This window comes from Oryctolagus cuniculus, chromosome 14, assembly GCF_051225735.1.
Source record: "Oryctolagus cuniculus isolate XC-2025 breed Fujian yellow rabbit chromosome 14, ASM5122573v1, whole genome shotgun sequence".
Taxonomy (NCBI): Eukaryota; Metazoa; Chordata; class Mammalia; order Lagomorpha; family Leporidae; genus Oryctolagus; species Oryctolagus cuniculus.
The window spans coordinates 26004702-26148880 of NC_142880.1; the positions used below are offsets into that span (position 1 = coordinate 26004702).

General features: G+C 38.8%; 1 protein-coding gene and 1 long non-coding RNA gene across 7 annotated transcripts; one reads left to right on the forward strand and one right to left on the reverse strand.

Moving 5' to 3' along the window:
• Positions 1–10726: 10726 nt before the first annotated feature.
• NUDT12 (nudix hydrolase 12) lies at positions 10727–27863 on the reverse strand. 6 transcript variants are annotated; one of them, XM_051853593.3, is made up of 8 exons: positions 27685–27779; positions 26699–26798; positions 25772–25984; positions 24314–24903; positions 19909–20076; positions 17596–17709; positions 13859–14058; positions 10727–13297 (listed from the first exon to the last, which is right to left on the reverse strand). In XM_051853593.3, exons 3-8 carry the CDS (start codon positions 25975–25977, stop codon positions 13187–13189), a joined length of 1389 nt encoding a protein of 462 aa, XP_051709553.1. In that variant the 5' UTR covers positions 25978–25984; positions 26699–26798; positions 27685–27779; the 3' UTR covers positions 10727–13186. The 6 variants fall into 6 exon arrangements, with proteins under 6 accessions (XP_051709553.1, XP_008260212.1, XP_089169216.1 ...); XM_008261990.5 differs by having other exon boundaries at positions 26576–26798; XM_089313090.1 differs by having other exon boundaries at positions 27751–27773.
• Positions 27864–27880: 17 nt separating this feature from the next.
• On the forward strand, positions 27881–115202 carry LOC127492771 (uncharacterized). Its single transcript, XR_011381950.2, has 3 exons — positions 27881–27995; positions 112221–112283; positions 115040–115202. It is a non-coding gene; the product is annotated as an uncharacterized LOC127492771 (long non-coding RNA).
• The last annotated feature ends 28977 nt before the right edge of the window (positions 115203–144179 follow it).

The following is a 144179-nucleotide window of genomic DNA, read 5'->3' on the forward strand; positions in this document are numbered from 1 at the left end:
AAAAATCTGAACATGAATACAGGTTTTTTTTTTTTAAATATGCTAGCTGGGAAAAATGATAAAATACAAAAAAAAAAAAATAGAAGACAGCTTCTGAGAACGTGGAACACCATTAAACAAGCAAATATTCAAATTGTGGGGATTCCTGATGGTGAAAAGAGGAGCAGAAACTTAGAGGAATACATTTTTTTTAAAGATTTATTTAGTTATTTGAAAGCCAGAGTTACACAGAGAGATGAGAGGCAGAGAGAGAGAGAGAGAGAGAGGTCTTTCATCTGATGGTTCACTCTCCAATTGGCTGCAACGGGTTGAGCTGCACCCATCTGAAGCCAGGATCCAGGAGCTTCTTCCAGGTCTCCCACACAGGTGCAGGGGCACAAGGACTTGAACCATATTCTACTGCTTTGCCAGGCCACAGCAGAGAGCTGGATTGGAAGTGGAGCAGCTGGGTCTCACACTGGCACCCATATTGGATGCCAGTGCTTCAGGCCAGGGCATTAACCCACTGTGCCACAGTGCCGGCCCCTACAGGAATATATTCTATGACATAAAAGCTGAATGCTTTCCTAATTTGGGGAAAGACATAGACATCTAAGTGCAGGAGGCCCATAGAACTTCAAATAGAAATGACCAGATGATTCTCACCACCACACTTTATAGTCAAACTCTCAAAAGTACAGCTCAAAGAGAGATTTCTAAAATTTGCAAGAGAAAAGCATCAGGTCACTTTTTAGGGAAATTCTCCAAGATTAACAACAGACTTTTCAGCTGAAAACTTGTAGGCTAGCAGGTAATGGAATGATATACTCCAAATTCTAAAAGAAAATAAGTGCAAACCAAGAATACTTTACCCAGGGAAGTCATCTTTCATAAATGAGGAGAAATGACTTTCCAAGATAGGCAAAAGCTGAGGGAATTACAGATGTTTAAGGAAAGCTTACATGTAGAAGTATAAGAAAGATGACAACCAAAGTCAGAGCTGTGGTGTAGTGGGTAAAGCTGCTGCTTGTAGTGCTGGCATCCCATATGGATGCTGGTTCAAGTCCCAGCTGCTCCACTCCAAATCAGCTTTCTGCTATGGCCTAGGAAAGCAGTGGAAGATGGTTCAAGTCCTTGGGCCTCTACACTCAAGTGGGAGACCTGGAAAAATCTCCTGGCTCCTGGCTTCAGATCAGCCCAGCTCCAGCTGTTGTGGCCATCTGGGGAGTGAACCAGTGGATGGAAGACCTTTCTCTCTGCCACTGTCCCTGCTTCTCTATAACTCTGCCTTTCAAATAAATAAATAAATCTTTAAAAAAATAGAGAAAGATAACAACCATAAAAATTCATGTCTCGTACTCTGTAAATTTGTTTATTTTTCCTTCTGTCTTTTCTTTTTTCTCTTCTCTCTTTTTATTTCTTTGTCCCTCCCTTCCTGAAAATATGTGGAAGTATAAAACCCACTGGAAACAGAACAACAGTATTTTCAAAGTAAACAGGTTAAGATAAGTAATCTTGAATGTAAATAGACTAAATCCCTCAGTTAAATGATACATACTGGATGAGTGCATAAAAAAAAATCCCTTGACCGGCATGGTGGCACAGTGGGTGAAGCCACCACATGAGATGCCAGCATCCCATATAGATACCAGTTCAAGTTCCAGCTGCTCCACTTCCAATCCAGCTCCCTGCTAATGTGCCTGAGAAAGCAGCAGCAGATGGCCCAAGTGCTTGGGCCTTTCCCACCTACTTGGGAGACCAGCAAGAAGCTCCTGGTTCCTGGCTTTGGATCCACCCAGCTCTGGCCATTTTGCCCATTTTGTAATGATCAAGGTTTCAATTCAAGAAGAAGATTTAATAAATATAAATGCACTTAGTTTTAAGGCATTAATATTTATTTATTTATTTAGCAAATAATCATGACTTGTTTATCGTGGCTGTGGGTAGGAAAGCAACCAGTCTTTACAATTTTTAATTAATTAATGGAGAGGCAGAGATTTCAAGATAAACAGGAGAGCCACGGTGGCTCACTCTCCAAACACTCACAACAGTCCCCAGTCAGGGCATTTATATTTATAAAACAAACATTATTAGACCTGAATGAGGACATAAGTTCTAATATGATAGTATCTGTCCACTTTCATCAACGAATGGATCATTCAGACAAAAAAAATCAACAAGGAAGCACTGTAAACTACAGTATTGACCAAAGAAGTATAAGAGACATCTACAGAACATTCAATCCATCAGCCACAGAGTAAACATTCTTTCCATCAATGCATGGATGCATGGAACACTCTCTAGGATAGACTATATATTGGACCACAAAAAAAGTCTCAATAAATATTAAAAAACAAAATAATTTTTTTTCTGACAGTTGAATAAATCTCGAAGTCGGCCGGCGCCGCGGCTCACTAGGCTAATCCTCCACCTTGCGGCGCCGGCACACCGGGTTCTAGTCCCGGTCGGGGTGCCGGATTCTGTCCCGGTTGCCCCTCTTCCAGGCCAGCTCTCTGCTGTGGCCAGGGAGTGCAGTGGAGGATGGCCCAAGTGCTTGGGCCCTGCACCTCATGGGAGACCAGGATAAGTATCTGGCTCCTGCCTTCGAATCAGTGCGGTGTGCCAGCCATTGGAGGGCGAACCAACAGCAAAGGAAGACCTTTCTCTCTGCCTCTCTCTCTCACTGTCCACTCTGCCTGTCAAAAAACAAACAAACAAAACAAAACAAAAAAACCTCGAAGTCAACAATTAAGAAGTTCTAGAAATTACACAAACACATGGAGACAGAACATGTTCCTGAATGAACAATGTGTCCCTGAAGAAATCAAAAGGGACGGGGCCGGTGCTGCTGCACAGCAGGTTAACGCCCTAGCCTGAAGCACCGGTATCCATATGGGTGCTGGTTCTAGTCCCGGCTGCTCCTCTTCCAATCCAGCTCTCTGCTGTGGCCTGGGAAAGCAGTAGAAGATGGCTCAAGTCTTTGGACCCCTGTACCCACGTGGGAGACCAGGAAGAGGCACCTGGCTCCTGGCTTCGGATTGGCACAGCTCTAGCCATTGCAGCCAATGGGGAGTGAACCATCGGATGGAAGACCTCTCTCTTTCTGCCTCTCCTCTCTCTATGTAACTCTGACTTTCAAATAAATAAATAAATCTTTTTAAAAAAAAAGAAAAAAGAAAAAAAGAGAAACCCACCGTGGCATAGTGGGTTGATCCTCTGCCTGCGGCTCTGGTATCCCATGTGGTTGCTGGTTCAGTCCCGGCTGTTCCTCTTCCAATCCAGCTCTCTGCTATGGCCTGGCAAAGCAGTAGAGGATGACCCAAGTGCTTGGGCCCCTGCACCCATGTGGGAGACCTGGAAGAAGTTCCTGGATTCTGGCTTTGGATAGGCATGGCTCCAGCTGTTGTGGCCAGCTGGGGAGTGAATCAATGCAGGGAAGACCTTTCTCTCTGTCTCTCCCTCTCACTGTCTGTAACTCTACCTCTCAAATAAATAAATAAATAATCTTTTTTAAAAATGGGGGATATTAACAGATTCCTTGAAAGTAATTAAAATGGAAACAGAACATACCAAAACTTATGAAAACCACCAAAAGCAATACTAGGAGGAACGTTTATCGAGAAGTGCCTATATAAAAAAAATTAGAGAGCTATCAAATAAACAGCCAAACAATGTATCTTGATGGCCTAGACAAATATGCAAACCAAACACAAAGTTAGCAAAAGGAAAGAAATAAAATTAGAGCAGAAATAAATCAAATGCAAGCAAAGAAATACAAAAGTGAAATGAAGTGATGGTTTTTGAAAAGATAAAACAAAATCTTTGACAAATCTTAAGCTAGATTTAAAAAATAAAATGAGAGGCCTGCGCCGCAGCTCAATAGGCTAATCCTCTGCCTGCGGCGCCAGCACCCCGGGTTCTAGTCGCGGTTAGGGTGCCAGATTCTGTCCTGGTTGCTCCTCTTCCCGTCCAGCTCCCTGCTGTGACCCAGGAGTGCAGTGGAGGATGGCCCAAGTGCTTGGGCCCTGCACCCACATGGGAGACCAGGAGAGGCACCTGGCTCCTGGCTTCGGATCAGCATGGTGTGCCAGCCACAGTGGCCATTGGGGAGTGAACCAACGGAAAAAAGGAAGACCTTTCTCTCTGTCTCTCTCTCTCTCACTGTTCACTCTGCCTGTCAAAAATAAATAAATAAATAAAATGAGAAGAAACAAGATATATTAGGAAACTGATAATATAGAAACACAGAGCAGTATCATGAAAAGTCTTATACCAACAAATTGAGAAATCTAGAAGAACAAAGTTGAACTATGAAGACACAGAAAAACCTGAAGAGATCAATAATGAGTAATTAGATTGAATCAGCAATCAAAAATCTCCCAATAAAGTCAAAGATCATTTGGCTTCATTGCTAAAGTTTAATAAACTTTTAAGGAAGAACTAACACCAATTCTTCTCAAGTTATTTCAAAAAACTGAAAGAGTGGGAACACTTCTAAACTCATCTATGTGGATCCATAATGTTGATTTCCAAAATCAGACAGGGATAGACAAAAAAACAAAACAAAACAAAAAACTATAGAATAATATCCCAAAAGAACAGATTCAAAAACTCTAACAAGCTACTTGTAAATAGAATCCAACAAGACATGAAAAAGATTACTGACTGTGATCAAATGAAATTTTCAGAGTAGGCAGGAATAGTTCAACATATGGAAATCAATAAATCTAAAATATGACACCAACAAGACAAAGGATAAAAATCACACAATCTTCCTGATGGATGCAGAAAAAAAAAGTCCAATAAAATTGAAATCTCTTCATGATAAAAACCTTAAGAGCTTTTGTGATAAGGTCTGTTACATCTGATAGAAGCATAGCCTCTCCTGCACATTTTTGGTTTCCATTTGCGTTGACTATCTTTTTCCATCTTTTTACTTTCAGACAGTGTGTGTCATTACCAAGGAAGTGATGTATAAAAGAAACAGACTTTTCACATAATAAAGGCTATGTATGACAACCAACAGTAAATCAGATGAGGAAAAGCTAAAAGCTGAAAACATTACCCATAAGGTCTAGAACCAAACAAGGATGTCCCTTCTCACCACTCTTACACAAACAGTTCTGCGAGTTTTAGCCAGGGCCATTTAGGCATGAGAAAGAAAGCAAATGCACACAAAGGGGGAAGTCAAATGATCCCAGTTTTCAGATCACATGATTCTACATACAGAGAAACCTACAGACTCCATGAAGACACTAAGAGAACTGCTAAGTGAATGTTGTAATGTTGTAGGATACAAATCAACACATGAATATCAGAAGCATTTTCAGACATCAATCATGAACTTGCTGAGAAAGAAATTTTAAGAGCAACCCCATTCACAATGGCAAATATGCACACAAATAAATAAATTATAAAACCTTGAAATAAATTTAACCAAGGACGTGGTCACTGATGAAAGAAATTAAAGAAGACATGCAAAAAATGGAAGTAACTTCCCTGTTCATGAATAGGAAGAATTAATATAAATGTCCCTACTACCCAAAGTGATTTAGATTCAATGCAACCTCCTTCAGAATACTGATGACATTCTTCACAGAGCTAGAAAAACTAATTCTATAATTCATCTGGAAGCACAAAATAGCGAAAGTATCTTGATTGAAAAGAAAAAAGCCAGAGGTATCACAACACCCAGATTTAAAGCCATATTACAGAGTTATTGCAACCAAAACAGCATGGGACTGGCATAAAGCAGACACACAGATCAATTTAACAGAATAAAGATCCCAGAAATTAATCCACACATCTACAGCCAACTGATTTTTGACAGAGCTTCCAAAAATTCATACTAAAGAAAGGATAATCTCTTCAATAAATGGTGCATGGAAAACTAGATACCTATCTATATTTAGAAGACTGATCTCTACCTGTAACTTTATACAAAAATTAAATCAAAAACCTAAATGTAAGACCTGAAACTATGAAATTTCTAGAAGAAAATATAGAGGAAACACTTCAAGACAGAGGCATAGGCAGTGGTTTTTTGGATAAAACCCCAGAAGCACAGGCAACAAAAAGCATATATAGATAAATGAGATTAAATAAAGCTTATAAGAAGTTTCTGCACAACAAAAGAAGCAATCAACAGAGTGAGCAGGCGATTGACTTAATGGGAAAAAATATTTGCAAACTATGCACCTAAGAAAGGATTAAAATTCAGAATACACAAGGAACTAAAAAACACTCAGCAGCAGAAATGCAAACAATCCGGTTAAGAAACAGACAAAAGATCTGAATAGACATTTGTCTAAGGAAGAAATACAAATAACATGTAAAATGTTTACATATTTTACATACATGACAAAATGTTACATATTTTACATACTGAAAAATAACATGAGAAAATGCTCAATACCACTAGCCTTCAGGTAAATTAAAACCACAATCAGATATCATTTTACTCCAGTTAGAATGGCTATTATCAAGAAGAAAAAAAAAATGCTTGTTAGGATGTAGAGAAAAGGGAATTTTTTTTTTTCAGATCTTCCATCTGCTGGTACACTCCCCAAATGGCTACAATAGCAGGAGGTGGGCCGATCGGAAGCTGGAGCCAGGAACTTCTTCTGGGGTCCCCAACATGGGTGGCAGGAACTCAAGCACTTGAGCCATCTTCCACTGCCTTCCCAGGCACATTAGCAGGGAGCTGGTAACCAGGACTCAAACAAGAGCCCATATAGGATGCCAGTGCCATAAGCTGTGGCTTCACCTACTATGCCACATCATTGGTCCTGAAAAGGGAACTCTTAAACACTGTTGGTGAGAATGCAAATTAATACAGCCATTACAAAGTACAGGATGGAGCTTTCTCAAACAACTAAAAATACATCTACCATATGATCCAGCTATCTCATTTCTGGATATAAATCCAAAGGAACTAGAATCAGTATATGAAAGAGATATGCACACTTTCATGTTCATTGCAGCACTACTCAGTAGTAGCCAAAAATCTGGAATCAACCTAGATTTCCATCAATGGATGAATGCATGAAGAAAATGTGGTATATATACACAGTATGCTATTATTCATCCAGAAAAAAAGAAGGGAACTCTGACATTTGCAGCAAAAAAAAAAAAAAAAAAAAAAAAAAAAAAAAAAAAAAAAAAAGATGGAATTTTGAGATCAAGTAAAATAAACCAGACACAGAAAAGACATACATTCTCTCTCATATGTAGAAGTTTAACAATACATAGTTAACTGAGCTTAGAACAGTGTTACTAGAGGCTGGGCAGGGTTGGGGGAAGAAAGAGTTGGGGTTGGCAATAAGGAAGGTTGGATAAGGAGTATCAAAACACAGGAAGATAGAAGTAAAAAATTCTAATGTTCCATAGCACAGTGGGGTGATGATAGTTCACAAAGACCCAGAATAGAAACTCCAGAAATAAGCAAAAGACAAGGAAACAGAAAGGCTAGTTTCCAGTTTGGTTGGTTTACTCTGGGCACATGGGCTCAAATATTATACTATACCCCATAAAAGTGTACAAGTATTACATGATAATCACACTTTAGAAATAAAATAATTGAAGAAACCAAAACTAGAAAAGGAAAAAAGAAACAGACAAAAATAACTCACAACATCCAGAAATCTAAACTTGAAGTAAACAAGGAGAATGTACACACTATTTTCATTGCTTATAACAAAACAAAGTGATTTATGTGGTAGGTTTAACTACCATGATACACTGAAAAGTGTTTATTACATGAAGTTGTATCAAGAGGCTTGCAACTGAAAAAAAGGATTGTTATAACAAGCCTAGCAATTTATACACAACACAAGGGGTCTTCAGAAAGTTTCAAAATACTTACCACAGACAAAATCTATGCCTGGGTTTAAAATGCTTCTATATCAAAATAAAATTCTTTTTTAAAATTTTTGTTTATTTTCATTTTATTTGAAAGGGAGAGAGACAGAGACAGAGAGGATGAATCTTCCATCTGCTGGTTTACTCCCCAAATATCCACAACAAGCGTCAAGCCAGGCCAAACCCAGGAACCAGGAACTCCCTCTGGGTCTGTCATATAGGTGGCAGGACCCCAGTACTTTAGCCATATTCCATTGCCTTCCCCAGGTGTGTGTCAGCAGGAAGCTGTATCAGAAGTGGGGCTGGGACTGGAACTAGGCACTCAGATGTGAGATGTAGGTGTAACAAGCAGCAATCTCAATTGTTGCATCAAAAAACTGCCCCTAAACATAAAAGACCTTTTAATTCTATTTTCCCACAAAGTTCTGGAAGTATCCTTATAATTAAGGATAATTCTTGGTCATAATCTTTAGATACCTCTCTAGGTATGAAGATGTTGAGGTCCATCACATTAATGCGTATTTTCTTCTGTCATCCAAGTACACAAGGGTCCTACTGGCTTTCCAACTACCGAAGTGCTCACTAGGATGCAAAGGGCATGATGGACAGGTCCCTGGGGTTTGGATTTGCACGCATCACTGGGACATCTTTTTTTTTTTTTTCCCCAAGTCTGAATGAGTATTCAAATTTGTTCTACAAACACAAGTAAAACCTGCAAAAAAAAAAAAAAAACAAAAAAACAAAAAAACAAAAAAAAAATTGAAAAGGTAAAAAAACAGATGAATGGCATTTTAAATCATTTTTACTCCCACTGATAGTTTACTTCAACCCACTACCTCTGAGAGGGGCAATAACTATTTATAAGGTTTCAGAACTGCTCCAATAGACTTGTTTCAAGCCATAGAAATACGGGCAGGATAAAAACCAAACAAAAACAAACTTCAGACCAGATCACTTGTTCATTTACTCTGTTCTTAAATAGGAAAGAGAACTGTTTTCAACTTCTACTTCTTGGTGGAACGTCCTCATTACTAAAAATGAAAGCATATCACAAGTTTAGTGGGTATAAATGTTCTTAATCCATCATGGACAAGGCAAGGAGTTGGTCTGGCATAGTTCCCAGGAGCCCAGGAATGGCCAGCCAGGACAATTTTTCATTCATGTTGCAATTTGTCTTAGACATCCAGTTAGAAGAAATTTCTATTTAGCAGAGTTTTTTTTTTAACTCAAAATCTGTTTTAACATTCCACAGTGGCCCCCACTACTCTGCAGGGCACTATTAGAATGGGAGTTGAGAGAAGTCCAAATATTCATGGTTTGGTGGTGCTTTGTCTGCTTAAGGATGAGAGAACTGTAGTATTCTGCAAAAAATAAAGGGAAGTTGAAAGTGCTACTTTCACCAAGGATACAAATCTGTGTGAATCTCTCTCAGAACAGAATGGGGAATTAGCCTGTTAGCCCAATTCACATGCCCAAGTGCTCTAGCTGAAATGTATTCTTTCACGAACAAAAGAATTCAGGCTATTGATTTCTCATTTCTACCATACCATCTTTACTACTTGAGTGACATTTCTTTTGATCATTTCTACTTTCGGTCAATAAGCTGAATTATCTGAAAATCTGTCCTAAGTGAGAACAAACCGCACTGCCCATTTCAGAAGCTGTTTTGAATTCTACCCTGAGTGTCCTGGACAAGGTGTAGTGTAAGCAATTCTCCTCCACTTAGCCACCAATGATCCCTTTTTTAAAAACTGCATTATACTACTTTTTAAAAACTGAAACACAGTACTTGCACATTTTTTGGGGTACAGTGTGGTAATCCAACCCATGTGTGCCACATGAACTCATGAACTGATTCCATTTCCTTAAACAGTTATCCTTTCTTTGTGTTGGTTCTTTATATAATATATAATAAATTGTTGCAATGATATGCATCTTACTATGCTGTAGGAGCTATTCAGTTCTCCTACCTACCTGTATTTTGGTACCCATTATTTGACTTCCTTCTATCCCCTTTTCCCTGTCCCTTCCTAGCGTCTGGTGTCCATTATTTTACTGAGACTTGGCCACATTACTACCCCTGCTTCCTCAAAATACACCTACCTCTAGTTTTCTTTGTCCTGTATGGAAACATGTGTTTTCCTACTACAGGAAACTCCTCTCTTTAAGCTCAGCAAATACATAAAATCTACTCAGCACCCCATTACCATGCACATGCACATTCTCCATTCAGAACCTAGGAACTAATTCTCAGTGCACCGTGGAAATTCTATTTTAAATAATTAATAGATATGTTTTGCGAATACTTGCACCTGACATTTTGCTGTGTATGCATGAGCACTACAGTTCCAGGAGCAGCTGTCAATCTATAGTTATTTGCTGTGAAACTCAATCCAGTTTATTTGGCTTTTCATAAAACTTACGCTTTCTCGTTCTACCTCACAGTCCCATTCTCTGTTGCTCCATTCCTTCTGTCTTCACTCAGATCTCTAACTTGAAAGACTCACTAATTTTTCACTAAATAAAATATGTGGGTCTCTAATTCTTCATGAACAGTAACAAGTAAAAATTTCTAGAAAAGCAACTACTGGCAATATTATAAGAGTACACATTATACTATAAAAATATAAGAATATACATTATACTAGATATATAACTAAATCTGAAACTAAAAAATTATTGACTATATATCATATATGTAAGTATGTGTGCATGCATTTGACTGCAAACTAAAAAATTCTTTAAAGTCTTCCAATTAAGTAAACTTTATAAAGGTCTCATTTTTTACATGATTAGTTCTAAATAGGGGATAATGATTGGAACCTTGTCTCATGTATTTGTCAAAGGAAACATAAAAACATTAAAAAATTAAAAAATACACATCACACAAAATCAATAAATGTTTTAATGCATTGTTACATTCATTTCCATTACAATACATTCATGGTACTTACATCTCTCTACCAATTTTGAATTGGCTATTCTTCCTATTTACATGTAGTTATTCACCTCGCAGAGGTTAGAAATTTAAGAATAATTATTAAAACAATAATATACTTACATATTGATTTTCCCTGAGTATGGGATTAAACATCCAAAACTGAATTCATAACTATATTTGTTGATATGTTATACTTTCCTATCCTAACATTATGGAAATCTAGAATTTTATAATGTAATCTTAGAACCTGCAAGTATCAAAAGTACATTTGGAATAGAGCTGAACTTCAAATCATAGTTCGTAATAATCAAGGTATATAATTTTCCATACACTTCTTTCTATAATTTGAATTCGATTTCCTGCCTAAATGTCCTGTGTCTTAATTTTTTTAAATTCCTGATATCAATAATCCTTAATTACTAATAAAGCCATTTTCATTAGTAAAATAAAAATTTTAGTTCTTTAAGTTAAACAAATTTTAAATATAGTATATTAATTAACAATATTTGATAAGTTAAATTTATTCTTGTCATCCCTTTATTTTTTTCAAAATATATTTTTAGTAATAGCTTTTATTTCTTAACACAGGGAGAATCCTGCCCTAGGTTATACAATACAGATTGTTGTGTTTAATTAGTTGTAACTTTCACTAATTAATTAAATTCATCTTTCTGGATTCCCTTTTCCTATCTATAAAATAAGGACAGGAAATTACATATATTATTTTAAAGGTCTCTCAAGTCACAACACATAACAGTAAAGTGCCAATTCATATAAATTTGTACATTTATAAGCTACCTTTTAAAACAATTTCAAAATAGCCTTATAAAATATTTCTGTTCTGCAAAATTGTGAACTACCATCAGATACTTTCTTTAGAATCTTCCTGACTCAATTCTAAAATATATTTTATTTTATTTATTTATTTTTTTTTACAGGCAGAGTTAGACAGTGAGAGAGACAGAGAGAAAGGTCTTCCTTCCGTTGGTTCACCCCCCAAATGGCCACTGTGGCCGGCGTGCTGCGCCGATCCGAAGCCAGAAGCCAGGCACTTCCTCCTGGTCTCCCATGCGGGTGCAGGGCCCAAGCACTTGGGCCATCCTCCACTGCCTTCCCGGGCCACAGTAGAGAGCTAGACTGGAAGAGGAGCAACCGGGACAGAATCCGGTGCCCCAACTGGGACTAGAACCCGGGGTGCCAGCACTGCAGGCGGAGGATTAGCCTAGTGAGCTGCGGCGCCAGCCCTAAAATATATTTTATTAAGCCTTGTTAGAATGTGTTGAAATAATACCAGACTGATACATTGTATTATTCATATTGTTGGTAAAGAGGATATAATTTTTTGCTAACACAGATACAGCTGTCATTACAAAATGGACACAATGGTCAGCTCTCACTCAAGCTCTCCTTCCATGAGGGCATGATAGCGAGTACTAGTAGCATTCATTGCTTTTTTTTTTTTTTTTTACATTCATTGTTAAAACAGAAAAACACTGATTATATTAAACTAGTGGCCATACTTTTTTTTTTTTAAAGACTTATTTATTTGAAAGGCAGAGTTACAGACAGAGAGAGAGACAGAGAGATCTTCCATCTGCTGGCTCACTCCCCAAATGGCTGCAATGGCCAAAGCTGGGCCATGCCCAAGCCAGAAGCCAGGAGCTTCATCTGGGTCTCCTATGTGGAAGCAGTGAACCATTTACTTGGGCCATCTTCCACTGCTTTCCCATGCACATTAGCAGGGAGCTGTGGGAAGTGGAGCAGCCAGGACCATAACTGGACCCCATATGGGATGTTGGTGCTGCAAGTGGTGGCTTGACCTGTTATGCCATAGCCCCTGCCCCAAGGGCACACATTAATAATACCGTTGGTAGAACAAAGGAATCCAGGAGGAAAGAATTAGAGGGACTGCAATGGGAAAATAAGCAAAAATCAGACATTAAAAACTTAAGGGAATTGCATGGTAATGAAAAGACTAGAAATGAATACAAGTTCAAAATTCATTAATCTTATTTTGTCTTGTTTCTCTAATGAAGAACTTCAATGATCAGTCTAATTCTTGTAAGAGGAACTGGAATTGAGATTGATTCATATTTCTAGAATGTTATTTCTTTACTACATGGTATCTCTTATTAGGAATATATGAGATGAAATTGTGAAGTACAATCAAAAAAAAAGTTCAGAGAAGGCTAACCCAGACTTAAAAGAACCTGACCATGAATAAAAAGGAAAAAATGATAAAATTATGAATTCTGTCATTAGGTTGGAAAGTACACTTTAAAAATGTTTGGAAAAACCCCGCATGATCTTTTTTGTTACAACACTTTGAAGAGCATTATTTCTAATTTCATTTGATGAATGTGAGGTTTTAAGTACCAGCTAACACTCAAAACATGGTTTTCTGGTTTACAGATTGGGGTTCATTCCAATCCAGTGCTTGATTAACTGATGTGCAATAGCTCGGCTTGGCGGCACAAAGAATGCCTGCTGCTTCCCTTTGGTCAGAACATCCACAACCTAAAATACACCATAATAAAAGGCATTAGGATTTCAATTTAGTACAATATTTTTAATTATTTCACTGAGTTAGTGCTTCAATTTTTACAATGTCCCGGAAAGGCATATTCACTTATGAAAATGAGGTCATGTAAAAGTAAAATATATGCTTTATACTTAACTTCAAAGTGAAGTCCACTTTTAGGACAGGCTTCCTTTTAAAAAATTCTGAAACAATAACTTAATTTCTGCCTTTTGGGGCTGAGCATAAGATTAAGTTCTTATTTCTGAAGTACTATTTATGCATTTTAAGTGTACTGAAAGGTGTTATCATTGATTTGAAGGAATGGCCTCTGCAATTTGAAATGCATTATTGCTGGATGAATTTCACAGAATGAGTTAATATAGGACACACTACTGAATACATACTCTTCCTATATGGAATTACCAATTATATTGTAATTCCTGCATAATGAGAGGGCTGCAGCCATTCACTCAACTTGCTGAAAATCCTTGCTGCATGCAGAAACCAATACAGTCAGGGAACAATCAATAGTAGAAGGAAATTAAATTGAACTTTACCTGTTCTCTAGTGAACCAGCGGGCATCCTCTATTTCATTCTTGTCAACTTTAATTTCTGTAGACACTGCTACAGCTAAGCAACCAATCATTAAGGAGGAGGGCATTGGCCATGGCTGACAAGAGACATACTGAACATGGCCAACTTTGACTCCACTTTCTTCTTCCACCTCTCTCCGAACGGCATCTTCTATTGTCTCCCCTAATCAAATGGGGCAAAAGAACAAGTGGTTGATGAACACGCCCTGGGCATTTTGTGCTCCGAATGGTTCAAACATTTGGAAATCAGTTTGGACAGAAACCCAATTCAAAGTATCAGGAAGCAGAAATCTAAAGACTAGACTAGAATGGAGGAAAATATACATTTTTTCAGTACATGACCATATCCAGAGTATCAAAATGCCAACAAGAAATGTTTCATTTCATAAAGGTTCAAATTTGTCAGTTATATTTAAAATAATAATTATAAGACCTACTAATAGGGCCAGCGCCGCGGCTCAATAGGCTAATCCTCGGCCTGTCGTGCCGGCACACCGGATTCTAGTCCCGGTAGGGGCACTGGATTCTGTCCCGGTTGCCCCTCTTCCAGGCAGCTCTCTGCTGTGGCCAGGGAGTGCAGTGGAGGATGGCCCAAGTGCTTGGGCCCTGCACCCCATGGGAGACCAGGATAAGCACCTGGCTCCTGCCTTCGGATCAGCATGGTGCGCCGGCTGCAGCGCATCATTGGAGGGTGAACCAACGGCAAAAGGAAGACCTTTCTCTCTGTCTCTCTCACTATCCACTCTGCCTGTCAAAAAAAAAAAAAAAAAAAAAAAAAAAAAAAAAAAAAAAAACCACCAATATCCAACTTTTGCTATTGTCTAAATGCTATGCAAACACTTTGTATATTTCTTATTTATATATCACTGAATAGTTATAAATTATCAGAACATGATTTTTACAAATAGTTAGCTTTTTCCCCATTACAATATGGAAACTCTTTTTTATTATGCTGTCAAGTAACTATTGTACCTAACTCTTTTCAGGTCTTTAAAAGTTTAAAAGCCACAAAACATGAAACAATACTTTTTCTTCCAAAGCAACTCTTTTCCTCTAGAGGACAATCTTCTCAGCAATGATAAAGTGATATAATCAAATAACCCCCCACTTTTTTTTTTTTTGACAGATATGACAGATAGAGTTAGACAGTGAGAGAGAGAGAGAGAGAGAGAGAGAGAGAAAGATCTTCCTTCAGTTGGTTCAGCCCCCAAATGGCTGCTATAGCCGGAACTATGCCAATCCGAAGCCAGGAGACAGGTGCTTCCTCCTGGTCTCCCATGCAGGTGCAGGGGTCCAAGCACTTGGGGCATCCTCCACTGCCTTCCCGGGCCACAGCAGAAAGCTGGACTGGAAGAGGAGCAACTGGGAATAGAACCCGGCACCCATATGGGATGCTGGTGCCACAGGTGGAGGATTAACAAAGTGAGCCACGGCACTGGCCCCCACAATATTCTTTTAATGACATGTTTTGATACATTATACATTGCAAAAAGTTAAATCAGGCTAGGCAAAAATCTATCCCTTTAAACACCTACAAATGTTCCTTCTATTTCTGCTTGATGGAGTTGAAATCAAAATAGAGGTAATAATTTTAAGTAAAACATATATCCAAGTTTAGAAATACTCTGCTTAATACAGCAAAGTATTAAAAACAAAATTTTCCATTTCCAATTGACTGATAAATTTTCTACACAGAGATTACCAACTTGTATTCATTACAAGAAAATAGATGTGTACATCAAAAAGCTAATGGAAAATCGAACTAAAAAAATTATTTGGTGCAAAAGTTTTTGAAATACATGCATTTTTTTCATAATATGCACTTTCCATGAACCTTTATTTTTCATTTTATTTGAAAGGCAGAGACAGAAAGGGAGAGACAGAGACAGAGACAGAGAGGGAGAAACACAAAGAAAGATCTTCCATCTGCTGGTTCACTCTACAAACGACTACAACATCTAGGGCTATGCCAGGCCAAAGCTCACAGCCCAGAACTCCATCAGGGTCTCCCCTGTGGGCAGCAGGGACTCAAGTTCTTTGTTCATGAACTTTCTGAAGACCCCCTGTATAGACAAGTCACACAGTAGGATATTTGCAAGATCACAATTAACACAAGATTATATATAGCACATAATATATATTTAAAAACTCCTGAAATCAATAAGAAAAAAGGACAAACAAAACAAAAATAATATTAATACTAAGAATCATATAAATATTAAAGAATGTAAACACCTAAAATTCAGAGGAAAGGCAAACTGGGTGCCTAATAAATATTTCTAAAAGATGTTCCATCAGGAGGGAAAGGGAAATAAAAACCACAATGAAATACTAATTCATAGTCTTCAGAATGCTGAGTTACAAAGTCTGAAAAACATTTCAGCTGCTGCTGGTGGCAGTGTGAGCTGGCAGAGACGCTTCAGAGAGCAACCTGGCAACAGCCAGGAAAGGTAAAGGTGCTCACAGCACACGCTCAAGCAAATCCACTCAGTGTATGTATCCTAGAGAGCTCGGCACATGTGCACAAGTAGAATAGTCACTGCAATGCTGCTGGTAATAGTAAAAAGCCTTGAAGTAAACTAAATGACCATCAGCAGAACGTGAGCCTTGGTTACTTAGTCCCTGTACCTCAGTTCTCCCATCAGTGACATCTCTGTAGTAGTATCTGCTTCATAAAGCTGTATGAGGATCTGATTTAAAACACCTAAAGCTTCTAGACAGGATTAATACTAGAAGGTGAGATTAAACATTTATTAATTAGATAGATTCATTCATGTATTCCACAATTATTTATTGAACTCCTACTACCTGAGGGGCATATACTCTGAACTGTTGAGATACAACGATGAATAAAGCAACGTCCCTCCTCTCATGGGACTCACTTCTCTACTAAGAGAAGATAATGAAGATATTGATAAACACATACATACATTCCATGTAAGGTGATAATGAGTGCTATAGCACAAAGTCAGGCAAGGTGAAAGGGGTTGTGAAAATAGAGTACAAAGAGTTAACTGACATATTTGGGGCAATCAGATCAGGCCTCCCTGCAAAGGCGACAGTCCGGTCCAGTACAGAAGGCAGTGAGTTACACACTACCTAGATACCGTGGCCAAGAGAGATACATAAAACTGCAAATACTGAATGCTTAATAAAACAAAAAAATGACTTCAGCAGTAAAAATATGAAAATCACATTATGTTTAAGTTAAATCATTAAAGTTATATCATGTTCAAAATATCTTAATGCAATATTATTTTTTAAATTTTTATTTATTTATTTAATTTATATGAGAAACAGAGATAGAGAACCACCACCCACTGGCTCACTTCCCCAGTGCCTCCAACGGCTGGGGCCGGGCCAGGCTGTAGTTGGAAACTACAGTAGTTGGAAACTCAATTGAGGTCTCCCATGTGGTAGCAGAGACCTAACACTTGAGCCATCACCTGTTGCGTCCCAGGGTGTCCACACCAGGAAGCCAGAACAAGGATCTGAGCAAGGACTTGAACCTGGGCGCTGTGATATGGGATGTGGATATCATAACCAGCATCTGAACTGCTAGGAGAGACTCCTGCCCCCAACCCAGTTTTATTACATGATAATTTATCTGAGATTATTTCTCAAATACAACCTAACATTTTTATTTGGAACATTTAAGTTAAATGAATATTATTATAAAAATTATGAGGAAAAGACTTACCAGGTTCAATAAATCCAGCAAGGCAAGTAAACATGCCTGGGGGAAATCTTTTCTGCCTACCTAAAAGGCATTTGGTCCCATCTGGATGAATAACTTGCATGATTACTACTGGATCTGTGGATGAAAAAATACACTGATTTAGGAGTGACAGGAAAAAATAACTCAGACTCATCGCACAAAGGCACTGTCTGGTAGGAGAACATAAAGCTATAGCTCCTGCAGGAATGAGACTCGTGTCTGGTTATATTCCGCCCTGATAGAGTTGCTGACATTGTATCTCAGGGAAATTGCATGGAATGCTGTGAGCAAGCTAATGGGATGACCACTGTTGCCCTCCTTTCCTCAATTTTGTCTTAAAATTAAAAAAAAAATTATTCATGTTCTCATCCACTGGTTCACTTCCCAAACGTCTATCAGAGTTGGAGGCCAATCCAGGAACTCAATCCAGCTCTCCCATGTGGGTGGCAGGAACTTAATTACTTGAGTCAGCATCAGTGCCTCCAAGGGTCTGCATAAGCAGGAAGATGGAATTGGGAGTCAGAGGTGGGAACTGAACCAGGCACTCTGATATGTGATGCAGGTATCCTAACAAGTGGCTTAACTGCTAGGCTACACACCTGCTCCTTTTGCTCAGTGTTTTGTAGTTTTCAAAAACTTATGTACATCTATTGGAAAGGCAGAGACACACACACTCACATAGGGAGAGGAGGGGAGGGGAGAGGAGAGGTGGGTAGAAGAGAGAAGAGAGAGAGATTAAGAAAGAAAGAGAGCTATCTGCAATTCACTGATTCACACCCCAAAAGCTGGTAACAGCCAGGGCTGGGCCAGACAGAAGCAGGAGCATAGAACTTCACCTGAGTCTTCAACACGGGTGGCAGGGAAGAAAGCAACTGAGCCATCATCTGCTGCTTCCCAGGCTGCATTAGCAGGAATGCTGAGATGTGGGACTTCCCAGAATGCATAAGCAAGAATGCTCAGTAGGAAGTAGAGGTGCCAGGACCCAAGCTGGCATTCAGATATGGGATGCATGTATCCCAAGTGGCTGCTTAACCTGATGTGCCACAATGCCCACATTTCCTTCAAGTTTAATGGCAACATTTATTCCATACTTATGGTATGTAAGTATATTATTTTAAACACTTATATTTACTCGAGAGGGAGAGAGAGAGAGACAAAGACAGAGAGACACACACAGAGAGAATGAGCATGTGTATGTTTGCTCCCACCCTCTGGTTTACTTCCCAAATGCGTGAGAATGCTGGGCTACAGCCAGGAGCCTGGAACACATTCCAAATTTCCAACATGAGTAGCAGGAACCCAATCACTTGAGCCACTGCTGCTTCCTCTCGTAGTCTACGTTGGGAGGAAGCTGGAATTCGGAGTTGGAGCCAGGAATCTAACTCAGGTACTCTGATGTGGGACATGGATCTTAGCCATTGGGTTAAATGTTCACTTCCTTTTATTTTTTAATGAGAGAAAAGTTTAAATAGGTAATACATGGACAGTGGAAAACTGAAATTTTACTTCAGTAAATACAATGATTTTTCCTATACTTTCCATCCCAAGCCTTAAAATATTTTCAAAAAAGTTAGTGTGACTCTATGATTAAGTTTTTCTTTTTTATTTTAATTTTTAACTAGTTTTTAACAGATTCAACGTGATTTGTAGTTACAATTCAAAGAACATAATGTTATTCCCTTCCTCCCTAGAAAAACATAAAACTGTAATAACAGTTTATGTCTCTAGAAGTGACTAATCCAGAGAATTCCCTGCCCTAGATCACATTAATAATGGATGTAAATATAAAGGTCTTGGAGCAACAAAACCAGAAGTAACTAGGCAACCCACTCCACTGCTCCGAGACCTCCTCAGTGTTGCTAAGTCCACTTATCCTTCATTCACAGTTTTCACAGGCTGGCTTACTGGACTTCCAACTCGACAGCATACTCAAAGCAGCAATTAGGAGATGGTGAAGGGTCCAGGAAGCCTGAAGCTAGCTCCTGGCAGTCCTGCTTTGCTGATACTCAAAAAGGCACTAGATTGTTGGGGCTTTTTTACTTCTCCACTAAGGGGAGCCAGATTTGAGGGCTTTTGAAATCATGTATCTCAAGATATCGAATTCATATTCAGTAATCCAAAGTCAGTCAATGGTTAATTATATAGAATCCATTTTTAGTTAAAAATCATGAAAGTTGGCTGGCTTTTAATAAAGAGGCAATTTCGTTAGCATCTCACAAACTTGTCTTTCCAGAATGTCTGATTCACCATCAGACATTCCAGGTGGCTAACAGTTCATGAAAAGAAAAGGCTTACCAACTCTTGGATAAGACGTATTATGAACACCACGGAGACTAGGGCAGCCTTCTTTTAAGCATACTCTTTTGTAGCCACCTTCTTCAATTTTAGTTGCACTTCCACAGGTTGGGCAGAACTTGTATCGACTGTGCCAGGCAAGGACAGATCTTGCTTGAGCTACGACCCCTTTAAAAGAAGCATGACAAATTTTAATTCTGTGCCACATAAAAAATGTACAGGTAGCATGCTCTCAAAATACAATATAGATACCCACTGTTTTCTGAATAGCTGTTATCAAGGGTTTTGATTTATATTTTTATGACTTTAAAAATTTTTTTTTAAGATTTGTTTTATTTATCTGAAAGACAGAGTTACAGAGAGAGGGAGAGATCTTCCATCTGCTGGTTCAATCCCTAAATGGCTGCGACGGTTGAAGTGGAGCTGATCTGAAGTCAGGAGTTTCTTCCAGGTCTCCCACATTGGTGTAGGGGCCCAAGGACTTTGGCCCTCTTTTGCTGCTTTCCCAGGTGCATTACCAGGGAGCTGGATAGGAAGCTGAGCAGCCAGGACTTGAACTGGCGCCCATATGGGATGCCAGCACTGCAGGCCAGGGCTTTAACCTGTTGTGCCACAGCGTAAACCCCCATTATTTTTCTTTAAAGACATTTAATTTTTCAGATGACAAATGAAAATCAGATCTAATTTGAATGTTAAAAATATAACTGTTATACAAGATATATATACTAAAATCCTTCTCTCACATATCTGATCAAGATTTTAAAATTTTGAGTATAGGGGAATACTTAAAAATGTTTCTGGAAAGATAACATGAAAAGATAATCTTATTTTGGTTTAGAAAATTAAAATCTATGTATAGTTTTTCCATAATATGCATTTCTGTAAGGTTTTGAAAACCCTTCTATATATGTGGCTCTCAATTTTTTTGCACCAAAATAAACTTTTCTTTCCATCTTTCCATGAACACTCTTGAAGTACCCTTGTACATGATTCTAGTGTACAGTGATTTTATAAATAGTAATTTTAATAAAAATACATCACAAAAGCAGTTCCCAGCTCACACCTGGATGCTAAACTAAATGTTAATGGGAAATTGTAGGAACTTTCCTCCACTCTTCTTGTGGTTTGACAAGCCACTGCTAGTTCCTGCCACTGTGGAACATACCCTGTTTTCAACTGGATATATATGGTATAAAACACCCTTAAAACATTCAAAGTTAAGTATGTTAATGAAAAAAAAATGCTTAATAGAATAAATCTTGGAAGATATAATTCTGCCTACAGCATTTATTCTAGTACTTAAAAAAATTATTATGTCCTGACTAGAAATCTTACAATTGACAACATTAGACTAGAAAATGCTGTATTTCAAATGCTTGGCGAATTTGCTCTAATATATGTTATTTGGTCTATGAACTTCTGAAATAAAATAATAATAACTATATTTAAACTGGGAAAATGAATAAATAAAAACAATAATAATACTGAGATTCATTGAACCATATGTAACATTAAATATCTTGTCTTCTGCATTACTTTTTTTTTGACAGGCAGAGTTAGACAATGAGAGAGAGACAGAGAGAAAGGTCTTCCTTCTGTTGGTTCATCCCCCAAATGGCTGCTACGGCCGGCACTGCACCGATCCGAAGCCAGGAGCCAGGTGTTTCCTCCTGGTCTCCCATTTCTGCATTACCTTGTAATACGTGATTTACACTAGGGTACACGTATAATCCAGGATCGCCACAATAAGAAAAGCTGTCATTCACTGAGTAATAAGTAAGTATACTTTATAAGTACTAAGTGACAAGTACCATGCAAAGAACTGTATTTAATATTTAGAGCAACCTATGAGGAAGGTAGATACTATTATTACCCTTATTCTCTGGAAGAGGAAACAGAAGTTAAAGGAAAACAGAGAAGTTAAGTAACTATGTAAGGTTACAGAGCAACCAAGTTAAAGGTCTCGGTTTCCTTACAAGAGGAAAAAAAAAATAAGAACCTAGCTCATTTATAGGATCATTTTGATCTTAAAATCTTACATATACCACCAAAGGAAAAAATGTTTGGCACTTTCTCCACAGATGTGGGGAATAAAACACCCCAGTAGACTCTGGGGAGGTGGTGCTAAGCAATCTCTGGAAGGGCCTAACATGTCATCTAAAGGAAGGTAGAATTCACAAGTGACCCTCTTCTTGATCTCCTACTGAGCCTTCATACCATAATGTGACTTTGTTCCTTCCACTCCACTGACATTCCTCTTGTCAAATTCACCAACAGCTTCATATTACCAGAATCAAAGATCCTAAAACAATGTCGATCTGTGTTCACCTTACTCAAGTTCTCAACAGCACCTGACCTCTCCCTCATTGAAACACTGTTCTCTGTTCCCTCTATCTTATGGGCACACTGTCTGCATTTCCTTTGACAGCTCATTTTCTTGCATCTGACCTTGAAATTTCAAAGTCTGATTCTGAGGCTCTTATATTCCATTTAATAAATAATCTCAGTGGTTTTTTTTTTCCTGTAAAGGTTTATGTGAAAAGCAGAGTTACAGAGAGGAACAGAGACAGACTCATCTTTCATTTGCTGGTTCTCTCCCCAAAGGGCTGCAATGGCCAGGACTGAATCAGGATGAAGCTAGGAGTCAAGAGCTTCTTCCTGGTCTCTCACGTGGGTGGCAGGTTGCCATGCACTTGGGCCATCTTGCTGCTTTCCCAGGAGAATTAGTAGGGAGCTGGACTAGAAGTGGAGCACCCAGGACATGAACTGGCGCACATGTGGGATGCTGGCATTTTAGGCCACAGCTCAGCAACCCACTACACCACAATGCCAGTGCATTTATTGGTATTTAAATACTACTTTTGTATTCATGGCTGCTATATAACTTTAATTGACTTCTCCTGAGTTCCAGCTTTTAATATTCTCCTCCAAAACTTAACATACCCAGAGGTAGGAACTGGGGCAGAATGGGTTAAGATGCTGCTTGGAATGACCACATCCCATTTGAGTGCTAGTTTGAATTCCGGTTGCTTTGCTTCCCACCTAGTTTCCTTCTAATACATCCTGGGAGATAGCAGATGATGGCTCTAGTGCTTGGGCCACTGCTACCTGTGTGGGAGACCCCGATGGAGCTCCTGGATTCTGGCTTTGCGCTGGCTGAACTCTCACTGTTGTGGGCATGGGAAGTCAATCAGTGGATGGAAGATCATCTGTCTCTATCACTGTACCTTTCAAGTAAACAAAAATAAATATATATTTTATAGTGTGCCAGAGTAAACTTTTTTATCCCAAAGATTTATTTAATTGAAAGGCAGAGTTACAGAGAAAAACAGAGATATCTTCCATCTGCTGGTTTACTCCCTAATGGCTACAGTGGCTGGGCCTGGGCCAGGCCAAAGCCAGGAGCCTGGAACTCCATCCGGGTGTCCCATATGGGTGGCAGAGGTTCAAGTAAATGGGCCATCTTTTGCAGTCGGGACACATGATGGCAATGCCTTAACCCACACTGGCCCTCCCTCTAATGTTAACTCTTGATTTTATACTCCAAGTCTGTCCTGCCTTCCTTGTTCTACCTTATCACTGCAAATGATCAAGAAATAGTGTCACTATCACTAAATTACTAACGTCTCACGCCTAGCAGTCAATCTTGATCTCTTCCTTCACTATTTTATATCGCATAACCAATCTAAGAGCAAGTATTACTCATTTTATCTCTGAAGTATCTCCTGAAAGTACCTGCCTTTTTCCTATCGCCACTATTAGCATCTTAATTCATGCCTTAGTCCAGGTTTCCATCATCGCTCAGTCACTACAGACCAAGCCCTATCACTTCTACCTCCAGAGTAACTCAACGTTCCATTTCTCTCCATCTCTACTGCTACCATTCAAAGCCACTGCTATCTCTAATCTGGGTTACTGGAATACTGAATCCCCTTTAAGTAAGACTCTTGACTTTCACACTTGATTACTTACCTACCTGTAATTCATGTTCTAGAAAGCAGCAAAAGTAAAGTGTTTCCAAACACAGTTTATGTCACAATATTTAAATGGTGTTTAGAATAAACTCTAATTTTTAACTATGCATAAAATGTTCCAAAAATAAAAATAAGACAAAACAAGTCAAGGTCTTTTCTTCTGGGTTTAGTGTATGGCAGTATATAGGATCACACAAAACTGCATGTATTTGGATTCATACTGATGGAACAAATCTCAGATGACTAAAACAGCTCTACCTGACAAGAACAGCCCTAGGGGGAGACCTTTAGGAAGTTCCTAACTGAAGACACTCAAATTTCACTGCTTATTGGAAAATGTGTGCCTTCTGGAAACTACAGACATACACAGCTACAACTCAGCTCTGAAAACCAATTATCACCACCAGAAGTAAACCATGTCCGATTCTTACCAGCTTCTTTTTCTTTCAATTGCAGAAGAGCTGGCATTGGAGGGTGAAGAAAATAACAATTTTCATGTCTTTGTTTAAATTCTTCAGCAGCAGTAGGATCTATACCTAGAGCAAACCAGGCAACTAATCCATCTTCCTCCTCTCTTGGGACTTCCTCAGCATAATTAAGTAACTGTTTTTTCATCTCAAGTTCTACTCCAAGGAAAATCAAGGTGATCTTCTCAGGTTGAGCCAAATACTCCTTTATATCTGCATAGCTCAGCTGACAAAGCCTGACTTCTGGCTGTTCAGAACTTTCTTTATTGCCACCTAGAGTAACCAAGGGATTTAAATCTGAAAAAAGGATATAAACTGTGGCTGGATGGCTTTCTTTAGCTAGTAGCCAGTCAGAATTATTTCTTTTTTCACTTTTCCGGTCCAGTAGTGTCCTGCTAAAATAATTTTCACATTCTTCCACTTCATTGGTTAGGAACCAAGGCTTCTTCCCACCTTTAGCGATAGCCAGTAAGTTAGCTATATGCTTATAACCCCAGAACACAGCAATATCCAGTGCAGTCTGCCTCGATTTATTGACAACTGATCTGTCACACCTACAGATGGAAGGGAAAATTTTGGAGGAAAAACAAAGTAGAAAGTAAATATTTTCTCCTATATTTACTTCAATAAAATATTCCCAGAAAAACGTTATCATTTAATGATTACTTCGACTTTTTCAATTTTGGTTGGCTCATAGTTTACTACTGTAAGGTTAGAAGAACTACTTTATTATGATTATAAATGATGAAAGGTAAAGACAGTGCATTTTAAAAATTTTGGATGATTACTTAGAAAATAAAAACCAGTGTTTTTTTCCCCAAGATTTATTTATTTGAAAGGAAGAGTTACAGAGAGAGAGGGAAGGAAAAATCTTCCATCAGCTGGCTTACTCCCCAGATTGCTGCTATGGCTGGGGCTGGGCTAGGCTAAAGGCAGGAGTGAGAAGCCCATGCATACAGGGGCCCAAGCACTAGGGCCATCCTCACTGCTTTCCTCAGGCCATCAGCAGGGAGCTGGATCAGAGGCAGAACAGCCAGGACTTGAACCAGTGCCCCTAGGGGATGCTGGTGTCACAGGCAGTGGCTCTACTCACTATGCCGCAACACTGGCCCCAAAGCAGATTTTATGTGGCATAATATACCAAAATTCCAGCAGTCCTTGTAGTCATAGTGGGACTTACATTTTAGATTTGAGAGAAAAAGATTAAACCATTTATCAATTTCCCCTGCTAGTAAGTGTGAAGGGTTAATTTCTGAATTTAAGAAGTTAAAAAGTTTTTAGTATGTTTTAAACAACAAATTTGTCAGTGAGTTATTACAAGCCCAATGACATAAATATAGCTACAAGAAAATTTTAAAGGAAATATGCAACAGAGAAATTAAACTACAGGCCTTCTCCGGTGGTAGAGCCCAAAATGTTTACCCTTTCTCAAGCAGAAATTGGACAACATCTGGGTGCCCATTCCTTGCAGCATACATTAAAGCAGTCCAACCATTTTCAGATGTTTCATTGAGAAGAGACGGCGAATGACTGAGTATTCCTGTTAACTTGGCTATATCTCCTTCCGCAGCTGAACAGTGAAACTGGGCAATCATTTCTTTCTTTGGGGTTCCTTTGACAAAAGACATTTCTTCCCTATAAAAAGAAACACAAGAAAAGTAAATTTCACTAGCAATTGCTTTTTCTATCAATGTATGAACATTATCTGAATGTTGATGTGGTTACAACAGCAGTAATAGTTTACAAAACACTATATATTTAAAGAATTAGCAGTCAATTGTCATCACAGCATACATGGATAACAACAAAGCTGTTATCAGGTAAGAATTATAAATATTATCCAGTTTATATACTCACAGATACTCATGAAGATAAATAAAGTAATGCATAAAGGGCTTTGGTAATAAATTTATATACACAACGTAAAAAAGGCTTTGGCAATGCAGATGTCGGGGGCCCTATCTTGGGAGGCAGAGCTAAGTAGCATATTAAAAGAGAAGTGAGTACTGGAGGTAAACCAGGAGGGACTTTATTATGCAGGGGGGAAAGGGGTTAAAGCAGATGGGAGTAAAGGCTGAGTTTCAGCAGATCAACAAGCAGTGTTCTCTGATTCTGTGGTACCAAGTAGAGCTCACCGAATTTCCCTGCCCTCAGGGAAATTTTGAATGGACAGTTAATTACTCAAATGCTTTCAAAGTTTCACATGGACACAATTGATTGCTTTACCTTGAACAGTTAATTCTGCAGTCCATCTGGGATTAATTTTTTGCTCACGGTATGAGGTAGAGGTCAAGATTTTTCTTATCCTAATGAGTAATCCATATGACTCAGCACTATTCTTAAAATTACCTTTGTCCCACTGTATTGCGTATTACTCTTGTCACAAATCAGATGACCATAGATCTTTGTATCTATTATTGCACACAGCTCTTTTGCTCACTTTGTTGCCCTTGAATCAGAAAGTTTTTAAATCATTAACTTGGTGCAGTTTGTAACTCTAATGTCTCAGTGAAAATAAAAGGAAATAACTGCAACAAAACTCTTAATAAATGCTGCCAAATAACAGAACGCATACGGTTGGGCACAAATTGAACATTTTTTTCATTTTTTTTTTTTTGGTGAAAATGTTTCAACTGTCTATTAATCTCCCCAAATAGCTCTACATCAGAAAACAAGTACCATTCCACAGCACACAGGCTGAGAACCGGCTCCTCTCGGATTCCCTCTTTCACTGCTCACTGCAGGAGACAAGGATTTCAAGGCAGACAGAGCTGGGCCCTAGCTTTTCAAGAAGTGCACGAACTATTCGGCGGCGTCATTTAAAAGCAGTTTAGGTTTAGCGGGACTTATATTTTAGCGAAACCAACAGCCACTTTTGCTGAGGTGGAACACGGCGCCCAAGGTTTGCCCAGGATTACATGGCTCCAGTGGGACAACATTCTGAGGCCACTGACGTCGCTGACCATAACTTGTCGAATTCCGCTCCCTGGGGAAGCATACGGGCCGTTTAACTATTTAAGCACCACCCCTGCACGGTCGGATGCCTGGGGTTATTTTCTAGCCACTACGGTGAGATTCCTTCTTTCAAGGCGAAATCACATCCAAGGTGGCGCTTCCCCATCTCAAAGCCTGGGCCGGAAACTCCACCAGCCGCAGCAGGACTCCTGCGCCCCCGCCCTGCGCTGGGAGACCCAGCGGCCCGGGCCCCGCGCGCTCTCCGCGCCTGCGCCCGCCGGCTCGGGCCGGGCAGCGCGGCGACGAAAGAGCCGGGAGAACTGGTCAGCGCCCTACACAGGGGACACGGGGTCGCCTAACAAGCCGCTGCTGCTACTAACCCAAAAGTCACCACAGTAGAAGCGGAAACCGGCATACGTCCGAAAGCCCGGGAAAACCCGACTCACTTTTCCTGGAGCCGGATGCAGCCTTCCCAACTTCCGGTGGCGGTCCAGTGTACTCGCACGGCCTTCTGGGAGATGTAGTTTCGAGGTCACTGACTAGACTTGACAGGACGAGGGGCGTGACTTGGGGCGAGCGGGGAGACGGTGGGGGCGTTCGGGCTCCGCCTTGTGGATTAGGTGAAGGCCTGGTTGTCCTTCCTCAGCGAACCCGAGCCGTGGGACTTGGTGCGGGAGATGGGAAACTATAGGTTTGTGGAAACCATTTTAATTTTCCGGTTTGGCACCCAGCATCCCAACCTCTCAGCCCGTATTGTCCTACGCAATTGTATAGTTGGCATTCTCTGGTGTTAAGCAATCCTAGAATATTGGCTGGACTAAGTCTAAACAGGTTGTTGACCTCTGTAAGGATTCATTCACCTCATGCGAACAATAGTACGTCGTATTGATGCCTACTCCAACCATAGTCCTTTAAAAAGTGTGTGTCAAGCGCCCGTAACACCTGCTGGGGTTGTGAGGTTTCAGTAGGGTAACACTAGCAGGCCTCTCCGGGCAGTGCCAAGTGGTGAGCTGGTAACCCACATAGAATTTATTGTGGTTGCTATTATTTATTGGTCATTTTGTTTTCTGTGCTTGCATACTCCAAACCTCCCAGAAGTTTTATGAGGGAGTCCAAGATTACAAAAGTGTTTGTTAGGAGGGTGAGGGTCGTCCAGCTCCCTAGCCAGAGACTTTTCCTTCACTAACCTGCCTCTTGGGCAACAGCTACAGAAGGCTAAGATGAGCCTTGCTTCCTGGCTGCATTTTATCTGTTGGAAGCTCTGCCTTCTCATAAGGAAATGGTATGTTCCTCTTGACATCGTACTCTCAGACGGCTGCTTTCCCCAGCTTTCTTCGTGCTTCTTTCTGTGAGTAGCTTTTTCAGTCCTTAATGATACGATGATTAGACAGGTACCATATTTGGTAAGGTTTAGTTATCCAATTGGAATAGCCAATATTTGTATTCAAGCAGATGGTACTTGAAGTAGAAAGACTAGTTATAACAAAACCTCATGTACTAATGACCCAGTTTTAAATAATTATTAATGCAGTCATGCACCCTTAAGCATATGAAATACATTCTTTGAAATACAGTTAGGTAATTTCATTGCTATGTGGCCACCATGAAGTGTGCTTACACAAACCTAGATGACATAGCATGCTACACACTTGGACCATATGGTATATGTTGTCATATATGTAGGTTGTCCATTGTTGACTGAAATGTTGTATTGTGGGGTCACGTGACCATGTGTAGGTCTCCTTCCATCCCTTAGAATTCTTTCGAAGTAAATTCTTGATACTATATTATTCCATTGAAAAATATTTAAGAATAAACCTTTTAGAATTATGAATATACATGTGAAATTTAGAGGTCTTAGAAAAACATAGCTACAGATATATTAGTAACATTATAATCATTAGTAGTAGTAAAATTAATTAAGAATTAATAATCCTGCAATTATATCTTAAGAAAAGGTATTCGGTTTCAATTTTACTCAGCCTGATAAATTTTATTTTATATACTTTTCAGCTGATTTTCTCAGATCAAGATCTGAACAAGGTCTTCACGTTACATTTGATATTTTCTGAATCTATATATTCCTCTCTCTTATTCTCTTATTTTCTGGCAATTTATTTGTTAAAGAATAATGCTTTATCTGTTCTGTAGAATTTCTTACATTCTGAATATTACAGGTTATATTCCTGTGGTGTACATTTCCCCTGTATTTCTTATAAAGCAAATTAAATTTACAGGATTATTTAGATCAAAATTTGATTTTTTTTTACAAAAAATCTTCATAGGTGATATAATTTACTTTCCACTGCATTACATTAATTGGTGTATACTCTATTTCTCATGTTATAATTGATCATTGGGTTCAAAGCTTGTCAATATGATAAAAGTTATAATAAATATCAGAAATTTGTCCATCAGCTTTTCAGTTAATAGTTTTATCAGCATTGACAATTATATTCTAAACTTGTCAAATGTTTGTCTTCTAATTTGATCATTCACTTTACATTTGCAAACTAAAAACTCTCATAATAAATAATTTTTTCTCATTAAATTTCTGTACAGTTTATAAGGAAAGGTAAGATTAATGTGTAATTCTTTCCTTTATATCCTGGTTTTCAGAATAGTTACTTCCCTAATGTCTTCCAGGTTTGTGAGTGTATTTCTGACCTCATGAAGGGTAGCTTTACCCACTATGCCACAATGCTTTATTTATCCAGTGGAAACCCCTTTCGATGGGCTCCTGAGTTCTTTGCCCAGAAATGTAATGTTCCATAACTGACCTCATTTTTGGTATGATAAAGTATTTTAGATTCATCTTGTAGATACGCAGTTCCAGAGCTGGAGTCAACCACTTCTCTAATGTGCCTTGGTTCCTTTTTGTGAGAGACGGTATTTAGATACCGCAGTCTTTGTCCTCATTTTTTGCTCACTGATAATGGATTACTGAATGCCTCTCTGTCTGTAACCCTCTCCTAGGAAAACTGAACAGATTCAGATCCTTTCTGGTAGGAATTTACATTCCAATGACACAGATGGTGCCAACAAAGTGATTGTTATTGTTACGGCTTGGATAAGATTTGAATGTGTTCTCCAAAGGCTCCTAAGTTAGAGGCATGGTCCCCTGTGTGGTGGTGTTGAAGTGGCTGAACTTTAGAAGGTGTCGCCTAGTGCAAGGTGATTAGGTCATGGGGGCCTTGCCCTTGGAAGGGATTAATGCTGGTCTCTTAGAGTCAGTTCTTGTGAGAAGTGGGTGTTATAAAATAAAGCCAGCCCATGTGCTTGGCCCCTTCTGCACGTGATCTATCCCCTTTCCTTCTCAGCCTTGGTGTTCTGACACAGCCAGGAGGATGCTGGTGCCATGCTCTGTTGAGTCTCCACAGTTGTAAGCTAAATGCACTTTTCTTTATAAAGTATTTAGCTTTAGTTGTTTTTTATACCAACAGAAAATGAACTAATACAGAGAGAGCAATGGAATAAAATACTGTTTTTATTTTATTACTTTCCCATCAAGAAATTGAAAGGCTCTTCAGTGCTTATGAGACAAAAATTGAAATTCATTAGCTTTAATAGGGATCCATATTTTCAACCATATTTGTTTTCAAGAATTTACCATAAAAATAATCTTTCTGATATAGCCAAACTGGCCCATACATTGATCTGAGGTAACTCTTAGAATTTCCTACCTCGCTGCTTATGCTTGTGCCACTTTGCCTAACTTAAATTCTTTCCCTACCCCAATTCTACCCACTTTTCAAAACCCAGATCAAATACCTACTCCATTGGATCTTCTAGATCATTTCTGTGCATGGGATTATCAGGTTCCCACAAGTTTTTCTTACTGTTTCTGTGCTTGCTAGCTCTTCTTCCAGCACTTGTCTTTCCTTGCTGGAGGAATTTTTCTTATCACCAGAGTAGCACACTCTGCCCTTCTGCTCAGCAGATCAGCAAAGCTAGATAATACTGCGTGGGAACAGCCCTCCGCTGGTGTCGCAGAAGACATGCCTCGGTTTATAAATACCTTGGCCTTTCTCACCCTTGCACTCAGACACATACATATACTATAGGACTTCCAGAGTTCCCCAGTGGGATTAGTTTTTTTTTTGTTTTTTTTTTTTTTTTTTTTTTTTTTTTGCAGTGGATGTTGCTTTAGTAACCATTTCTTTAATGGGCAACTTTCCTTTCCTATTTCCCTGCCATTCTTTTCCTTCCTCACTACCCTACTACTGTTTCTTAGATCTCCAATTACATATGAATCCTTATCCCAGGATCTGCTTCTGGGAAAACCTAAATGAAGACAAGGATAATTTTCCTCCTTTCAATTCACAAGCTACATTATGTAGTAGTGAGCCTCCTCTGTATAGCTTGGAAGAATCATTAACTATCATTAAATAAATAAATTCCTAATATCAGTCATCCTGAAACACGTTATGTTCTGTTGTCTTTTTGTGAGCAGTGTTATTGCGAATCAATGCATGAAATTTGGATTGCTTACCCTTGAGATGAACCATTTGGGAGTATAAATTTTAAACCACTGGTTATTTTCTCTGCTCATATTATTTTCTCTGCTCATAGCAGCATTTTATCAAACAGCTTGTTCCTCATTGTTGCTGGCCCTCGAAGACCACTGGACTTCATGTTGTATTTTAGTTTTAGCTGCTCTGAAAAGTTACTAACTACCCTTTTTGGGTACCCTGCAAATTAATGTTGTGTATATTACATAGACTATTTCTTAAGACAAAAGTATTCAAGCTATGTCTTGCAACTTTTGTGGAAATAGAACACTTCAAAAGTGTGTGCAAATGTGGAATTAAAAGATAAATTAAAAAAAATTAAAGATTTTATTTATTTATTTGAGAGGTAGAATTACAGACAGTGAGAGGGAGAGACAGAGAGAAAGGTCTTCCATCTGCTGGTTCACTCCCCAAATGGCTGCAGTGGCTGGAGCTGAACCCATCTGAAGCCAGGAGCCAGGAGCTTCTTCCAGGTCTCCCACACAGGTTCAGGGGTCCAAGCACTTGGGCCAGTTTCCATTGCTTTCCCAGGCCATAGCAGAGAGCTGGATCAGAAGCGGAGCAGCCAGGACTAGAACCAACGCTCATACAGAATGCTGGTGTTGCAGGCGGAGGATTAACCTACTGTGAGAGGATTAACCTACTGTGCCACAGCGCTGGCCCTGGTGCCAAAATTTTTAAGTGCATACACATTTTTTCATAATATGCATTTTCCACAAAATTTTTTGAAGGAGAAGTTCCAACATATGTCTAGTCATTTTTCTCTCAATCAGATAGAAATTTTATTTTATGGGAAATACAGGACTCAAAGTTTCCGTGTTTTTTTTATTTGGTAAGTAACCTCATATAGCTGCTATCTGGAATATGCATTGTTTTTGCCACACGTTGCATTAAATTATTTTCCTAAAATTTGATGTATTTTATTTTAATGGGTTATAATATCTTTACATCCTGAAAGACTGACTTTTGAAATCATTTCTATAGTGATAGTGCTTTTTGCTTGCATATAAAGTGCCTAAGAAAAGTTGGTGGATGATAACATATGCTGTGCTTTAACTCTATACAGTTTAAAGGTGAATTCAATAAAAGTGAGACTATCTTAAATTCTACATAAAGTCCTTGGTATATCAGATAGTTTCACTAGAGGAGTTTCTAATTTATAGACATTCTGTCACATTCTGCATTCTTGAATACACCAAGTTTGCTTTGGATTTAAGACCTTTCACCTAGCTCTTCCCTCCATTTGAAATACTTGTTCCCTGAATTTTCCCATTACAGGCTTTTTCAAGCCCTTAATATGTCTGCTCCAATGACCCCTCTTTAGGGGGTTCCCTGATCACTCAGTTTGCAGTAGCTCTCTTACTGATTTTGTTGTTGTTGTTATTTCTGGCATTCTTATTTTTTGTTTCTGATGCTTATTGTAGTTTCTTGTTAGACTACAAACTACCACACAGGAAGGTCCTCATTTACCTCATTTACTGCTGTTTCTGCAGGACCTGGCATGGAAGAAACATGTAATGGATTTTTATTGATGTTGAACAAATGATTGATTTCATATTCAGTTAAATAGATTTTTGATGTTGAACTTCTCAAATAACGTACTGCGGTTATGTTTACTTGCATCTTTATGGAATTTAAGCAATAAAATAATACTCAGTTGCTCCCCTCAATGAGATCTATGTCTAATGAAGCAAACAAGGTGCAGTTACATGCACTGTGACAGAGTGAAGACCAAGAGCAGAGCACATGGTGGACATCCAATATAGACTTCAGGGCTGGATCAGACAAGGGACAGGGGAGACTTGGAGTGCCTGTTTTATTCTTCACTCCCTCCTGATCTTCTGGAAAGAGGAAATAGTCCAGGCTCCTTGCAGCTAGGCACGGCGTTATGACTATTTCTTGCCAATGCACTGTGGCAGAAGTGGTAGTCTTCTGGGCCAAAGTAGTTAAGAGAGTACGATCAACTTCCAGATCTTTATTACTCTGCTAGGGCAATCTGGAAGCACCTGTTAAAATGACAAAGTCACAGGGAGACAGAACTGTCACTCATCCTTGGGAGAGAGCTGCCATGGAGAGCCCCCAGGTCTGCAACAGACTTTGTATGAGTGAGAAATAAACCTTTGTGGTGTAAGCCATCGAGATTTCAGGGTTATGTTGCTGCCTCACCATGAGATAGTCTATTTTGAATCATACTGAAAAGAGTGAGGAGATGACCTCTGAACTGAATTTTGAAGAGTTGAGACCAACAACAGGACAAAATCTGTCTGTCAGAGCTACTCTTCCTATTTCTCCTTGCTAAGGTAGTACCTGGTCCCTTAAAAGAGTAGGCACAAGCATAGATCTAAAAGCAGGTTAAGATTCCAGATGCCAAGGAGGTAGTAGAGACTACTCAGTGTCAAACATGTCAGAGAAACACACCATAAAATCCTGATGTTCAAGGGCCCTGGTAGGCCAAGTGCTGACAGCGCTCTGTCAGCAGTCCCCGAGTTGTCTGATTTAAGGCCTGTTGTGCTCACTCTGCTTTTGCAAATAGATTTCCCCTTACTGAAAATGACAGCATGTAATAGCAGTTGGCAGAGATGACCAAACTAAAACACTTTACCCTTTGCGATATGTACATTCAGAAATGCCTTTAATCTTTAAATGCCCTCATTTATGCTTTTTTATGGGTACCAAGCCACTTTTGTTGAGTTTAATGTAATTCCGTCTGTCTTACGATTTTCAAAGACAATTGTCAGAGTTTTTCACTCTTGGACGTATATGGAAATGACTGTATTTTTCCACACAAACATCAATTTAGTTTATGCATTTTATAAAGATTTCCCAAACAGCATTTTATTCTTATTTACGAATCATCTCTCCCATTTTGCTGTATGAGTTGTGTTTTATGAGGCAACAACCTTGATACCAGGAGGAATCTGTGTGATCAGAGGCAGAATTAACATTGCTTCAAAGAGCAGCATTCTGTCTGTGTACTCAAGTTAATTGATGCAGTAATTTAATCACCGAGTCGCTGTTCACATTTCGTGTTTAAGTCACTTAAACTTGATTTTTTTTCTTCTTTAGAATGTCTAGGTTGATGAGCATTTAAATGGATTTCTAGCATTTAAAAATGTCCTCAAAACTGATTGCAGCATGACATCCATCAGACTCTGTATTCAGTTTTAGTTTAGTTATTTTGAAGCTTTCAGATGAAAAAAAAATCTAAATTTAATATTCTGCAACAGGTTTTTCCATCACCATGTCAAAGCCCAGAGGAGCGCAATATATTTTTTGAGGTTTAGTCTTCTATTTTTTTCCTTAGGATATTTTTGACCCCAGATACTTTTTCCTTTGAATTTGACGGAGCTGTGATCATGGCTGTGACCTCTAGCCTTGAAAGAAGACGAGTTATGCCTCTCAGGAGCGATGCCTCAGGCACTTTGCAAGTTGGCTGGCAGGGATTATTTCCCAGGCTGTGAAGCGATGACCTTCTATGGAGAGTGAATGTCTGCAGTGCACGTAAATTCCTTCAGCCATGATTGAGAGCCCTGGGTTTGTTACCTGCTCTATGAATCAGAGTCCATTCTTTCTTCACGGAGAATGGGTCATTTAGTGCTATATTTAAGGCCTCATGTTATGTGCTCACGTGTGGGTTAATTTACTGTTGGAGGAGAATATATTCTACTTTTTAGCCGATACAGGGTTAGTTCAGAAATAAACCTGGAAAATTGGAATAAAAAACTGGGACGACTTGACTGTATGATTAGAGGGCACCTTACCTATTATTTCTAAACGAAGTGCTTGACAGTGCTTTCGTAGCTGTCCTCAACTTGCCTGATTTCTAGTATCCCACAGAGGATTTCTGTGCCTCTTGAGCTATCACAATCATATAATGCTGATTGCTACATAGTTTCTGAATATATTAAAAAGTGCAATGAAATTTAGGATGATTAATAAATACTCTTTGAATTTGTGGGATGGCATTTTGTTTTTATTCTCTGAACAGAACTGTCAATCTGAATTCAGTAAATTTCCAGTTTTGAAAAATAGTAGGACTCTTCTATTTCTTGTTTTAAAGGAATGCAGTCATTTCAAAAAGCTCTTACACATTTTTTAAGATAAAAACCTGATTTTCAACATTATGTAAATTTTAACATTGAAGTTTGAAATGCTTTATATATTTTAAGGTCTTGTGAAAAATCCTTGAAAATCCACTTATTGCCATTATACTGCTTAGCCTTTTCCAGTATAAATTTAAGTGACAGAATTATGGGAAAGTTAGAGTAATTTAAGCAAGGGACTATGTCACAGAAGGCCACGTGAGGCCAGGATAAGGAGCTGTTACCCATTACAAAATGCCACTAGGGATATCTCATACAATATTCCATTTTTTTGTCCTGTTAAAACATTCTCAGCTATGGGTGAAAACACTTCCAATTTAATTGCACAGAGCTTTTTTGGCAACAGGACCATCAAAGTGACACCTCTTATGTAGGACTAGGCACTTTGATCCAAAATAAATTTGAGCACTGATTCATTTGTTCAAAATGGATAAGGAGTTTTTAAAATGTTACTAGTGAATACTACATGAAGGTACAACTTAATTAAATTCTGTTATCAAATCTTATCCTTTTCCAGAGTTTAAGTTGAAGGAAGGTCAGTTTTTCAAAATGTACCTAATTTTAGTTAGATTTTATTAAATCTAGCTGTTGAAACTCCAGTAGACAGAGTATCATTTTCTTAAGTTACATCTCACTATACTCTTGCTTGATTTCTGATTTTCTTAGCAAAGGGGTTCTGTAATATATTTAGTTACAAATTTATTTAAAAGACTCTGCCTTTAGAATCTGGTAAAATAGAAATAACATTCCCATCCCCAGTTGGTAACATGGGATCAGTGAAGACATTAGCTAGTAGCCTTCCTCTCATCTTTGACTCTCTTTCCTTCTTTCTCTCTCTCTCATCTTCTGTGATCAAGATTTTTATTTCACACCCGAGAAAAAAACTACAGTGTTGTAACTAGAGAGTGATCACATTTCTTTTTAAAAATTGGCCCTCGTCATGAAATATGAAATATAATTCTTGAGTTTTAATGATCCCAAATAGGAAAATAAAATAGTACATGATAAGTTGATTTGTAAGTCTGCATTTGGGAGGATATATAAATTATCTTTGTAGAATTGTGTAGGACCGAAATGTGATGAATGACTGAAGTCCACCTGATTTATAGTTCTTTCTTATAAGCAGCCACTGCCTCCTCCTCAGCATTTCCACTGTGTCACCATCATCATTCAGGGTCGTCCCAGCAGGGTGAGTACAGTGGCGTCATAACTGCTTTGCTTGCCGTAGGTCTCATCTTTTAATTCAACTCCCAGAACACTGCCAGATCTGTTAAAATCTGATTGTCCTTCATTTGTTTAAGATCCTTTGGTACTGTAAGTTGACATTAGTATAATATGGAATACGAGGTCCTTCCATTTTCTTCAATTGCAAAAACATTCATGAAAATTTTGAGGAAATATACTCAATATGTTTGTTTATTTATTGATAAATTATGCGGAAGGGAGGGAGGAAGAAGTTAACAAGTGTGTTGAAGATAAGACAGACATTCACTGGTAGTTTTAATCCACTCTGCTGTGGGTACCTGATGGTCAAAAATAAATATTCAAGGAATGTAATTTTGTATTATTTTTAGGTGAGAAATTCTTGTTTATTATGTATTAGTATCAAATGTATATATTCTATTTTTTCCCCTACAGGTTTCAAGTACCAAACCAGTGATTTTTCCTATTGAAAAATCTCATTTTTTTCTTTTTAGAAAATATTTTTTTCTGTTTTATGTAATACTGTAGAACTAGCACAAGTACATAAAATATTGAAGTGCTTAAAGTTTCCTTTGAAATGAGTATGAAGATAGAGCGAATCAGAGGAAGCAGGTTATGGATAAGGATAATGTATTTTGATGATATTCAAATTCATTCAGCAAAGACCAAATAAGTCAGAGCAGATTTGCTGGTTCATCAGTTGTGCTGCTTCTGCATTCTTATTAGTAAACTGTAACACATTTTACAAAGACTCAATCTTTTCCCACAGGGCACAGCTCTAGGTTAAGCCTAAAAAGCAACTTTCATTATAGATCGCTCATTGCAAGTGGAGTGAAGTAATTACAGTATTTCTCTGAAGAGGTATATTGGCCAAACACTCCACTTTGGAATATTGCATTATACTGGATTAGTTATTTAATACTTGGCCTATTATTGAAACTTGGAAATGTATATAGGTTCCATTGGGCTTATTGATATTGTTAGAAAAGGGACAGATATAATCTGGGAAAAATATGATCCTTACCAAGCCTCTTATTTTATAATACCAAAGAAACGTGTTTTGAGAATTTGTGGAAATTGATATCTATTTGAATCATGACTCATAATACTCATTATCTGTGATTTACTGATAAAACTAGTGCTCATTCTATCTATAACTTGTTTTTGAGCAAATTTAGATGTATACAAATATTAGGGGCTCTTATTTTATCTGAATTTTCTCATATAACAAATTGGAACAAAATGCGTAAGATTTATTTTTTTAATGGACCAATCATAAAATCATGGCTCATTTTAGGCAAATTAGTTCTGAGGAGTCAGATAGTCTCCTTGAAAACGGCTGACTCTTTTCTCCTGAAAGTAATGGAATTTTGTCACCTTTCTCTGATATTGGGGTTAGGATTTTTTTTTTTTTTTAGTTTTTTAAATTTGAAAGCTCCAAAGCTATGCCACATTTAACTTATTTAAATTAAACTGACTCTTGTGATTCTTTCCTGAAGGTTTCAAACATGATTCATATTTGGAAAAGCATTTTTTTGCCAGCTAATGAATGATTTCTCCAATAATAAATTAAAATTTTTCTATTTAAATGGCATATCTTTATTATAAATCTAATAGCTTGCAAGAAATTGTTAGTGACGTTCAAATCTTGACCTAAGATTTGTTCTTTCAGTGTTTGCACAGACTTATATACTTACATAAGTCATGTTGTGGGACTCCTTTTATGCTGCCAAATTTACATGTTCATTCTTAAACAAGATATAATAGAAATAAACTATATATGTATACCTTTCAGGTACATTTTTGTTGGTTACTGTGCTGTATCAAATGTCTGTTCTAGATACTATAGCTGTTGTTTATAATGTTACAGTTATTATGCATTTACTTGGTCTGGATTTTAGCTTTTCCAACTGCAGGTTTCTATTACCAAAGACAAAATCTGTCTCAGAGATTAAAATTTCTCAACCCCATTAGTGAAGTAAAAATGAACTCTTCAAAATTGGAATAACAGTGAAAGAAGTAAATTGTAGCAATGGAAGTATCAGATTCAGATGAACATTTATATTAGTTGATGCATTCACATGATTTTGACCAGTATGAAGCTTCAGTATTCAAATGAATAGGATTGTTTAAAGGATATACTTGCTATGTACTAATGAAATAATAGTTTCATTTTGGCACAATTGCATGTCATTTTTCTTCCTCCAATTCCTTTTCCTTCAGCCAGATAGGTATGATACTATTCGGTTGAAGTAGATTCAATACTACCTGACTAGCTTCAAAACCTGACTCTGCTACTTCTGAGTTGTAACTTTGGGCCAGTTACATAATCTGTGCCTCAACTTTCTTATCTGAGTAGTGGACTAAGTGCATTCTCCTAGACTCGCTATAAGGGTTAGATGAGTGAATATATGCAAATAGCTTAGAATAATATTGGCATACGTAATTTAGGCAACATTGAGGGTATTTCAAGACATTAAAGTGGTGTTGTACTTGAAGTGGAGGGTATTTATCCAGTGACCACTTAATGTGTGAAAGTAAATTGCATGAGTAGATTCATTCCTTAGTACAGCATTTTGTGGTTATAGTGATGGGGTTAGTGTAGCAGTAGAACTAATCTTCAAATGACTTCATTCTTCAACAGTTTAAATTCCATATATATATGTAACTAGAGAGTGATTATATATATAAACAATATTATAATAATATAAACAATGTTATTATATTTAATAATATAAACAATGCTGCTGCTTCTTTTGTCACCATTTGGCCCACCTTTAAGTTGAGTTATAGCAATACCCATAGCATTGAATGTGCCCTTCAGGATGGGTTTGGACCTAGGGTTGATAGACTTGTATGTCATTGTAATACTTTTAAGAGGTTATCACACACATTTTGTTATTTGGGTCCTACTTCATGCAGTAAGCATAAATTATCATACTCGTTTTTCTGATGAAGACTCAGTGGCTTAGAGAGTTAAAATGCTTCAACCTGAGGTCACTCAGCTAGTCATCCGGCAGAATGTATGGCATTGGCTTCTTTTTTTATTTTATACTTATTCAGTAAATATTTCTAGTTATCAAACTCTCTACTAAATATGACTTTGAATTAAGAAAAAGGTACTCAAACAAAAGTAGAATTAATATCTGGGTTGTAGAAGAGTGTATGGCCACTGGTGTTATAAGATGACAAAGTAGGACATGTTGTTAACAATTGCTTTTGGTTTGTTCTGTTTGGAAAACTCAGAATCCTTGGTATCAAGTTGCTTTCATAATATGCAAGGAGAATATAAAATCTCTCAAGAAATTTTTCCCAATTAATTTATTGTTTTGAAAATTCTTGTAATTTTTTAGTAAAGTACAAATGCTAAAATTTATAACCTTTGAAATATAATTTAAGAAGAAATATGTCTTTTTGCTAAATGTGTTGGTGGTTTTTAGTGACATGGAAGAAGTAGTAAATCTATCCTTTGGTAATTATTGTGTGTAAAGATCCTCAAAATCATTAACAGCATGATAGCAGAAAACTAAAAGGGTTTATTTAAAATATAAGCTTATTAGCAATAAGTAAATGAACTTTATAATGAAATATTTACTTTCTCATCTACTGGTATTTGAATAATGAGAATCTATTTGAGACATGCACCAGTCAGTTTTTGTCAGATTATCAACCCCTAAATTTCAGTGGCAACAACATAGTTCTGTTTCTTGCTCCTGTTCCCTTGCTATTTTGGGTTGACTTGTAACACTTCCTCATGTTATTGTAACACAGCCTCGTGTTGTTCATATTTGTGTAGTCAAAGAGAAAAGAAAGTCATGGCAGAACTGCAAGACAGTGTGAAAGGTCCTGCTGGACATATGGCACAAATCTCTTGAACTTTCTTTAGATTATCCTAAGCAAGTCACATGGCCACGCCTGTGATACTAGGGCTGGGAATTGTATTTCATTCATTGGGAGGGTCATTAGATAGGGATTTTTTTTTTTTTTTGACAGGTAAAGTTATAGACAGTGAGAGAGATGGAGAGAAAGGTCTTCTTGCCGTTGGTTCACCCCCTAAATGGCCACCACGGCTGGCGCTGCGCCGATCAGAAGCCAGGAGCCGGGTACTTCCTCCTGGTCTCCAATGGGGGTGCAGGGCCCAAGCACTTGGGCCATCCTCCACTGCACTCCCAGGCCACAGCAGAGAGCTGGACTGGAAGAGGAGCAACCGGGACTAGAACCCGGGCCCATATGGATGTCAGCACCACAGGCGGAGGATTAGCCAAGTGAGCTGTGGCGCTGGCCCCTAGATAGGGAATTTACATGGAAGAAAAGTGAATGTTTTGACCTTATAATATAATCCACTGTAGGCAGCATTGTGATTCTTAGGTATGGGCTGTGCTTAAGATAATTATTGCTGTTTTCAGTGGAGCATATTTATCTCTAAAATTTTATCACATGGGCAAAAATTGACATTTTTCCTTTTTTGTTTTTTTAATTGGCTGGGGTTCTGATTTTGTTGTGGTTGTTATAAAAAATTCCCTCCATTTTGTGTCAATGAGTTACTGTTAGTCAAGGTTTTTGGCTTCAAGAGATAGAATCTCAAAGTAAGTAATGTTACTATACTGGGAGCGGGGGATTCTGTAGGTTGGGGGAAGGTCGTGGAACCCTGAGCAAAGACCCTCTGTGTTCTTGTGGGAGTAGGATTTGCTGTCAGGCTTTCTCCCTCTCTTTCTGTGTCTCCTCTTCTCTACACATGTGTTTCCTTCTCTTCTCTTTACGAGCATTTCTGCCTGCCTTTCCTTGTGTTTGCTGCTTAGTGGTAGCTCTGTAGCTCCTGCATTTACCTGAGCCCCAGCAGCAAACACCAGAGACCGAACCATTGTTTCTGAATCCCAATTCTGCGTTTTCAGAAGAGAGACACAGAGCCGGTAGGCTGTGACCCAGCTGGGGTCGTGGAATTTAAATGTGTATGGTTGGGGGAGGTGGGAGGAGACACTCACAGGAAGAGCACAGGACAGTGGATCTCAGAGTTGCCTATTATGCGAAGGTTAGGTTCCTGATTAAAAATAAAGAGCTTGAAAATGAATTTGATTTTGAATAATAACATTTGCTCGAATATATTTTTAAAGAAAGACTCAGTGATGTTTTTCACCGTTTGATAGACAGGGAAATTGAAGCACAGTGATAAAGCTTTAAAGGCAACTAACAGGTCAGTTTTGAAGCTGTTAAATTGTAAAGGAAAAACGTATTGGGGAAACTCTGTTCTTTCACACACTTTGTTCCTGCCTTCCCCCAGAGGCGGTGTTAGGTCAGAACTCCAACTACACAACAAGCTGTCTCCCATAAGACCCAAATTTGCTGTAAATCATGGTTCTCTGCAGGGGACTGGGAAAATCCTCAATATTCCTTAAAACAAAATGTTTCAATTGTTCCCAGACTTCGAAATAAATTTGAACATTAAATTTGTCTAATATAACTTCTATGTTCTCCTAAATGCTGTGTCATGTGGCCATGCTGGCAAAGGAGATTAAAAATTACCAGTGCATTTTTATATCCTTTCCTCCAACCTTTTATTTAGAAGTGGGTAAACCTAAAGAAGGTAGAAAAATTAGAGCGATGATTTTCCATGTATCCTTCAACTGGATTCAACAGTGTTCGCCACATTTGCTTCTATCTCCCTGCATGTAAGCACATTACACACAGTTTACTCAACTAAAAGGAAATCACTTAATTCCTCCTGGGAGAACTTTCTTGCTTTCTTTCCATCTCTCTCTTTTCTTTTGTGTTGCATCACCATTGTTTTTTGTCAGGTAGAACATGGTCTTGCGAAGAATATACCTCGATCAAATAGAAATAACCAAAAAATCAGAGGCCTTTTCAGTAATTTGTCATGCTTCTGTTTCAAGCTAAGAGCTTCTTCCAGTGTGGTATAACTTGACTCGTATGGAAGCAAACTGTGTCAGTGGCTTGTATGCAGATTGTTTTAAAAATATGTCAGTGCTTGTTTCGTGAACTAATTTGCCCATAATATTCCATTAAATTTTTTTTACATATTTATGGCTACAGTGGGTCATTTTAATACATGAATACAATGTGTATTGATTTCATTTATTTTCTATTTCTGCGTGCAGGAAATTGATTTAGAGTCAACAGCAGGTGGCAGTGCTAGCAAAGGTTGTGCTTCTGATACTTAGGTACCTTGGAAAGCTTCCTGAGTAATGTAATTAGTGGAGTCTTTAAATAAAGACCTACATTGACTTCCAATTTATTTTATTTCAAATAACTATTTTAGAAATCATTTTGAAAGTTATACATGTATTTTAAATACTCGTTTTGAGATTTAATTTTGTTTTTAATTGTGAGATCAAATAACTGAGAAAAGCTAGTTTGTTTTTTGTTTCCTGTTTGTTCTGTAACATATATATATATATACACACACACACACATACACAATTAGATAGTTTGAATGCTGTTAAAATTTGTAGAAAACATGTCACAGCATCATTTATTTCTACTGATGCAAAGGTAGTTATTTTGAGATTTTGTACTAAACTTCAAGAAATCTTTTATAAAGCACAGCTACTCTGAACAGGTCAACGAATTTTAGAAGTTTGAATAGCTTGTGACATTTATGGAAGTAATTTAAAAATTCCTCTTATTATAATTTGTTTCAAAGACCGTAATTTTGTTACAACTCTCTTCTTTATGTTAAAGAAAAGAAACCTGGACAAGAAAGGGACTTTTGGTTTTCATTGAGGTATTCTATGCGATTTTTCACAATTTCTGTGTCATTTTACTAGAAAGAATGAGCACCTTCAAGGGTGACATGTCAAAAGCTGTTTCGTGTGTTTTGGATTTTCATCGCTCAGTACATTTGTATAACTTGTACTTGGATGATTTGGACAGTCATGTGTTTGTATGTCCCTGTAACATCTAGATAGCAGCAAATGAATTGATTTCTATTATTAATATAATTATTTAACTTTTTAAGAACTCAGAACAATTTAAATTCGAATAGAAATGAGAGGTCATGGAGTTTAATGGGATCATTGCTCTGATGAAGAGACCGAGGCCCAGGAGAGATTTCACAGAAGGGGAGACTTAATGTACAGAAAACTTCATCTATTCTCAGGCTAGCTCACGAGGGACTCATTTGTGAATTATTATTTTATTTATTACCCTCTCAGGACTTCTGCATGTATTAGGGCTTGTATTTTATTAAGAAGAAAATGATGGACAAATATTCTCTCTTCTCTAAGAGGCATGCATTTCCGCTATTTCTCTAATTAACTGATTGACCTCATGCCCCCATTTGCTGGATGCTATTAAAATTTGGCAAGTCTTTCTGAATCTCAGTTTCAGTGGTTTTTGAGAAATGCTCTATGTGGTGTTAGTGCTTATTATACCTACATTATAGAATGATAAGTGGAAAAAAAGGCAAAGTATTTAAGTTGTATTCAAATCCTCAGATTTTAGTAGGACAAAAGGGCCCCAAGGAATAATCACAAATTACCCTAAAAGCAGCTTTTTCCATGAAAAAAAAAGACCAAACCAAACCTTAATTTTTTTCTTCAAGCATTACATTAGAGCCAAGAAAGTGTGTGGAAACATTCTATCCATTGTATATGGGGTAAATAATTTTGAAATAGAAATACAAAGCTTGTTCTCAAGAAGATACTGATGATTTATTAAAGTTATTAGATATTGCAAGCATAATTTTTAGAATACTTCTGAAATTAGTTATTAAATTTTAAATCATTACTTCATTAAAACCTATTGTTTATATACAATATTTTTTATTAAGGTTGGGCAAATCACTGTTTCTTGAAAATTCCCAGTTCAAGTGTGTAACCAAGTAAAAGTGCCTTAGAAATAGAACTTTATCAAGTTTAGCCTGTGGTAATCTATGTGTAAAATTATAACACAACTCATTCTGAATCAATATGATGAATTGATCTGTAAATGTTTCAGGCAGGACTGCTTTCTTTGGATTTTGTCTACTGGATGTGCACTTCAGTTAAAGCATCTTTTTTCTTTTTTGCATAATTAAGTCTATGTTCTTGGCCTTTCACTGAGTTAAACTTGGGTTTAAAAGGCAGAAATGTGTATTAAGGCAAATTATGCACATCCATTATTCTTAGACTTATAAATATTGAAGTATTTTCTCCTTTTTGGTGAGAAATAGAGGAGAAAATAAAACTGAATGCCCTGAACTTTAATGTCTCTTTCTAAGAATACTTTAAACTATGTTTTTTTTTGTTTTGTTTTAGATTCTAGAAAAAAGTAAGCTTGCCACCCTCAAATGCCTAAGATGTCTAAATAAACAATAACACTCTATCTTTTTATTGTTCTGTTTATGTTTAAATCATGGTATATGAGAAAGAGTAAAAAAAACAAGATAGTACTTTGAATATTTAGAATTATGAAAATGTTTTGAATATATAAATATGAGGAGCTATAGTGACAAATCAGTTCAACTAACACACATGTAATAGTGTATTATATGCTAGGTACTGAGCTGGTCGCTTTAGAAGTGTCTTTCAGTTTCAGAACAATACTTCAGGATGTTTTATTCTTAATCTAGAAAGAAGAGAACAGGAGGATTAAGTTATTGAATCTAGGATTAAAAACACAGGTCTCCATAATGATATTTTGGGCTCCAAGGCCAACGTATTGTTTTGCTACTTATGAATTGTCGGGTGCTGGGGATGTAACATGAAGCAACTCAGTTCCTGTCTTCAAGAATTTAATGGAGTAGTGTTGGTCTATTGATACAGATAGCCATGCAAACAGTTGACATTACTATGTGATAATTCCATATACATATATGCATATATATATATATAAACGTATATATACATACACACACTATGATAAGTAAAGGGATTATTTCGGATAAGAAGAGCTAAATAAGTAATCACTGAAGTGTGAAAAGGTACAACACTATATAAATAAAAAAAGTAGTGTTGTATGGCTGATGTTGAAGGGCCTAGAGTTTTATTTCAAGTAGCTTATGACTTCTAGGTTACTCAACTTTCAAATAGCTGTTAGGATTGATTTCAGAAATAGTTGCTTGTGGATTTAATTGTGTTATATCTTTGAATATGTATTTAAATGATTTGAAACTCCACATTATTGAAAACAAGCAATTCTATAGGTTTTATTTCATCAAGTATTTGTACATTAAACCTTTGCAGGATAGAATGCATTTTAACAGGAGTGATTTGCAATGCCCATAAAGAAAGCATATTCAGTGTTTTATTTTTTAAGATTTTATTTATTTATTTATTTATTTGAAAGGCAGAGTTTCAGAAGCAAAGAGAGAGAGAGAGAGAGAGAGAGAAAAAGGTCTTTCTTCTGCAGAATGGTTGCAACGGCTGGAGCTGGGCCGATCTGAAGTCAGGAGACTGGAGCTTCTTCCAGGTTTCCCATGTGGGCACAGGGTCCCAAGGACTTGGGCCATCTTCTACTGCTTTCACAGGCCAAAACAGAGAGCTAGATCAGAAGTGGAGCAGGAGCAGCCAGGACTCAAACTGGCATCCAGATGGGATGCTGGCATTGCAGGCGGTGGCTTCATCTGCTGTGCCACAGCACCAGCCCCATATTCAGTATTTTAATAACATGCACATACTGGCACAATAGACTTCAGTGATCAATATTGGGAAAGAATGCATACAAGATACTGGTAATGTTCATGTCACCATTTCATATCAGATCTTTTAGTGTTTATGAACTACAAACAGGATTTTTAAAGATTTATTTATTTGAAATGCAGAGTGACAGAGAGAGAGAGAGAGAGAGACTGACTGACATCCATTGGTTCACTTCCCAACTTCCAGCAAAAGCCAGGATAAAGCAGGCCAAAGCTAGGAGCTAGGAACTCCTTCTGAGTCTTCCATATGAAAGGTGAGGACATTAGTTCTAGCAGTGCCATTGACTGCCTCTCAGGCATATTAGCAGGAAAGTGGATTGGAAGCTCAGGGTAGCCAGGACTACAACGAGTCATGGGTTGTACCTACAGTGCCCATCCCGAACAAGGGATTTTAGACAATATACATGGTTACATTGTAAGACAGATAACTTTAAGGATTTTAGATTTTTTGAAGGCATGATTGTGGTTAAAAGATATTTTTGGAGCTGACGACAACCTTAATCTTCTTAAATATATATTTGTTTTCATCACATCTGACACTGATGGATTTCACATTGTTAACCCTGTGGATGGATATCTTGCAGGAACTGGTAATCTTTGTAAGTTCTCTATTATCTACTGTTAGAGTTAATTACATTTTGATGTGAGCTAGAATTTTGTTTCTAAGCTTCATTTGTAATGTGACAGTTGATAAAAAATTTAAATACTTGGTACATCAACCTCTATAATACCTTTTTCAGCTTAATGATACTTTGTTTTCTTTCTTCAGCTGTTATTCAGGTATATGGGATTTCTTGAACTTTCGGGTAGTGTTCTTTTGTCCCCTTAATGATTATTGTATTTGGAAACTGAACTTACTGATTTACAGATACGTATAGGTGTCAAGTACTTCGCTAAAAAAATGCTGATGTGATGTAAGGTAGGAATTTAAAAAAGGACTCAAGTTCCATTTCTGTTCAAGTTTAAAATACCTTACCATGTGTAATGTCACCCTAGAAAGAACAAATTGAGCCGAAATGCAACAGTCCTCCTCATAAACACTTTCCACAGTAGATTCTCTGACATCTGTACAGTGTCATCAGTTGTTTCTCTTCACCACCAAGCAGGTGTCTTTATCACTGTGAGGAGCATAATCTCAACTGAAGCTTGCATTAACACTTGACACATCTTTCCTGTTTTCTCAACATGAAACTTAACAGAAAGATGGAGATTTTGCATCAGGAAAGGAATAAGCATTTTTATCATCGGTGTCAAATAAAACAAAATAGAATGGTAACATTGACCATCACATTTACATTTAACTGCTTTAGTCCTGAGATATTTAAAAAATGTAATGGTTAAAGCAGTTTAATGTTTCTGAGATTATATGAGTTAATTGAGCTACACCGTGTATGTGTGTGTGTGTGTGTGTGTGTGTGCTTGTATGTGCATGCATATGTGTGTTTAATCTTGTATATCTAATTTCTTAAGGAAGAAGAGCCTCATTTCTGCTGTTTTTAAAAAAGATATTCTACTAGGTTAGAACTCCTATCTAAGCTTTGTATAAATAGGCTCACATAGATTCTAAATTGAATTCATCATGTCAGCATCAGGAAATAAGAACTGTGATACCTAGTGATAGCCACACTATGGACTTGTTTTGTGCCTAGCAGGCAGAATCTTAAATTCTTATTACCTTGTTAATATGTCAGACATAATTGGAAAGTATGGAGTGTTTCCTAATTATTTGCCTTGTAACTTCAACTCTATGTACTTCTGTTTTCTCAACAGTGTGAGGAGGTGTGAGCTTCAATTAATATTTGGGATTATGAAATCACAGATTTAAAGGTGTAAAGTGTGTAAATGTCATTATTATAATGAAAAATTCAAATTTACTAGATGAAACCTTTGAGTAGCCTTGAATAAATTGCTTGCAAGAAAGCAAATCTTACAATGACCATTAGAGGGTGCAAAGACATTGCAGAAATAAAGAAATGGTTCCTAGAATGAGAAATAACAGCAAGACGTATATATCTTTGTAACCATCAGATGCTTAACATTTCAGAAAACATTCAAAGCTTTCAGAGCATTTTGTTGAACATGAAATGAGTGTATGCTCATCTGAGTATAGTGCTATGTTTCTTACTTGATTTCTCCTAATGTGTAAATTGTCACTATGTTGGTTTTTGATAAATGTAAAAAAAAAATCAAATCAGTAAAACAGTGTTAAAGGGAGGGGGTGCCATTACAGTTGCTGCTACAGAAACAAAGGAATCTATGATTTTAAATCATAGATTTTTTAAAAAAAATTTGTATTTTGTTTCTTTGGTAGTAAGAATAGAGGAAATTGAGAACTGTTATCTCCTCCTAGTTATGGGTTTGGAGAAATAAAACCAAGTGTTGAACATTAATGCTATATGAAAGAACTTCTTTAGACATAGTCTCTTTGGTGATTTTATGTTAGTTTTTTAAAATAAAATGAACTTTTGAAGTGAAATCTCACAGGAGATGTTAATGGAAATGTTTTGTTGTTGTTGTTTCAGGTTGTCATCTACTAAGAGATACTGATGCCCCCAAAACTCACAGCTTTCTCCCTTTTTAATTATTAGGATCTTAGATCCACAGGAGGCCCCTGAAAATCAACATTCCCCTTCCTTTGTGATGATGACCATCCTCCTTGAGAGCTGAATTCAGGGCAGATCTGGTACCTCCTTTTTCACTTTAGTGTAAAAAAAATGTGCTCCTCTTGGAAGGAAGCAGGTCATGGCTCAATATCTCTGTCTATAACTGCAAATTTTTATTACAAGAAATTGTTACAAAGAATTCTTAGGGGTGATAAATAGACCATCAGCCCGTGTAGGAAAATCATAAATCTTCAGTGAGGTCTGGGGCTAATCCAGCTCGTATTCCAGCCTTGTAGTTTCTAGTTGAGATGGGAAGAGTAGGCCAGCTTAGAGAAAAAGATTAATGGCCCTGGTCAGCTCTTAAAATTATTTTGACAGTGATTGGGGAGGTCTACTAAAATTCATACCCATCTCCAGGATTTAAAAAAATAGATAATGGACACCTTAGCTGTGTAAGTTAGTGGGATTCTATTTTGAAATAAAGAAAATAAAATAGTTGGATCCCTGCCACCTTCATGGCATAGAATTGATAGATTCTATTAGCAGAATAGATAGATTGAATTCTTGTCTCATGGCTGCAGCTGGTCTGGCCAGCTCCAGCTGTTGTAGGCATTTAGGGAGTGAACCAGTAGATGGAAGATCTTGAGATCTCTCTTTATATTTTTCTGATAAATAAATAAATAAATAAATAAAAATTTTAATTAAAAAACACAAAAAACAAAGCAAAGATGTACTAATCCAGTTTAATATTGCAAGAAAGAGAGAGGTCTGAGCATATTAGGAAAGGTAGTAGCTAATCATCTGAAAAAGGCCAGAAAAAGATAATTTTAGCTCTCTTTCTTTTATTCAACATCATTACTACATGCCAGTCATTGGTCAACCTGTTGCTGTTTAAGACCAATCAGTTGTTAGTATTTGGAGTTTGAAGCAGGTGACCTTATCTTTTCCTACTTGTTATAAACATTCCAGTCACCCTACAGTCATTTCTGGGTACTACAAAGGCAGGCACTACTGAGTTATGAAAGGCATTTGTGCTTTGTAACTCAGTGTTGACATGGGCCTTCTGTGGTTCATTATCTACATTGGAACTCTCTGAAGTAGTCCATTAACTCTTGTATCTCGACTTCACAGACTTGGTGCTGTCTGGACATCCAATGTCAGGGTGGCAGAGAGTTGCATTTAAAAAAGAAAAATTGTCACATCGAAAATGAAGAGTTACTGTTGAAAAGGAGTCATTTTATTTTGTGAATAGACCTAACTTTCCTCAACCCATAAAGTAGTGGGGACACCCAAAGGTTATTTTATTCAATCCTTGACCTGCCCTAAGGACTCCATGGCATCCTTCAAAGACAGATAGAAATTTATATTCTATAAAGGTGTCAAGGGAAGGAAAACCTATAAGCTACCTTGGTGACCTGTCTTAGTGTGGAAGAGCCCTTGTACTTATACACCAGAAAGAAGGAAGAAAATTCCAGTTTGACATAAAAAAAAATCTTCATTCTGTGATTTGATTCCAGAGGAAATTAAAAGTATTGACTCTAAAGCCAAAAATTATTTAGGTCTTGGCTGTTTTATTCTCTCCTAATGTGATACATTGTAAATTTAAACATCTAGGGAATTATTGTTGCTAGTTTTCATATTGCTAAATTGGTGAAAATCGAGATTGAAACTTATTTTTGATGCATGCATCCTTGCTTAGGTTTTTTTTTTGGACAGGAGATAGTATCTAAGCATACAAATAGATCTATTGTGATTGGTCTTCTGTTGAAAGAGTTTTATTTCAATTTGTTTTAACAATTTATTTATTTGAAAAGTAGAGCATAAGAGAGAGAAAGAGCGAGAGAGAGAATATTGCATCTGTTGGCTCACTTCATAAATGGCAACAGAGCCAGGGCTGTATCAAGTCAAAGCCAGGAATCAGGAGCACCATTTGGGTCTCTCACATGAGTGTCAGGGACCCAAACACTTGGACCTTCATCTACTGCCTTCCTAGGCACATTAGCAGGAAGTTGGATTGGAAGGGGAGCAGAGCAGCAATGGCTTGAACAGGCTGCCTCATATGGAATGCTGGCATCATAAACAGCAGTTTGATCTGCTGCACCACAACACTGGCCCTTCCAAATTTTAAATACATAAATAATTTAAAGTAACCCTGCTTGCTTTTAACTTTCAAATAGTGTATTGCATGTATAACATAGTATTTTAAATTATAAGTAATTAAATTTATGTTATAAATATAGCACAATTTTGGCTTAGGGATATGGATGGAATGTAAAAATGATTGTAAAATATAAAAAAATTACTCTATTGGGGACCGGTGCTGTGATGTGGCAGGTGAAGTGCCTGCAGCGCTGGCATACCATATGGGTGCTGATTGGAACTCTAAGAAACTCTACTTCCATTCCAGTTCAACTCCAGCTCATTTGGTTCTACAATGGCTAGGTATGATCAAAAAATTGGGCCGGCGCTGTGGCTCAATAAACTAATCCTCAGCCTGTGGCGCTGGCACCCCAGGTTCTAGTCCTGTTGGGGTGCCGGATTCTGTCCCGATTACTTCTCTTTCAGGCCAGCTCTCTGCTGTGGCCAAGAAGTGCAGTGGAGGATGGCCCAGGTCCTTGGGTCCTGCACCTGCATGGGAGACCAAGAGAAAGCACCTGGCTTCTGGCTTCAGATCAGTGCAGCGTGCCGGCCGCAGCGTACGGGCTGTGGTGGCTATTTGGGGGGTGAACCAATGGAAAAAGGAAGACTTTTCTCTCTGTCTCTCTCTCTCTAACTCTGCCTGTCAAAAAAATAAATAAATAAAAAATAAAAATAAAAAAAATGATGGGCTTATTTCTTTTTTTTAAACTTTTATTTAATAAATATACATCTCAAAAGTACAACTTATTTCTTACAGAAGTTTTAGATTTACAGAAAAATTGAGAAGAAAGTACAGTTCCCATGTACCTCTCCAACCCGATATAGTTTGATCTAATCATTGATCTCTCCCATTAGTATGCTAATTTGTTAAAATTGAAGAGTTAATATTGATACAATATTATTAACTAAAATCCAGAGTTGACATTAGGGTGTACTCTTTGTGTTGAAGATCCTGTTTTTGGGAACAGTTATATCATGGCACATATCCACCATAATAGTTATACAGGATAGATTTACTGTCCTAAAAATTGCTTGTATTTTACATATGCCTCACACCTATATCCCTCTTAGCTCCTGGAAGTCATTTATTTATTTTCCCATAATTTTGACTTTTGCAAAATATCATATATTTTGAATCATAGAGCACCTAGCTTTTCCAGATTAGTTTCATCTAGCAATATGCACTTAAATTTAGTCCATGTCTTGTGACTTTTATTGCTGAATAGTGTTCCACCATATTAAACGTGCTAGTTTGTTTATCCATTTCATCTACTGAATGCAACATTTTGGTTGTTTCCAAGTATTGGCAGTTATGACTAAGATGGCCAAACATTTATTTTTGTGAAGGCAGGCATTTTTACCTCCTTTAGGTAGATACAATGGAGCACTATTGCTGGGTTCTCTGGTAAGAGTATATTGAGTTTTCTAAGAAATTGCAAACCTGTCTTTTAAAGCTGGTGTTTTGAATTCCCACTCACAATCAATGAGAGTTCCTGTTGTTCTATATGCAGGTCAGCATTTGGTGTTTTCAGTGTTCTGTATTCAGATATTCTAATAGATACGTGGTAGCATCCCATTGCTATTTGAATATGCTGTTCCATAATGACACATGATGTTGAGCATCTTTTCATATGTTTATTTGTCATCTGTATATCTTCTTTGGTGATGTGTCTTTCAGATGTTTTGACTTTTTTAATTGAGTTATTTGTTTTCTTCTTTACTTAAAAAATTAGTTGCTTGTATATGAGGTTTCAAAAAACATATGAAAAAATGGAATTAAAAGATAAATTTATTTTGATGCACAACATTTTCATAATATACATTTTCTATGATTTTTTAAAGATCACTAATATATACAGATAGCCATCTTTTATCAAATATGCATTTTGTGAAAGTTTCTTTCAGTATATGGCTTGTATTTCTAGTCTCTTAAATCAAATAATGGAACAAAAGATTCTCCTAATTTCCTGTTGCTCAGGAAATTACAAGCATTTTTATAAACTCGATGTCAGGAACTGTGTTCAGAGACCAAATGCAAATTTCTTATTTTACCACATATGACATATTGCTTATCCAAATTATAGCAATCTCCTTGTGCCTGGTACCTGTCTCATCTACATACTTCCTTTTTGGAACTTACCAAATTCTTCCATGTGTTCTATTTATTTTCCCTTGTTCACTACTTTTTCTAACCTTAGAGTCTTCTATTGTATCTTATTGGTAGAGTTTTCCAACCTTTTTCACATAATGGTATACATAGAAAGTGATGATATTTATATGACATACCCATTTCCTCTTCACTATCACCCCAGTTGGGAAACTAGCCTAGCATGTAATAAATGTGTAATAAATATTCAATGAAACAATGCTATTGAAAGAATGACTGATGGTGCCTTTGAAAATCATCTTATTTAGCGTTTGCTCTCATGATGCTAACAGTTTTCATATCTCTTCTACAACATCAGGCTGGTCACGCCCCTCCACAGCCGTCCCAGGCGCCTGGCACCCCAGCCTGAGCTCCCGCTCCTTTCCTCTCACTGATGGTGACGTTAAGTCTAATCTTTTAGCACAGCATTATCATTTGCCATCTGCACATCAAGAGCTTGAACTTTTGAAGTGCAGAGAGATTGAGGCTCATTCATCTATATGTTCACAACACATGGCATGAAGTTGATGCTCAATACATGTTGAATTAATATTTCTCACTTCAATTCTGACTTCTGCTCTTTTATTCATTATCTAAATTCACTTCCTTAGGATGTGCATGACTTGTTAATCCTTGGTGTCTTTTATACCAATTTCATGATTTTAATAATATACTGACAAAGTATATTTATACTTCAAAAGCTACCAGAATGAATCCATGTTACATTATAAACTCCTAGAAAAGTGGTTTTCTGTCTCCTTTTTGTTTTTTCTATGATGAAATAATTTTGAGTTAAGGACCCTTCCTTTATAATGGCCAACATCCATCTTGTCACACAGTTTCACACATAATTATACTGGCTGCATGGGTGCTGTGAAACCATAATAAGAATCTCCATTATAAAGAGATTACAATTTCTGTCTAGTTCTTTGGACCACATGGAGTAGAGGGCTAACTAAATTTCTTTAAATATTAACTAAAATTTATGTGCAAAAACTAAGAACTTATACCCTCCTCCTGTCTGGGGAAAACAGAAAAAGTAGAAAGGAAGCTTTATTGTTTGTAAAGAAGCAGAATTCACTTTTAGAACAAATTTGAATAACATGTCTTTTTCCCTAGTGTCTGGATTTTTCTGCCAGAGGTTTGAGTTTTAAAGATTGCCAAATGCTCTTAAAAAGCAGTTCTCATTTGTGTCAGCAAAAACCATTTCAATCGGATGGTTTCTTATTTGCAGTTCCTCTCTTTTTCATTTTCACTGTTCTAATTTGCCCAATCTATTCAACTTTTCTTTAAAATTACTACTTCTTTAAATATGAGACTTATTTTATAAAGGGACTAGTATTATAAGGGTACTTCAAAAAAGTTCATGGAAAAGTCAAATTAAAAGAAGTTTATTTGGTGCAATTAAAAAAAATCTCTGCATAGATGTTTCCTAACATGCATTTTCCATGAACATTTTGAAACTGCCTCATATTTACTCCTAAGTTATTCAGGTCTTTTAAAAAAGGTTTGTTTATTTATTTTCATCTACTTGAAAGGCAGAAAGAGAGAGAGAGAGGCAAGACATCAAGAGTGAGAGCGAGAGAGGGAGAGAGAGAGAGGTTTTCCATCAGCTGATTCACTTCCCAAATGGCTACAATAGGCAGGGCTGGGGGGTCAGGCTGAAATCAGGAGAACTCCATTCTGATTTCCCTTATGGGTGGCAGAGGCCCAAGCTCTTGCACTGTCCTCTGCTGCCTCATAGGATGCATTAGCAGGATGCTGGATAAGAAGTGGAGTAGCCTGGGCTTGAACAGGCACTCTGATATGGGGTGTGGGTGTGCGAAGCAGTGGCTTAACCCACTGTGCCACTCCATAAGATTCAAGTTCATGAGCATTTCAGAACTGCAGACCTAGGGGAACCTTTACATAATAATGTTAACTTCTAACACTTGCCCCTTTCTTCACCCTGACCGCAGTAAGTTCTGCAGCAGCTGGGAAGGAGGGCCACAGCCCCGCTATCCCTCCACAGCCATGGCCTGCTCTCTGAATCTTCGGAGAAGGCCTGAGAGCTGCATGGACCGTGGATTTCAGTAAGGCCTTGCCGCTGCTGCTGCGGCTGCTGTGTGTGTGTGTGTGTGTGTGTGTGTACCAAGCCCCTTGAAATGAGCTTAAAGAAAGCCCAGGGAGCTCTTGTTCTTGTTGGTAAGGCAGTCAGTATGACTTTTGAAGACGGCAGTACTCAACAACTCATTATTGGCCGGCGCCGCGGCTCACTAGGCTAATCCTCCGCCTTGCGGCGCCGGCACACCGGGTTCTAGTCCCGGTCGGGGCGCCGGATTCTGTCCCGGTTGCACCTCTTCCAGGCCAGCTCTCTGCTGTGGCCAGGGAGTGCAGTGGAGGATGGCCCAAGTGCTTGGGCCCTGCACCCCATGGGAGACCAGGAGAAGCACCTGGCTCCTGGCTCCTGCCATCGGATCAGCGCGGTGCGCCGCGGCTGCGGCGGCCATTGGAGGGTGAACCAACGGCAAAGGAAGACCTTTCTCTCTGTCTCTCTCACTGTCTAACTCTGCCTGTCAAAACAAAACAAAAAACAACAAAAAAACAACTCATTATATAAACTACCTACCCTGCTGCAAAAGTGTCAGGGCAAATTGCATCATATACACCCTCCCTAGTTTCTCTAAATCATCTTCAGAAGTCCAATGATCTCGATTCATACAATACCACCGTGGCCGATTTAGTGTAGGCCTTGCATATCTCCACGTCATTTCTTCCACCCCAAACTCCAGGCTCTTTCAGTGCGTTCTTATGATTTATCATCAAAGTCCAGACTTTCTGGTATCCTCAGCTTTCTTCTCATCAATTCTTTCGCTCTCCTTCTTTCACTGAGGACATTCTTTGACTTACGGTTCTGTCCCCTATTAGGCAATTTTTATAAGTGCCAGCCTTCTGTTTTATTATCCTTTCCAGGCCACTGTTTCTCCTTATACCTCCAAAGTCAGGATCCCCTGAAGTGCATCCAGTCGAGGGAGTCTCCGCATCTCCCTCTCATGCACTGAAGGTTTGAGCATATCGATTGCCATCTTCATTCTTGGAGGCTTCAGTATCTGTGTACAATGACCACCTCCAAGACCTCACCTTCCTGACCACACTCTAGCCCATGGCACACTCCAGATTGTCCGTGACCAGTAGCTGATGTGCCTTTAGAATACTGATATGTACTCTTTAGAATACTATACCGCACTAAGAAACAACGAAATCCAGTCATTTGCAACAAAATGGAGGAATCTGGAACACATCATGCTGAGTGAAATAAGCCAGTCCCAAAGGGACAAATACCATATGTTCTCCCTGATCGGTGACAACTGACTGAACACCAAAAAGGAAACCTGTTGAAGTGAAATCGAAACTATGAGAAACGGTGACTTGATCAGCATAGCCCTGACTGTTAATGAACAACTTAATACATTATCCCTCTTAGTAGTTTTTTTTGTCTGTTCTACTTAATATGACTGGGTTAATTCTGTAATTAATACACAGTTATTCTTAAGTGTTGAAATTTAACTGAAATGTGATCCCTGTTAAACATAAGAGTGGGAAGAGATGTACAATTTGGGACATGCTCAAGCTGACTTGCCCCAAATGGTAGAGTTAGAAACATACCAGGGGACTCCAATTTAATCCCATCAAGGTGGCATGTACCAATGCCATCTCACTAGTCCAAGTGATCAATTTCAGTTCACAATTGATCATAATGAAAGGACTAAGAGTCAAAGGGAGCACATAAACAAGTCTAGTACCTGCTAATACTAACCGATAGAATAAATAAAGGGGAGAGTGATCCAACATGGGAAGTGAGATACTCAGCAGACTCATAGAATGGCGGATGTCCTAAACAGCACTCTGGCCTCAGAATCAGCCCTAAAGGCATTCGGATCTGGCTGAAAAGCCCATGAGAGTATTTCAGGCATGGAAAGCCAAAACACTCTGGCAAAAAGATCTCTGTGAGTGAGATCCCAGTGGAAAGAACAGGTCTTCAAAGAAGGAGGTACCTTTCTCTGAAGGGAGGAGAGAACCTCCACTTTGACTATGACCTTGTCTAAACAAGATAAGAGTTGGAGAACTCAAGGGGCTTCCATAGCCTTGGAAACTCATGACTGGAGCATGGGGAGATTACTGAGGCCATAAACAAGAGTGTCAATTTGTAAAGTCAACAATAGGAGTCACTGTGCACTTACTCCTCATGTAGGATCTCTGTCCTTAATGTGCTGTACATTGAGACTTAATGCTATAACGAGTACTCAAACAGTATATTTCACTTTGTGTTTCTATGGGGGTGCAAACTGTTGAAATCTTTACTTAATGTATACTAAACTGATCTTCTGTAAAAAAAAAAAAAAAAAGAAGAAGAAATTATCAATTCCCAACTTGACTCTCACTGGGATTAAACATGACAATAGGTCTGATCTGATTTCATCATCATTTAAAAAAAAATCATCAAATCATCTATTATTTTTCACTTTATGTTTCTGTGTGGGAGCAAACTGTTGAAATCTTTACTTAATGTATGCTAAACTGATCTTCTGTATATAAAGAGAATCCAAAATGAATCCTCATGTGAGTGGAAGGGGAGAGGGAGTGGGAAAGGGGAGGGTTGTGGGTGGGAGGGACGTTATGGGGGGGAAGCTATTGTAATCCATAAGCCATACTTTGGAAATTTATATTCATTAAATAAAAGTTAAAAAAAATGACTTAAAATGATGATCCAGCCAGATAACATGTGTATAGAAGAGTGAAAATTTTGTCATGTTAGCTACTGCCATAATTTCTCTTCTAAAAAAAAAAAAAAGAATACTGATTTAGGGCATTCCATTATAATGGACTGTTTCTTTCCCATTGTTGCTGTGACAAACTCAGTGGATTCTTACACGGAGCTGCCTTCCTTCTAGAGGCTCCTGGGGAGAGAGCAATTCCTTGCATTTTAAAGCTTCTATAGGCTACCTGCCTTCCTGGTCTTGTGCCTCACCTTCTTCCCCCTCATAAACAGCGGTGTAGCATGTTCAGCTCTCTCTGGCTCTCTCACCACCCCATTAGAATGTGGATATTTGGGGTAGGCCATTATTTTCTCTACCAGAGGAGCTACCTTATATTTTCAGGTCACTTACTGATTCCCTATTTCCACAGTTATTTGGTTATACTTGGACGTAATCCATTTACCAAACCACTTATTCCATTGTTTGCTATTGTCCTAATGGACTTACATTTCTCCTTATCCAATTTATATCCTTTCCTACAGTTGCTTCCTTGCAGACACTCTCAACACTTCCTCCCCTGCCCCTCCTTACCACCCCTGCCTTCTGTAATACACATCAGGCTGTGTCCCTGCTTAAACACACAACTCTCTACCTCCCTACTTTGCACCTGAACAGCTGGGCGAAAAACACAGGTTCAGGAGGAATCATCCTCATCCCACTCCTCTTGTCTCCTTCCAGGCAGAGGGACTTTAGTAACATGCTTGTCCTGTCCCTGTCCTCTCATTCACTCTGCACTGAGGGAGGAGTTGTGATTTATTTGCTTGGAGGAGGGAAAGGGGAGCTGGGAGCATCTCCCTCCTCCTCCTCGGGGGTATGGTTACCTGCAGGAAGGATGAGACCCCCTTGCTCTGTCTGTGAGAGGGATCTGCCCATGCTGGGGTTTTTGGTTTTCTTTCTTTTTTACTTTTAAAGATTTATGTATTTGTTTGAAAGTCAGAATTGTAGAGAAAGAGAGAGGGAGAGACAGAGAGACAGAGAGAGAATGTCCATCTGCTAGTTCACTCCTCAGATGGCCGCAACAGCTAGAGTTGTGCCAGGCCGAAGCCAGGAGTCAGGAGCTTCTCCAGGTCTCCCATGTGGGTGGCAGGGGCCCAAGCATTTGAGACATCAGCTACTGCTTTTCTTAGGCGATTAGTCAGGAGCTGGATCAGAAATGGAGCAGCTGGGACTCGAATCAACACCCATATGGGATGCCAGCATTGCAGGCGGCAGCCTTATCTGCTACGCCATAGTGCCCTCCCCTGAGTTTTTGGTTTTCCAGCACTAATAATAACTGGGCCAGAAAATGTATTGATCTATCAATAACAGAAATCCACTTGCCCACAGATATCAGATACTTTTTCCTAAGTCAGCATTATCAATATAATAAAAGTGATATTGAATTTTCTATTTGCTCTTTCTCATGTTTATTCTCAATTGAAAACTTGAGGGTGTTATATGTGTTCTTTCAAACTCTAGCCAGTCTTTCTACAATAGTCCTCTCTCACGTTCTATTGCCTTGTTTTACTTTTTTTCTTTTTTTTAAGATTTATTTATTTGAAAGGGTTAGAGAGGGGAGACACACACACACACACACACACAGGTTTTTCATCTACTTGTATACTTCCCAAATAGCCACAATGGCCAGTGCTGGGCCAGCTTGAAGCCCGGGGCCTGGAACATGTCCATACTGGCCTGTCACATGGGTGGCAGGGCCTCATGTACTTGGGCCATCCTCTGCTTCTTTCTCAGGCACATGAGCAGGGAGCTGGATTGGAAGTGGAGCAGCTGGGACTCGAACTGGTGCTCATATGGAATGCTGGCATCTCAAGTGGAGGCCTATTCCACTGCACCACAATGTTGGCCCCTTGCTTTACTTTTTCACAGTTACCAAAATGCGATCTGATGTATTTATTTATTTGCTGCTTTTTAAAAAATTAAATCTCTCTTTCTTTCTCTCTCTCTCTCTCTCCCTCCCTCTTTCTGGCAGATAGCAGGAAAGAGACAGATAGGAAAATTGAGAAAAAGAGCTCCCATTTTCTGGTTTGCTCCTTAAAAACCCATAGTGGTTGGGGTTGAGCCAGGCTGAAGCCAGGAGTTGGCAACTCAATTTGGTTTTCCCACGTGAACGGAAGGAAGCTAATATCATTTGCTGCTTCCCAGGGCGTGCCTTAGGGTCAGTGATGGAATTAGGGGTGGAGCTGGGATCTGAACCCAGATACTCCCAGATGGCATCCAGTCATCCCAGCCAGCATGCTTTCTGCTAGGTCAAATGGCCATCTGGATCTGTTTCCTGTGATGAATATAAAAACTCTGTAAGGGTAGGAAGTTTGAGCACTATTCCTAGTACCTGAAGCAGTTCTTGTCTCACAGTAGGTTCTCAGTGTGTATTTGTCAGCTATTGAAAGAAAGAATGTGAGAGCATTTTCAGGATCATCTGAAGGTTCAATTTAGACTCTTGGAGTTTTATTTCACTTTACTACAAATATATCAATTCTTAATTATCCAGGGTGGAGGCAATTGGTTTGAAGATTAAACATGGTTAAAAAGTAATAATAGACAATGTGTTCAAAATTAAAATAACCATAATCATCAAGAAATTCTGCCTGTTAGAGTGTATTTTCTATGTAAATACGTAATAACTACTATAACAAGTCATGTATACCTCAACTTGGGAGCTTTTTTTCCATTGTTAATCAGAAGTATAGAGTAGTGAGTTGAATGTTGGAATCCAAGCAAAAATATCAAGGTTAATGTTTTTAAAAAATCTTAAAAGCTGAGAAGAAAAATGTTGCTTTTTTATAGTATAATATAAAGAATAAACAAATTTTGGCTTGAAAAAAATTGTCTGCTCTCTCTCCAGTTAAAGTGGAATTAAACAGAGCAAGTTATCTTTTTTTGAAAGCCATGATGAAATTTGGTTCCACGAGACATGGTTAGAGAAATGCAGTTAAACAAAAGCATGTTCCTACATGAGGAGTAAGTCATGTAGGATCTCTATCCTTAATGTGCTGTACATTGAGATTTAATGCTATAACGAGTACTCAAACAATATATTTCACTTTGTGTTTCTATGGGGGTGCAAACTGTTGAAATCCTTACTTAATGCATACTAAACTGATCCTCTGTAAAAAAAAAAAAAAAAAAAAAAAAAAAAAGAAATTATCAATTCCCAACTTGACTCTCTTGACTCTCACTGGGATTAAACATGACAATAGGTATGCTCTGATTTCATCATCATTTAAAAAAAATCATCTATTATTTTTCACTTTATGTTTCTGTGTGGGAGCAAACTGTTGAAATCCATACTTGATGTATACTAAGCTGATCTTCTGTATATTAAGATAATCAAAAATGAATCTTGATGTGAATGGAAGGGGAGAGGGAGTGGGAAAGGGGAGGGTTGTGGGTGGGAGGGACGGTATGGGGGGGAAGCCATTGTAATCCATAAGTCGTACTTTGGAAATTTATATGCATTAAATAAAAGTTTAAAAAAAAACACAAAAAACAAAAGCATGTTCCAAGTGTCAGAATAGAAGATGTAAGAACGCCTGCCATTGCTCTTTCCTGATGACAGACTCTAGTTTACTGTTTGGGAGTTTTCCTTCTCTCATCCACAGTCTGTGATACACACAGCCCGGATTGCTCTCCGAGCTCTGGAGGGCGCTGTGAGGATCATGCTTGACTGGTCACCATATTCCGTCTCCTTGGCCACAGTCACTAGTGCAGGGATGACCTCATGGTCCAAGCTGTCCTGATCAAAGTTAATGCCAGGACTTCTATTGGAGCTCTTGGGACCAAAGTGTGCGTTCTAGCAGGAGCTGAACCATTTGATAACGTCTACAGCTGTGGTTGCCAGTGACCATTTCGCTGGTGGTAGGCCAACTTGTGGAAAGTCAATTCTCCAAAAAATAATTTTTTGAAACTGAATTTCCCAAATGCAGATTTGCTGTATGACATATTTACCATCTTACCACAATCTTATTTCTTTTAAATACTTATCAAGATTGTCATAATTTACACTTGACAGAATACTTTTAAGAGCCTGAAGATTCCTACTTTTTATTTGACTTCATATAAACATTTTTTTAAAAAAAGTTTTAGATGGTAAATTCTAAGGATCATAGATGGTTTATTCTTTATATGTATATAATACAGAAAATAATATTTCCTCAATAACCAATAACTTGGCTTATAACTTATTTTTTAAAATTGCTGTTTACTTCAAACCTTTTTCCGAAAAAAACTTATTTATTTATTTGAAAATCAGAATTACAGAGAGAGAGGGAGAGATCCAGAGAGAGATCTTCCCATCTGCTGGTTCACTCCCCAAGATGGCTGGGCCCCTTACTTCAAATCTTGTTAATGTCATTTTTTTTATATCATGCACATTTTAGCATTGTCAAGACTCCTCTGGCAATTTTCCATGTAGCATTTAAACCTTAGTTTATTTCTGAGATGTGGCAGCAAAATTTAATATTTGGTGTGACTTTTCCTGTCACTTTCCAGTTAATTTTATACTGTAGACATATCTTATCATTCTTAGTATTTTTTAAAGCCAATTTCTTTTTTTGATCCCTCAAATTCTTATATTTTTTTTATTATGGGTCAAGTCTGACGTAGTAATCATCTAACAGTAATTTCTTCTGGCCGTAATTTCCCAAACACTTTTCAGAATAATTTTACCTTTTTAGGTCAAACGCAATGATGAATTATTTCTTAGTACATATGCTCAGTTATTTATTATGAGGAATGTTGTGAGTTTTCATTTTTTGGATGTTTTTATGTTCTATTTTCTCTACTTTTAGGCATTTTTACTTTTCTTTTACTCATTGCTCAGATGGTGTATCAGCCTACTTTGCTTCCAGCAATTGTTTGCCAACGTTTCTGAAAAGAACTTGTCATTAGATAGATTTATTTTTTAGATTTATTTTTATCAAGTTGATTTTGGAAAAAGAATTTTGGCAATATTACCTAAAATTGTCTTTCCACCATGGAGAAGAGTCTTACTAAGACTGAGCCTAATGCAGTGCTGAAAGAGAGAGACATATTGTGGACTGCATCATTAGAACACCTGGGTCCTGCTGTGCCTAAGGACAGAGGTTGCAGATGGCTCCCAGGGTTGCCAACCATGAGCTGGAGATTAGCAGTCAGGTAGTATATTGTGGAGAGTGCTTGGGGCTGACACCTGGGAAGGGAAGTGAAGGAAGCTGGGCAGGCAGAGGGAGACACTGGGCTGTGATGCAGGCCCAACAAGGACCTCAGACAATTCATACTTTGTCATGAGAGGAATGCCTTGGCCATGATATAGCTCAACTCTTTTCCTAGTGTCAAGGGACCAGGGAAATTGAATTACAATCAGATGGTTGCCCATGGAACGTGGAATGAGAACGGGTATGGGTGGTGAGGGGTTGGGGGTGAGTAGAGACTTTTTAAGCTCGTGGTAAAGCCCTTGGTATCTTGTACAATGGAGAGCTTCTCTCTAGTGACCGTCATGCCTCTTGGGTGTGGGGTCTCTTGCCCATACAGCATGTTGAACAGAATCACAGTGCCAATTGTATTTCAGAAACTCTCATTTTCCAGTTCTGTTATTCACTACAAGTTTGCCATAACAAAATTTAGTAATTTCCTTTGTTTTCTAGGTCTTCAGGAATATCCTCATCAGAACCTCTATGAATCATAGCTCCGGCGTAACTCTTCTTTTACCTTTGACTATTATAACTAAACCTACATTGTCTTAAGAGACGGATGGGTATGTAAATGTGTTTGTTGAGTAGGAACTGGACTCAGAGAGTCTCCAGACAGGGATTTCACTAATGTCCTGTATGAAGTGGGGCCTGCTTTCATTTGCCTTGAAGCATGAGACTACATGGCTACTTCATTTGTCTCTCAGTGTGCTGAAGAAGAATATTGGTGTTTGTAGTGGGAATCTAAGAGGAATACACAGAAATATTATGTAGTGCATCACAGAGAAAACTTCTAAAATTGTGTGAGCATATTTTCTCCTCTACCCAAGCTTTCTCATGCATTAACCATTATTTATTGAGTATTTCTTCAGTTGTAGCCCCTATGTACTGAGATTAAGAAATAAAGAAGACAGAAAAATTCCTTAAGTATTTGGAGTTTACTTCAACAGTGGGAGAGTGGGGAAAGTAAACAAATAAGATCACTTCAAGTAATGCTAAGTGCTATGTAGAAAGTGCAAGAATAATGGACAGAGAGTGGAAAGAGCAAGCTACTTCAAATGGTGTGATTAGAAAAAGGCCTTTATGGGTGATGCTTGAGCTAAAATTGTGTAGGGAGAGAGTTGGCTATGTAAAGGTAATGGAGAGGAAAATTCCAGGCACAGGAAATCAATAGGAAATGAGGGTAGAGGGGCAGGTAGGAGCCAATTTATACATGGCCTTATAGATAAAAATAAGACACATTGATTTTTATTCTGATTCCAATAGGACTCCAAGGAAAGTGTTATGTAAGGGAACAGTGTAACCTAATTCAGATTTAAAATGATCCCTTGAGATTTGGGGATATAAGATTGTCAGGGAGTGAGAGAGCAAGGGAACAGGCTAGCTATTGTGGTAAATCAAGAGAGAGGTGGTGGTATCCTGGATTTGTGGACTGTCAGAGAAGATGGTGAAAAGTGCAGGAATTCAGATCTGTCTTAGAGACAAAACCACAAGTCTGGCTGACAATTGAGGTAATGATGGGGAAGGTGGTAGTGAGGAAAGGAATGGAATCCAGGATGATAATTCTCCCCTGTATTTCTTTCTCCGAGCAGTTTCCTCTTGAGGTACTGTTCTTCCTTTGTCTCCTCATGTCAGTCCATGTCATGTGAGGAGTGGCCCCCTTCCCACTGCTCTCTCCCTAGACACTCTTCAGGAAGTAAAGCCCACCTTTATTCTGGCTGCCTTATTTTTGAAAAGCAGGACTGGGAGAATTCTGGTAGCTGTGTGTTTCCATCTTGATAACGCCATGTTACACTTAACCTGCTTTTGTTTTTGCTGCCACCTCTGCCTTAAATTGTTTGACCTCTCTTTCTGACCTTCAACCCTCTCCCAGATCTAGAAAGACATTTTTTATCCTTCAGATGTTAACTTCTGCTTTTAGTTTTCCCCACTGCCACTAGTGGAATTAATGACTGTGTTTCTATAACTTTTGGTATCTGTCTTTAATGTTTTATTAGAGCACTTGCCAAATTATGTCATCATAGTTTAATTTTTTTCTGTCCCATTAAAATGGAAGCTCTTCAAAGATGAGAAAAATGTCTTTTTAATCCTTGTCTTCCTAGCATAGAGACTGGCACATTATAGTCTCTGATGATGCTTGTTCAGTTAAAAGCACTGAACTACCTCCTGTCTGATCTCAGTTGGTTTTATTTGGTACCCACATAAAGAATGAAAACTATTATCAAATTGCACCTGAATTCCATGTCTTACCAAAATGTTATTCAATTTGTTTAATGTTCAGTTAAAGTCATATTTAAGATCTCTCAATATATATTTCCAGTCTCTGATTTCTGTTTAACTAGAATCAATGGAAGGCTCAGAGAGTTAAACGTTGTGTGTTGGCTATGGAAAAGCAGGTGACTACTAACTGACCTCTACTTTTTTCGTCTGGTCCTAGTAATTTCCATTCTTTTCTTTTTTTAATTTTAAAAGATTTATTTATTTATTTGAAAGGCAGAGTTACACAGAGAGACAGAGACTCAGGCAGAGAGAGATCTTCATCCACTAATTTATTCATCAGATGGCCAGAACTGGGCTGATCTGAAGCCAGGATCCAGGAAGTTCTTCTGGGTCTCCCACATGGGTGCAGGGGCACAAGCACTTGAGCCATCTTCTGTTGCTTTCCCAGGTGCTTTAGCAGAGATCTGGATCGAAAGTGGAGCAGTGGGGACTTGAACTGGTGCCCCTATGGGATGCAGGTGCTGCAGGTGGCAGCTTTACTTTCTGTGCCACAGCACTAGCCCCATAACTTACATTCCTAAAAGTTTCAGATCTATAATGCTCAATGGAAATTTGTCAACATTTCATTGCTATCCATGTTATCACATGAATCCCTTTTAAAGGTTAGAGTCTCTGGACCAGCTAGCCATTCTCACAAGGAATAGGTAACTTTTTTTTTTTTTTAAAGATTTAGTGATTTATTTGAAAGGCAGAGTTAGAGAGAGAGAGAGAGAAAGAGAAAGAGAGAGAGAGAGAGAGAGTAAGCGCTTCCATCTGCTGGTTTATACCAAGCCAAATGGTTGCAATTGGCCAGGAGCCGGGGACTCTGTCTGTGTCTCCCATAAGGGTGCAGGGACCTAAGCACCTGGGCCATCTTCCACTCTTTCCCAGGCACATTAGCAGGGAGCTGGATGGTGGATGGAGCAACCGAAACCTAAACTGGTGCTATATGGGTTTCCAGCATCGCAGGTGGCAGCTTAACCCTCTATACCATGGCACCAGCCCCAGCATCTTTTCTAAGAAGCGACTGATGTTGAGAATGATGTCATTGGTGTAGGGTGAACTGACATGTTCAATGCAGATTCATCCTCTGAAGACCGTGTGCCTTTCTTTTGAATTTGCAAGATGCAGCCTCTCTGACTATTAAGTGAAAGAACTGGGGGAGAGAAAGAACTCGATGACTCAAGTTAAACAGTGAAAGGCACGAGTGTGTGGAAGGATAAATACAGCTTTCACATTTTCCGAAGGCGCTAATTGTACTAACTTTAAGGGGAACCAGGAGAAGGCCTTAGTTGATAGAATCTGCTTTGAGAGTATTAAATAGTTAGCAGGACCGGATAAGCATTTTTCTAGGTTAATCACTGAAGGTAAACCAAAGCAATTATATTTCTGACCAAGATTGGAACTGTGATGTGCCACCACTCTAGTATTTCAAGAAATGTGTAAATTGGAAGAAGTCTGTGATTATATTTGAGTCCCAACTGGGTTAATGTTAATACAGTAAGAAACAACCTGATATTAACCCATCTTAAGATACTAACAATCTTTTAACAGGACTTCCACGCAAGCCTGATTTCTCTGTTTCTCTTTACAACAAGCTACTGACTGTACTTCCAGCTTCTAGTTCCTGTCTGCACATCTGTCTTGCATTCACCCTTCTCAGTCTGTTGTCATTCTACCTTCCACCAAAGCTGCTTTCATCAAGGTCATCAAAGACCCTCAGGTGCTAAATCCAATTCTCAGTGTCCATCTTACGTGACCTATTAGCAGCATTTCACACGTCTGACAATTCCTATTTCCTGAAAACTGTTTCTTCACTTGGCTCCCAGGACGCCACACTCTCCAGAATTTCTTTCCACATTACTCCATGTCTGCTCGCTTCACTTTTTTTTTTCTTTTTGATTTGTCTTATTTATCCCGACCTCTTAATGTTGCCTTGGCCCGGTACTCAGACCTTGGACCTCTTCTCTCTGAATCCTTATTACCTTGCTGATCTTGTCTGCCTCATAGCTTACATATCACCCGTTGTCTGCAAAGGCAAAAATTATATCTTTGGCCCACACTTTTCCAATGATTCTGTAGTCACTGAGTCAGATATCCAAACTGACTATTTGTAACTCCACTGAGATGTGTAATAAATATCTCAATGTAGATTTAGCTATGCCTGTCCTCCCTCCAAACTTGCTTCACTCTCAGTCTCCCCATGTTAGTTAATGGCAACTGTGATTTACTTATTTCCCAGGCCAAGATCCTCAGTGTCAGAGCCCACATTGTGGCATAGTAACTAAAGCCACCTGCGATGCTGGCATCCCGTATGGTTACTCGTTCATGTCCTGGCTGCTCTACTTCAGATCCAGTTCCCTGCTGATGACTTAGGAAAAGCAGTGGAAGATGACTCAAGTGTATGGGCCTCTGCCACCCTCATGGAAGTAACAGATAAAGCTCCTGGCTCCTGACTTCGGCCTTGGGGAGTGAACAAGCAGAACAAGCCCAGTGCTGACCATTGTGGCCATCTGGGTTGGGAACCAGTGGATGGAAGATCTCTCTCTCCCTCTCTCTTTCCCTCTCTCTCTGTAACTCTAACTTTCAAAATAAAGAAATAAATCTTATTGAAAGAGATCCTTGGTGTCTTCTTTGCTTCTATTCTCTCATAGTTTGTATCCAATCTGTCACAAAATATACATTGACCCTGTCTTCAAGATACATCCAGAATTTTGCCACTTCCCCAAATCTCTTCTGCTGCTACCTGCGTCCACCCTACTACAATCCTTGGGGGACGGTTGTAGTACTTCCATAACTGGTCTCTCATGTACCATGCCTATCTCTCCAGTGTCATCTCAGAGAACAAGTTGAGTTTTTTTTTTTTTTTAATGTAACCTAGATCATGCCATTGTTTAAGTCAGAATTCAAAGGAATGCCATTCTCTTCAGAATCCAGAAAAGTTTTACAATGGCCTATCCAAATCTCCTGGGCTTCTTAAATTCTCAGGTACCCCTGCAATACACTGCTGTAAGCATGTTTGCCTCTCTCTCTCTCTTTCTCCCTCTCTCTCTCTCTTTCTTGAATATACCAGGCACTTTCCCACTTCATGGCCTTGGACTGGCTGGGTGAGTTTCCTGAGACACTCCTCCCTAGAATCTAATATGATTAAACCTGTATTTCACTTCAAGCCTTTCCTCACTTTTCACTTCTTCAGTGAGGCCTACTCTGAGCAAGTTGGTTTAATTGGCAAACTCTTTCCTTGCACTTCAAATGCTCCTTTTTCTTGTTCAGTTTTCTTTGCTACATAATTTTTACCTTCTCACATCTTAGTATGTGGCAGAGACAGTAGTTTGTACCCACTGATTGTATTGCTAGGCTGTATCTCTCAGGCTGTTTGCATTTCGGGGGAGTATGTAAATCATTGTTTTTTAAAGATTTATTTATTTATTTGAAAGGCACAGTTACTGAGAGAAAGAGATTTTCCATTTGCTTGTTCACTCCCCAAATGGCTGCAACAGCCAGGACTGTGTCAGGCTGAAGCCAGGAGCCAGGACCTTCTTCTGGGTCTCCCACGTGGGTGCAGGGGCCCCAGCACATGGGCCATCCTTCACTGCGTTCCGGACACATTAGCAGAGAGCTGGATTTGAAGTGGAGCAGCTGGGACTCCAACTGACAACCATATCCTCATAGCTTTAACCTGCTGAGCCACAACGCCAGCCCATGTTAACATGTTTTTGCCAGTGGAATATGTGGGGAAGTGACAGGTGCCATCTCCATACCCAGGTAGTTAAGAGCAGACGTTTCTCCTCAGTATTCTGCTTTTCTTCATCTCTTGGCTGGATGTAGATTCTCAGCAGGAACCACTAGAAGGAAGGAGCCTGACTTTCTGAATTACAGTGAGATTTCTATAGCACACTCAATTGTAGTATGAGGTATGGAGGAAAGCAATCTTCATTATCTCAGAGTTAGGTCATCTTCCATTCTGATTGGTCAGTGCACCTGCTGCTATAGAACTTAATATCTCCAATGGACACACAAATGAATCAGTTCCCTCACTTGAAACAGTGTGAGCTAGGTGATAGCTTTTGATAGAGGGGGTTATCAACAATAAAAAAAAATGGACACTAAAGGCAAGGTAATTTTGACACTTTTTAAGTGAATTCAATTAAGATCCTAGACATTTAAAACAATTGAGAACTGACTATTATTTGGGCTAGTTCATATGAAGGTTTATATCAACTTGCAAATTTGAAGTAATTCAAAGTCATTTTTCATTTTTCTTGTTATAAATACTCATAAGCAAGTATTTTACTTAAACATTTATTCTTGACAACCTAAGTTTAATCAAAACCCTAATTAATACATGACTTATTTACCTAGCCATCACAATTTTCATAACCATGTTGTATATGCTGGCATATGACCTTTGTCCTGCAGATTATTACAACTGAGATTTTGGGCATGGAATATGACTGAAAATGTATGCCAAGGATGGAAGAAGACAGAGCTCTGTAGTTCTGAACAGGTGAAGTGGTAGACCCTAGGGTCAGGCATAAAGCTGAATCGTAGACAGTGCCGAAATCTTAGACAATGGTGGGGATAGGAAAGGAGAAAAGAATTTCTGGTCAGGAATCAAGACCCTAGTTTAGGTGTCTGAGACAAAGGGAAGGCAGGCAATTAATATTGAGTTTCAAGAAACCAAGTAGATTTTCAAGTGAAAAAGGAAGAACCCAGATGCTATAGAAGATTTGAGTGTTGGTGAGCAGGCACTTTCACCAATTACTACCCTATAAGTATCCCAAAATTCTTTGATAATAAAATGAAGGGACAATTGGTAGTAAGGTTTAATTTATAAATTTGAAAGTGATTCATTATAGCAATCTTAAGTTGTTTAACGTGGTAGAATATGTTTGATTCTATCTTGATAATAGTCTGACCATGACTTTTATTTTCATATTTTCAATTTACTCAAGTTTATGTGTGCCAATTTTTGAAAGTGAACTGTACATATAAATACTTCTCAGGATGCAAAGTAAATATATTATTTGTGATAAAATTACTTAGCAGTGATTTCAAATAATCAAATTATTTTTCTAAAAAAATTAGGCTAGAGTATTTTTTTTTTTGACAGACAGAGTGGACAGTGAGAGAGAGAGACAGAGAGAAAGGTCTTCCTTTGCCGTTGGTTCACCCTCCAATGGCCGCTGCGGCCGGCGCGCTGCGGCCGGTGCACCGCGCTGATCCGATGGCAGGAGCCAGGTGCTTTTCCTGGTCTCCCATGGGGTGCAGGGCCCAAGCACTTGGGCCATCCTCCACTGCACTCCCTGGCCACAGCAGAGAGCTGGCCTGGAAGAGGGGCAACCGGGACAGAATCCGGTGCCCCGACCGGGACTAGAACCCGGTGTGCCGGCACTGCAAGGCGGAGGATTAGCCTATTGAGCCATGGCGCTGGCCCTAGGCTAGAGTATTTTAAGAGACATAATGTGCATTCCTTTTATGCCCACAGTACTAAAATGTACATAAACGTATACAGAATGAATGTTTCTCCAAGATGCAGGAAAGTAGTGTTTTTGTATGTAATTCCATATTGTTTATTTGCTAGGACAGGAAGTTAGGGTTTGTTTATAAATTAAATTTAGGAAAAGTCAGCATTACACATGTGCTCATTATGTGTTTCAATGGGCATTTGTGTAAAGAAGGACTGCCCACTGCCTCACTAGGTGGAAGTGGGTACCCAGCGGTATGGCCATTAGTAGCAGGAACGGGTGATGGTAAAAGTTATCCTCACTGGCCTTTGCTCTGTTGGACCCAGCTGTGTTCCACTAGTGATGGCCATCACTTTGGTGTCAGCCTGTCTCCTGAACGGGCTGTGGCTGGTGTTAGCGGCTCACTGTTAGTTTCTCCATGTTGTCTCCATCTCTCCCTCTTTCAGTCCATAGGCAGGATGTGAGTTTTGATGAATTGCTCAGGGGTTATGTGCTTTTGATCTTATGTTAAAATGAACCAAAACAAGTGTCTTAAGGAGATTATACTCTTGTTACATGCTGCTCAGTGCCATGTTGGGTCACAATGCATGGCAGAAGAGTATTTTGAGGTTTATTTAAAAACAATCTCTATCTGTATTTTCTCCTTTGTTCTGTCATGTTCGTAAAACATTAGGTGCTTCCTTTCCCCAGAAAAGGTTCATAAAACAACACATATAAAACAGTAAGAGCTTTAATTTATTGAACACCTTCTATGTGCCAGGGACTCTACTAAGCGCTCTATAGGTGGGCTCCTCTTCAATGCTGACGGTGCTCCCCTGCACTGGGGACCTTGTGCAGCTGAGAGAGTTCAGAGCTGCAGCAGCTGCATTACACTTCTGCAAAGCAGGAATTGTCACAGGGCTCTTTCCTTTTTACTCAGGGTTTCCACAAGTGTTACGCACCTTGAGAAGATTAAAGTTGCTGTCCTGGAAATAGGGGAAAGAGGCAATGTCTCTGAGGGAAGGACAGCAAGACAGCAAAGGATTTTCCTGTGGCTAAAATGAAACAGGAGAAAGAGAAGAGAGGGTTGTGGGTCCCAGCGGAAAGACTTGCCTTTCACTTCCTGAAATTCTGATTAAAGATTAACACACTAAAGCAAGGTTGACAAATATATGCAGCCTGCAGGCCAAGTCCAGTTGGCTGCTATTTTTATAAATATATTTTGAAATTAAATCAACATTTCACGTATTTGCTTATTTTTAAATTGGCAACCAATATATAATAATTTAGATATTTATGGAGTACCACGTGATATTTTCATTCATGTATATAATGTTTAATGTTCACATCAGGGCAAACATACTCATCTCCTCAAACATTTATGATTTATTTATGGTGAAAACATTAAAATGCTTTCTTCTAGTGTTTTCTAAATATTTCTTTATTTATTTTCCTATTATTTGAGAGAGAGAGAGAGAGAGAGAGAGACATGAGAGATCTGCCATCTGCTGGTTCACTCCTGAAATGTTTGCAACAGCTAGGGCTGAGTTAGGCTGAAGCCGGGGTATGGAACTCAATCTGGGTCTCCAGTGTGGGTGGCAGGGACCCAACCACTTGAGCCACCACGTGCTGTAGCCAAAGGTCATCAATAGCAGGAAACTGGAACTGGACTTAAGATCAGAGCCAAGACTTGACCCCAGGTATTTCAGTATGGCATATGAGCACCAAATGCCTACACTGTCGCATATACTGCATTCCAACTGTATGTATGTATGTGTATGTACTGTACAACATAATTATCTATAGTTACTCTGCTATGCAAAAGGATCCCAAACTTATTTCTCCTATATAACTGCAACTGAATATCTGTTAATAAGCCTCTCCTTCCTTTCCACTTTGTTCCCCAGTCTCTGGTAACCACCATTCTGCTCTCAGCTTCCATGAGATCTACTTTTATAGATTCATACATGTTAGGAAACTGGCGCAGTTGCAGCCAGGTGACCGCATGGCCCAGCTACCTGAGCCAGGCTCCACCCCCATCCTAATGGGATTTGCTGCTCCTGCTTCCCTGCCCGCCCTCAGGCAAAGTTTTAAAAGGGCCTGTTCCTGCGCTCTCTTGACCTCTCTTGGCTTCTCTCCTCTCTCTTCTCCCTCCTCTGTCTCTCTCACAGTCACCTTCTCTCTTTTTCCTTCGCCGCCCCTTCACTCCGGTCTGTAGGGTGTTCCCTAATAAACCCTTTCCCTTACTCCGGTGTCCAGTGTGCTTTGCAACGGCTAACATTAAGATATAACAATACAGCCATGCTCATTTGTTTACATATTGTCTATTTCTGCTTTTGTACTACAGAGGCAGAGTCGAGTAATTGTGATAGAAGCCTTATGGACCAAGCAAAGCTTGAAATATTTACTACCTTGCCCTTCGCAAAGTGTTGCTGACCTCGTACTATAGTGTTTCTGTCATCCTAACTACGTCAGGTGTGACTATTGAAATCCATCTATATTCCAAAATATAAACCGTGGCCCCATTAGCATGAATGCAGTATTTTAAGAATTGTGGGTTAATTCTTGAGTGGACCTCTGATACCATTAAAAAATCAAGCTCTTATGTTTATTTCTAAGCATGTATGCTTTATTTCCTAGAAGTAAAAAAAATTAACATAATTTCTTGAAGCACATGGATTCCATAATGATTTTTTTAACGCCTATTTTGGAAGAGTAAGATTTTCTTTTAACATTACCTATTGCATATCTCTTCTTTTCAAGCAAGCAATTATTACTTTTTTCCCCTGACCCCAGTTTCACTGATTCACCCTCCCTTGCAGCAATTTAAAATAGTGCCAAGGAAAGATGCTTGTCCCTGTCTCGAATCTGTCAAGCTGCTAACTAGTTTCTTCTCAGGTGTCTGCCGCAGATGAAGCAGGTTTTCAACAAAAGTGTTTCAGGGACTGTGTGGCTGGTTTTTTTTTCTTGTCATCATTTTCAGCTACTAGAGGGTCCTGATTGTGAGGAGGTAATGATTTCGCTCTTTGTGCTCATAATATTTTGCCAAATTGCCATCTTCGTATATATTAGTAACTTCACATTTATTTGGCACAGGCAACGGGGCCCAGAGAAAAATTTATGATCTAAGTACAGCTTGTAATAGCAGAATTGCTTCTGGTGCTTAGAAATTAATTCAGAAACCAGTGTGTAGTGTAATGATTTACCCTTGTTTCTGAACCATGTTGTGGAACCTAAGCATGTTAAGAATTATGGCAGAAGGCCAAAGAGAACCTGGTCATTTCACATTGCAGCAATCAGCTGTAGAATTATTTTGAATATAGTAAACATTTTCATGTTTTCAGCTCAAGTTGTAAAGGATGCCATTTAATATTTGAGGGCTTTAGACCCACCAACAGCACATATTACTCTACAATTTGGATTAATAAGTGAATATGTCCCCTTTTGGTGAAGTTTTTAAAAATTAACAAAATTTGCCAAATTAGAAGCAATTGAATGCATTTAATGGAAGGAGATTTAAAGAGGAAGATTTTATTAAAAGTTTTTCTTTGGGGCTGGCATTGTGGTATAGCACATAAAGCCTCTGCCTGCAAACTTCTTGAGAGAACTGCCTTTTGAGGACATGCCCCCAAGACCTGACTGCCTACTGGGCCTCCCTCTATAGCAACGTAACAGGTTATCACTCTTGTGATAACCTTAACTATGCCTTTGGGGTCTACACGTCTGCATGAATTCAAGAACTGTATCCTATTCAAACCATAGGACATGAGCCGTTGTAAAAAAACTTGGTCTCTCCCAGATATACTGTGTCCCTGATGGCGAGCTCAAGAACTTTCCTTTTAAGCAGCTACCTGAAAATCCCTACTAAAAAGTGATGGTGATGCTAATGATAATGGCCAATAAAATTTTAGAGAGCTTCCCTCTCTATGACATGCTTTTCCCAAATGAAACTCTTGATTTTCACAATTTCTCTGTAAGGTGAATGTCTTGATGTTTGAATCCCCTTTGTTTATAATTGCCCATACTTCCATCAGCGGTGGTTATCAAGGTGCGTGTCTGAGTCAGCTGAAATTTCAAATAATGGGGTGCATCTCTCATTAGGACCCCTCTGCTTTTCTAATCTTCCTAGGTGATTCTAACACTCACCATCAGGATCAACTTCTATGAAAGCTTTACGTGCTGTTTTGCATATATTTGCATTCAAATTTGATTTTCTCAGGTGGTAATCATTAAATGAATTATAGTTTATCTAATACAAAAGAGATCTACAAGATAGGAATCCTTTATTTTACACGTAGAGATGCATATCAGTTACAAATTAAAACTTGATATTAAAATCTTAGAGAAAAAAATCCTAGGGAAACTTCCATTTGTCCAGAATTGAATTCAGTTTGGTTAATTTATCAACTCTTTAAAAAGTACCATGTGGGGAGTGCTGTGTTAGGAAATGCAAAATCTCCTAAGCTGAGTAAAACATCATCCTTGCCTGAGAAGAGCTTGCAGTGTTGGAGGGGGTATCAAATAAAGCAGAGTAGCATTACAAAAAGACATTCTCAGGTTAAGTGAGAATAATTACAATTACTAAGGAGAGGATATTGATAGCCAAAAAACAAGGATGCAGCATGACTCATCAGATAGTTCAAATCCACTGTCTGATAATTCTTTTGAAGCCTGTTGAAAAGATAGGTTTTCTCCCTTGTCTCTAACATGCTGGAAACCAGGAGACTGTGGGAAAATAAAATGCTGTCCAAGGAAAGTGCAGATTGTGACTAAGGAGAGGGTCCAAGCCAGATTTAAGGAGGAAAATGAAGAATTGTAAACTAGAATAACAAGTTGATAGAAAATGGGACACGAATGGGGACTCATTCTGGATATCGGAGTTGGATGGCCTTGCCCAGGTTTCTGTGTGCTCCCAGTAACTGTGTGCAGGCAGTAGTCCGGGTGCATATAAAAGGGTGATGACAAATGGACAACTCCATACTATCAGAGTTTATGGGGGTTGTTATGGTTAGTTGTATACATAATAAATAAAAAGTTATTTTTTATGTAGGGGAGAAATTCTTTAACTCAAACTTTGTTCTCTCCCGAGTAATTAATTCAGGAGAGGTAGACACTTTACAACTATGCTTCCTGCTGGGTCACTATCACAATGGTATTCTCTGCTTTTACCATCTAACAAAAGCTTGTCATGCAATTTTTTCCCCCAGTGGAAAAAAATGTGTTTTAGCGAAGTGTCAGCTTTGCTAAACCAGAGATTTACTGTCTAGCATTGTTCTTTCAGGCTTTCACTTTATGAGGCTCCATGTGGTTTTGAACCTAATAGGAACCCATTTTTGTTATTATCTTTCTGGATAAGTGGCTCCCTGCATTCACTTATGACCTGAGGTGGATTGAGCCAAAGATAGCACATTAGACTAGTATTCTTTTGAGGAAAACATAGCTTCAATAGGAAGGTGGAATCAAATTTTGATGAAGAATGCATAGGCATTGTACTTTGCAAAGTGCTTAGCCTTTCCACTGTATGTACAATTAATTGATTTCTTCAGTTAATAATTAGTCAATGCTACGTGTAAGCCATGTGGTGTTTTTTTTTTTTTTTTTTTTTTTTTTTGGCAAGCAGAGTTAGACAGTGAGAGAGAGAGACAGAGAGAAAGGTCTTCTTCCTTCCGTTGGTTCACTCCCCAAATGGTTGTTACAGCTGGCGTGCTGCGCTGATCCGAAGCCAGAATCAGGTGCCTCCTCCTGGTCTCCCATACGAGTGCAGGCCCAAGCACTTGGGCCATCCTCCACTGCACTCCCGGGCCACAGCAGAGAGCTGGACTGGAAGAGGGGCAACTGGGACAGAATCCGGCACCCCAGCTGGGACTAGAACCCGGGGTGCCGGCGCCACAGGCGGAAGACTAGCCAAGTGAGCTGCAGTGCCAGCAGCCATGTGGTATTCTATATGTTAGCAATAAAGTGGTGAAAACGCCAGACCACAATTCTAAGCTAAACAAGTTTATTAAATAAGTAAACAAGTCCATGGACAAGACAATAATAATTGCTAACGAAGTGCTAGAAAAGAAGGTACTGTAGGTCAGAGGCACCGGGTAATTCAGGTGGAATGGTCAGGAAGTCTCTCAGTGAGGGTGGGGACTCATTTGCAAACTGAATGATAAGGAGAATGAGGTGAAGATCTGGGGGTCTTGAGTACTGCAGGCAGAGAGATCCAAACCAAAGCCAATCAACAGCTGGGTAGGAGAAACAAGCTAGTGGGTGGGAAGACACTCAGTAGGATTATCAGGAGGTCTCTGAGCTGTTAGACAAATCTCAGTACGTGATAGCCCTGCTGCTGTCTCTGTAAAAACCAACAAATGCAATTTCTCCACTGTAAAAGAGACTATTAATACTGTTCTTACATTCATGCCCTTTCTATTTACTGGGAGAAAGCAAATCCAGTGGCAAGTGACGACATCACATAGACAGTAGACATAGACAATCTTTCAAAGCTCTAGTCTGCTTAATACACACAAGAAGGAATAAAGATCTCCACTAATTTGTCACTTTTGAGGAGTTGTCTAGAATATTAAGGGTTCTAGCAGCAGTTGTTATATTCCCAATTCTTTCTTTCACTATTTGGAATTTAAATGAAGAACATGAATACCTTCTCCCATGAGATTCTGAATGTACCCTTGCAGATGAGAGCATTAAGGTACGGAAGTCCAGAAAGAGTTGTGACAGTTTTGGAAGAGGAACTGGAGGGCCTCCCAGTGCTGGTTCAGATGCCTGCGATGGTGAGGATTCTGCTAAGTTTAAGCTGGGAGCTGGAAACTCATTCCAGGTCTCTCTCCCACATGGATGGCAGGCACCTAACAACTTGAGCCATCACTGCTGCCCCTGGGGTCTGCCATACTGGAAAGTGGAATCAGGAGCTGGAGCTGGGACTTGAACTCAGGTCCCATGATATGTGGGTGCCTTAACTGCTTGGCCAAATGGAGTAAATTGTAAATTTACTGTATTGTAAATTCTTGATCTAAAAAGCATGTAAATGTATTGATTTATTCCTATCCATGAAATATCCTGCCAGATTTATATACATACTTATAAATTTGTATATATAGTTTAAAATGTATACAGTTTCATACACACAGATGCACACACAAACCCACATATGATTTTTATTTTGTTCTTTCACTTTTCAGAGAAGTAATTAGCCAGTTTGGCAGATGAGATACTGAATCTCGAACTTAAATGGCTTTAACATGTTAATAGCAAAATGAGGATTTGAAGAAAGCTGTTACTGATCCCACAGCCTGCATCCTTTTTCATCCTGCCTTGTTGAATCTGGAAATTTTGATGAAAAATGATGACTTTTTTTGGTGTTTTTGATAATCTGATGACAATTATAAATAGGCAACTAGGGTAGAAAATTTATTTAACGAACTTAGAAAACAAGTGGCATCTCGAAGCTCTGGAAATGTCTAGTCACAAAAATCTAGCACCTAAACAACAGAAGAGTTTTATGTTCTATAATTTAGTGAAGCAGACAATCCAAATAGCAAATATCTATCCAAATAGAAATATATTGCTAATTTCCTGTAATTATTGGGGCATATAAAGCTAGTGAACATTTGAGTGCACCCACAGTTTTTCACCAGGCACCGCATGAGACCCAGTACAGCTGTTTCCTGTAATCCTGCCCCATTTCACAAAGAAACTCCGATGCAGAGAATTTAAGGAACTTAGTTAAGTGAGAAGGATAGATGGGCTCTCCTGGCTCCAAAGTGCCAATCAGCCAGGTGCTCTGGCCTCTAGCACCTTGAAGTTTGAAATTATTCACATTCTTTGCACACAGAATAATTAGATCTTTCACTCTTTCATATGGGACTTTTCTTAAAACTAATTAATTAACTTATTTGGAAGGCAGAGAGAGTTACAGAAAGGCAGAGGCAGATAGAGAGAGAGAATTCGTCCATCCACTGGTTCACTCCCCAGATGGCTACAATGGTTGGAGCTGAGCTGATCCGAGGCCAGGAGCCAGGAGCTTCATCCAGGTTTCCCACATGAGTGAAGGGGCCCAAGGACATGGGCCATCTTCCACAGCTTTCCCAGTCCATAGCAGAGAGCTGGACTGGAAGAGGAGCAGCTGGGACTCAAACCGGTGCCTGTATGGGATGCCAGCACTGCAGGCAGCGGCTTTACCTGCTACGCTTCAGTGCCAGTACTGGGACTACTTACCACTTCTGAGCAGTGAAATTTATCCTAAAGATAATGAAATCTAGATATTTCATTTACATATAAGGGAACTTTAGAAAGGTCATGAAAAATAGAATAAAAATAGGTTTAATTCATGTATAATGTTTTGTAACATACATTTTCCATGAATTTTTTGAAAACCTCTCAACTGTAAACTTTGATAAGCTTAACACATCCTTTTTAATCATTTTCCTAGAGAATATTTGAATATTTAAAGCCATTGAGATCATTGATAGTTAACTGAAGCTTATTATGTGGAAGCCTTAAAGATTAAATGCTTCTCATTATTTATCATCCTATCTACCGTTATACTGAAGCAGGGTACAGGATTATCTGTTGGTGAAAACAGAACCACTAGCTGTGTGACAAAGACAAATTCCTGTACAAGGACTTGCAGGTCAGAGTGAGCTTCGTCCCTAATATCACTTCTGATTGATTCACAAGTGGCTGAGGCTTTCATTCATTTGGCAGAAGAGTACTCCTCTGGTGCTTGCCAGACTTTTGAAGCTTTGTTCTGCAGTTCATCCCAGTGATTTCAATTTTCCAAAATTATTTCCACTTCTGCCACTGGGAATATTTTACTCTAATTAAAAACTTTGCATCCCCAGTAGACCTCTTATGCATTGACTTAGTAATCTATATACTCAATGAATGGCTTTAAATTGTGTTGATAATTGCAGCCTGTATTCTCAGTGACTAGGTATGTGGTCGCCAGGAAAGCTTATTGCAAGATGTGGCTGACTCGGTACAGCTGAAATACCGCATCACTTTCAGATACAGATAGCATGTTAAAAAGGAATTTCCCCATCTTGTTCTATGAGCTAAGAAATCAGTGTTTTGTTTCGTTTAATGAAGTTTCCAGACAAAGAAATGGAGGCACAGAGCTCAGCCTCAGTTTTATTTAAATAAAGTGAATGTTCAGTTATAGGGAAGGAATATTTCAATCTTGTCAAAGAGGTAAATGAGAAGCGATGTTTCTCTGTCAAGATGTATCTTGCACATTTGATGGAAAATTACTGAAGAGAAGGAGTCACATGTCAGTGTCTCAAACCTGTTAGGAAGTGAGAGCAGTTTCTCTCCCTGGAATTGTTCCTGTGAAAAAACAGGCTAGCTTGTAGCACTGGGGTGCTTGATTTCAAGTCCAAGTTTATATTGGGCCTTCAACAAGGTGTGGAACTATAATAGGATGTGTTGTTTGATAGAAGGTAGTTTATAAGGCTGATCCGTAAAAGCCTATAACTTTCTGCTGAGAATTCTCTGCTTTGATTTTTCTCAGGCAAGAAATGTATAGGGGTCATTTTTAGACACTCTGAGTTGTTAAACTAATATGAAGCAATGACTACCATATAAGCACATTTCATGCCTCTGCTATGATATATCTTTGGCAAGTTTAAATCAGTGAAAAAAAAAGAAGATGATCATAGATCTATTGATACCCATAATAATTTCAGGACAGTATAAACCATCTTTAATTATCTTGGAGTATGACGGTTGTACTTGTAATGTTTTCAGAAATGAGATAGGAATAAGACCAATTATGTTAAGGCCTGAGGCTCCTGGGATTTTCTTTGCACTTGGTAAGATTTATGGAAAATCCCAATTTATCTGATTTAATGTCTGTGAGGAAGTAATTTCCAGCTTGGAACTAGTTCTCATAAGACATTTTCGTTGCTTTACAAAATTCTCAATGTTTCACAGTCTCTAATTACTGTTTTGCTGACATGTAAAGAAAGATCTGCAGTGATCACCACATATAACCTAGGAGTGCTTACTTTGGCTGACTCCACTTTTTACTATACCAAACAAATTCTAATTCTAATGTGACTATTTGAATCATCATATTCAGTTTAGTTTCTGATGTAAAATTTTAAGATAATTTTTTAATGAAATAAGTTATTCCTTTTGCTCCTGATATTTAAATTTTATTATGTTAGTATGAAAGTTGAGTCAAAGTTGATATAATATTTTTGCACACATTATTTGAATACTAAAAATTTTTACAATGTATTTGAGGTAGAGAGAGAGAGAGAGAGAGAGAAGCTCCCATCTATTGGTTCTTTCCCCAAATGCCTGTAATGGCTGGGACTGGACCAGGCTTCAACAGAGATAGGGAACTCAATCCTGGCCTCCCACATGGGGGCCAGAGAGCCAATTACTTGAGCTTTATCACTGCCTCTCAGGGTCTGCATCAGCAGGCAGCTGGCATAAGGCGCTAAATGAGCCCAGACACTCTTGATACTGGATGTGGGCATTTTAACTGCTGGGCTGACTGCCCACTCTGAATATTGCTTTTCTTTTTATTTCTGGAGCCAATGATACATAATTATTTGTAGTCTCATATTCTAAGAACTCTGTTTGCAACACTTGATGTAAAAATGCCTATGCTATGGTGTAAGACGGCCAATGTTATGCTAGTTTTATTGTTCTTATGGCAGTGTTGTAAGAGGTTATGTTGAAATGCTTGGGCCACTTGGGACAATATACCACTTTGGACAATCTACTGTCACCTTGGGGATAGCATAACTGACAGAATCAGTGTTGAAAATCCCAGTTGAAATTTTTACTGAACATGGAACATGTATTACTCAGATACTAGTTTTTCAACTTAAAAGATAAAATGATCATTGACTAATCACACAAATGCGCTCACACATACACAAACACAACAAGCACGCTGTATAACAGCTGCATAACCTTTTTAAGCTGACCATGTTATATCCCTTTACAAAGGGAGACTGGGCTCTCCCACACTGTAGATACTGCAGATTTAAAAAAAGAGAAAAGGTTGAACCTTGTGGATCAAAGATGAGGCAGGCGATATAAAACGGATTAAAGTTAAAATGAAGATAAATTCCTGGAAGCAAACAAAGGCATGAGAAAATGCAAAAAGCTTTCAAGGTTAAATAGAGTGATAATCTCAAAAGCCAAATGAATTTAAAGTTCTTTTCGGTTTTATCACAACCTTTCACAAATAAGACCTTAAAGAGATACCTGGGTAAATATGATGAGCTGCTGCAGTAGTTCACCACAGGAATACCATATGTATCACCCAATTTCTTTTTCTTATGGGTTTTGCTCTATGTCAAAAAAAATCTCAGTTTGAGAACATTTTAATGAATTATTGATATTTGGGTTATCTCAATACAATACATATTTTATTTTCAGTTCAAACAACTGACTCTGTCAAATGTAGGCACTGCTTATTAATTAGACAAAGAATATTAAGTTGTCTAAAAGTGGCTAACATCCTGTTATATAGTACTGTGCCAGTATGGCTGAATTTTATAGTTAATGTCAACATAGATCTGCTCATTTTACTGTAAAATTACCTGCAGATTTTCTTTCCCTCATTAATCTTTTATTTTTTAAAATATTTTTTACTTATATAAGCTGGACAAATTTCATGTATTTCATATATACAGATTTAGGAGCATAGTGATACTTCCCACCCTACCCTCCCTCCATACTTTCAGTTTATTTTATAATTGTAAGATTAGCCGTCCACTAAGTACTCAACAAAAAGGAGGGAAAAAGTACTACTGTTCCACAATAGTAGAGACAGGGACTGTAAACAATAATCAATTCTCACAATGTCAATTTTGCTAATAAACATTACTTTTTGTATTCTATTAGTTTCCAAGGATCACGGAAAATATATGGTATTTTTCTGTTTCAGACTGGCTTATTTCACTAAGTATAATCGTTTCCAGTTGTATCCATTTTGTTGCAAAAGACAGGATTTCATTCTTCTTTTATGGCTGAGTAATATTCTCTAGTATGTATGTGTGTATATATGTATACATATGTATACCACATTTTTTTTAATATTTATTTATTTGAGAAGCAGAGTTACAGACAGAGAGAGGGAGAGACAGAGAGAAAGGTCTTCCATCCTCTGGTTCACTCCTGAAATGGCTACAATGGCTGGAGCTGTGCTGATCCAAAGCCAGGAGCCAGGAGCTTCTTCCAGGTCTCCTACGTGGGTGCAGGGGCCCAAGCATGTGGACCACCTTCTACTGCTTTCCCAGGCCATAGCAGAGAGCTGGATCAGAAGAGGAGCAGCCAGGACTTGAACCGGTGCCCGTATGGGATGCCAGCGCTGATTTCATTTCCTTTGGATGAATTCCCAGGAGTGGGATGGATGGGTCATATGGTAGATCTATTTTCAGCTTTCTGAGGTATCTCATACTGTAATGGGGGACTTCAGCACCCTACTTTCATCAACGAAAAGATAGGCTAGACTGAAAATCAACAAAGGAACACAGAGCTTATCTACACTATAGACCAAATGGACCTAACTGATATTCAGAACATTTCATCCCACATTTGCAGAATACACATTTTTTTCTTCAATGCATGGAACTTTCTCTAGGATAGATCATTTGCTAGGCCATAAAGCAAGTCTCAAAAAATTTTAAAAAATCAAAATAATAGCATGCATCTTCTCTAACCACAATGGAATGAAGCTAGAAATCAATACCTCAAGAATCTCTAGAATATATGCAAACACATGGAGACTGAATAACATGCTCTTGAATTAATAGTGGGTCATAGAAGAAATAAAAAAGAAATAAAAAAATTCCTGGAAACAAGTGAAGATGACAACACAACAGAGCAAAACTTATGGGATACAGAAAAATCAGTTAAGAGGGAAATTTGTAGCAATTGGTGCCTACATCAAGAAATTGGAAAGGCATCAAATAAATGAGCTATTAATGCATTTAAAGGACCTATAAAAACAACAACAAACCACCCCAAAACTAGCAGGAGAAAATAAATAATTAAAATTAGAGAAGAAATAAACAAAATTGAAACAAAAAAGGTGAAAGATCAGTGGAATGCAGAGATGATTTTTTTTTTTTTGACAGGCAGAGTGGACAGTGAGAGAGAGAGACAGAGAGAAAGGTCTTCCTTTTGCCGTTGGTTCACCCTCCAATGGCCGCCGCGGCCAGCGCGCTGCGGCCGGCGCACCGCGCTGATCCGATGGCAGGAGCCAGGAGCCAGGTGCTTTTCCTGGTCTCCCATGGGTGCAGGGCCCAAGCACCTGGGCCATCCTCCACTGCACTCCCTGGCCACAGCAGAGGGCTGGCCTGGAAGAGGGGCAACCGGGACAGAATCCGGCGCCCCAACCGGGACTAGAACCCGGTGTGCCGGCGCCGCTAGGCGGAGGATTAGCCTAGTGAGCCGCGGCACCGGCCCAGAGATGATTTTTTTGAAAAAAATAAACAAAATTGATACAACATTGGCCTAACAAACCAAAAAAAAAAAAAAAACACACACACAAGGGAAAAGACCCAAATTAATAAAATCAGAGATGAAAAAGGAGCTGTAAGAATGGACATCACAGAAATAAAAATTATCATCAGAATTTACTGCAAAAAGTAATATGACAACAAATTGGAAAATGTAGAAGAAGTAGATGGATTCCTGGATACATGCAACCTGCCAAAATTGAGTCATGGGAGCCGACACCATGGCTCACTTGTTAATCCTCCACCTGCGGTGCCGGCATCCCATATGAGCACTGGGTTCTAGTCCCGGTTGCTCCTCTTCCAGTCCAGCTCTCTGCTGTGGTCCGGGAGGGCAGTGGAGGATGGCCTAGGTGCTTGGGCCCCTGCACCTGCATGGGAGACCAGGAAGAAGCACCTGTCTCCTGGCTTCGGATTGGTGCAGTGCCGGCCGTAGCGGCCATTTGGGGAGTGAACTATCAGAAGGAAGACCTTTCTCTCTCACTGTCTATAACTCTACCTGTGGGGGAAAAAAATTGAGTCATGAAGACTGAGAAAACCTAAAGAGAGCAATTATCGAGACAGATTGAATTAGTAATAACCTGGCTGTTGCAGCTATTTGGGAAGTAAAGCAGAGGATGGAAGATTCCCTCTCTCTCTCTCCCTCCCTCCCTCCCTCTCCCTCTCCCACTCCCTCTCCCTCTCCCACTCCCTCTCCCTCTCCCACTCCTACTCCCTCTCCCTCTCCCTCTCTCACTCCCTTTCCCTCTCCTTCTCTCCCTCTCTCCCTCTCTCCCTCCCTCCTTCTCTCCTTCTCTCTCCCTCTCTCCCTCTCCTTCTCCCTCTCCCACTCCCTCTCCCTCTCTCTCTCCTTCTCTCCTTCTCTCCCTCTCTTCTTCCTTCCGAATAATCAAATTAGCAAATCTTTATAAGATGAAAAAACAACTGTAAGTAAAAGTGATGGTGAGCATTTTAAGGCTCATGAAATGGGAAAAAGTAATTTCATCAATGTAATGTTTAGAAAATTTCCTGTTATGATACTGTTTTGTGAAAAATGACAAGTGCATATACCACCATAAACACTTGCCACTGATTCATACCTTATGTTGATTTGGAGTATTTTTAGCTTTCAATCAAGCTAATTAAAAAAACATAATAATTGGGAAGGAGATTACAATAAATCTAGCATGGAACATCTTAACCTAACTGTTAACACTTCTTTACCAAGTCACATAGCTTTTTTTTTTGGTTAAAAGAGAAGCTATGAATTGTGTTGGCTTCATTTGATTATTTCCTAGTAGGACATGTATTGTGTGGAGTGTTTACAATTTAATGATGCTGCGGATAGAAAAATATCATGCCCATAAGTAGAGTTTGTGGTAACTGGAATGAGTGATTTAGTTATTTCAGAGCTGAGATAATGAACCTTACTTCCATGTAGAATTTAGAGTTATTAACATGGAAAATGAAGGAAAATAATGCCTGATGAAATGATTGCTCAAGTTCAGTGGAATAGAAATTCAAGGAAGACAGGCTTCATTATTTGTGAGAAAGAATAAAACCTTTCAAAATAGCACATTAAGGTGAGAAAAATAAATCCAGAGGACATATGAGTATATTTAGGGTCCTGCATTTTCAGACAACCAGAGTAGTCCGTCTCTGAGGAAAAAAAAAAAAAAAGCTCTGAGTTGATGGGGGAAGGGTAAACTCAAACAAGGTTGTAGAGAGCAGCAATGTGCTTCACTCATATTCTGGATGAATTACAAGTGTTGGGTTGAGTTTATACAATTTTAGATACTTCAAAACGATGTTTCTTTGTGTGTACCTGGCTCCCTGGAGCACTTGATATGGTATGTGAAGGTCCAACAGCACAGCATTAAATAACACTGATCCACATAGAAACAGAAGCACCCCCTGATAAGAATAAGGGTGAAAAGTCCTCAATGTGCTGCTAATGTGTCCTTAACAGCAAACACTTACTGTTCTCCCTGTTTAAAAATTGGAGAGCAGGTCTTGGCAAGCGACTATATCTAGTTAGATTTTTAAGATATTTTGTATGATACACTATACTGATTTTTTTTCCATTTACAAAAGTGATGTAAATCTTTGTGAAAAGTATATGTGTTTAAGGAAAAGCAGTGCTTTCATTTAAATTGAAGTAATAAGTACGTAAGAGTCTAGCTCTTCACAGAGATAGGAACAGAAGCCAGGGCACCAGCTTGCAAATGAAGGGAACTGGGAAGCACTGATCTAGAGATGCTTCAAATTCTTTTTTTTTTTTTTTTTTTTTTTGACAGGCAGAGTGGACAGTGAGAGAGAGAGACAGAGAGAAAGATCTTCCTTTTCTGTTGGTTCACCTTCCAATGGCCGCCGCGGCCGGCACATCGCGCTGATCCGGAGCCACGAGCCAGGTGCTTCTCCTGGTCTCCCATGGGGTGCAGGGCCCAAGTACTTGGGCCATCCTCCACTTCACTCCAGGGCCACAGCAGAGAGCTGGACTGGAAGAGGGGCAACCAGGACAGAATCCGGCGCCCCAACCAGGACTAGAACCCAGTGTGCTGGCGCCGCCAGGTGGAGGATTAGCCTATTGAGCCATGGCGCCGGCCTCAAATTCTTTATAGGAGAGATTCTGGAAAAGTTTGGCCAGGCATTACATGCCAAAAATTCTCTGCTGTACCTACAACTTCTTAGTGATAAGAATTCTATTCACTAGGAAGGGATGCAAAGTTCCCCTTGTCCAACACTAGGAAAAACAATCTAAAAGTGAAAGTGGCAGCTTGGACAGTCTGTGGAGATGTGAATACAAATGAACCACTCCCGAATTGAAAAATAAGCCCAATACTGTCTTCACCACCAGACACTTGTGCTTCATATTTGTGTAAATTATCTTGGGATAGAAATGCTAAAAAACATTTAGAAATAAAGTATACTTGATTAAATTTAATGGCAGAAAAGAATAGCTAAACATGAGACCTTAAACAAAAATCATAGATATATTTCCTGATCTTTAGTAAGTCATAAGCATGTGTCTAAAATACTACCTTGAGGAAGCAAAGATTTTTGAATAATCTGGGATTTATTTGGCAGAGAATACTTGCCTTACTTTAACTCTTGTCTGTACTTTTCTCACCAGACTAGGGTCATCTAAGAAATTAATCCTTAGCAAGTTATATGACTTTCCAGCGAGTAGATAACTCATAAATTTAAAGGTTGCTGCTTAAGTGGACAGTGAATGTAAATGGATTATTTTATGGAGACTTTGAAACCTTTAATAACTTTCTGTGAAGATGATTTAATATATTAAGAGAGCTTTTGCACAGTTGATTTATTTACTGCGTGCTCTTTGCCCTCTGCACTATGGGCATTAGAAAAATTACTTGAGTGCTAACTAAATCTAGAAATGGCTGTTTTGAGTGTGGTTTGGGAAAATGCTGAGTTGGAGGAAATGTATATAAGAATATCTAAATGCATTATTTTTGTGTCTGTTGGTTTTTGGATTGACCCAAAGCAAATCTCAGCAAGTCACAAAGTAGAACTGGCCATTTTCATGTCCCTGCTCACCTGCAGTCCTACATTGCTTTCTCCTCTGCGTACTATAGTTTTTACTTTTTTTTTTTAAACTTACTTTACCCATTTTGTTCTGTGTTATTGCTAGTGACATACATCTCTGTCTTGGTTGATAGGTCTTAAGCTCTGTATTGTATATGCATTATTCAGTTCTTGGGATAGTATCTTACCTCTAGTTGCTTTTCTGTCAATTCTTTTTGAATTGACTATTGAGAAATTCTTAGCCTACATTAGGAAATTAACAGACTTCTTAGGTACCTGGGATAACATTCCAGTTTTGTTGCTTGCTACTTGTGTATCCCTGGGAAAAATTACTCAATGTCTCTAAGTCTTAGTTTCTTCAGTTGTTAAATGGGTTAATACTACTCCTTGCCTTTTAGGATTGCTGGGGAGATTGAATGAACCCTATGTAAAGACTAAGAACAATACCTAGAGCCATACAGGAAAGCATCAATAAATTTTAGGTGTTTAATTTTGGTGGTAATATCCTCATATTTCTTCAGGAAATACTTAAAGGAATTATAGATTAACAAAAATTCATAAAATCCAGGGCTCTAGATTTTCTTTGTTTCTGTCAGTATTTGCATAATTAGCCTGACCAAGAGGCTTTCTTGTGCTCCAGTTTCCTCATTTAGAATTTAAATTGCTTGGACTAGATGGCTCTGAAACTTCTTTGAGTTTAAAACCTCTGTGACTATTAGTCCACTTGGCTGTCAATGGAAGAGTATTTAAAAAAATACAAGTTAATATATTAACTTTGAGGTGATTGCATATTTTGTATATTATATATTATATTTGGTTAAAATTGGAAAATAATATGATTTTATTCAGGCCAAGATAATTTTTAATCTATGTGAAAATCATTTAAATAATTGAAAATAAGGTACATGGTTATTTTATAAAAATTTTTATCTGTTCAGCAAAAGTTAAGCCTGAATAGATGATGTGTGAGGTGAGGTTAATATATTGGATAGGAGGACACCTGAATATAGTGACACACAGATTCAGTGCATGTGTTGTATCCCCAGAGAAAGTTTAGCTAAAGCTGTGGTAATGCTTTTGGACACATGATGCTTTTAGATAGGTGATTATTGAACACTTCAGTTATTATTTTGGAATTCTCTCCTTGATCTAGATTCCCAAGAAAATAGACATTTAAATCTTAGTGACTGGAAGGTGGAATTGATCCATTCCACTGAGTTAATCTTTAAACCTGGATTAGTAAAGATTACTGTGGATCTTCCCTGGTTCGGAATCACACCACAGCACAGGGATGATATTTTCTTTACTGTGAGCATCCAGTGTGGATGACCCTTTTTTTTCTCTTCTGTTGACTTTCAACCAGTAGGATTCCATGCTAGCTCCCATTCCTTGGCCCACATCCTTCCTACAAGTCATTGCAACCTGATTTCTCCCTTCTCACTGCAATGAAACTGCTTTGACAATGGACAACAATTTCAAAACTAAGTTGAACAGAGGTTTTTTATCCTTTTTTTTTCACTATACTGCTTTAGACAATATTGCCACATTTTTCTTCTTGAAATATGAGGATACTTGAAAAAGTTCATGGAATATGGAATAAAAAGATAAGCTTATTTTGGTGCAAAAAGGTTTGAAATCCATGCATATGAGGGTCTTCCAAAATTTTATGGAAAAATGTGTTTTAAAAAACACTATTCATGTATTTCAAAAATTTTTTCCACTAAAATCAGCTTATTTTTGAATTCTGTGTTCTTGTGAACCTCTTGAAATGTCCTTATAGGCCTCCTTTGTTTTGTGGCATCATTCTTACCCTGTTCTTTTCTTTTTGCATGATTGGTCCCTCTTATCTGAGACTTTTTATTATCTTTTGAACCTTGATTTCCTCCTTTCTCACAAATATAGACACAAACAAATCTGTGAGCTGTATTTTCAAAATGTGCCTGGACCCCTAACATATCTTATTAACATTAAAGTTTCCATAATTCTTTCCTTTTCTTCATGAATTCATAGTAGTACTTCCTAACAGGTCTTTCTGATTTTGTCCCTTGCCCCATAAGTAGATTCTGCAGACAATAGGCAGGGTAGAACTATTATAACACAAATTATATTACTTTTCAATCTAATCATCTAATGGTTTTCAGTATTATTTAGAATCAAAGTTCATACAATAACCACCAGGGCCCTGCTTGATCTGGCGCTCTGCTATCTCTATGACGTCACTTCCTCCTTCTTCCCTTCTTGATTGATATTCTTCATCTGTTCTTGTCCTTGTTACTCCTCAGACATCCTAAGTACACTCTTACCTCTGGGCTTTGGCCTTTGCTGTTTCTTCTTCCTGGAAACCTCACTCCTAAGATATCCGGAAAACTCACCTTCTCACTTACTTCACATCAAATCACCTTACAAAAGTGCAGAACTTCCTGACCACTCGATACTAAATAACAACTCTTCTCCTCAATCTTACCTTAAATGATCTTTCTTCAACTTGTACGATGGATGACTGCCACATATTTAGTCTCGATTTTTCTCCTCAGCTCCCTGATAAATTTTTCCACATACAGGTCCCACAGGTACCTTGAATGGACATGTCCATAACTGAAGCTCATTTTATGCACTGGTAATATCCAGCCACCTATAACCTGAACAAAATGTGGGGCTTCAGGATCCTATGCAATTACTTATGTTATTTTTCCACCTGTTACTGTTTTCCTCACCTGTTAATTCCTACTCATGCTGCAAGATCATATTTCATTCCTTCTGTGGCCTTTTATTAACATGGTTACCACTCTGAGTATTTAATTGTTTCTCCTTTCAGTTTCTGTAACACCTTGAGCTTATCTAAAACCACTGCATGTATTGAATTACAGTAATATGAACCTTTTAATGATCCCACTTCCTGAATAAACTGTAATCTCTTTAAGGATACAGATTGTGCTCAACATAGCTTTCTATTCTCTGCACTGAAATATTGCCAGCCTAGACGCTACTCTAGGAGTGTTTTCAGAGTGGTCAGAGTCACAGTGTTTCTTAGGGAGTGACAAAATGTTAAGGAGTCTAGAAGCACAAGCAGATAGAAAAGAGGCTAAATGGAAAGTATGGAACTTTGTGATCAAGGTGAGTCTTTACAAAACTAAAAATTTGAGGGATTTGAGTCTGAGATGGGAATAGAGGACTAGGACTGACATAGCACTTCTATTCTTGGCCATGGATGTTTTGGATGTGAGGATAAATTGTAGAGGTAGAAAAACAGAGCCATATTCTTGTGGCAGCATTGCGGCATATGCCAGGTGACTGCTCCAGGTTTGGCAGTCCTGTTGGGTAGTGGTTGAAGGATAATTTGCACAATAGTAAATTCTCAGGAGACCTAGAACACCTTGCTAACAGAAGAAAAATAGAGAGCAACCTCATGTTTCAGAAAAACTCTATAAATAAACATTATAAAAAGCAATATACACATAGTTGGATAATAGATTTCACTCAATGCATAGCTGTTTTCCTATCCTTTTCTGCTTAATAGCAAATAGGAAGATGATGAATTGAGGCTTAAAGCAGATAATGTAGTGGTTGATGTTTTTATAGCTAGTAATTATACAGGCAGAATAGAAATCTACTTCTGATTCCAAATATTTGCTTTTTAATTTCTTGCTTCTTCAGAAAGAAATTAGTTAAAAGACATGTATTCAAATGCTGGCTTTCTCCCTTACCATCAGTCAAACAACTTTTCTTGCATTCAGTTTCTAGATTTTTAAAGTAAGCATAATAATATTTTTTTCTGTCTAGTTCCCAAGGTTGTGGTGAGGCTCAAATCAAAAGTACAAGTATCACATAGGTACTTTTTAAAGATAATCATAGAAATAGAGGGTCAATTTACTGGTATATATTAAATAAGCTTCATTAAAATTATATTATTTGATGTTTGATGTCTTAAAATTGAAAAACCGTATTTAATTTATCCAAGTTAATGTAATTTTGTCATTGCTACATCTGCAATGACTAATCCACTTGATAAATTGATTATGAGTAAATTGGAGCCTGTCTCTAAGACAGTGTCCTCAGGGTCTACACTCAAAAACCAATTAGAGATGAGCACATGCTCTCATATTTCTGCTGGTGGCTTCTGCTTCTTGCGTGGATTCCCAGAAGGAATTCTGTTATATTGATTATGTCTTGGTTGCAAGTTGTTGTAAAACAAGGTGTATGTGATTATAGGAGCTAGTAAGGTTTTTTTTTGGAGGAAACAGGATGTCTTTATAATAATAAATATTTTGAAAAAGCTTTTTGTGGAAAAAGTATTGTGAAGGTCTGAACTGGTGATGTTAGATATTTCATATGGTCATATTCATATGGTCATATTCATGACCAGGGGGTCATGGGAAGGGATAGAAAATGTTTCACCACTGATTCCCAATTCCGTATATTCTTCCTTTCAGGAAGATTATGTAAATGTATCTGAATAAATCTGGAATAAATGCATGCCTTGCATCCTGAAGGATGGCACCCTTTCCTTATAGAATATAGATGGTGCTTTGCCTCCGTCTTCAGTGGGTGTGCCAGTATTCCAGGAGAACTGGTGCTTCTTGATGGTATACCTATTTTCCTGTAAAATTGATGCATTAGTCAGATATTATGTTGGGTGCAATCCCATGTTTATGGATCCAACCATCTGGAGGTCCCTGGAGAGCGGCACTGGCTGAAACACTGAGGGAAGGAGAGGATGACTGCTGCTCTCTAAAGAAGCCTTTACCTGGAATGTGTCTACCATTCTGAGGATCAACTCTTCGTCCTTGCGGAATGCGATAGGTCTAATACGAGCAACAGGCCAAGTGAGGCTGGTTGGTTTCCTTAAAGACTGGTGCCATATTATGGGGTCAACATTTGTTGTTGTTGTTGGCCCAGTGGTTATTCAAAAGCTTTTAGATTATAGTTTTGGCCAGTGGATTTTCCAGCTGTTGGGCCAGAATGTAGTTTCTTTGTTCCTTTTTTTTTTTTTTTTTGACAGGCAGAATGGACAGTGAGAGAGAGACAGAGAGAAAGGTCTTCCTTTGCCGTTGGTTCACCCTCCAATGGCTGCCACGGCCAGCGTGCTGCAGCCGGCACACCGCGCTGATCCGATGGCAGGAGCCAGGTACTTATCCTGGTCTCCCATGGGGTGCAGGACCCAAGTACTTGGGCCATCCTCCACTGCACTCCTGGGCTACAGCAGAGAGCTGGCCTGGAAGAGGGGCAACTGGGACAGAATCCGGCGCCCCAACCGGGACTAGAACCCGGTGTGCCAGCGAACCCGGTGTGCCAGCGCCGCAAGGCGGAGGATTAGCCTAGTGAGCCGTGGTGCCGGCCAATAACGTAGTTTCTATCTTTGAAACTGTGACTACTCCCTTCATGTGAACATTGGCGTGTTTCTGTGGTGGTTATGGATGAAGGGTAACTAACCGAAACTAACCAAGTAATTTTTTTCTTCTTGTTTGTTTAGTGCGTCTTCTATAAGCTCCAGGTGGATGTTGTTAAGTAAAGCAGCAATTTTCAGGTAGCACTTCTTGGCATGGCTGAATAAGGTCATCAGAGTCTCTCCTTAAAGAACATAAAGCTTGATTAAATTGACAGGAACAACCTTTTCAGCAGCCTGGACATTATGCAACAGAATGCAACAATATGGAGGCATTTATGCTTGAAAAGTTGATGAAATTTGTGTAAGAGATCTCAAGATATCTATGACAAAAGCTGATAGAGTTAAAATAGCTCTGGGGGCTAAATTGTAAAGAGATATTTTGACTGTTCCAGCTGAATACAAACTGCGTATGCTCTTATTTTATGATTGGTATAGAAAAGAATGCACTTGCCAACTCAATGCATACCATGTACCTGACACCTTCCTAATTTGCTTTAGTGATAAACCCTCCCATCAGCTACAACCGCCAAGACTGGGGCTACTACTTGGTTGAGTTAGTATTAGTCTTTGGTCTTTCCCTAGGGGGCTGTTTGGTTTCCCTACAGGACATAATAGTGAAGTAAAATCATATGTAATAGTGACCTCTCTCCATTCACTCCCTGGGTCATTAATGTTGGCAGTCTGAGATCTAATCTTCCGTGTTGTTGTTTATTATCTTGGCTCACTGGGGTGAATTTTCAGAGCCTTTTTCTTGGCCTTATTCCCTAAGATAGATTTACCTCACAAGCCAAGGGCCAATGTAGGGATTACTTCAACTGTCAAGTATGTCAATTCCTTGGCTTAATTTTGAAACATCTTTGGAGCTTTCTGACTGTTTAGCCTGAGGCTGCATACCAGCTCTGTCCAGTCTCCCAGTGCAGGAGATGATGGCCTGTTTTTAAGCTACCACAGCAGGCTTCTGGCACACACACATAGCCTTTAACTATTTGCTACCATCTTCAATTTTTGATTATCCATTTGCATGTCATCAGCATAGCTTAGTAACTGCCAACCAACTTTATTGTTCTTGTGGGCATTGGCATCTTTCATCCCCATCCCCACGATTCAAATGTCTGAATCTTTGCATTGGAAAGGGCATCTCATTCAAATGAGATGTTTTCCCAAATCATCACCAGCAAAATCTTCCACAATTCGGCCTCCATCCTGTGCCAGGGACTGTTTGTACCATATTCTACTCAGAATGGAGTCTTCCTTGCCAGCTTGGAAGTGAAGAAGTTTCCAGATCCTTTCTTCCCATCTGTTTTTTTAAGATCACTCTTGGTACCACTTATGTCAGTTCAGGTACTCCAGGAAATAGACGTAAAGGTGGTCTTTATTATATTACATACTCGGGAGATTTACTGGAGTAATGTCCCTTGTGGATATGAGGGAGGAGAAAGAGGAGGAAGAAAACATGATAGACAGAAGTTGTAGACCATAATGTTTTGTGACACCTTATTTGTTTGTCTTAGCCCCTGGGATAGCTCTAGTAGACATGGATGTGTGCTGCACAGATTTAACTTCTAGTGAATGTGATGCAGGGAGCTTAATTGAATGGCAGCTCCCAGCATTGTGATGCTTGTAAAAAAAAAGAATGAGGTAAGGAAGTTTGGGTAGGAAGACCTGCAGACCTGAGGGATGTTCTGGGAAAGTTGTGGCCAGGCTGATGAGTGTTAGAGTAAAGGTTTCCTGTTAGAGGAATTCTGTAAAGCTTAAATGGCCAAAGTTTAGTAACCCCTCACTGTTGGGGTCAGTCTTAGTTGGAATGAGCCTAAGGGAAGCATGACCTTGACCTGCTGTGGTGGGGCTGAACTAGCAGCAGCTGGAAGCTGTCATTCAACTGTCTGGTAGATATTCTCAAATATAGGGAAATAGAGATCTAAAAGCCCTTGCAGTAAATGCAAGGAGAGGCATAAATGGTTGGGGCAGGGATTCTCCATGTCCCTAGAGTGCATGCAGGTGGGGAGCAGATTTTCTCAGGGACTGCCCCACAGGTCAGTGGTATATGCTACTGATTGTGTTGCCAAGATCTCATTTTCTGTATGTGGCATTTTCTGTTTATGTGGGGTGGCACCAGCCACATAGGCACTACCATGATTTTCCTACTCATTTTCACACTCAGCCCATGACATTGACCCTGCCCTTGTCCCAGAGCAGATACTTCCTGTCACTGCCGACACAAATTGTGTACTGAGTGTGGCATGGGCAGAACATGTCTGGATAACTAATGTCTCCCTGGAAGAAGAAAACACCCTTCCGTAAGATGAGTTCTTGCCACCAACTCAGCAGCGAGCACCTTCTACTCCCATCTCACTCCACCAATCACTGGTGATAATCTGTGGTTTAAAAGAAAGCATCAATGGCATGTGAGCGATGGGCTATTGTAAGCAAAACTGAAATATGAACAGATAGGCAAATATTTCCAAACATTTAATGATAACCAAATCCCTGAAAATTTATGGCAGACACAATTGAAAACAGAATTAAAGAACAGGTGAGGTTTTAAGGAAAAATCACTTATAGCCTTAAATGGTTAAAATAAGTTAATGCAGTAAGGAAACAGTAAACGGCTTTCAGAAAAAGGTAACCAGTTACTGATTATCAAAATAAAAGTCTAATAAATGAATTAGATAGAATAAATAGGGATGGAGACTTAATTAGTGATTAAGAAGTGTAGACATAGGGTGGGCCCTGTGGTGCAGCAGGTTAAGCAGCAACTTGAATGCCTGCATCCCTTATGGGAATGTTGGTTCCAATCTTGGCTGCCTGCTTTCAATCTGGCTCCCTGATAATGCGCCTGAGAAAACAGTGAAGGAATATGGCCCAAATCCATGGGCTCTGCCACCCATGTGGGAGACCAGCACTGAGTTCTGGGCTCTTGGCTTCATTATGCCTGGTCCAGCCCTGGCTGCTGCAGCCATTTGGGGGAATGAGCCAGTGGATGGAAGGTCTCTTTTCTCTCTCAGTCTCTCCCTCTCTCTGTTACTCTGCCTTTAAAATAAATAAATCTTTAAAAAAAAGAAAATGAATAAATATTTTAGCAAAGGAATTCACCTAGAATTTAGCACAAAAGAAAAAAGATGAAAATGTGAGAGAAATAATTCATGCAGATTCAGAAACTCCTATATCCACCTGTAATGATTTTCATGAGGAAAGAACATTTTATGACAGTACACGTTTTCTGTACACTCTCAAACATCAGTTATTACTAAAAGATTGTTTAGGGAGCTGGTGCTGTGGCACAGTAGATTAAGTTATAGACTACAGTGCCTGTATTCCATATCAGCACCCATTCAAGTATCAACTGCTCTACTTCCTTTCCAGCTCCCTGCTAATGTGCTTGGGAAAGCAGCAAAGGATGACCCAAGTCCTTGGGCTCCTGCATCCATGTGGGAGAGCCTGAAGAAGCTCCTGGCTCCTGTTTTTGGCCTATTCCAGCCCTAGTCATTGTGGCCATTTGGGGAGTGAACCAATGAATAGTAGATCTCTCTCTCTCTGTCTCTCCTTCTCTATGTAACTCTGGCTTTCAAGTAAATAATTAAATCTTTAAAAAGATAAATTTTTTTTTTTTTGCAAATCCAATAGGTTAAAAATTGTGAATAGTATTTAATTTGCATTTACATAACAAGTGGTAAGATTATTTCCTATATGTAATAGATATGTGTGTCTATATGTATTTATATATTTCTGTGTATTACTATCATGATCTTTGATAATTTATTTTATTGTTATTTATTTTTACATATTAATGTGCATCTTCTTTGTGTGTAAAGGTTAATAGTCTTTTGCCAATCATACAAATTGCAAATATACAAGGGTACTTCAAAAAGTTTGTGGAAAATGGAATTGATTGATTTTCCTTTTAATTCTCATTTAGTTTCAGTTCTAACTGAATTTATAAATATAATATTCACTAGCAGTTCTATTAATACTTCTCTAGTCATTTTGGTTGCTAGAATTCTTTATATAATAAATTCCTCAGAAAATGCTCATGAGAACACTCACGAGTTATTCTGTGTTGATAATAGATACAAGATCCTTGATACCCATATTCTGCAATGGAGATCCACAAACATATTATTCCATTTTATTTTGGCATAAAGCTTGCTGTCAAAATGTGGTGATAATATAATTTTCTTTCCCATGTGTGCTCTTTTAAAAAATGCCCAGAGGATTTTTTTTTCCTTTAAAGGCCAGTGATTTTACTGGAGTGTATTTGTGTGACAGTAGTTTTGTGAATAAATTGTCAGGGATATCTGTGCTTTATACCATGTAGTTTCAAATCTCTACTTCAAGACAATTTTGTTGAAAAATAATTCTTATTATTAATTCTGTCTCTATGCTTTGGCTTCTTATTTCAGGGACTCGTGGGATCAATAACTTGGATTGTCTTTCCAAGACAACATTCTCAGAATTTGTTACTTCCTCCTAACGGATTTTTGCTGTTTCATTTTCAAAAACTTCTAGTGTTGAATTAAGCCTGTTATTATACTGTGGATTAAAATTACATCTTTGCAAAAATTAACGAAAAGAAAAAAAGGGAGGGGAGGAGGGAAATTGAGGGAGGAAGAGAGGGAGAGGGGAAGTATGGTTATCTTTTTAAATTGTACCTTTGAAACACATGAAATCTGTTCCCTTTATATTAATAAAATAATAAATAGCACTTTTTCACCAACTAAAGAAAATAAAAATATCAGTAATTATACCTGGCTCTTTGATATGGGATTTACATCTTAACCATTAGCCTAAATGCTCACTCCTTGTTTTCAAAAACATTTGAAGTATAATTAACATAGAGTGAAATTCACCTGTTTTACTATAGAGTCCTGTGGATTTTAGTATTTAGTGCTGTAAACACCACTACAATCAAGATGTAAAACCTTAACAATATCCGCCCCCCCACCCCAATTTCTCTAAACTCTTTTGAGGTTGTCTATTTCCCCCACCCACCCCCTGGTTTTTGTCTTTGTAGTTTTTGCATTTGCAAGAGTATAATACAAGGGTCTTCATCCAGTACTTGTTTGTAGACTTTTCAGTCTTAGTGAAATTCATTTCTGATATATTGACTTTGTTGTGTTTATCATGGTTTATTATACTGGTGAGTAATATTGTGATACGTGAATATACCACAGCTTACTTCTTTATTCTATAGTTGATGAACATCGGGTTGTTTTCAGTTTGAGGAAATTATTGAATAAAACTTCTACAATAATAAATTGTGCATGGTTTTTTTTTTTTTTTGGTGTGTGTGTGTGTGTGTGTGTAAACTGAGTTTTTATTTCATTTGAGTAAATATGTAAGAGTTCGATTGCTGGTTAATACAATGAGTGTATATTGAAAGGGCATTCCTCACTTAGAAAGAACGAGACTGATGAGAGAAAAGAGGAACTCAGTAGTCAAGAGAGTGACATAATGTGTTAATTCTTGGTCTCAATTTTTCCTGAGATCCAGATGCTTCTTTGTCTCTTATTTCATTTTCATATTATTCCTTGGATTTCATGAAATAAACTAATATCCTTTGGATAATTCTTTTGTCTCTCCAGGCAGTTCTAAATGGATTTGTGTCACGTGAACGAAAGTAAGACTTGCATTACAGCAAGCTTCTATTTGGAGGGAGTTAGGCAACGTGTTCCAACACTTAACATGCAGTTTATAATTTGTGCACTGGTATTACCCAGCCTTGTCCATCGGTTGCAATTAAAATTTAACTCATTGTTATGAAAAAGAGTGAGAATTAGATGTAAAAAGTAAATAACCTTATATGGAACTGATGTGTTTACTAAAGGGTAATAAGCATGCTGCCAAGATCTGCAAGTGCACTTCTTGTTTTTGAGAAATGTGCTTTTCATTACAAATGAGTTTATTGTTTCGTACAGGCATTTTAATGTTGACAAATAAGGCGCAAGTCTACTTTGAGCAAAAGAGCAAGCCACATAGCTATGAATTAACACATACATATGTAGATTACTTCTTTGGGGTATGGTATAGATGAATAAATAAAATATTCATGAAGTTGGGCTTTAAAATGAGAGATTTAATACCATGATAGCTAAAATACTTTGCTATTTCCATTAGTTCTAATAATATTCAGCTTTCTGGTTCCCTTGGGAACAAAATTTTGAAATACAAATAGTGTAAAGGACCCCTAAATATGGCCATGACCTTTATTGAATAATTTAAGATGCGTTGATGTTCCTTCCACTTGGAGATGAATTTTCCCTTTTCTTGAATCGTTTTATGATGACACCTATCATGGGTGCTGTTTAAGTGATCCAGATGCTACGTGCTGCTGGATGAGAAGAGGGAGAGTAAATCTAAGTTACAGGCAAGGATTCATGGAGAAGGTGACAATGAAACTGGGCCAGGTTAATTATTGATGTCCAGAGAGCATTGACAGGAATAAGAACACCTTTATTAAGTCAATATGTGTTTAATGTACTTAATGGGTTCAGATAAAAGATTCAGCTTCAAAAAAATGAATTTCTTTTTCAAAGTAATTTGAGTATATGGTTGAACGCAGAAAATCCATATTGCTTCTTGATTGATTAATATATTTTTTAAAGATTTTATTTATTTGTTTGAGAGTTAGAGTTACAGACAGTGAGAAAGACAGACGAGAGAAAGGTCTTCCTTCTGTTGGTTCACTCCCCAAATGGCCCGCAACTGCCAGAGCTGTGCCGATCCGAAGCCAGGAGCCAGGTGCTTCTTATTGGTCTCCCATGCGGGTGCAGGGGCCCAAGCACTTGGACCGTCTTCTGCTTTCCCAGGCCACAGCTGAGAGTTGGACTGGAAGAGGAGCAACCGGGACTAGAACCAGAACCCATATGGGATGCTGGCGCCGCAGGTGGAGGATTAACCCAGTGTGCCACGGCGCCGGCCTATGATTAATATTTTTAAAAATCATACCCTCTTTGACCCTACCTCCTGATATTGTGATAAGATGAAGCAACTTCTAGAATAGTGTTATTCTATTATCTAATTCATGATAGAATATTTCAATTGTATTTAGCCAAGATTATATATTGTATCTTTATTTGTAGTTGAGTGACATAAATTCCAGCAAGAGAGTTGTTTTAAAAGTTTCATGATCTCTTGGAAAAATAATTGGTCATTAAACACGAACGTTATTTATTCACCAGAGACCAAAGAATCAATGTGGTCACTCAGTAAAATATGCCGTTAGACTTAAAAATGACTCAAATGGCTTTTTAAGGTAATGAAACAATCCCAAATGCAATAAGAGCACACTTTAAAACAGAAAAAGTTATCATGGCATTTAGAAGCGAGTAGAAAAAAGTAATATATAACCTATCTGTAGTTGGTTACAGCAAGACCTCTGGCATTTTGTGTACTGAGGGACTTGTTCATGGAGTCCTGCTAAGTACAGAAGCGTTGCTGACTACTTATGAAACATTAAAGAAATAATGGTTCATACTTGGCATCAATTCTGAATTAATCTCTTGAGGACCTGTGTTGTATATAGCACTACCAGCCTAATTTGTTGACCCACACAGATGAGAGGGCATTGTAGAAATTTGTGACCAGAACTTTTCTAAATGGTTCCAAGATATTGCAAGACTTGTAATATACCTTCCTGTGTCAAGACCGTCTTTTTTGTCATTAATTATACATATGTTCTTTTTTAAAAATTTTATTTGTTACACAGGTTTCATGTATTTCATATATATAGTTTAGGAACACAGTGATATGTTCTGTAGTCTGTAGTTGTTCTCTGTTGTATCTTTTTCTGGCTTAGGAATTAAGGTGATGCAAGGCTTCATAGAAGGAGTTTGGGAGGATTCCCTCCCTTTCGATTGTTTTGAGCAGATTGAGAAGAATTGGAATTAATTCTTTAAATGTCTGGTAGAATTCAGCAGTGAAGTCATTTAGTCCTGGGCTTTTCTTTGTTGGGAGGGTCTTTATTACTGATTCAGTTTCCGTCTTGGTTAGTGGTCAGTTTATATTTCCTGTATCTTCGTGACTCGATTTTGGTAGATTGTATGTGTCTAGGAATCTGTCCATTTCTAGAAGGTGTCCCAGTTTGTTGGCACATAGATCTTTTTAGTAATTCTTGATGATTCCTTTTTATGTCTGTGGTATCTGTTGTTACATTTCCTTTTTTATCTCTGACTTTATTGATTTGGGTCTTCTCCCACTTTTTTTTTTTGGTTAGTTCTTGCCAATACTGTATCAATTTTGTCTATTTTTTCAAAAAAACAACTCTTCATTTCACTGATCTTTTGAATTTTTTCCATTTCGCTTTGTATTTTATTTATTTAGTTAAATTTTTTCTCTAATTTTAATTATTTCTTTCCTCCTACTAATTTTGGGTTTGGTTTGTTGTTTTTCTAGGTCATTGAGATGCCTTGATACCTCATTTATTTGGTGCCCTTTCAATTTCTTCATATAGGCACTGATTGCTATAAACTTCCCTCTAAATACTGCTTTTGCTTTATCCCATAAGGTTTTTTTTTTTCTTTCTTTTTACAGGCAGAGTTAGATAGTGAAAGAGAGACAGAGAGAAAGGTCTTCCTTTTTCCATTGTTCACCCCCCAAATGGCTGCTTCGGCTGGTGCGCTGTGCTGCTCCTAAGCCAAGAGCCAGGTGCTTCCTCCTGGTCTCCCCTGTGGGTGCAGGGCCCAAGCACTTGTTTCATTCTCCACTGCCTTCCTGGGCCACAGCAGAGAGCTGAACTGGAAGAGGAGCAACTGGGACAGAACTGGCGCCCCCACCAGAACTAGAACCCAGAGTACTGGTGCTGCAGGCAGAGGATTAGCCTAGTGAGCCGTGGTGCTGGCCTATCCCATAAGTTTTGTTATGATGTATTGTCACCTATTTGTTTCCAGAAATTTTTCGATTTCTCTTGATATTTTCTATGACCCACTATTCATTCAGGAACATTTTCTTCAGTTTCCATGTGATTGCATATGATCTAGAGATTCTTGAGTTGTTGATTTAGAGCTTCATTCCATTGCGGTCAGAGAAGATGCATGGTATGATTTTGATTTTTTTGAATTTGCTGAGACTTGCTTTATGGCTTAGCATATGTCTATCCTAGCAGAAGTTCCATGCACTCATGAGAAGAATGTGCATTCTATAACTGTGGGGTGAAAAGTTCTGTAGTTATCAGTTAGGTCCATTTGGTCCATTGTGTCTTTTAGCTCTGTTGTTTCTTTGTTGATTTTCTGTCTAGTTGATCTGTCCATTGCTGAAAGTGGGGTGTTGAAGTCCCCCATTACTATTGTGTGGGAGTCTATGTCTCTCATTAGCTCCATTAACATTTATTTTAAATAGCCATGAATCCTATAATTAGGTGCATATACATTTATTGTAGTTAATTTATTGAATTGATCCCTTAATCATTATATAGTGCCCTTTTTCATCTCTCTTAACAGTTTTTGAATTAAAATCTATTTTGTCTGATATTAGGATGGCTATACTAGCTCTGTTTCGGTTTCTGTTAGCACATACATCCTTTCACTTTCAGTCTGCATGTGTCTTTTCTGATCATTTTATTAGGAGTTCTGTGTGCCTCCTGTACTTGGAGGTCCTATCTTTCTCCAAATAAGAAAGATTTCTGTAATTATTTCACTGAATAAAATTTCTAATTTATTTTCCCTTTCCACACCTTCAGGAACTTCTAAGATGTGTTATGTTCAGTCATTTGATAATATCCCGTAAATCTTGAACATTATTTTCTGAAAATAGATCTACCATATGACTCAGCCATCCGACTTCTGGGAATTTACCCAAAAGAAATGAAATCTGCATTTGAAAGAGTTATTTATAACCCCTATGTTTATTGTAGCTCAATTCACAATAGCTAAGATATGGAATCAACCCAGACGTCCATCAACTGATGATTGGATAAAGAAAATGTGGTATATATATATTATGGAGTACTACTCAGCCATAAAAAAGAATAAAATAATGTCTTTTGCAACAAAATAGATGCAACTGGAAACTATTATGCTTAGTGAAATAAGCTGGTCCCCAAAACACAAGTATCATATGTTTTCTCTGATATGTAATAGTTAATATAGATACAAAAAACATATAGGGATCAAAAGAACAGCTTGTGATTTGATTGTTGTTTTTAGCACTTGTTTATATTCCTGTTTAGTGTGGTGTTTTTCAAAAGAATTTTAAAAATTTATTTTAAAGGCAGAGTTACAGAGAGGGAGGAGAGACAGAAATAGAGATCTTTCATCCACTGGTTCACTCCCCAGATAACTGTAATGACTCAGCCTGGGCCAGGCTGAAACTGGGATCCAGCAGCTTCTTCTAGGTCTCCCATATGGGTGGTAGGGACCCAGGAACATAGGCCATTTCCTTGCAGGTAGCTGGATAGGATGTAGAGCAGCCAAGACTGGAATCGATGCCCATATGAGATGTCAGCAATGTAGGCAGTTGCTTAACTCCTTGAGCCATAGCACTGCCCACCCATAATTGTGGTATTTCTATTCTTTACTTGTTGATTATTATTGTTAGTAGTGAATTAAGACTATGCTTTTGCAAAAATTAAAAAAAAGGAAGGAATGAATGAGGGGATTGAGGGAGGGAGGGGAGTATGGTTATGTTCTTAGAATTGTACCTATGAAATACATGAAATCTGTTCTTTTTCTATTAATAAAATTTTTTTAAATGTAAAAATGTGAAATATTTTATATACTCAAAAATATTTAAAATTGAATATAAGAAAGATATATAATGAGTAAAAACAACCACAAGCATACTTCTAGTGTATGTTGAATTTGAATGCATCATGTATTCCAAACCTCATTTTCCACTGTGGTGGACAGGAATCTTGCTGGTCAAGCTGATTTCCAGTTTCAAGCTGTATCTTCTGCATAAACTTAGTCAACTTCAAGTCTCCTCTCCTGCTCCTCTTCCCTGGGATGATCTAGGCTTTTGGTGCTTCCTGTCTTCTTGAAATTGGAGGGAGGGGCCTGGTTTCAGCTCCTATCTGCTGTGTTCTCTGTTGGAATAACTGACCCTCTGTCCTCTCAGTGTTGGCTAATTGCTGTGATTTCTCTGAGAAGCTGGTGAGTATCCCCTCATTCCTCATACCCTTTAAGGGGTAATTTCATATCTACCTAACTTCTATGCCTCACTGGACAAGAAAGTCTTTTTGGATTCTGCCCACATCCCATAGGATTCTGGGAAGGGTGGCAAGGTGGACATGACTCTCAAGACAGTTAGCAGCCTGCATCTGCCCTGTCCTTTTATACCCCAAAGTGATGTCTTCATATTGGCAAGCATTGTGCTACCAAAGTGCCTCTTGTCCAGAACTCCAGACAAGAAATGGAGCTTTTCTGACTTAATCTTCTCAGTAAATTGGGAGGACCTATGGACTCCATTTCTTTGAGTTCTAAGCTTTCAGGGGATGAAGGAAGGAGTCAGGTGCAACAGTTACATGTAGCTTCCATCTCTCAATCCTCTCTCTCTTAGCTATGAGTATTTCTCCCACTACATTCATGTACATTCAAGGTTCTGGATGACTGAATTTACATGAGCATATTTCTTCCTCCCACATGCTGTGGTTCATAATCTAAACTAGTAGTTTTCAAAGTGTATTAATATGAATGATCCATGTATTAATAGAAATGATATATATATATATATGTTTTCATATTAGCCCCAGAACATTTAATTTATCCCTAGTAATTGCAATGTACTCTACCTTATTTCATTAGAAAAAAAAAACAAAACAAAACAGTGCTGGTCTGGACTACTTAGTAACTTGGTTTTATGACTAACTGAGGGCCTTGACTAGCAGTTTATAAAGAATTGCTATGCAAGAACGTGACTCTGAGTCTCTCCTTGTTCCTGATAAACAAAGCCAGGTTTTCTGAAACTTCGTAGATATCTCGCTTTCTTCGGTGGCTGGGTCTTGCAAATGGAAAGAGCTTTTACTTTCAGAATGATATCTGTGTTACATGCTTAAAAATCTATTCAAAAACCCATTTGATTTTCTGTTGTTGTTATTCTATATTGCAATCTCCATCTTCAACAATGACTGTCTTCTGGGTATATGAGCACAGAACAGTAAGAAAAATGAGGGCACGAATCTACAGATTTTATCCTGCTACATATAAATCAGGACTGAGCACCACAGAATTTTAAAGTACCACAGAAACTAAGATTGATTTTTCTAGTCACGTGGTTCATAGAGGACACTAATTTTCAGAGGGATTATCTGACTTTTTCAAGGTCAAAGAGCTTGTTGGAGCCCAGACTTGAACCCTTGGCTCCTGGCTCTCATATCACCTTTCTTTCCATTTAACACAAGGCGGCCTCAACTTAAAATAGAAAATTGGTTAATGAAAGTACATATTACATAGTAGCATGAGTTGGGGCTAACTTGCACTATGTGCTTAAAAATTGCTAGCTCTTTTTTTCTTCCTGACCTTAATGTGTGCATGAGGTTGAGGTATTTATTATGTCAGATGCAGCTCCTAATTTTCCAAATTCACTCTTTATTTTTCCCTTCTTCAATCTTAGAGTACTGAGGGAAGAATAGGAAATATTGCCTGTAATTTTGTGGAGTCACTGTGAAGCTGTAGTGTCAAGGAGTCTGACCATTTATGTAGTGTAAGACAAAATCTTGGAGATTAAACTGATCATCACTTTGCTGTTTGGCTGGTTCCCTCAGTAGTATAGTACCATCCTTTATTAGAACTCTTTAGAGAGTGCCTGTTTCATATACTGACATAAAGATATCTGGACAGCTCTGATGATCTATCCCAGAAATGAACAAAAAGAGGCTTCTTTTAAAGATACATATCTAAGAAAAAGCACTTACCCCTTTTCTAATGTGATTTGTCAATACGTGTCAAGGATTTTTGAAAGGCATGTCAGTGTTTACCTCACAATTATGTCTTGTAGCACAATACAATATGGATGCAATGAAATAAAAGTAGAAATAGGATGATCAAGTAGATTATGGTACTTGTACAAAATATATTATTATGTAACTGTGAAATATAATACCTATGATCAGTGTCTTTGAATATGGGGCATGTTTATATTTTTTCTCATCAATTGTCATGTTAATGCTTGCATTTTAAAGGTTTTACAATAGACATGCAAAATTGCATTCTTAGTATGAGATTACCTATGTAAAAACAATTACATAGAAAAATATTAGGAAAAGAGATCAAGATATAAGAATGCTACCTTTGGGAGATGTACTTATAGTGTTTGGATTTTTTTCTCCTTTCTGTTTTGAATCTTAGCTTTCTTTAATACCTTACAACATTCAAAAAATAAATAATTTAAAAGAAGTAAAGGTATGTAATATTTGTTTAAAATGTGGAAATCAGGGAAAATATAAGATTTTAAACTTTTTAGATTGTGTTTGATTACAATGGTACAAGGAGCTCTGTTAGTCGTGGCATCAGTAGACGTTTTCAGATGTGGTATCCTGTGGTGTATTATCAGTGAATTTCAGCTACTTCTAGTAATGTAAATAATGAAAAAGTGATTGAAAAGAAAAAAAATGCCACTCTTTAAACAACACATGGAATTACTTAGTATTTTTGAGTGGGGTGTTTGTTCATCTCCTGCTGTTATTTATAATTTTGAACTGTTTTTATTTGATATAAAATAGAGGAACAGTTGAAGAGAGAAGAAGAAATGAATAGCTCTTCTGCCTTCCCTCTGAGGAAGTTACCTGCAATCAATCCTGCTAGAAGGAGCAGTGGATACAAATGGGTCTGCTTTCTTGAATTCACTGGCTGTACCCACAGTCCACACCACGGTGGCTGAAGCAATCTTCCTTTCAAACTATTGATTTCCTATGGAATTGTCATTTGAAATGATGTATCTACGGTTGGGTTGGGACCTGGAGGAAGGATGGTTGCATTGCTGGCATGAATCTTGATGGGCTTTGTCCTCCACACAAAGGACAAAAGGAAAGGAAAGAAATTGTTAGAGTTGGGAGAAAGATTAAGGAAAATAGTTTAATCATCTTCCAATTTTACAGACCAATTTCCAACACTTTGGACAAGGTTATTTATGAACCCATCATTTCACAGTAGTTGAATTTTTTGATTGTTCCTAAAGTCTAAGTAGTCAGACTTATGGTTATGTACTTTGCGAGGGAAAGCAGAAAGTTTTACTTGGTTGACCAGAGCTTTCACTGGTCATAATTTCCTATTTCCTTAGGAGGTCTGAGGATTGATCCTGGGGTCACAGTGTTAACAAGTCTTGCTTCCTAGTCAGATTTCCTAGAGTCCCTGTAGCCTTCCATTTAATAAGGGCTCAATTCCTGATTCTTTCATTACATCCTAAAATATGGGGTCTTACTCTCTTCTTCATCTTCACTCTTCTGTTTTCTTTCTTTATGAAAGTGAAAATTACATTTAGCATAAATCTTCTTTTTCTATAATATATTATTGCTTTTTTTTTTTTTTTTTTTGACAGGCAGAGTTAGACAGTGAGAGAGAAAGACAGAGAGAAAGGTCTTCCTTCCGTTGGTTCACCCCCGAAATGGCTACTCTGGCCGGAACTATGTCGAAGCTAGGAGCCAGGTGTTCCTCTTGGTCTCCACATGGGTGCAGGTGCCCAAGCACTTGGGCCATCCTCCACTGCCTTCCCCGGCCACAGCAGAGAGCTGAACTGGAAGAGGAGCAACTAGGACAGAACTGGCGCCCCAACCGGGACTAGAACCTGGAGTGCTGGCGCCGCAGGTGGAGGATTAGCCTAGTGAGCCGCGGCGCTGGCCATGTTATTGCTTTTTTTTCTCTGCCACACTTTGAGGCCAGTTATTCCAACATTTCTTTTCTTCTCCTGTCATTTTTTTTCCCTTTTATTTTCTATTTTTTAAAATATTTTATTTATCTGAAATCAGAGTTACAGAAAGGCAGAGATAGAGAGAGAAAGAGAGAGCGAGAGAAAGAGAGAGAGAAAGAGAGAGAGGAGGTCCTCCGTCTGTTGGTTCACTCCCTGGATGGCTGCAATGGCCAGAGCTGCACAGAACCGAAGCCAGGAGCCAGGAGCTACTTTTGGGTTGCCCACACAGGTGCTGGGGCAAAGCTCTTGGGCCACCTTCTGCTTTCCCAGGATATAGCAGAGAGCTGGATTGTAAGTGGAGCAGCCAGGACTCCAGTCAGCACCCGTATGCAGGCATTGGCTTTACCTGCTACTCCACAGTGCCGGCCCCTATTCTCTGTATTTTACTTAGGAATCAACATAACTTCATTGGTTGGGGCCTACTAATCTCAGTGCCTATTTGCTTGACATGGCTCCCTTTTCTGTCATTCGAGATGGGCACAAATGTATGAATATATTCTGTTGTTTTCTTAGTTTTTGTTTGTTTGTTTGTTTTTAAAATTTATTATTTATTTGAGAGGTAGAGTTGTAGACAGTGAGAGGGGGAAACGAAGAGAAAGGTCTTCCATCCTTTGGTTCACTCCCCAAATGGCTGCAACGGCCGGGGCTGGGCCAATCCGAAGCCAGGAGCCAGGAGCTTCTTCCCGGTCTTCCATGTGGGTGCAGGGGCCCAAGGACTTGGGCCATCTTCCACTGCCTTCCCAGGCCACAGCAGAGAGCTGGACTCAAGAGGAGCAGTCAGGACTAGAACTGGCGCCCACATAGGATGCTGGTGCTGCAGGCGGAGGTTTAACCTACTGCACCACAGCGCCAGCACCTGTTTTCTTAGTTTTTAAGAATAGTCCATGATGCAAAATGTGTGCATAAGATCATGTATGCTCATATACTTAAGTATATGAAATGTAAACACATTTTTTTTAAAAGATTGATTTATTTATTTGAAAGAGTTACACAGAGAGAGGAGAGGGAGAGAAAGAGAGAGAGAGAGAGAGAGAGAGAAGGAGAGAGAGATCTTCCATCTGCTGGTTCACTCTCCAATTTGCTGCAACGGCCAGAGCTGCACCCATCTGAAGCCAGGAGCCAGGAACCTCTTTCAGGTCTCCCATGACATGCGGTGCAAGGGCCCAAGGACTTGGGCCATCTTCAAATGGTTTCCCAGACCATAGCAGAGAGCTGGATTGGAAGTGGGGCAGCCGGGACTAGAACCGGCACCCATATGGGATGCCGGTGCTTCTGGCCAGGGCATTAATCTGTTGCACCACAGCGCTGGCCCCAGTGCAAACACATTAAATTCATATAGAAGTTAATAAAAGTTAATATAACTGTCATAGGTGAATGCAGTATTCATAAATAAATTTTATAACAACAAAACTTGGCTTTATTATGTCTGCATTTTTAAACTATTTTCTGCAGAAAATTTTCTCTAAAATTCATTCTTTATACCTCAATAAATGAAAGTAAACCACTTATAGGTGATGAGACACGATCAGTGTATACTCTAAAACAGATACTCTTGGGATTTTTTTAGACAACTGGTGATTGTCTTCTTAGGCTAGATGACTATTATCACACTTCATATTGTTATGTCTCCTCTTTGTCTACAGTCAGCCTAATTTTTGGACTGTCTTTAATATGTACGTTTTTATTTTCAAGTTTTATGTTTTTATTTCCATATGAGTTAGAAAAGTCACATCAAAATTTCACAGCGGGACAGGCGTTTGCTGCAGAGGATGAGATGGTTAGGATACCAAATTCCATGCCAGAGCACCTAGGTGCAAATCCTTGCTCTGCTTCTGATTCAACTTCCTGCTCATTTATCCCCTGGAGGCAGAAAATGATGGTTTAAATACTTGACTCCCTGCTCTCCACATAGGAGACCCAGAATACAACCCAGGCTCTTGACTTCAGCTTGGTCCAATCCGGGCTCTGGTGGGCATTAGGGTGGAAGATATCTCTCTCCTCTTTTATATAAATAATTAAACAAACAGCTGAATTCTGTCCTAAGTAGGCATAAGTAGTCACTGGGTGATATTTAAAAATTAAGAATTTTAATGTTCTATTGACTTCCATTTTTGCTTCCTTGAGGTCTTTAATAAAATCTTACTTTCATGATTCTTGTTAAGATGAGTATAAGGTGAAATTGAATATTAAAACATACACTTGGAGTAATGATTTTTCTAGTTCTGCCAGTCAATTGAATTTCTGAAACACTGGAAAAACAGGAGTCTTCTTTTGGCAAATGCTTGATGATACCTTGTCATCATAAGAGTGTCTTAGCGTTGAATAAATAAAACCACATTTTCAAACAAGACTTATTCTCCCAATGTGGGCATTAGCATGCACTAGGATTCAGGAAATCATTTTAGATTCTAGTCAGTAAAATCTTAATTAATCAGAGATCTATATATTAGGAGCAAAAATCAAATAGATTTCCATGTACTCTGAAATAATAAAATAAAACCACCTAATATTTTCAAAACATTCTTCAAGAACAAATGACAATTTTTTAAATTAAATATTTTCTAGGAAACCCTGAGGCAGCCAAGGTTCCCTCCTTAGTTCCTGGTATAGCATTAAGTGAGTTTTGTTTTAACAGTATTTTCAAAGGAGAATTCTTCCCTTTTTTGGCACAGTTGTCCTGTTTGAATCCTTTAAATTATCTTACAAATAAAATTCTGATTAGACATACTTACAAAAATATGTCTGAATTGCATTTTCTGCATAAATAGAAAGTCTTTTATTTTAGTCTTTTTCATGCATGTGCATTATTAATGGAAAATGAATGTCATTTGAAAAACCTTTTCACCTACATTGCAGTTATTTTGAAAAAGCAAGTAGATTTTATCTGGTGTTGAGTAAAATAAGCCAAGTTTTGTTGGTGGATATTTGTATCAAATATGTGCCATTTCTCACTCATCTTTGTTTAGACGAAAATGCATTTCTGACATTTATATATCTTGTTTACCAGTCATTGCTATTTATATTAGTAAGCAATGCTATTTCCTATTCCTCTTTGGTATGAACACTTCAAAAGTATAATTTTCAGCTCAGCCACCTGTTTATACATTCTGTAATGTGGCAAACAAAAATCGTTTCTAGAACTATTCTAAGGGAGAGAGGTGCTAGTGTAAGTGAGATGTTTGGCATTCTATCCTAAAAGCAGATTTAAATGAGATTTTCTTAAACTGGCTTACAGAAATTCCTGAGAATGCCTCTTGCTTGGCAGTGTAATTGAGATGCTGGTGAGTATGAATGGAGTAGTAGGGCCATTATTGATAACTCTTGGCCCTAAGCCCCTAACTTATAAATATTGAAAATGTGTTAACATGTATTGATGTTTGGTCATGAACTCTGGGACAATGAGATACATAAAGAAGGTGGTGAATACATAATAAATGAGAGAACAAAGATTCTGCTGTTATATTGATGATGTAGTCTCCTATGGAATTTTTTTCACTTGGAAGATATATTTTACTGCCACGTTTATGGAAAGGAGATATGGAATCTTCTATTGTATAGGTTTGCCAAACTAAAAATTTACAAAATAAATTTCATAGTAAGCTTCTCAGAAAATTTGATAAACGAAGGATTCTGGAGATAAAAACTTGGTCTAATTATCTATATATATTGTTTTCCAGCTTAACACCAGAAACCTATTTTGGACATTGATTTCAATGTGCTGTTAGGTGAATATAACTTCGGTGAGTTATCAAAAACAGGATAAAGCCCTCTAGTTAAATGTTTTGATTTGTATACGTCAATGAAAGTTGCATGAGAAGAACCATTTATCTTGAGAAGATGAAATCTTTGAAGTTGTATACTGTGTTTTTAAAAAGGGCTTATCTTTCCTTGAATTAGGAGCAATCTGAAAGCATAATGGAGGTAGACTTCTTTGTTAGCAAAATAGTTAAAGATACATCTTAGCCAATGAAAACACTTGCATTTATTTCTTATACTTTTTTTTTTAAGGTGGGCTGATGGAAAAACAATTATATCAAGATTTTGATTATGGAATAAAGTTTTTACCAATGTTTTGTCTTCTTATCCTTGAAAAGAGTTCTCTGAGTGTGAGTTTTTAACAATATGGGTAATCAGAAATTTGGAAAAGAAAAGAAAAGGCTAGTCTTGCAGTATGTCAAGAAAGGGCATGAGCAAGCATTAGATACAAAGAACACACACACAAAATCCCCCAAATGGGATGAACACCCAGCTTGTCACAAAAATGCTTAATGATGGAATAAAGATAACTTTGTCGGTTTCTCATATGTTGAATATTCATCGTATAGTCAATACAGCTGTATCTCAGAATGCCATTCCGTTTTTTTTTTTTTCTTAACATAAAGCAAATTATTCTACTGGTTTATTCTTAGGAATTATACTGTGTACCTTACATGCCAAAGTGAGCTAGTGTAAGACAGCACTTTAAATGGTTATTTTGCTATTCTGAGTAATTTTGTTCTTACTGTGTGGACAGATTTATGATAGACAGGTTACATAATTTTTTTTTGCAAGAGATTATATGAAAGTGAGCATTTTTGTAGTTTATACTTAGGGCATTCTGACTGATACTTGCTCAGTGTTAAATAAAACTGCTATTTTTAAAGCATATATGAGGCTATATCTTTAGATATGGACATTGTTCCTGCTCATTTAATAGTATAGAGTTTATCTTAAACATTTCTCTAGTGGATATATATATCTATAACTGTAGATAATGCAGTCTATAACAGTATTCTTTAAGACTCCACAGCATATATGGTTCAAATTTTACAGAAACATAGAAATAACATTACTAATACCTACTCACTTTGTAATTCTATATCCCTAATGGCTTTAAAGCTTTTTAAGGTAGTTCTTGAAAATAAAACTTTAAATTTCTGTTTCCTTATCTACTCATCCATCTGTGGATGGTCTCATATCTGAGTAGAGGTGGGCCTGAGTTGCAGCTCACCTATATTAGGACTTCAGGTTCCCCCACTTGCTTAGGTCCCCTCCAAAGTCTAGTGAGTATCCTCAGGGTCATCCTTAAGCCCGGGGTCCTGGGGCCAGGGGTCACCAGCATCTGTACCTCTGCCCAAGTCCTTGGTGAAAACGTGACCCCAGTGGCTCTCACTGTTTCCCAGACCATATCTTTCATTCTAAAGGAGAAGGATCTGAACAAATGCTACTTCCTCCCTGTTGGAACAGAGGACCCTATGTGCCTTGGTTTGTGGTCATTTGTGTTCTGTCTCAGCAGGGCCAGCTCACAAAAGGTGGGGAGGATCTGGACAAGTTCCTAGGGTGAGGCATATTTTGTGAGATGAAGGTGTGGAGTTTTTTTTAGGAGCTTGTCCAAAAAAGCATCATAAAACTGTGGTTTTTATAGTAATCACAATACATTAAAAATATTCAATTTCCTGTGTGCTAAAGCTGGGGAAAAACTCAGTTATTATAACAACAACAACAACAAAATGAATTGACTGACCATGCTAGAGAGAAGACTGAGTTCTCTTTTTTATTCAAAAAGATATTCAAGCCATTGCATAAATGAGCAATCAAAAAGAATGAACAAAAATTATAGGATAAAAGGTCTTCAGAGGACATTATAGAAATGATTAATTAATAACCAAAATGATATGATATTTTCCTGGATTTTATGTTCCTTGTATTTGTCAGTTTTTTTTTTTTTTTTTTTTTACAGGCAGAGTGGACAGGGAGAGAGAGAGACAGAGAAAAAGGTCTTCCTTTTGCCGTTGGTTCACCCTCCAATGGCTGCTGCGGCCGGCCCACCGCGCTGATCCGAAGGCAGGAGCCAGGTGCTTCTCCTGGTCTCCCATGGGGTGCAGGGCCCAAGCACTTGGGCCATCCTCCACTGTACTCCCGGGCCATAGCAGAGAGCTGGCCTGGAAGAGGGCCAACCGGGACAGAATCCAGCGCCACAACGAGGACTAGAACCCGGTGTGCCAGCGCCACTAGGTGGAGGATTAGTCTATTGAGCCGCTGCACCGGCCTGTACTTGTCAGTTTTATAAACTGTAGTTTATTGTTAATCCTTTCATCATCCTAAATAAATATTTTTATAAAATCTATTTTATATTCAAAATTATTAATTTTTAAAAAAATAGGAAACAGGCTACATAAAACCCAGTTCCCCCTCTGCCTGTCATATACTAGCCTTTCAGCACACTTTTATTTCATTCTCCTCTGGATCAATTAAACTTTCATTGACTGGGTAACTAATGATGATTCTACCTACCAATCAATATTTGTCACATACAAGTATGTAGTCACTATCAAGTATTTTTTCATTTGCTTACCATGCCATTTGTAGTGGTTTGAATGATGGTACTTAAAAGACATTCATATTCATATCCTAAGCTTTAGAATTTTTGAATTTGATCTTATTTGGAAAAAAGGTCTTTTGAATCTCTAATTCAATTGAGGATCTTGAAATAAGGAGATTATTCTCCATTTCCCAGATGGGTCCTAAATACACTGACAAGAGACAGACAAAAGAATAAGAGATGATGTGGCTGAGACTGGAGTGGTGCCTGCCCAGCTCAAAGAATGCACCTCCAGCAGAGCCTGAAGAGGAAGTGCAGCCTTGATGCACACTCGTTTCTGACTTCGGCCTCCAGAACTGTGAGAAAATAATTTCTGTATTGCTATTATTTATTTGTGTATTTATTAATTCATTTTCATTTTATTTTATTTAAAAAGCAGAGAGTCAGAGAGAGATCTTCCGTCCACTTATTCACTCCATAGACATCCACAAGAGCGGAAGCCAGGAACCCAGAACTCCATCCAGATGGCAGGGACTGAAACTCTTGAGCCATCACCTGCTGCTTCCCAGGATCTATTAGTAGAAACCTGGATCAGAAGCCGAGGAGCTGGGACTTGCTTCCATGCTTATGATTTGCAATGCAGGTGTCCCAAGCAGTATCTTAAACACTTTGCCAAATGCCCAACCTCAATTTCTGCTGTTTCTGATTGCTGATAATTTATTACAGGAAACGAATACAAATCTCATTTTATCACAAACATTTTTGTAATGTTATCATCACTGCATATTTTATTGTAGCAAGAGCAAATGACTAGAAATTGGGTAAAGGTGCTAGAAATAAGGACTAAGATGGAAATAGGTAATTATAAATATTTTGAAACTCTTCTACTCCACAAACAGGCAAAGTATTTTTAGCCATATGAACCACCACCTAATATTCATCTTTTCCTTATATATAAGTCTCAAAAGCCCATCATCACAGTAGGTAATTATAACTTTTTTCATTTGTTCTAGGTGCAATCTATTAATGCTGCTGTTTACCAAATTTATTTAAAAGTCTTGCTCATTTTTTTAAACAATATGTTTTTAAAAATATTTCAGTGAAGTCACTTAAGGGTGATTTTTTTCCTTACTAGTTTAAATTTTAATGTAAGCAATGATATAAATAATCACAGATATTTTCCTGGAGTGTAAGTTTTCTTCATTAAATAGTGATCACCTAGAAATTACAATGATGAAACTTAAAAAGAAACCATCACACATTTAAAGACCTCTTATGACATATGATGTATAGAAAGATGATTGCAACTTTATCTGAGAAAGTAATTCAACTCTTTATGGTTAACAATGGCTCCCCATTTTGGTGTTTTCCTATACTGAAGCCTCATATATCATATTTGGAAGGTATGGCCGTTTTTCTTAAAAACTAATGAGGAACTTGTGAAGTACATCCATTGAAAATCAGATTCATTGTTCTTCATAAGAATAGATATTATGGTCAATGTTATATTTTAAAAATCAGATTGAGAAGGACTGCCTTCTAAATCTTGTTTTGTGTTAGAGGACATTTTTTTTTAAAGAGCAACTGGGTGGATTTTATCAATATTGGCCCTGATTCTGCTGGTAGCCTCTGTATTAGCAAGACAGGTGGCAGAAAAGGGGTTCTTTTCTTTTAGATTAATATCCTGTTTTACCCATCCCAGGTGATCTTCTATATCTAATTTTATTTGTAAAAACATAATTGGCTTCTCATGCTCTCAACATAAGTGTAAGGGGTTTAACATTCATAAAGTCTTTTCAGTTAAATGATTCCAATTCCTGCTACTGCCCACCCTGCCCATCCTCTTACTAAGCCCATAATTATTTTACATTTTAATTATTTTGAATTATTAAACCATAATATTCCAAATCGCTGTGCAGTTTTGTGAGTATGAGTACAGGGAGGGTTCTACGGGAGATGAAAGCAGGTGTAATTTGTCTGAAAAACAGTGGGTGAGTTCTTTTTTGTGTGCACTGAGAAACCTCTTAGAAGAACTTGGAGGGGAAAGGAGGGATGAAGTCAGCACACCAACCAGAGCAGGGCAGCCCTGCGTCAGCTCTGCATGTTGTTCATCGCTCCTCCAGCTCCCAGTTGAGCTCATGTCTGATTCTTACGGAGACTAACTTGGGGAAGACACTAGCAGGAAAAAAAAAAAGGAGGGGGGGAAGAAACCAGTAACCCATGTATTAGCAAACTTTTTGCTACTTCAACTAAAAGACCTAAGTTCTTAGGAAGGAAAAGGTTTATTTCAGCTTACAGTTTGAAGGTTCATGGTTCAGAATCAGGCAGCCTTGGTCTAGTGGAGGTTGGCCACGGTGGAGCAGGTGCCGAGGAATATCACATGGTGGGCCAGTAAGCAGAGAGAAAAGGTAAGTTGAACTCAGCTTAACTAGCCCCCGCCCCCATGAGAACTACCTACCAAGTGCAAGTGCAGTGACCTGCAGACCTCCCACCTGACCCATCCACAGATGCCACAATTAGATCAAATCTCCACCCTTAATCCATCAACCCTTAACGTTAAGACTTCAGAGTTTAAACATATGCATAAGTCTGGGATGCCAACTTCTGTTCAACCTACAGTAAGCAGTTTCCCTAAAAGTCTATGTAAAACATCAGGATCACAGCTGCTCTGTGAATGGGACAAAACAGAAGTCCCTGCAGATTTGATTGTATCAGGGGCTACACTGGTAGCCTCCAGAGAACTGTGGTTTCCTATCACTGGATGGCACTCTGAGTTTGTTGGCACCAAGGAAGTGCCAGTGGGAGCATATTTTTTCATAAGTCCACCTGTATCTGGTTGTGCATTCTTATGGATATCTGACAGAGGTAGAATTGGTAGGAATTGGACATTCTAATTTAATAGATGCTTGAAAGATTCCAGAAAATTGGAACGATTGTTTTAGTTTATTTTCTCTCTTTTAAAGGCTTTAGAAATTCCATAGCCTTTCAAAATTCGAGTATCTCTGCTAACCCACACATATTCCCCTTTACCTCTGAAGACAGTAGCCTCAGAAGGTCAGTAGAAGATCAGTTCCAACCATGTCTTCTTTTGGAACAAGTCCCCAGGGACTCTTCCTCAGTCACAGGTTTTGCTTTGTTTTATTTTGTCTTTGTTTTCTGCAGCACATGCTGCTTCTCTCAAAAGAAGCCTAGAGAATCTCACACAAGCTCTGTAGAGATTTGGCCATCGTGTCTTCTACGCTACTTGTGTGTTCTGTGTTGCTTTTGTCCCTGAAGTTGTACATTTAATGTAGACTACCTCCCTATTAAGAGTTTCTCATTCCTGCCAATGTTCTAAGTGCTTAACATTTCTGGCACAGATTAGGAACTTAATATATCGGTGAATGAATGAATGAATGCACTGACTATTGTTTTAAGTCCAGGGCTATTTCACCCAACATTACCAACATTAGAAAGTAGACATTTCCCTCCCTCAATACCCATTATCTGCTTTAGCTCTTATTCCCCTTCTCAGATATTTGAACATGATTTTCCCTTCCAATAGTCAATTCTATTCTGGAACTAGTTTTTTCTTCCTTCCTTTTCTCTCCTTTCCAAGTTTAATTGTTTGGTGTCCAATGTAACAGTCTTGCTTGGTGAGTTAATCTCTGATATACTCATTAATGCTGCTAATTATTTGCTAGAAGTAGCAAAAGTGCATTCTTCAGTTATTATTTGTGTGTTATCAAATACAAAGTTCCCTAGAAATAAAGGCTTTTAACTCAAAAACCAGACTCTGTTATGGCAGCATTTTGGTCCTTATGGGAGGCCTGCAGGTCAGATTTTTGATGAGGCATTATTTTTGTGTGTCTGCTCAAATCATACCTCCTGATTTCCCATAGTGTCAGTCCAATACTTCCTCCAAACTCCAAGAGAGGAGAGGGACAGCTGTTCCATTTTGTCTCCTAACTCACTTCAAGGCCCATCTACACATGAAAACCTTGACATTTATCCTGGACCATCACTGAGAAGGGTGAGGACAGCAGTAACAGTTCCAGAGAAGTCAATCCTAAGCAGTCTTCAGGAAAAATCTGCTTTTTTTTTGGAAAGTTCCTTCTCATTTTGCCTTATCCTAAGCCACAAACAAAAATCAAACTTATGTGAGCAAAGTAGCTTTGTCTATAAAAACCATGTAAACTGTGGTCTACTGGTGTCCTGAGAACTCAGCATTTTGCACCGAAAGATGTCATTGATCCAGGCAACTCCAGAGGCCTAAAACAGTTACTGCATCTGTTAAATAAAAAGTCCAGTTAACAAGCTTCTTAGGAAGCTTTATGTTTCTCTGAATGCAGGCTGTGAGGACCAGAGACCAGGTCTTGACTGAGACAGATCCGAGTCAGGGCTTTTGTCTGCCTCTCAGTCCATTTCTCCTTCCTTTCATCATTCATCTTCTCCCTAACACCCAGCGTAAGTGGCTCTTGTTGTAGCTGAGAGTGCAAAATTGACTGAGATGCTCTTGGATGTCCTTAGAGCTTACTTCCCTGGCAAAGGAAAGAAAATGGCTTATTTTTGAGTATTTACTACATAGACACTTGGTTGTGGGCACAGGAAAATATGGAACCATAATGAAGACCAAATCATACAACAAGGGCTATTGTATATTGATGTGAAAAAAATTATGTATAAAGCAAGTAATAACTGCATTTTCTCTGCTACAGGTGGGAAGGGGTACTAAGATTTGAGAGTGTTCTTTTTCTCAAGTTCTGAGCAGGGAACTACAAAGTGTTGAGTGCTTAAGATGGAATAATAATAGTATTGGTATGATTCCTGGTGTTGCTGGGTATGCTGTGTAGTGGGAAACATGGATATGTGGGTAAGAATAATATAGGGTGAAAACCTTGAAATACAAGGTGCATGTCAATATTTATTTCTTAAATTTTATAAAAGATTTATTTATTTTATTTGAAAGGCAGAGTTAGAGAGAGAGGGAGGGACTGAGAGATCTTCCATCTGTAAATGGCTGTAATGGCCAGGGCTGGGCCACACTGAAGCCGGGAGGCAGGAGCTTCTTCTGAGTCTCCCATGTGGGTGCAGAGGCCCAAGCACTTGGGTCATCTTTAGCTGCTTTCCCAAATACATGAGCAGGAAGCTGGATCAGAGTGGAGTAGCTAGGAATCGAACTGGTGCCCATATGTGATGCTGGCCTTACAGGCGGCAACTTTACTCACTACACCACAGCGCAGTCCTTGCATGTGAATATTTCAAAAGTGCACCCCATCTAGGCCTGATCAGTCTGAATTTTCCTAGCAGAAGTGGCATTGAAGCCAAGAAGTCAAAAATAAAGAGAAATTAACTCAGTGAAGATGGGAGTTGGCTGGAGATGGACTGGAATAACCGGTAGGGGCAGCAGCAAGTGGAAAGGTCCCAAATTAAGAGGAAATAATTTTCTAGGAAAGAGAGAAATCCAGGATCAGTGAAATCGTCCTCATGCCATGTGTTTCCTGTGGCCATTTCAGTTGTAAGCACTCAAGGTTATTCTTCCTTAGAGCACACATTGATTACCAATGAGTACATTTTCTACACCTGGACATTTAGGAAACAATTTTGATCCCTTTTTATTTACTAAGGAAGGGGCAGAATACTAATGGGCAGACATACTGGTTGTTTATTTTCTTCACCCCAGACGATTGACTGGGAGTGGGATGTTACCTCCGGGAGGCGATACCACGCTTTCACATGACCGACTGTCTGTGAGTCAGGAAAAGCAGGGGCCTCCTGCCGCCTGCGTTGTGACCGTTGTCACCTGGAGCAGAAGACAAGCATTGCACTCAAAGCTTTATGTGACTTGTCCTAAACAATTACTAACAGGCATCAACTCCTGGGCTTCCGCAAATTTTATTTTCTATATCTATTTTACATTTCATTTATAATAAAGTTTATGTATAGCACCTCAAGATCGTACCTTCATGTTTGTGATTAAAAAAAAATTCTAGCACACTGTACAAATACACTCAAAAACTAAAAGGAAAAGAATTACACGGGAAATGATTGCAATCAACTTAGGCCTAGTCACTGCAAACTGGAGATGAAAAATTGTCCTGTTTCTATTGCCCTGTATGGAAATGTCTTGCTCACTTCTCAAACAGCTAATACTTAATATTCAAGGGTATTTCAAAAAGTTTGTGTAGAAATGGAATTAAAAGATGTTTTTGGGTTGGTGTGCAGTAACAGGTAAGACCATTACCTTCTATTTGGGCATCCCTTATGGGCTCCACTTCTGATCCAATTCCTTACTGAAGGCTTGGGAAAGCAGTGGCTTGGGCCCCCCACCCATGTGGGAGACCTGGGTGAAACTTCTGGGTCCTAGTTTTGGCCTGGTTTAGCCCTGGCCACTGAGATCATCTGGAGAGTGAACTAGCAGATAGAAGATCTCTTTCTCTCTCTCTCTTTCTCCCTCTCTCTCTGTCACTCTGATTTCAAAACAAATAAATCTTTTTTTTAAGCTGTTTACTTTGGTACAAAAAGTGTTGAGATCCATGCACATGAGGGCTCTTGAAGAAATTATGGAAAATGTGTAAAACCCATAAAAAACTGTATGTATTTCAATTTTTTTGAACCAAAATAAACATCTTTTAATTCTATTTTTACACAAACTTTCTGAAGTATCCCCAATTAAGTCAAGCAATATTAAAGTAATTACAAAGATCCATAGTGCATAAATATATTCTAATAATACAGTGTAATTATTAGTAAGTGTAATGATTGTATCATTATAATATTAACAGCCAACAGTTGAGTTGTTACTATATAAAATAGTGTGCTAGGTGTTTCTTTGTTTTATTTATTTTAATCTGCATAGCATTCTTATGAAGCAGGCATTCTTTCTCTATGTTACTATTAAAGAAATGAAGACAGGGCCAGAGTTGTGGTATAGTTGGTTAAGCTGCTGCCTGCAATGCAAGCTGTGGGGAGCAACTGAGACTAGACTAAATTATTGGAACTAAGACTGATTCTATGCATCTGCTCTCCCACAATATGGCGCTGAGAGACAGGAAACAACTTCTACACAGCTGATTCATCTTGACTATTAGAAGCTGCAGGAGCTGATCCTGTTCCTGATTGGAGGAGAGCAGCGTGCTCGGCGTGTGGGCAGCAGAGCATGGATTGGTGGAAGAGGACTATAAAGGAGGAGAGAGACACCGGGAACATCTGAGGAACATCTGAGCAGCCCCTGAGAGAGCCGGCCAGCGGTGTGCCGCTCCTCCGTGGAAGCGGGGAAAGCGGTGGGGGTGCCGCCCCTCTGCGGAGGCAGGTGGGCCAGCAGCAAACCCGGGAAGGGCCGGGCAAAGAGAACAGCGCAGGGTCCGGTGTTGTTCCTCTGCAAATGGGGGAGCGACAGCAAGCATCTCATTTGGGCTCTGGTTCAAATACCAGATGCTCCACTTTATATCCAGATCCTGCTAAATAGCCTGGGAAAGCAGCAGAAGATGGCAATTCTTGGGGCCCTGTACCCATGTGGGAGATCTGGGTGAAGCTCCTGGCTCTTGGTTTTGGCATGGCCCAGCCCATTTGGGGAGTGAACCACTAAATGGAAGATTCTGTCTGTCTCTGTCTGTCTCTGTGTCTCTGTCTCTGTCTCTCTGTCTATTTCTGTAACTCTGACTTTCAAGTAAATAAATCTTTAAAAAGCGAGAGAGAGAAAGAAATGGAGGCATAGAAAGGTTATGTCCATTGCCAGGTTCACAGAACTAACTTGTGAGGAGGAACAATTTGAATCTAAGATGGCTGAATACAAAGCTCACTTGTGTCCCAGATATACCATAGCTAAAGAGAATGGCAAAGTAAGAGATTGGCAACAAGATTCTACAAGCTGTGTGCTCACAAAATCAGTGGAGCATGACGTTAGTTTAAAAGATACATTTTTTTTGGTAGGATGACCTATCTTCTTATAGGTCTTTTCAAGGTATTTATTAGGTTAAAATTAACTTGCAGTCCTTGTGGATGCTAATAAGCTGCCCTGTTTACCTTTAAGCTGAACTTTACAAATGGTATTGTACCTTTCTAACCTTGACATTTATTAGGGTTTTCAAAGCACAGTTCACTCTTTGAGAAAAAAGAGTAAATGTACTGCTAGTTAGAGTGCCATGGGGGAAAAAAAAGAATCAATGCTCTGTATGCTAGGTGTTTGGATCTTTATGACAAACTGAGCACTCTTGCATTATTTTATTCTATTCGTATAGCTCTGCAAGAGAGGTAGTGTGAGTGGTGTTGTCTCCGTTTTTGCTGATTCAGGCCCAGTGAGGGAGGGATGAGACAGAACTCGAAAGTGCAACTCTAATGAACTTAGATGCTGCTGCTTCTCTAAAATTCAGAAAAAGTATAGGCCAAAGACATTTCATAGGAGATAATGGGTAAAGAGGTCACGTGAGCTCCCCATGGCGTAAGCTAGAATGAGACACTGCTGCTTGGTCTGTTCAACATCACTCATTATAACTGAAAACATCCAGTGGACAGAACGGGGCCATCAAAGAAGGAGGTACTTTTCTCTGAAGGGAGGAGAGAACTTCCACTTTGACTAAGACCCTGTCTGAATAAGATCGAAGTCAGCGAACTCAAAAGGCTTCCATAGCCTTGGAAACTCATGACTAGAGCCTAGGGAGATTTCTGACGCCATAAACAAGAGTGTCAAATTGTTAAGTCAACAACAGAAATCACTGTGTACTTACTTCTCATGTGGGATCTGTCCTTAATGTGTTGTCCAATGTGAAGTAATGCTATAACTAGTACTGAAACAGTCTTTTACACTTTGTGTTTCTGTGTGGGTGCAAACTGATGAAATCTTCACTTAATATATACTGAATCGATCTTCTGTATATAAAGATAATTGAAAATGAATCTTGATGTGAATGGAATGGGAGAGGGAGCGGGAGATGGTAGGGGTGCGAGTGGGAGGGAAGTTATGGTGGGGGGAAGCCATTGTAATCCATAAACTGTACTTTGGAAATTTATATTTACTAAATAAAAGTTAAAAAAATTAACTGAAAACATCACCCTCAATAGTGAGATTCCTGTTGGTGCCATATCTATGGCACATGGCTTTTGCTGTCTCCTATGTCAGTGGAAATGTAGATTCGCAGACTTCAGCACTCTCCTTTATGCTACACGGACACCACTGCATTCAAAGGACAGATGTTCAGAGCATTGCTTTACAGGTCTTCGGGAAAACTTGGAGTGTCTTCATTTTTTTTTAAATATAAGAAATTTGTTGACATTCATAGCAAGGGTTTCAAAAGAAGTCATACTTTCAGCAAATAAAGCTACAGTAAAAAAAAAAAAAAACTAGAACTCATTGTAATTAGAACTTAGAAAACTCCATTTCACAAACTTATCAGCATACTCAATGTTTTGGCTAAAACTTTTATCCAAAGAGTGTATGCTGTGTTTTAGAACATGCAGTTCTTGGCCAAAATTTGCCATGATTGGAAGAAACAAGAATGAAGCAGGTGGCAAAATTATTGAGTTGAAACTGTAGATTTTGGTAGATAATGGGCAAGAATTGGAAGTAAAGACGTATTAAAGAAGGTCTTAGTAATTGTGCCAAGAAACAGTGCCAGCCAAAAACAATGATCCATAAATGTTAAGGGTGCATGCAGTCCTTTGAGAACGAGTCAGGTAAAATCTTAGAAAGCCAAGAAATTAATGTAGTTCAGCCCACATTTGTGAATTTTATAATATCTTATTGATTCAAATCGTATTAACAATGATTTTACAATGATTATACAATACGGGAACTTTTTGGTCTTCAAATATTGTAATAAAAAGATATTTCCTTTGACTGAGGAAATACTTCCTCGTCAGACAACATCTTGTAGAGCAAAATTTCCCATTGTCTTGGCCAAAACATCTGGCTACTGCAGACCTGGAAAGCCACAATTTGAAGGAAGTAAAATGACATAGGGCTGATGGGCTAATTTAAGGCTCCTTTAGAAAGAGAGATTGAGGTCTACTCAGGGCAGGCACTTCATGACTCTGGTGAGGAGGTCCAGTCTCAGCTTCAGGAATGTGGGCCTTAATCAAATCTGTTATAACTGACTTTAGCTCAACCTTAGTTTATGTAGTTACCCTTAGCAGCATCTATCATTGGTCTGCCATAGACTAGCTCTGTGACCTTGAACTAATACTTAACCTCACCGGGTCTTTCTCTATAGCACAATCAATACATTTCCTGTTCTTTTTCCGTCCTAACAGAGATGCCTGTGAACAAATAACATAGTAAATATGAAGTTGTTTTGAGCTTTTCAGAGGGAAGACACATTGTATGCTTGAAATTATTGCTATTATTAAAGTTAGTGATTATTTTTAGCAGTCAGTTGGGATAAAACCCCCACCAGTTAGGATTTGAGGAGCTCTTAGCTAAAAAGCAAGAGTTCAGCTTAAGTGTTATGATGGTTCTACTCAAGCAGATACCAGTTTTTCAGGTCTAATTTTTTTTTTTTTCCTGGGGAAAAAGACATAGGTTGATTTAGTGTCCACAAAAATGTTTTCTTAAGTTTCTGTGTGCTTTTGAAATTGGAATTGGAAGATACTCAAGTGCTGTTACATGAAACTTCCTCAGTGCAGTGAAGGCTGACTGCCTGCAGTCTTTTGAGTAGTTTGCCTCAAACACCCTCCTTCCTTCTAGCTATATCCATGGAGAACCTTGGAATAATTGTAAAACCTGTGTATTGAACAGTCTCAATTCAGTAATTGGTAAACATTTAGCATTCAAGTCTTCCCAATTTCTTCTTCTTTTTAAAGATTTTATTTATTTATTTTTTGAGAGGAAAAGAGTTAGAGAGGGAGAGACAGAGAGAGAGGACTTCCTTCTGAAGGTTCACTCTCCAAATGGCCAGAAATGGCTAAGGCTGGGACAATCCAAGGCCAGGAGCCAGGAGCTTCCTCCAGGTCTCCCACATGGGTACAGGGGCCAAAGAACTTGGGCCATCTTCTGCTGCTTTCTCAGTCCATAAACAGAGCTGGATTGTAAGAGGAGCAGCTGGGATACAAACCAGTGTCCATATGGGATGCCAGTTCCATAGGTGGAGGCTTAGCCTACTATACCCCAGCGGTGATCCCTCCAGTTTCTTATCAGCGTTCTTTTCTGTCCCTTTGTGCTTGATAAGTCTGGGCTGTGCGAAAGCTTGATCATTACAGTATAATTATCTCAGTCCCTTTAGGTGATTTTTCAGAAGCTAGATTCAGTACTTACTACAGCCAACGTCTAGTTATAGTAGAGCCTGCAGTCTCCTTTACCTGTGTTTACTAAGCCTAGGGTCTGAATGAGGGTGAGCTGCTCACAGGAGAAACTGCCAGCTCCTCGTGCGGAGCATGGGGCATCTCTGTGGTTGTCACTGCTTGGTGACTTGTGGGCAGCTGGTCTCTAAATGCAGGCCCCTGGTATGACGCTTGAGATGGACCTTACAAACTATGGGGCATTCTCTCTGCGGCCACCTAATGGTAGATGTCCTGTGGGGGTCAGTGCTACCTGTACGTTCTCACAACCCCTTTTGGAGGTCTCTGGGCTGCCAGGATGACCCCATTCCCTACCGGCAGCATGCTTAGCTTCTGCAGTGTGCTCTAGACCCTGGCAAAGCCTCAGATCCTCTGATCTGGAGCCTCAAAGAAGTTCCTGGTTGCTGTCTTTGCCCTATTCCCAATTGTGTGCAGATCCCTGTGCTCAGCAAACAGCAGGCTGTACCATGAGATGCCTGTGAGTTGACTGCCTACTCCCACAAAGGGGCAAATAAAGGAAAGCAGGAAGTGCTAACATTCTGAAAATCCTCTCCTTTGGTTTCTACTCTATGGCTACCTTTCCCAAAGCTTTATAGCAAAATGTTGGTTTCATTGGAAGCTCCTTTTTCTGGGTGATTGGCAGAGAGACTCCTCCACTTCACCTGCCTATGTTATCCTTAAGTGGATCTGAAACTTTTCTAAATGTGCTTTAAAGATCTTTCTAAAAATCCATGTTTTTAGGTTAGACAAAGCAACACATAAATATTTTATGGTAAATTAAATCTCTGTCCTATTCTAAGATGCCAAGGAGAGAGTGACAGGAGAGAAAAAAGCTAATAAGAGGATCAATTAGCAGAAATAGGTACCATTTTGAATACTATTATGCTTCAGGAATATGTCATATATTTAATATGTACACATATATTCTTTCTATGACTCAAAATGTGATCATTATACTTCTTACTTAGGTGTTGTGGAAACATAATCTATGAAAAGTTCCACAAACCTAATAGAAGACGGAGGAGATGTTTAAGGTCAGATTTGGCAAAATTCAAATTATGTATCTGTTCTGCTAGAGAAAGATATCCCTTAGCCTGCTTTTCTTTTGGTTCATCAGCATCTGAACCCTATTCCCAAGTGTGGGAGTTGCCTTTGCCTTGTGAGTCTTGAAAGAAGTCCATCCGACTCCCATTATTGAGAGTGAGAATATTCGATGCCCACTTTGTAGCCTCCTGGAGCTAGCACATGGACACATGGCCTTGGACCTGCCAAGTCAAATGCTCTCATCCTAGAATAGGCAGCACCGTAAGGAGTTCTCTGTCAGCAGGGCAGTTGCAGGAAGGATGAATTTTGGGATAACAAGAGCAGGGCTGCTAGTGAAATCCACAAAGTCCAGTTTGCTGAGACAGCAGCCTTGGTGTCCAGATCAGCCAGGTCAGTGGTCTGATTCGAGCATTTATGTGGCCTTCATAGCCCTATCTTTGCTTCCAGAACATTTCCTATGGGTCTGAGGTCTAGGTAATATCCTATTAAAATCTACAGGAATGTTTGTGTTTTATGAGTTTGGGGCCTAAAGAGTTTGCCAATGATCTTAAGGATTGTTATCACTGGATATGTTTTACAAAGTAGTATCCATTGTTTCCTTACAAAGTATAATTTTTAGGCTATAGAGAATATAATTCCTGCAACATGCAATAGTGTAAGTGATTTCCTCTGTAATTTAACAGGCATATGCTTCAGAATTTTTAGGAAGAGAAGCAAAATAAGCATTTCAAGTGATTAATTTCATGAAGTGATGCCCTTCAGTTGCCATCTGCTTAGCAACACCTGCTCAGTTCAGGGGTTAATTCACATGCAACCTTTTCTGCTCTTTTCACTCCTCTCCCCCCTTGTTATGGACATAATCTTGAACTTGAATTTATCTTTACGTTCTTCTTTTTTATTTTATTTTCCTTTTTTAGTTGTCAGTAAGCTTTCTTCCAACACACACACACACACACCACACGATTCAATGGCTCCTCAAGGGAGGCCACAATGTCTCATTTGTATGCTCCAAAGTCAAGCCCAAAGCCTGGCAATGAGTAGGCAATCAGTGAATATTTATTTGAAGAAAATGAGTACTGTAAATTTTGGTATGGTTAATTTTCCCCAAATTTCACCTTTACTCAAGTTAAATTTTCAAGAGAGGTTTCTCTGCATGATTTATGTAATTCCTTATTAAGCTTTCATGATTTGTTTGGCTTCTTCCAACACTCCAGGTTCCTTCTTAACTCCATCCTTTCCAAATTTTTCCCTCACTCTCAAACCCCTCCACCTAAACCACGTATAACCCTGGTGCCCTACCCAACAAGCTGGCTCAGGATTCATGACTGTTGTTTTCACCTATAAAATCGCCTCTGCAGGACTTTGGTGTTTATATCAGTGTGTTTTAAACCATGTGATGGTTTCACTTTCTCTGGACCTATTCCATTGCAGCTACTTTCAATCCATCAAGCGTTGGGTTAGTGTAATTTGATTGTTTAGTGACAGATGGTGTGTGTTTGTTGTGATCAACATTTTAAATATCATTTGAGGAAGAGAAAGGTTTAGATTGGGCTGAGACATGCCTTGAACTTTAGATGCTTAGAGCCTACCTCCCAAAGTTCTGAGGGCCGGTCATTATCCTAGTCTACAGTATGAAACTCTATTTGTGTTATCTGTCTCGGAATTCTGAGTCTCATGCTGTGAAATATGGGGGTTCCATTTTATAACACTCCCTTTCTAGAACCTACTCTTTATTTTCAAAGAGAACAAGGGTTGTAGAGGAAGAAAAGAATGAGGATAATAATGGCTCCATTTTTACAAGCGCCCTGGCAGGTTTTTGTGATGTAACCTCTGTCAATTTAAGTAAAGGCAGGTGAGAGAAGACCCAGGGGCTCCAGCCACACAAGGCTGCCCTACATGTACCTACTGTTCTATCTAACCCTAACTCTCTCCTCAGTCTTTTAAAGGAGAAAAGAAAAGGACATGAATAGTTCCTGTCTGTTGTACTGCAGACTGGATAGAATATATCAAAGAGGAAATTATACGTCTGGGATTTGGAAAACATTCATTATAACTGATCATAGAACAAATTGACATGGACTGGTGCAATGTGCTGGCCTTCCAGGAGATTTAAATATGTAGAACAAAGGCAAGGACAAGCAGTAGCATGACCTTGATTTCCACTCAATTTCTTTAAATATCCTTTTATGATCTCTACTACATTTCAGGCTTAAAAAAAAAAAAGAAAATTCTAACTGCGCTCCTTTCTACAAATGTTAAACATTACATTGTACAAAAAGACACCTTCAAGGCAGTGTAGGTTTTTTTTTGGGGGGGGGCAGTGGGAGGTGTCAGAGAGATACAACAAATTAAACACAAGGTAAAGTTTAATAATAATTGTCATATATTGACAGCTTCATCTGGTTATAATGCTTTATCAGTAGAGACCTCCATTAATCTTCATAGCAACCCCATTATCATCTGCACATTACGAAGAAGGAAGCTGGGGCACAGCATGGTGAGGTATCTTGCTCAATGCCACACAGCGAGTGAATGACAGAACAGAATTCAAATCCATACCCTTTGGCTGTCAAGCATGTGTGCCACATGATCCCATTGTTTTAGACAATAACAGATGATACAAGGCAATGTGTGTTCAATGAATTCCAGAGATGGCAAAACGATGGCTTGGGATAAATCTGCCCTCCGAGCATTTGGACTATGCTACTACTCTTTGCCTGCGTTATGCTGAGAAAAGTGAATTTTTAAACATTTTAATTAGTTGCCAGTGCTTAACAAAGGATTTTCAGATTGTCATCCAGATTTGGGCTTCTCCTGGTAACTTGGGAGGTTTGGATATCCTCTGCCCACCTTTGGATGGAGAATCATTGTGAGCAGCCGCTGTCCACTTCAGAAGCGGCATCACTCTTCATTTTGCCACAGTCCCCAGTGCTCCCTTATGTTCCCACCTGAGTGTTGAGTATCAGCTGCCATTCACCACCCTGCTCACATAGCTGTTTCCCCTGTGATCAAGAAGGGAGGGAATTGATTCCTGTCTCACAACTATACCAGGTGTGGACAGCATGAACAATAGATGCAGACACAATATTTACATGTAGTTAACCACTCATGCTACCTGCCTGGTTTGTAAGCAATATAGATTATACACACAAGGCTCACTTGGACAGGAAAAATGTGCTGAACAAAGGAGAAGGGTCTCAGTGAGTGGATGGGGAATTTTGTAGGCAGAGTGTGGCAGAGTGAAGTATGTTAGGGAAGGTGGGAAGGTTAAATGGGTAAAAATCAAAACCGCCATTGGTACAGAAAATACGTTCAGCAGCAAAACAAGCATTATTCGGTTTTTTACTTGGGTAATTTGTGATGGCTTTGGTAGCTTCTGAGGCTGACAAGCATGAATGCCTAAACAGTCTGAGAATGTTTTAATGGAAGGCCCAAACATGTTTCCTTTTACTTCTCTGTGGGCCCAAACATGTTTCCTTTTACTTCTCTGTGCCTTTTCTGCAAGGCAAGTAGACACACACACACACATCCACACACAAATACTCAGATACACACCTATATACACAGAACACACATATACATACGAACACACATATACAACACATACACATTCATACACATGCCTGCACCCATGCATACCTGCATTCATACTATTTCCCTTTGAAATTGTTGAATGGCTTTAGGGGACAGAATGAAACACAAGATTGATGTGACTGTAACAGCCATTGAATCCTTTGGCCACAATAGTATCAGTGCATGCAGGTAATAGCATTAGAGAGCATGTTTTCCTTCCTGCAGGTACTCATGGCATTCACAGGGTTGCAGTGACAGTAAGGAAGAAGGGATGGGCCACTGGTGCCTTAAAGATGGAATGGACAGAGGCTCGTACCCATGTTATTCCCAACCATTTGATGGTCTGGCTTTCCCAGTCTCAGCAAGGCTTTCTGTCCTTTTTCCATCAACTCTGAGTGCAGCCTTCCTCTCATCCCTGGCTCCAAAGGGGAAAAAAATAAAGCATTAAAAGAAATAGTTTCAAATAGGTTATTAAACTAGCATCTTTCAGAATAATAAAGAGCCATTGCAGAACTGTGCTTGAGTGCATCTGACTGCATCATCTTCATGTCCAATGAGCCTTACTGAGTATCAGTTTGCCACACTTCACTGTGCCAGAGGTAGTTCTCAATGCAGTAGTCCATTCCAATTTATTTTATGCCAGAAGAATGAGTATTTCCTAAACTCTAGAGGCACAATTTCCTTTCCTATGTATTCAGGCTTGAAAGCATCACATCCAAACAAAAAGCAAATATTTAAAGCTCCTCTTCACTCCTCCCTACCCCTATCTTTAAAAGATGAGATATCAGAGCAAAATAATTTGTGGTAACTGCAAGTTCTTAAGATGTAGCCTGGCTAAGCTACTTCTTCTTGATATGGAAAATATTTCTTAACAAACTGCTTGAAGCAAAATAGGAATTTCACAGGTGTTAAGTCTATTTTTCTCTTTTCAAAGGTAACTGTTGATTTCAAGCATGTAGATTTGAGACCCATGCATGATAAAATTACTGTCCTGCAGGTGCATAATCAAAAATAAACAAGAAATCCAGGTACATTTAAAACCAAGTGCGAACCTTGTGTTAGGCTTGAGAAGTCTCATAGCATTTGATCCAACAGATTGGGCCTAGACTTTTTGGGGTTTTGCTCTGTAGCCACCACTTTCTACCTATAAGGCAGACCCTTCCTTTCTCTCCCTCCACCCCTCTTTCTTCATTTTGCCCCTTCCTTCTCTGCTTTGAGAATTGTGGACTTGATCTATGCTCAGCTTCTGTACCAGATGCTGGGAACACAAATGCTCTGTACAGGTTTGCAAGGGCGGACATAACAAAACACCACAGACCGAGTGCCTTAACAGAGCTTCATTCTTCATATTTCTGGAGGCTAGAAACCCAAAGCCAGGAAGTCAGTAGATTTAGTTGTCCTGAGTTCTCGCCTCTTGGCTGGAAGATGGTTGGCTTCTTCCTGGGTCAACACATGGCCTCTCCTGTGTGTGTGTGCCTATCCCTAGGGTCTGTTCCTCCTTTTATAAGGACATCAGTACCATTGGATTAGAGCCCATCCATGTGACCTCATGTAGGCTTAATTTCCTCTTTAAAGATGCTGTTTCCAAGCATGATCACATCCTAAGGTACTGAGTGGGAGGGTTAGGACTTCAGAATACAAATTTGTGTTTTTGTATGAGGAACACAATTCCATTGATAAAATTCAGTTGCTGTCTTGGGGAAGTTTGTGATGTAACAGGAAGTGGGTAGAGAAGTAAAATTATGAATCACTTGATCAAGAATGGCACATCGCTGTCACCACTCAATTTCTCACTGTTTGTTTTCTGCAGCTGAAGGGCTGGGTAAATAGTATCCAGGTTCATTATGGGTTTGATTGTCTATGCTTCAAAGTGTGGATCCAAAATTAAGCCTGGATCACATGGTGAACTGAATTTGGAGAGTGGAAGGAGGGGTGACTGGCTCGGGGAAGGCAGCAATGGGATAGCAATGGTTCCTTGCCTAGGGTACCAGCTTGACTTTCATGATCCCCTCGATTTTGTGGGAACATTTTCTTGTCTCCCATATGCTTTGTGGAGTTGGTGACTTTTTGCATCATTCACTTCCTACTCTGCATTTTGAAAGAATGAATTCAAATTTAACAAATTCACCAAAAATAAAAACTTCCCTATAGCAGAACATCTCACCGTGGAATTAAGCATTTTGTTGCTTGCATTTCAAGACTGTTTCCTGGAATGAATGCAAAATACGTGTACCACACATCAATAACAAATCCCCCATAATATTGAGTAAATGCAAAGAAAACCTGTAGTCTTGAATATTCAGTGGTAGATATATAAGATTTGTTGTCATAAATTGTGATTCTTCTCTCTGAAAAATGAGTTTCCCTTTTTCCTTTACCTTTTTATCCTGTGTGAAGTAATTTAAAAATCCATTAACACATATTGCCATGTTAATTGGATGATATTCTTCAAGGTCAAGAAACTATCAATAGATATTGAATAGTGACTATAAATAAACTCATCACAGTAATTAGATTTGTCAATTAAAACTGGGAACAGCTACCTCTTTAGGACTGGATTAAAAGTGGATCATTTAGTAAGATAATTTTGTTCAACATAATAGGTGAAGATTGGATGATGATCTTCTACGCAATTTTGATCCTAAGAATGAGATAAGCTCCTTTTTAAAAAAAAATCAACAGATTCAAAAGCTCCAGGATAACTTGATACTAAAAATTTTTCTCTAAAATATTTAAAAAATTTAAACAACTTAAACTCTAATACAATATTTATCAAGAAGGCCTTCTGGTAACAGCATCAAGCGTCTTTGCCAATCTATGGATTGAAACTTTAAGTGCATTATCTCTTTTATTCCTCATGAAAACTGCATGAGGTATATAATTATCTTTTTTTTTTTTCAGGTGAAACTTTTCCAAGGTTAAGTGCTGGAGCTGGCTTATTTGGGTCCATCTGACTCCAAGCCTGATGCTCCTGCATCTCTCTGCCTGTGCATGACTAAATAAATATTTTAATTAGTTCTACTTTGTTTGAATGACAACGTTGTTGTTATTCTCTCCACGTGAGAAGAAAATGTAACCCTTCTTTTTACTTTCCATGAGTTTGAAAAAGCGATTCTGAAAAAGATCACATCTTTATTTCACAGTTCTTTTTAAATCTGGAAGTTGTGGTGCTCATAGAAGTTTGTGTTCATTATTTGCATTTGTTTGTGTTGCTGGCACAGAGTTATATATTTCTCCACATGCTCTTTCTTTACCAGGGGCACAAATGGCTTAGCAACTTTAGCATCACTGGGAATGCCAGGTGTCAGGTGCATGAAGAGAGGTGTGACTGTCCATTCTTGAAGCTGCCAATCTGATACATTCACTCAGGAAGCACACATTAAGTGCTTGTAATATGCCAAGACCTATCTGCGTTGTTGCTGGCAGTATTGCAGTGAAAACAAAAGACAAAATCCCTCGTCTCAAACGGCTTATATTCCAGCTGGTGATCTTGGACCTATCCATCCTCAAAGTGCATATACTTTACCATTAAAGTTGTCTGTCTCCTTGTATCTCCTGAGTCACTTTGTATCTATCTGTGTATCCATGTCTGTCTGTCTGTCTGTGTATCTGTCTACCTACCTACCCACCTACCTATCTCTCTATCTTTCATGTCTCTTATAACACAAATGAGTGTGATGCTGTCTGAGGGGAGTCATGGGGTGTGTGTAGTATGTGTGGTTAATAGCTGGAGAGTAACACACCAAATTTAGTATTACACTAACGGCTGTCATCTGAGAGCCTGAAATGGCAGGGAGTCATGCATACTTTCTGAATGTTGCAGAAAAATGTCTGGAGTACCTGGTGTGCCAGATTCCTAAGGAGACTAACCCCAAAATCTTCTGTCATGTGCGAGGGGTCACTATAGAGAGTACCTACTGAAGCTGAAAATCAACCTGAATGCCAATTTTAATTTACTTAAGTATTTTTGTTGACAGCTCATTGTATCTTAAGGCTCTAGGTAATGGAAATAAAAGAAACTAGAGAGAGTTTTACCTTCAAATAGTGAAGATTTAATAGGAGAAATCATGAAAAGATTATTGTAATACTATTTGATAAGTAAAATTATATGTATAAATGTGTGTGTGTATATGAATATAGTTTAACATTTCATGGAAATGGATTTAAAGATAAATTTATTTCTGTACAAAATATTTCAAATCATGCATAGACTTTTGTAATATGATTTTTCCATATATTTTTAACACCCCGTGCATGCATGAATTTGAAAAAAATTGTGCCAAATAATATCTTTTAAATTCTATTTTTCATGAATTTTTTAAAGTACTCTCTTGCATATGTATATGTGTGCCTGTATGGGTATGAACATTTATAAACTTTAATAAAAACAGAGATGAGGGAATAATTCTTTATACCAGGCAAATTTTCATAGTAGAGCAATATTTGGCTGGATGATAAGAAATGACCAGCGTAGATGCATGAGTCCTTCTGAAGTAAAGATTCGAGTGCCTGGCACCAGGGGCGCATATAATAAATATCAACTGTTTTGACATGAATAGGATATTGATAGTGATGGTAATTAAAAATAAGGCTTAACAGTCTACAATGTGCTGTCCTGGGATGGCTTTTGATCTCATGGCCAGAAATGAGAGCTTTTTGGACTCCTTCAACTGGGAAGCTGTGGGGAACACTACACAGGGAAGATGTGACTGTGACCAAATGCCACAGAGGCCAAGAGAGAAGCCTGGCCTCCCTGGAATACCAACGTTTTTTGATTATTTGTAGGAAAAAAAAAAGTGAGAGAGACTCTTTGATAAAATTCTAAATAAGAATAAATTATGAAGAATGCAAAATCCATATCAATACGTTTTTTAACTTTCCTATCTATTTAGGTGTAATACACATAGAAAAAAGTGAACATTGAGTGGGAAGAGGGGGCAGTTTTCTCCATATCTCATCAAGAAGCAGAACTTTAGCGGCTGTCCTGCAAACCCTCTGTGTATCTTTGCAGTCTTGCTTCCTTCTGCCCAGAGAGAGCCGTGGCCTGACTTGTACAGCAGAGGTCACTGTCACCCATTTCTGAGCTTTATAAACACAGAGCTGTACAGTGTGTACTATTTTGTGTCTGGTTTATTTTACCCACCAACATGTTTGGAAGAGATGACAATATTTTTGCGTATAATTGTAGACTGTTTATTCTTTTTGCTGTATGGTGTTCATTGGATGAGTATACCACATTCAGTATATACATTCTGCTCTTGATGGGCATTTAGATAGCTTATAGTTTTTGACTATTATAAATACTTGTGACATGACATAACATTCTTTTCATGAACATGTGTATGCATATCTAAGACCAGAATTGTTGTAGATTTGTGTATGCTTACTTTTAAGAGTTACAGTTTTCTAAAGTGGTTGTGCAATTTCTACTCATCCGAGCAGTTTATTAGAATCTTAGTTGCCAAACATGATTGCAAAAAACTTTTGATCATTTAAATTTTTAGTCGTTCTGGTGGTTAGTGCCATTATGATTTTAATTTTCATTTCCCTAAGGAATGATTTTCATAACTCTTTGTTATTAAGATATTCTCTTTTTAAGCATTTGCTTATTTTTTGTCTATGTTTTGATTGCAATTTTCTGTTTTCTCTTTTTTGCTTATTGATCTGTAGGAGTTCCTTTTATACTCTGGATACTAGTCCTTTCCTTTTTTAAAAGGTTTTTATTTATGTATTTGAGAGTTAGAGTTACAGACAGTGAGAGGTAGAGACAGAGAGAAAGGTCTTCTGTCCACTGGTTCACTCCCCAAATGGCCGCAACGGCTGGAGCTGTGCTGATCCGAAGCCAGGAGCCAGGATCCAGGAGCTTCCTCTGGTCTCCCATAGGGTGGAGGGCCCAATGACTTGAGTCATCTTCCACTGCCTTCCCAGGCCACAGCAGAGAGCTGGATCAGAAGAGCAGTGGAGACTAGAACCAGCGCCCAAATGAGAAGCTGGCGCTGCAGGCAGACTGCTGGATATTAGCCCTTTACCAAATACTTATATTTGCAAATATGTCCTCAAAGACTCTGTGAGCATATACATATTTCTAGCCAATATGTAAGTCGTGAATGAAATTCTGCTGGCTTCAGGTGACTTTATGTTATACTCCAGTCAAGGAATGAAACCCCACTTATTTTGTTTGCTCTGCTCCCTCTTAAGAATACAAAGTCCACATTTCCCAGCCCAGCCCTGGCTTCATGCTACCTATCCTTGATGTTAGAGGCAGAAAGATCTGAGAGGTAATGACCAACTCTAGACCCACAGTGTTTGCCAGCACACCCCATAAGCACAGCAGTATTGTAGAATTTAGAATAAAGAGTCCAGTTTAATAGATATCAAAAGGTCAATGTAGTGTTCATTGGAGGCAAGTTGTGTGTTTAATTGAATTGAATGTCACAGTGTAGGAGAGTTAGGTAGTTCCTACTTATAGCAAGAACTTGTTTTAGGAAAATATTTTCTTTACAAAAGTACTTCAGAGATTCATGGAAATAGGGTCAAATGAGGTTTATTTTGGTACAAAAAAATAATTGAAATCCTTGCATAGGTTCCTCATGTGTATTTTCCAAGAACTTTTTGAAAACTCACATGCTTAGATTTCCAAAATTTTTGCATAAAATCAACTTATTAATTATATTTTCAATTAACTTTCAGAAGTATTCTTGCGGTGGGCACAGGACATGTTTGTAATTCTGGGATGACAGCATAAGTATTGTTTGCCGAGCCTAGCCTTGAGGGTCCTGTGATACTTTGGCATCTTCTGTTTGTGTACAGTGTAAGTACCTTCTTTCTCTTATGCTCCCTCATTCTTCTTCTTATTATAGCATTCTGCTGTGAGTAGCAGTTTAAACTCATAGGGCTTATGGATTTCACAAAACGAAGTTCAGGGTCGAGGAGTCCAGAGAAGCTCAAGGCCATCAGGGAGCCAGTGTCTTTCCGTCTTCCCATGCATGCACGCTGCTCTCTTTGATGAGCAGGTCCTTGTCCTCATGCCTGTTGATTCAGGGTCACAAGCTGGGTGTTGAGTCTACTGCAAGATCATTCACCTTTCCAATAGGAAGACACAAGAAAGCAAAATAGCAAAAACACTTTTTCCCTATAGGCTTTGCATTTATGTGGAAAACCTCTGGGGACCTTTGCCTGCTTCTTCTGGCCTAAACGCTGGCGTGCAGCCACAATAGCTCTAGAGGAAGCTGGCCAAAGGGATGTTTGTGTCTTCAAGCCTCTACAGGATGGAGGGTCAACTCACAGAGGGCTTTTGGAGACCCCATCCACAGAAGAGGCTATGGTACCTTCACCTCCCCCCTTTATTCTCACATCCCTTCTGTTAATTATTTATTATCATTATAGAAATATTTCAGGCTATTTGAAAAATACTAAAGACTAAAATATCGTCCATTATCTTAGCAACCTACATGGTCGCTATAACTATTTAAGTGTGTATGGTTCCAGTCACTTTATGAAACAAAATCTGGGAGCTAGGTGTGTGTGCTGGTGTTGGGGTTGTGGCTGCTCTCAGGAAGTCTCCATGGATAGGGAGGTAATGCATATGCACACACACACACACACACATGCTCAGTCTCTCTCTCTCTTTCTCTCTCTCTCTCTCTCTCGTGTGTCAGCAATTAACTGCATATTAATACATCAATTCCAATAGAGCAATAGAGTTCATTCTAATTTTCTTCTTTTTGTTATTTGTTGGCTCCTTCCCAGCATTGAGAAACGTGGCTCCCGTTGTTCTCAACAGTCCACCTCTCACCTCATCATAGCCCCCCTCCCTCCCCTCTCTAGTCTTCCTAGCCTTACTGAGGCTGTTTGCACTTGTGGATCTGAGCCTCTGTTTGCATCTGAGCTCAGATACCTTTGTTAGGTTGTCCTCTCTGCCTCTGCTCCCTCCCTGCTTCTGTCACCCTTGATGCCCCCATTTCTCACTGGCCCCTCAAGCCACCAGCACCCTCATGCTAGCTCCTACCTTAATTGTCTGTATCTCTTAGTTTTTGGCCTAAATAATTTAGGCAGGGAAGGGAAAGAGAGAAACATAAAGAAGAAAACTATTTGCTTTTCTATTTTGTGCTGTTCTCTGAGGTTATAAATTTTACATTTTCTTTAAGTAAATTGGCCCATCTTTTTTGGTGAATTTTTATATTACTTCTGAGTTTAAAATTCAATGTCTACTGAGATATTGAAAGAGTATTTTTCTCAAGGGTTTTTTTTTTTTTGCATCAAGTTATCTAACCAATTAGAGATTTATGTTGCCATTTATTGTAAGGAAAGGGCTAAACCCATTTATTCCTTATTATCACAATATGATGTCCCTTTTTTTCAGTTATGTATTTTCACTTCCTGTGGCTCCTCTATCCCTTTTCTTTTTATTTCTCTCTTCCTGCGTTTGCTTGCACTTACAAACTGACAAGAATTCTGAAGATGAGAAACTTGGGCTACGAAAACTTATGAAGAGAAACGTTAATTTAGAGACTTCTGTTTCTATGCTCTCTCAAGTCCTATCACAACCTCGGCTGGCTCCTCCCTGCTGTGTCCTTGTGTCCCCTTGGTCCTCTTCTGAGTGCTCTCAGACTAGCAAACCTCCCACCGCTCAGCTAGGTTTTAGGCAATCAGCCTGATGAATCATTCATAGTAGTGAACGCCAAATAAATCACAGATAGGGGAGGTTAGGGAAAGAGGACCCTCTGATTCTCCACAAAGACCCTTAAGCCCTGGGCTTAAGTTAGCAGAATTATCATCTTTAAATTTTTCCCTATGAGGGACAAAATTGCCTAAGCAAAGTATAACTTGTCATTCCAATAGGCTTTTTTTTTTTTTTAACAGTGAGAGAGAGAGAGAGAGAGAGAAAGGTCTTCCTTTTTTTGTTGGTTCACCCCCTCAAGTGGCCGCTACAGCTGGCGCGCTGCGCCGATCTGAAGCCAGGAGCCAGGTGCCTCCTCCCCCTGGTCTCCCATGCGGGTGCAGGGCCCAAGGACCTGGGCCATCCTCCACTGCCTTCCCGGGCCACAGCAGAGAGCCGGACTGGAAGAGAAGCAACCAGGACAGAATCCGGTGCCCCAGCCAGGACTAGAACCCGGGGTGCCGGCGCCACAGGTGGAGGATTAGCCTAGTGAGCCGCGGCGCTGGCCCTCCAAAAGCCTTCTACTTCATGTAGTACACTGGTCAGAAAAGGGTTCCCATATGCTCTAGGTCAATTATTTCTTTTACCTATTAGAGAGATGAATCTAGTGGTTTCAGAAGCATCTGAGGGCAGCTACTTCAATCCCATTTGTACTTCCACTCTTCCTCCCCCACGAAGAGAAAAATCCCTCCTTTGGGTTTCAGAAACAACCAAGGAAGTGAACTGCCTTGTATTTGTGTCTCAATGTGATACTGTGAAGATAACGACTACTCATCTCATTGGTTGCAGGTTTTATATGATGATAGCACTTATATTTTCTCAACATATCTAGCCTTTGTAGTTCTATGGCATGGTTATCAGACCACAGCTTAAAATAGCTGCAGATTAGGGAAATAGAGAGATAAAGATGAAATTTAAACAAAGATGAGTGGGAAGTACTAAAGGTCAGTGAGTAATTATCCTCTCTTGATTCCCAAGTGAATGTCTTGGTGGGGAACTTTGTATTTATTTTAAGGGTGTCCTGTGTGAGGTCAGAGAGCACTAAAATGATGTGAGGATAATTAAGGAATGGTTGGGGATGAGGAGGGAGAAAGAATGAGTATCTGTACACTGAGTGATTTTTGAAACTGCCTTCAAGGTGAAAGTAATAAGCTGAACTTTGCCAATCTTTCTGGCACCTACAGTCAATGCTCACTTATGGAAGGGAGCAATGGTGTGGATAATTAGCAAGGAGTAGCTCGTTCCCTATGCTTTTCTATCAACAGGGGCAAAGGTAGACAGAGAATAGAGTTTCCTCTCCCCTCAAACCTTCAACACTTCTTCCTTCTTTTAGTTCCCTGCTATTTGCCCTAAGACTCCCTTCCCCCTGGCCCCACCCAGGACATTGCTACAGCAAGACTCGTCTTTCCTGTTTTATCATTTCCCACTTTTTACCAGATCATTTCAATAAACAACATGTATGCTTTTCCCCACCTTAAGAAAAAAAATCCACAACCACTAATTTCCCCATTTCCCTTGGCCACAATGGTCTGCTCTTTAGAGTAAAACTCCTAAAAAGACCTGTTCTGTACCTGCTGTAGACCGCTTGTCCACATTCATTTTTGAAGCTCCTTGCTGACCCTGACACAGTTTTAGGACAGGATGACTGATGGTTCTGTGGATAAATGTGTTGGGCAGTGTTCAGCCCCTGTCTCCTTACCCAGTCTTTCAGCGTCTTTTCACACAAGCACATCCTTCTTCTCCCCTTCCCCTCCTATTCGTTGTTTCATTCTCTTGGCTTTGAAGGTTATCGTTACCTGGAGACCCTCTACTCAGAAATTAACAGCTTGTTCTCTACTCTCTAGCACTCTCCGATCAATTGTTGGGTTTGCAACAAAGCTTTCCTTGATCCATCTGTGCAGAACAGCAAGCCTCCCCCATCAATCCTTGTATCCCTGCTCTTTTAATTCTTCTCCGAAGCCCTCATCAACATCTGAAGTGTGGCATATTTACTCCTGGCTCCTGCCATCGGATCAGCGCGGTGCGCCGGCCGCAGCGCGCCAGCCGCGGCGGCCATTGGAGGGTGAACCAACGGCAAAGGAAGACCTTTCTCTCTGTCTCTCTCTCTCACTGTCCACTCTGCCTGTCAAAAAAAAAAAAAAAAATGTAAATGAGAATGGAGACTCACTGATGTCAGGGTTTTACTCTGCTGATTGCTTGAACTCTAGCACCTAGAACACCTGTCACATAATAGGTGCTGAGTCAATATTTGTTGAATGGATGTGTAACTGCTGGCGAGGGAAGCAAGTGGCTTGCTGCTTTGCTGAAAAATTACAGAGGCTGATGGCTGATACTTGGGTAGCAGAGAAGCAAGTTGGTGGATGTGTGTGGGAGGAGACCAGGGGCCAAGAACCCCAAGTGCCAGATGATTGGCACCAAACTACCAGTCCTTGGACGTGAATTCAAACTCTGAGTGATGATCAGGTGACTCATTAGTATAAAGCTGGATGACAGACTTTTCAGGCACCAGAGTAACTGAATATGTTATCCTCATGTGGAGGTGGACAGACCCAGAGTTTTGGATCAGTAGAAAAGTAAACCTGAGTTGGGTAAGGTGGGAAAAGCTATTTCCAGGACTGGCTGGGCCCATGAATACTTGAATTCACTTTGTCACAGAGTTTCAATTCTTCAGTAATATGTATATTTTTTGAAAAGATGGGGGGGCGGGGCGGGGCGGCAAATGTTTTGCATATCCATTAAGAAGTCACTTGGGACATTCACATCCTGTATTGGAATGTCTAGGTTCAAGACCCAACTCTACTCCCAGGTCCAACTTCATGTTAATGTACACCCTGGGAGGCAGCAGGTGTTGGGAAAAGTAGTTGAGTAATCTGGAGGCCTGGATTGAAGCCCCTGCTCCTGTCTTCCATCTGGCGCAAGCCCGGCTCTTTGGGCATTTGTGGGATGAATTAATGAATGGGATATCTCTGACTCTATGTCCCTCTCTGTCTGTCTTTGTCTCTTTCTGCGTTTCAAATAAATAAATAATTACTCAATAAAATTTTAAAAAGAAGAAGGACTAGTATTTTTTTCATAGGAATATTTTTGGCTTACAAAGAGAGGCAGGGGAAAAAATAACCACACATTATGTATATGAAAATCAGCAGCTGCAGAGCAATGAAAATAAGGCAATGAGTTTTTAAAATTAAAAATATTCTAATTTCAAATCTCCTGTCACTTACTATTAAAAGTCCTTTAAGGCAACAAATCATAGCTACTATAAAAGCTTAAATTTGGTTTTAAAAGTAGCTCTCTTGAAAACTAATGGAATAGCAAAATGGAGAATTACTTATATTTTTATTACTTAAGTTTATTTGTTTTTCTAGTAAGAATACTGCACTGGACAGCCTATGAGTGCTGTGTGGAAAGCCTTTGAGGTCACAGTTTCAGCAGACAAGAAAGCGGAAATGGATTGGTGCTGTCTGCCTTGGGCTTAGTATATATGAATGGCAGCATATGTATTGGCTTTTGCTATTCCAGGCTATACAGTCTCCAAGATATTTTTGGTTCTAAAATTCTATGATTGGAAATGGGTACATGTTAAGCAGAGTCTTTGCAATAAAAACAATGATACAATGTATATGTAAGATATTAAAACATTCTTTTTGGAGAATCTGAATAACTATTTCTTATACAGGTACTGGAATTTATATATTACTCAAAATATTTTTATATTGTTTAAGTACAACATTGTAAGTGTATATAAATAGCAATAGAAACAATAATGATAGTTTGCCAAGAAAAATTAAATGAGCCTAGCTGAAAATAATTCACAGAAATCAATTTTTAGTTTGATTGAAAATAATCTTACAGTTTTCCCCTCTGACTTTGCCATCTAATGCGATCATAGGAAATACTACTTTAACATTCAGAGAATAAAGCATTTTGTCTGCTGTCTTTTCAAATAACAATAGAAAGATATAGAATGGAGTGGCAGGCAAAAGCTGATCTTCATCTCACTACTTAGACAGCTGGACAGTGGTATCTAAAATAAATACCAAGGACAAGTCTTTGGCCTAGCGTTCAAGTTGCCTGTTAGGGCACATCTTACTCCTTAGGGGAGTGTCTAGATTTGAGTACAGCTCCACTCTCAATTGCAGCTTCTTGTTAATGTGATCCCTGAGAAGCTGCAGCGATGGTTCAGGTAACTGGGTCTGTCCTGCCCATGTGCAATGTCCAGATTGAGTTTGTAGCTCACAGCTTCTACCAGGCTCAGCCCAGGTCTTTGCTGGGGTATAGGGAGTGAACCGTGGATCGGAGTTCTCAATGCCTTCCTTTCTCTGTCTGTATTGCAATAAAAGAGAAAAGGAAGAAATATCAGAGTGTGACATAAAGGAATATATCTAGAGATGTTTAGAGATACTTCATCTTTAAATACAGAACCTTAATTACCCAGTGCAAGTGTGGTCTCACTTTTATTTGTGTTTCTTGCAGCAATTCTTTCTGCTCCCCACCCCTGATATACCTTCTATAAAAGAAAGAAATTCAGGGTCAAGTGTATGGATTTGATATAATTTCATCCCTTTTTCCATACAACTGGACTAAAATAGCATTATTTAAAAAAATATTTCTATTGCTAGTTAACTGAAATAATTCTAGGAAAAACACCAATTTATGGTAGTAATTTTATGTTTCTTTCTTATGTTGCTCTATGTAATGATCAACATGGTCATTAAATTTTACTCATCTTCAAACTTGGCTGAGTTTGGCATTTAGGAAGTAGCAATTTCTGAATGGAAATAATTTAAATAGGACTTTGGAAGGATGCGC

Coding starts and splice junctions, on each gene's coding strand:
- NUDT12 (XM_002713949.6), bottom strand. CDS start 27,719: ATGCCGGTTTCCGCTTCTACTGTGGTGACTTTTGG. Junction 20,077..24,313: donor ATTGAAAGAAAAAGAAGCTG/GTAAGAATCGGA, acceptor CTTCTTTTAAAG/GGGTCGTAGCTCAAGCAAGA. Junction 14,059..17,595: donor TGCTGGATTTATTGAACCTG/GTAAGTCTTTTC, acceptor CCATTTGATTAG/GGGAGACAATAGAAGATGCC.